Source organism: Bombina bombina, chromosome 4, assembly GCF_027579735.1.
Source record: "Bombina bombina isolate aBomBom1 chromosome 4, aBomBom1.pri, whole genome shotgun sequence".
In the NCBI taxonomy this organism is placed as follows: domain Eukaryota; kingdom Metazoa; phylum Chordata; class Amphibia; order Anura; family Bombinatoridae; genus Bombina; species Bombina bombina.
This window is the reverse complement of record NC_069502.1, coordinates 548,909,819-549,053,997: the sequence shown is the minus strand read 5'-3', so window position 1 is coordinate 549,053,997 and position 144,179 is coordinate 548,909,819. Positions and strand designations below refer to the sequence as shown.

Below are 144,179 nucleotides of genomic sequence, written 5' to 3'. Positions count from 1 at the left end.
ACACTAAAGTCCCTAGCTTACCTAACTACACTAATTCACCTAACTAAACCCTAAATTAAATAGCCCCAAAACTAACTACCTAACCTATCTAGACCCTAACTATCTCTATTCTATATCCCTCAAAAAAAAAAAATTGTGGGGGTGAAAATAAACAAAGGGATGTAAATGAAAAAGGAAAAACTAAGGAGGATTAGAACAAAATTATAGAAAAATAATAAGGGATGCAAATGAAGAAAGGGGTGAGCTATATAGTCAAATGAACCAAAAAATATGGGATCTAAAAAAAAAAAAATAGGATGGGAAAAATGTATATATAAAAAAACAAGTTATATAGTGAGGAAGGGAAGGGTAGTCAAAGGGGGGATGGGAAGTGGAATAAGGGGATTAATGAAAGGAGTAATAAAGGAAGATTGGGATATGGGGGTTAATGAAAAGAAAAAAAAATGTGAATGTGTTTGTATCAAATAAAAGTGTGTATGTGTGTGTGTGTGTATTTGTGTGTATAAACTAATGTGTGTTAATTAACTAATGTATGGATGTGTGTGTGTGTTCCTAATATTATATAAGGCCTACAATAAGAATATATGAAAATCAAATATCAAACTCTCCACTAACTCTCAAACAACTCTCAAAAACCCAAAACTCCTACCAACGCAACTAGCTCCCGTGTCTTTCTCTCTAGAGGCGATCACAGGTAAAGAGCGCAGGCGCAAACCGTTATTCTTATAGACAGAGGTCGGGTTACCATGGCAATGCACTTGTTATGGCGCGCTTTTCGACAAATCCGACATCGGTTGGCAACGCAAACTTACGTACGGCCGAAAAGAGCGACTGCGCGCAACACGCTAATCTTTTCAATGGAAACCTGGTACTAAAATGGAGCCGTAAATTACTTTTAGCTGTCGTCCGCTTCGGTAGCTTACGGCTCCATTTTTAACGACTCAATGGAAGCGAGGCCTCAGTTTGGAGTGCCACTCCAAAAAGTATATTGGTGGGGAGGTTTGAACAAACAGAAATAATAATAATTATACCTATTATACCGTCCTGTCATTGACAGGAAACTTAACTGAATAACAAGTACCAAAGCTATCGGAGTAGAGCAAGGAAAATAATAGAGGGACTACCAGATAATAAGAATATCAATATAAGTATACGTAACTACAGGTAGACCCACGAGGGCCGTTACAGCAATTTAAAACACACAACCGGAGAGGGACCTAAGCGTCCCAACTCCCCCTAACATGTTTCGCAAAAGAGCTTTATCAAAGGTGGGGCGGCCGGCTCTAATGCAGACATTTATAGGCTAAAATATTCTATACGTCACAACACTCCCTCAGCGGTGATAGGTGAAGCATGAAAAGCTAGCTCATAGGTCCTACTGGGGGGCGCGGCTGACCAATCGATTGATCAGTGTTGTGACGTGTAAGGACGTTTCCATGGTATCAGTGTTAAACAACAACACAAGGGAGAAACGCAGGCTATTAATCGGGTAAATATGTTGATCGAGCATATATGCTGATCGGATGATCACTTAATGTTGCATGGGGGTAAATTTACAATCACAGTTTGGCCTGTAAATTCCCTGCTCTCAATACAACCAAAGAATTAGATGTTCATGAATAATTAACAGATTGATCGTAAGGAACACTACATCAACCGGCAAACTGCTACAAATCACAAATACACATATGATCTTAAAGGAATAAATGTGGTAATTCAAATCAAGGGCTGAATCTAAGGTTATGTTAGGGTAACTCTCCAAGCACATACATAATAGAAATACCCCTGATAATACCTGCCGACATAAGTAAAAAAAGGAAAAATTGTAATTGGAAATACTGGATACGTGTCACACATATTTTAACTTTAATTGTGTACACCTCGGGACCAGATGATAGTATAAACCCACATGGATTTCAAAGGAAGTGATGGTGAATGGCAGCAATTTGACAATATGGAGTCAAAATCGATGTGATCATGTGAAATAAAACAACATGTAAAAAACTTTTGATTACTAAAATAAGTAGTGTATTAGAAAAGTGTAAACATCTAAGTGCTATAATACGTTGTAAGGGGGCTTTTCTGGCCCCAGAATATTAGAGACTTTTATAATACATATTTTTTAAAAAAATGGAAAGATGCTAGTCAAATATAGTGAAATATAAATACTAATACCGACACAATTATAAATTCCACATAGTGAAAACATGTAAATAAAATGTATTTCTTTACTAATCCCAATAGGGGGTGAAAATAGCCAAGGAGTGGACAAAAGTGAAAATAGTTTACGTTAGGGATCACCTTCTTAGGTCACGAAATGTAACTACGACACAGTTACTGTGCTGTAAAAAACAACAACATAGAAATGAAAACAATTATGAAAAAAATAATGATGAAAATAATTGACCTCTATTTGAAGAGGAAAGGCCAAGGGTAAATAGGTATGGAGTTTGTAAGTAAGTTTTCGCAGAGGGGGGACCATGACAGTGACCCCCTTTTTTTAACCTCAAATTTATGACATATAATGGTACTTGATTTGTTCATAAGGATTTTTTGTATTATAAAAAACATGCATAGTTGTTTTGTTCGTTTAATTCCTTGGGGTCAACACAGTCAAGCAAGTAGATCCACCTACATTCTGATCTTAACAGAGCTTGCTCCAGATTGCCCCCCCCCGAATGCCAAGGGAAACTTTTTCCATTCCCTGGCATTTTAATCTTGATGGATTAGATTGGTGGTACTGTAAAAAATGTAGTGCCACTGAAGTCAAAGTTTTATCCTCTTCTAAGTCTTTGCCTGCATTTTTAATGTTACGAATATGTTCTTGCAGTCTACGATGTAACTTGCGGCTCATCATGCCAACATATATTTTCGGGCAGGGACAATGTAGAGCGTATATAACACTTTGAGTAGTGCAACTGATGTAGTGTTTTATTCGGTGTGTTCGTCCGAATCTATCTTGGATGGTATCACTTTTTATGATGTGTTTGCAGCTGGAACATGAGCCGCAAGGAAAAGAGCCAGGGACAATGGCTGTCTTGGTTTTCTTCACTTGGAAGTGACTTGTAGATACAAGGTCCTTGATATTTTTACTTCTTCTGTATCCAACTTTAACTGAGTCCCCGATATTTGGTTTCAGATCTTGATCTAGTTGGAGAATGTACCAGTGTTTGTTGATGATTCCGGTTACTAGGTGCACGGATGGGTTGTATGTCAATATTAATCTGGTCTGGGCATCTTTATCTTTTTTGGTCTTTTTTCTGAGCGCCCTAGTTCTTGCTTTTTTAATCCCGCGTTTACTGTACCCCCGATCGACTAATCTCTTCTCCAGATCTTTCGCCTGTGATTTAAATAATTCCAGATCACTACAGTTTTGTCTGATCCGGAGAAATTCCCAAATGGGTAGTGATTTGGTGGTTCCAGGTGCGTGGGCGCTAGTTTTGTGCAGCAAACTATTGGTGGCAGTCGGTTTACGATATAGATCTGTATGGATTTTACCATCTTCATCCTTAAAAATAGTCAAATCTAACAATTCAATTTTAGATTGGCTCAAATTGTATGTTAATTTAATATTCAAAGAATTCTCATTAAGTTTGCTCAGGAATATGTCCAGATCCTCTCGTGTGCCTTCCCATAGGAACATAATGTCATTTATGTACCGGATCTAGTGAGGTATCTGGTTCGTCTCTTCGGTCATAGAGTCCGTGAATACACATTTTCGCTCCCACCACCCAAGGAAGAGATTGGCATAAGTGGGTGCACAGGCCGTGCCCATGGCCGTGCCTTGCGTTTGTAAGTAAAATTGGTTAGCAAAAGTGAAGAAGTTATATTTCAGTATGAATTCTAATAGTTTCAGGATGAAAAAATCATGCATAGGTTCCTCTTTTGAACCCTCTTCTAAAAAGAACTCCACTGCCTTAAGGCCACGGTCATGGGCGATAGATGTGTAGAGGGCCTCAACGTCAGCAGTGACTAACCATGTTTCTTTCTTGACATTAATATTGTCTATCCTGTGTAGCACTTCCATCGTGTCTTTTACAAACGAAGGTAAAGCTTCAACAAATTCTCTAAGCCGGTAAACAACATATTGGCTGGCATGTTCAGAAAGGCACTCATTGCCCGATACAAATGGCCTGCCCGGCGGTGTGTCAATGTTTTTGTGGACTTTCGGGATGAGATAGAATGTGGCTACTTTCGGTTCTTTTATATAGATATTTCATTAATATTATATAGAATTTGAACTGCACGTGTGAATGTACAGCAGGACCTCCTGACTATTAATGATCCCCCCAAAACTAATTGGGAGAGGGATATGTGCCTTCTAAAAAATTCAGTTACACCAAACACATCTTACTGCTGCCCAGTTGAAATAAAATGTACTGTGTCTTAAATCACCTATTCACTATAGCGAAAACTTGTACCTGAATGCTAATAGTATACTCATTCAGCTTTCTATGGTGTGGTACCCATAGTGATACATAATCACCTCTCAGCAGTTATAGTTACAGCTAATAGCTATAAGTAAAAACTTTACTATAAGTAAAATCCTGACTTTTTGTGATCCCCCCAAAATCAATTGGGAGAGGGTTATGTGCCTTCTAAAAAATTTAGTTACACCAAACATACCTTACTGCTGCACAGTTGAAATAAAATGTACTGTGTCTTACATCACCTATTCACTATAGCGAAAACTTGTACTTGAATGCTAATAGTATACTCATTTAGCTCCTATGGTGCTGTACCCATAGTGATATACAATCACCTCTCAGTAGTTATATTTACAGCTAATAGCTATAAGTAAAATCTTTACTTTAGGTACTAGTGTGAGGGGTGGTTCTCATCTTTATCGTATTCCCCTAATTTGGGGTTTATATAAAATACGTTGACCTAATCAATATGGTACCAATAAATGTTGATTTATAAGACTATAAAACACATTTCATGGGCTTATTCAGTGTGTCCTACTGCTATAACACAATAGGTGCTCAATTTAATCAACACGACCACACTTTGGTTGTTGGAGATCAGAAATACTAATTATCTGGATACATACCCAGTTCTATTACCTGGGCACCATGAGGGTTGAATAGTGTCCGTACATACACACCTTCAGCTGGCATATAATAGTGTAAAATATCAACTGTCTCTACTCTGTTTGTAAATATCAATATAGACACCAAAATAACACATGCTAATTGACCTGTTTGGGTCCGCACAACTGACTATTAGGAACACTATTTACTTCTTATATTTGAAATTCTAATCGCATTTAAGGGTTTTTATGTGTATCTTTGACCTTTAGCTATACCGATACACCCTAATGTGACTTAATATTAACCCAGTAAGCCACTGTTTGTTAACCAAACCCTAAACTAATTACAGTGCAACTTTATAATATTAAAAACTTTTCCACCTCAGATTAAATCATACAGATTTATTCCTATTTCGAGGGTGTATACTTGGATCTCTTTTCCCTAGTCAGTGTTTTCACACATGCAGTGGCTGGTGGAGGAGACCAGTGTTATATTTTAACTTTATTGTACCAGGTACCTTACTTTTTGTCCCGCTGCTATCTGGAGCAGTGCTATTACCCCTTCATCTTGGGGGGCCCCCTTTGTTACAGTGTTTTTAATTGTGTATATCGTCTTATTTTGTTTTTAATGCAAAATAAAAGTTAAGTTTTACACGTCTCTATGCAGACAGTATGTTTTTGCATGGGTCCTTTCTATCCAGTGTCTCATACAGACGTATACCTATTTAGTTGTTGAGTGCTATCCATGTACATTTCTTGTTCAGTCCTGTACTGAATTTGTCTCATAAATCTCATATATGTCGTTATTGTTGACGCTGATTATTATATAGATTAAAAATATTTACATGATGGTTGCCATAGAAATAGGAATAATCACATGATTGATGAAAGCCAATCAAAATGTAATATACTTAGTGATTTGTGGCGCAGATATTATATTGTTATAGTATATTTGATCCAATATGGTGCGTCCAAGTGTTTTTTCTATTGGCGAAATAGTTATCCTCGTATATGGGATGAACAAATACTTCTTCCGAGATTCGGAGGAGTTTGTGGAGTGCGACAGGAAATTCGCGATCATATAATTTACGAAATGATGAGGAGAATGTACAGAGCCTCGGGTACTAAAAGGATGCAATGACAATGTCTGCATCATTTTAGTGACTTAAGACGATGGGAACCAGATTTTTTATCAGTCCATAAGATCACTCATCAGGACTTGTAAGTGTCCTTTTTTATATAATGATGACATTAGTCCACACTTTGTCACAATATTATGTATGTATTCACATAAAATGGCTGCCACTTTCACTTCATGTCAAAATAGTTGATACATTAACATAAAAAATAAATAAATATATATGGATCTAATCTTGACATACATGTTAATATGTTCACAGATTTAGCACGCAGAAGAGACCGGATCCCCCGCTATGTACGGCTAGTCAACATGAGCACCCCAGTCAGTGATAGGTCATCACCACCGCTCCCACTGTCTCTTCTCCAGGATCCAGTAGGAGATGACTCAGGGAGTGAATCAGAATTCTCTGATGATATCTCCGGTAATTTTCAATACTAACACAATGTTTGGCGTCTTTAGCACTACAAAGGTAGTTTAAAAAAAGTTAATTAATACTACAGGATGCTGTAATTTATTGTCTCTTTTTTGTAAAAAATGTTTATACAAGTTTTTCATTATGTGGTCATAACAGTCTACCACAATGATGTCTATAATATAGTCCTTGTCACATATTCCTCATCCTAACAATGATTTGTGTTTGTGCTTCATCTGTGACAGCTGACTGAGAGGAATCAATTCCTGACGATCCTGCCACAGCCGTATCGCCAACCATGGCAGAGAATGAGGTGGCTGTAAGAGAATGTAAGAATATATCATATTGTGTTTTAACACTTCTATCTTGATAATGAATTGGTAAAACAAATTACATTTTGTTTTTTTATAAATGCCGACCAGGGGACACAGACAGATCCAATTCTTCCAGAATTGTTTGGCCAACTGTCTGAGGCCTTACAACATGTTGTTGTGACAATTAGTAACATCAAGGATGCACTTGGGGGATATCTTTAATTTTGTATTTTTAAAAAACCTTGTTGTTCTGATATTTTTTCTGTTTCTGGTTTAAACACAAAAAAATTATATGTTTACAATAAAAAAAATATGAAAAAAATACATAGTGTAACAGTATTCATTTAAGTATTATCTTCAAGGGACATGAAAAACAAAATATATGTTGAATGACGTATAATTATGAAATGTAGATAAACTATGTAGCTGCAGATTAATGGTTGCACATAGATGACTCGTGATTGGCTTGCACATGTGAATTGCTATTTTTACAAATTGTATACTCTTTATAAATCAAAAGAAAAAAATATGTGTTTTATGTCCTTTGAAGTTAATTTTATTTTGCCCTTATTATTAATCAAAATCAAGTAGGGATATATCATTACAAATCAAGGGGACAATATTATTGCTTAATATTTGGTCCGAAGTATTGCTTCAAATAAAGTGCACTAGTAGATTGCAAACTTCCTTTTTTGGATAAATCTATTTGCACCATGCAAGGGCATATTTTGGTCTAGGCAAACAAGGCACCAGCCTAGGGCAGCAGATTGGGAGGGTGCAGCACTTTTTTGTGGCTATTTTAGTAAGAAGCTTACAGTTATTTTAGAAGTATTATACAGGTATGTAAGTGAGATTTTGCCCAAAGAGCTTACATTCTAGAGGGCATAAGAGATTGCCCATGGAGCTTATAGTTTAGAGGTAGCTCTGAACGTTTCTTTTATTCAGCTAACTATTGCCTTTAATTCTGTTGGCTACCAGCACCTGGTATTGTGTTTGGGGAAGTATTGTTTCAAGAAATATGTGTTTTTTTTTGTATATTGCAGTGATAGGTGTGTTTGTGTGTGTATGTGTGTATACGTGTGTGTGTGTGTATGTGTATAACTCTGTGTATCTGTGAGTGTGTGTTTTGAACACGTATTTTGAAAATGCCATAAAAAAATCACTTTACTCCCTGACCAAAAATTATCACAGCTAAAAAAGGCCTAAAACCTTAGCGGGGGAGGGGGATGGGGGCAGCAGAATTTTGAGTGCCTATGGCAGCACAAAACCTAAATACGCCACTGGCACCATGTTTAACGCATGTAATATTGTTCCCACTTTGACGCAATATTTAAACTCCTAAACAACCCATTAACTAGTAAATTTTCAACAACTTCTTCTTGGTAAATGCATAATCACGTCATTAATTAAATCAGCCAATCTGATTGAAATATACATTTACTGCTTTCACTAACGAATCAAATTGATCTATACTTGAGTCACTGATCACTCATCAGAACTTGTAAGTGCCATTTGTTACATTGTGTATTATACTTTGAAAGTATGTATATGTGACATTAATTATTAATTAGTATTAAAGGTAAACATTGATGATGACATTAGGACACACAGTGTAATATTTTAGACAATGATTTTAAAAATTGAATGCTGTTTGATTCAATATAATCTTAAGATGATAGCTCAAAGGGATAGTCTACCTAACATTAAACTGTCATGAATCTGATACAGCAGAAATTAAAATCACCTCTTTAATGTCATGCTATTTTCAGTGTTCTTCTTCCTTCTCTTGAATTTCATTTTCATTATGAAATGTCATGTTATATCCCAGCCCATTTTATAACACCTGTGTAGGGGTGGTGTTTAAAACTAAACTGCAATCAGGAGGGGTTACACAGGTGCAGAGAGAAAACTGGCCCAGCTCTTAAAATATCAATTAATTGCAAATAAATACATATGATACCCTGATTACATGTTATATTCACAATTATTCTTGCTCATAATAATAATATATTTACAATATATATGGTATAAATAAACACAGAGATATTAAAGACAACATTGTTTAGAACAAAAAAGGAATTTAGGGACATGTAAATATGTTTGCAAAAGATTTCTGACAAAACACATATATATATTACAAGTATGTGCAAAGATATATGTACAGATTCTCGCATTAATAATCATTTTAAAAAAAGAAAATACACATGAATACAAATAAACATTATTTATAATGTGTGCCAGCACCACTAGTATAATAAATTTCAAAGTTATATACACAGAAAGTATTAATAGTGTATCCTGTATAGGGATACACTTTTCTGTGTAGTGCACGGTAAGGGTAAATTAGTAATATATACAAAAAGAGAGAAAAAGTACTCTTATTGATCCGGCAACAAACTATATAATGAATAATTAATTACTAGTCTCTAGATATAGTTAAGGTCAGAAACAAAAAATAACACACTCACTAAAATACGTGAATAAATAGTTGCTGTTTATATATACACAATTGCAACATAATGTAATTATCAACAAAGATCCCCCAAGTATAGGACATATAATAATAGCAACCCGGGTTGTAAAGGAGAGTTTCAAAGCTAGTCCGTTTTTGGCCCGGTATAATTAGGAAATTCAATCACAATGCCACTCACTGGCATATTTGTAATCCAGATAGAATGGACAAACGTTAATGCAGGCTCTGCACCAAACAGCATACTAGACACAGGATTGCAACTTGTATCAACTTTGACAGAATGCCGTAAATTAGCAAGTTCACAATGCCATTTATATCTTGAGCCAGACGGCTTGCTCAGCATAACATCACAAGATTAACATATACCTGTTCGCTCGGTCGTAGTGGTGCAATGTGACTACCTGCTCATTATATCCAAGAAATCGATCTTCAAACCGGAACCGGACTTCAGTATCCGTTATCTTTACTCCTTCTTCGCTGTTGTAGGCTCTTTAAGTGCTCCGCACGCCTTCTTCCTAAGCGGAATAATTTTTCTTTTGGCAGATCAGCTGTTAGGCGGTGCTCAACTGATGCACCGCTCAAACATACAAACAAGCTACGCGCGTTTCACCCGTGCTTCCTACGGGCTTCTTCCGGCTGTGCATGATTGGAGAATACACTCCATGAAATTTAAACAGAATGCTCCGCCTTCAAAACTTATTTGAAATACATACAAGCCCCTTTGGTGAAATATTCAACTATAATACTACATACATTATGTTGCTATAATTTGGCCATATTTACAAATAATTCATTATTCAATATTGACAATTTAATGACACATTTCTAATCGAAAAATGAAACATTTTAGTTCATATACCAAAGAGTCAAAAATAAATCCGAATTAATATTGAATTTAAATATTATTCATGATCTATATTTATCATAAAGCTATAGACTAATTTCCTCGGAATATGCTAAATATGATTAAGATAGACACTTTGTTTATATAGGTAATGTTACCCATTATTAACCTCAGTCTCCCAAAAATGATCCAAAATTTAACTCTTCATTTAAGCCCGATGGTTTCAAGCTTTTTAGACTGAAGATCCATTTGCTCTCCTTACATAGTAGAATCTGATTTAAATTTCCTCCTCTGCCTTTTAGATCCACTATTTCCAGGCCCCTAAATTTTAGAATATTCTTATTACTACCATGAAAGTCCGCAAAATGTCGAGCCACACTACTAGTTTTGATGCACTTGTTCTTAATGTCCCTTTTGTGTTCTTTAATTCTTTCTTTTAACTCCCTATAGGTTTTACCTATATAGTAACGGGGACAATTGCAGGAGACCATGTATATTACTCCTTCACTTTTGTGAGTGATGTGGCCCTTTACTGTGTGAAAGGAGCCAAATCTGTCGCAAAAATTCTTGCCTATTAGAATATTGTTGCACACTGAGCAATGAGAACATTTAAATTTCCATTCTTCTTTGAACTTAACCAATTCCCTGTATTTTTGTTTTCTAAATGGCTCTGTACCAGTAGATCTTTTAAGTTAGGCGCTCTTTTTGGGGTCATTAGGGGAGATCCACCTACAAATTTACCAATAGATTTATCTATCCACAATACATGCCAATGTTTGTTTAAAATTGTACGGATATCCTGCCATCTCTGATTATAAGTCCCTATAAAGTGAACTAAGGATTTGTTTGATGTTTTATCTAATTTATTATATAGAAGGTCATCCCTATTTTTGTTCTTAGTCTTATTAAAAGCCTTTTTCAGACATTGTTGTGTATATCCTCTTGCTTTAAATCTATTATTTAGAGATTTGGCTTCTATCTTAAATTGGTCCGGATCTGAGCAATTTCCTTTATGTCTCAAAAACTGACCATATTATGGATCAGTTTTTTTGGGTGATGGCTGTCAAATGATAGTAGGGCATTCCCTGCGGTATCCTTTCGGAATGTAGCTGTTTTTAAACTATTGTTGTCATTAATAATTCGTAAATCCAGAAATGTTATCTCATTTTTACTATAACTATAGGTAAATTTTAGGTTCCAATCATTCCAATTTAGTTTCTGCATAAATTCTATGGCCTAGATTTAGAGTTTTGTCGGTAACAACCCGCGTAGCTAACGCCGGCTTTTTTCTGGCCGCACCATAAAAATAACTCTGGTATTGAGAGTCCACAAAAAGGCTGCGTTAGGCTCCAAAAAAGGAGCGTAGAGCATTTTTAACGCAGCTTCAACTCTCGATACCAGAGTTGCTTACGCAAGCGGCCAGCCTCAAAAACGTGCTCGTGCACGATTCCCCCATAGGAAACAATGGGGCTGTTTGAGCTGAAAAAAAACCTAACACCTGCAAAAAAGCCGCGTTCAGCTCCTAACGCAGCCCCATTGTTTGCTATGGGGAAACACTTCCTACGTCTGCACCTAACACCCTAACATGTACCCCAAGTCTAAACACCCCTAGCCTTACACTTATTAACCCCTAATCTGCCGCCCCCGCTATCGCTGACCCCTGCATATTATTTTTAACCCCTAATCTGCCGCTCTGTAAACCGCCGCTACTTACATTATCCTTATGTACCCCTAATCTGCTGCCCCTAACACCGCCGACCCCTATATTATATTTATTAACCCCTAATCTGCCCCCCTCAACGTCGCCTCCACCTGCCTACACTTATTAACCCCTAATCTGCCGAGCGGACCTGGGCGCTACTATAATAAAGTTATTAACCGCTAATCCGCATCACTAACCCTATAATAAATAGTATTAACCCCTAATCTGCCCTCCCTAACATCGCCGACACCTAACTTCAAACATTAACCCCTAATCTGCCGACCGGAGCTCACCGCTACTATAATAAATGTATTAACCCCTAAAGCTAAGTCTAACCCTAACACTAACACCCCCCTAAGTTAAATATAATTTTAATCTAACGAAATTAATTAACTCTTATTAAATAAATTATTCCTATTTAAAGCTAAATACTTACCTGTAAAATAAATCCTAATATAGCTACAATATAAATTATAATTACATTGTAGCTATTTTAGGATTAATATTTATTTTACAGGCAACTTTGTAATTATTTTAACCAGGTACAATAGCTATTAAATAGTTAAGAACTATTTAATAGTTACCTAGTTAAAATAATAACAAAATTACCTGTAAAATAAATCCTAACCTAAGTTACAATTAAACCTAACACTACACTATCAATAAATTAATTAAATAAACTACCTACAATTATCTACAATTAAACCTAACACTACACTATCAATAAATTAATTAAATAAAATACCTATAATTATCTACAATTAAACCTACCACTACACTATCAATAAATAAATTAAATACAATACCTACAAATAACTACAATGAAATAAACTATCTAAAGTACAAAAAATAAAAAAGAACTAAGTTACAAAAAATAAAAAAGTATTTACAAACATAAGAAAAATATTACAACAATTTTAAACTAATTACACCTACTCTAAGCCCCCTAATAAAATAACAAAGACCCCCAAAATAACAAAATGCCCTACCCTATTCTAAATTACTACATTTCAAAGCTCTTTTACCTTACCAGCCCTGAACAGGGCCCTTTGCGGGGCATGCCCCAAGAAATTCAGCTCTTTTGCCTGTAAAAAAAAACATACAATACCCCCCCAAACATTACAACCCACCACCCACATACCCCTAATCTAACCCAAACCCCCTTAAATAAACCTAACACTAAGCCCCTGAAGATCTTCCTACCTTGTCTTCACCCTACCAGGTTCACCGATCTGTCCTGAAGAGCTCCTCCGATGTCCTGATCCAAGCCCAAGCGGGGGGCTGAAGAGGTCCATGATCCAGCTGAAGTCTTCATCCAAGCGGGAGCTGAAGAGGTCCATGATCCGGATGAAGTCTTCTATCAACGGCATCTTCAATCTTCTTTCTTCCGGATCCATCTTGCAGACCTCCGACGCGGAACATCCTCTTCTCCCGACGCCTACTAGCCGAATGACGGTTCCTTTAAGGGACGTCATCCAAGATGGCGTCCCTCGAATTCCGATTGGCTGATAGGATTCTATCAGCCAATCGGAATTAAGGTAGGAATATACTGATTGGCTAATGGAATCAGCCAATCAGAATCAAGATCAATCCGATTGGCTGATCCAATCAGCCAATCAGATTGAGCTCGCATTCTGTTGGCTGATCTGAACAGCCAATAGAATGCAAGCTCAATCTGATTGGCTGATCGAATCAGCCAATCGGATTGATCTTGATTCTGATTGGCTGATTCCATCAGCCAATCAGAATATTCCTACCTTAATTCCGATTGGCTGATAGAATCCTATCAGCCAATCGGAATTCGAGGGACGCCATCTTGGATGACGTCCCTTAAAGGAACCGTCATTCGGCTAGTAGGCGTCGGGAGAAGAGGATGTTCCGCGTCGGAGGTCTGCAAGATGGATCCGGATTAGGGGTTAATAAGTGTAGGCAGGTGGAGGCGACGTTGTGGGGGGCAGATTAGGGGTTAGTAAATATAATATAGGGTTCGGCGGTGTTAGGGGCAGCAGATTAGGGGTACATAGCTATAATGTAGGTGGCAGCGCTTTGCGGTCGGCAGATTAGGGGTTAATTATTGTAGGTAGCTGGCGGCGACGTTGTGGGGGGCAGATTAGGGGTTAATAAATATAATACAGGGGTCGGCGGTGTTAGGGGCAGCAGATTAGGGGTACATAAGTATAACGTAGGTGGCGGTCGGCAGATTAGGGGTTAAAAAAATGTAATCGAATGGCGGCGATGTGGGGGGGCCTCAGTTTAGGGGTACATAGGTAGTTTATGGGTGTTAGTGTACTTTAGAGTACAGTAGTTAAGAGCTTTATGAACCGGCGTTAGCCCAGAAAGCTCTTAACTACTGACTTTTTTCCTGCGGCTGGAGTTTTGTCGTTAGATGTCTAACGCTCACTTCAGCCACGACTCTAAATACCGGAGTTAGAAAGATCCCATTGAAAAGATAGGATACGCAATTGACGTAAGGGGATCTGCGGTATGGAAAAGTCGCGGCTGAAAAGTGAGCGTTAGACCCTATTTTGAGTGACTCCAAATACCGGAGTTAGCCTAAAACCAGCGTTAGGAGCCTCTAACGCTGGTTTTCACGGCTAACGCCAAACTCCAAATCTAGGCCTATGAGTTTCATCTCAGTGTCCTCCCAGAGGATGAACACATCATCGATGAATCTCAACCATAGAGAGATGGAGTCGTTTGTAATTTCTTCACTGTTAAGTATATGTTCATGCTCCCATTTCCCTAGGTAGAGGCAAGCAAACGTGGGGGCACAACAGGTCCCCATTGCTGTTCCTAAATTTTGTTGATAACACTTCTTTCCAAAAAGAAAATAGTTATGTTTTAAAATAAAAGATAATAATTCCAAAACAAAATTAGTGTGATTATCATAATCTGAACCTCTCTGAATTAGGAAATATTTGATTGCCTCTATCCCTTTATCATGGGGAATACTTGAATAAAGTGATTCGACATCTATCGCAACCAGTATAGTATTTGCAGTAACTGTTATATCATTAAGTTTTTTCAGTACGTCAAGAGTGTCTTTTATATATGAGGGGAGATTTAGTAAATTTGGTCTGAGACAAAAGTCTACATATTGTGAGATTTTTTCAGTTAATGAGCCCCTGCCCGATATAATCGGGCGACCCAGGGTTGGCATTTTATTTTTATGAAGTTTGAGTAAACTGTAAAAGGTAGCTGTTTTTGGAAATTTCACATAAAGGAAATCAAATTCTCTCTGGTTAATAATACCTTCACCTTTAGCTCTTGTTAAAATTTGCAATAATTTTTCTTTATAAATTTCTGTTGGATTAAAGCGTAAAATGCTATATTGCTTATTGTCTCTTAATAGTCTATGGCATTCATCAATGTAGTCCTTTGTGCTTAGGACTACAACATTGCCGCCTTTATCTGATGGCTTGATGGTTATTTTGGTGTCATTTTGTAATTCATGCAAGGCGGGTCTCTGTAATTTTGCAAGATTATCAGACATTGATTAATCACTATTCATAAGGTCAATGTCTCTTTCCACAAGTTTCACAAAATTATGTATCAGAGGAATACTAGAAAGAGCAGGCATATATTGGGACTTCTTTTTAAAATCACTAAATCCTATAGAAGTTGCCCACTTGGCTGGCCTCATATCTCTTCTTCCAGTTCTTCTAAGATTTTTAAACTTTGCCTATCATGTAGATTCAGAGTGGTTTTGTCTGGTTTATTTTCAAATGTTTTATTAAGAACAATTTCTCCTACATTGGTGTGTCCGGTCCACGGCTTCATCCTTACTTGTGGGAATATTCTCTTCCCTAACAGGAAATGGCAAAGAGAGCACAGCAAAAGCTGTCCATATAGCTCCCCCTCTGGCTCCGCCCCCAGTCATTCTCTTTGCCTGCTCTGAACAAGTAGCATCTCCACGGGGATGGTAAAGAGTATGTGGTGTTAGTTGTAGTTTTATTTCTTCTATCAAGAGTTTATTATTTTAAAATAGTGCCGGTTTGTACTATTTACTCTACAACAGAAAGTGATGAAGAGTTCTGTTAAAAGAGGAGTATGATTTTAGCAACAGTAACTAAAATCCATTGCTGTTCCCACACAGGACTGTTGAATCCAGAGAACTTCAGTTGGGGGGAACAGTTTGCAGACTTTTCTGCTCCAGGTATGACTAGTCTCTTTTCTAACAAGACATAGTAATGCTAGAAGACTGTCATTTTCCCTTATGGGATCGGTAAGCCATTTTCTTAGACTCATAACAGAATGAAGGCTTATAAATGGGCTCTATACTGGTTGACACTATTGTGGGCTAAATTGATTGATTTATATAATATTTATATGACTTTTGGAGTGTTTTGTGACTTTGAAACACTTTTGGGAATGTTTTTATTACGCCTGTCAGTTGTTTAGACACCTAATCTAGTCAGGAAGGTCCCTTCACTCTCAGCTTTTGGAAGCAGTGCATGCAGCTTCATGTGAGAGGTTCCTGTGACCATAAAAACTATTTCAAGAGGGCTTATTTCTGTGGTGAATAACCCCCAAGGAAGGTAAAAGCCGCAGCAAAGGCTGTGGCAGGGACTGTAGTGGGTTTAAACTGGTAAATTGAACAATTAGCTCCGGTTTGCTCATTTAAGGGTTTAGAGACTTGAAATTTGGTGTGCGATACTTTCAAAGCATTAAGACACTAGGGTGCAAATTTTGTAAAGATCGGATATTTCCTTCATAGTTTTTCAAACATTCAGAAATAAAGTGTGCTCTGTTTATTATTTAAAGAGACAGTAACGGTTTTGATTAAAAACGGTTTTATTGCATTAATAGCCTGCCAAAGTCTTTTTAACATGTCTATACCTTCAGATAGCATATGTTCTGTGTGTATGGAGGCCAAGGTGGTTCCCCCTTTAAATGTATGTTCAAATTGTGCCATGGCGTCCAAACAAAGTAAGGACAGTACTGTCACATTTAATAAGGTTGCCCAAGATGATTCTTCAAATGAAGGTAGTGGGGATAGTTCATCATCCTCTCCTTCTGTGTCAACACCAGTTTTGCCCGCGCAGGCGACACCTAGTACATCTAGCGCGCCAATGCTTGTTACTATGCAGCAATTAACTGCAGTAATGGATAATTCTATAGCAAATCTTTTATCCAAACTGCCAGCATTTCCCAGAAAGAGTGATTGCTCAGTTTTAAATACAGAGGATGAGCAAGTGGGCGCTGACGATATCTGTTATACCCTCACACCAGTCTGACTTGGCAGTGAGGGAGGGTCTGTCTGAGGGAGAAATTTCTGATTCAGGAAAAGTTTCTCAGCAGGCAGTACCTGATATCGTGGCATTTAAATTTAAGTTAGAACATCTCCGCACCCTGCTTAAGGAGGTGCTAACTACTCTTGATGATTGTGACTCTTTGGTGATTCCAGAGAAATTGTGCAAAATGGACAAATTCCTAGAGGTCCCTGTGCACGCTGATGCCTTTCCGATACCCAAGAGGGTGGCGGACATAGTGACTAAGGAGTGGGAGAAGCCAGGTATACCTTTTGTCCCACCTCCTATATTTAAGAAAATGTTCCCCATTGTCGACCCCAGAAGGGACGCATGGCAAACAGTTCCTAAGGTTGAGGGGGCAGTTTCTACGTTGGCCAAGCGCACAACTATTCCCATTGAGGACAGTTGTGCTTTCAAAGATCCTATGGATAAAAAATTGGAAGGATTGCTTAAAAAGATATTTGTTCAGCAAGGTTTCCTTCTCCAACCAATTTCGTGTATTATTCCTGTCACCACGGAGGCGTCTTTTTGGTTCGAGGAACTAGAAAATTCGCTCCATAAGGAGACTCCATATGATGAAGTCATGGACAGAATTCACACACTAAAGTTGGCTAATTCCTTTATTTTAGATGCCGCTTTTCAATTGGCTAAATTAGCAGCAAAAAATTCAAGTTTTGCAATAGTGGCGCGCAGAGCGCTTTGGCTAAAATCTTGGTAGGCGGATGTGTCGTCCAGGAAAAAACTGCTTAATATTCCTTTCAAAGGTAAGACACTTTTTGGGCCAGAATTGAAGGAGATTATTTCAGCATCACTGGGGGAAAGGGCCATGCCCTCCCACAGGATAGGCCCTTCAAGGCTAAGAACAAATCTAATTTTCGTTCCTTTTGCAATTTCAGGAACGGACCATCTCCTAACTCTGCAGCCTCTAGACAAGAGGGTAACGCTTCCCAGCCCAAACCAGCATGGAAACCAATGCAAGGCTGGAACAAGGGTAAACAGGCCAAAAAGCCTGCTGCTGCTACCAAGACAGCATGAAGGGGTAGCCCCTGATCCGGGACCGGATCTAGTAGGGGGCAGACTTTCTCTCTTTGCTCAGGCTTGGGCAAGAGATGTTCCGGATCCCTGGGTGCTAGAAATAGTCTCTCAGGGGTATCTTCTAGAGTTCAAGGAACTTCCTCCAAGGGGAAGGTTCCACATGTCTCGCTTATCTTCAGACCAGATAAAGAGACAGGCATTCTTACATTGCGTAGGAGACCTATTAAAGATGGGAGTGATACACCCAGTTCCAATAACGGAACAAGGTCTGGGGTTTTACTCAAACCTATTTGTAGTTCCCAAAAAAGAGGGAACTTTCAGGCCAATTCTGGATTTAAAAATTCTAAACAAATTCCTCAGAGTTCCATCATTCAAAATGGAAACCATTCGAACGATTTTACCAACAATCCAGGAGGGTCAATACATGACTACCGTGGACTTAAAGGATGCGTACCTACATATTCCTATCCACAAAGATCATCATCAGTCCTAAGGTTCACCTTTCTGGACAAACATTACCAGTTCGTGGCTCTTCCGTTCGGTTTGGCCACTGCTCCCAGAATTTTCACAAAGGTGCTAGGATCCCTACTAGCGGTTCTAAGACCGAAGGGCATTGCGGTGGCACCTTACTTAGATGACATCCTAATCCAAGCGTCGTCCCTTTCCAGATCAAGGGCTCATACAGACATTGTATTAGCCTTTCTCAGGCTCACGGGTGGAAGGTGAACGTAGAAAAGAGTTCCCTGTCCCCGTCCACAAGGGTTCCCTTTCTGGGAACAATAATAGATTCTGTAGAAATGAAGATTTTTCTGACAGAGGTCAGAAAATTCAAACTTCTAAACGCTTGTCAAGTTCTTCAATCTATTCCTCAGCCTTCCATAGCTCAGTGCATGGAGGTAATAGGACTAATGGTTGCAGCAATGGACGTGGTTCCTTTTGCTTGAATTCATCTAAGACCATTGCAACTGTGCATGCTCAAACAGTGGAATGGGGATTATGCAGACTTGTCTCCCCAGATTCAGGTAGACCAGGTAACCAGAGACTCACTCCGCTGGTGGTTGACTCCGGATCACCTGTCTCAGGGAATGAGTTTCCGCAGACCAGAGTGGGTCATCGTCACGACCGACGCCAGTCTCTTAGGCTGGGGCTCGGTCTGGGACTCCCTGAAAGCTCAGGGTCTATGGTCTCGGGAAGAGTCCCTTCTCCCGATAAACATTTTGGAACTGAGAGCGATATTCAATGCGCTCCTGGCCTGGCCTCACCTAGCGAAGGCCAGATTCATAAGATTTCAGTCGGACAACATGACGACTGTAGCGTACATCAATCATCAGGGGGGAACTGGCGATGACAGAGGTATCCAAGATCATCAAATTGGCGGAGGATCACTCCTGCCACCTATCTGCAATCCACATCCCAGGAGTAGACAACTGGGAGGCGGATTATTTGAGTCGTCAGACTTTCCATCCGGGGGAGTGGGAACTCCACCCAGAGGTCTTTGCCCAGTTAACTCAACTTTGGGGCAATCCGGATATGGATCTGATGGCGTCTCGTCAGAATTTCAAAGTTCCTTGATATGGGTCCAGATCCAGGGATCCCAGGGCGACACTAGTGGATGCATTAGTGGCGCCCTGGTCATTCAATCTAGCTTATGTGTTTCCACCGTTCCCTCTCCTTCCCAGGCTGGTAGCCAGGATCAAACAGGAGAAGGCCTCAGTGATCCTAATAGCCCCTGCGTGGCCACGCAGGACTTGGTATGCAGACCTGGTGACTATGTCATCGGCTCCACCATGGAAGCTACCTTTGAGACAGGATCTTCTAGTACAAGGTCCATTCGAACATCCAAATCTAGTCTCTCTGCAGCTGACTGCTTGGAAATTGAACGCTTGATTCTATCTAAGCGTGGGTTTTCAGATTCAGTCATAGATACTCTGGTTCAAGCCAGAAAGCCTGTGACTAGGAAAATTTACCATAAGATATGGCACAAATATATCCGTTGGTGCGAATCCAAGGGTTTTTCCTGGAGTAAAATCAAAATTCCTAGGATTCTTTCCTTTCTCCAAGAGGGTTTGGAGAAAGGTCTGTCAGCTAGTTCTCTAAAGGGACAGATATCTGCTCTGTCTGTCTTGTTGCACAAACGTCTGGCAGCTGTGCCAGATGTACAAGCGTTTGTACAGGCGTTAGTCAGAATCAAGCCTGTTTACAGACCTATGACTCCTCCTTGGAGCCTAAACTTAGTTCTTTCAGTTCTTCAAGGGGTTCTGTTTGAACCTTTGCATTCCATAGATATTAAGTTATTATCTTGGAAAGTTCTGTTTTTAGTTGCTATTTCTTCTGCTAGAAGAGTTTCTGAATTATCTGCTTTGCAGTGTACTTCTCCCTATCTGGTATTTCATGCAGATAAAGTAGTTTTACGTACCAAACCTGGTTTTCTTCCAAAAGTAGTTTCCAACAGGAATATTAACCAGGAAATAGTTGTTCCTTCTCTATGTCCGAATCCAGTTTTAAAGAAGGAACGTTTGTTACACAACCAAGATGTGGTCCGTGCTTTAAAATTCTATTTAGAAGCAACAAAGGATTTCAGACAAACATCATCTTTGTTTGTCGTTTATTCTGGTAAGAGGAGAGGGCAGAAAGCCATTGCTACCTCTCTTTCTTTTTGGCTGAAAAGCATCATCCGATTGGCTTATGAGACTGCCGGAAGGATTACGAATTACAGCTCACTCTACTAGAGCTGTGGCTTCCACATGGGCCTTCAAGAACGCGGCTTCTGTTGATCAGATCTGTAAGGCAGCGACTTGGTCTTCTCTGCATACTTTTGCCAAATTTTACAAATTCGATACTTATGCTTCTTCGGAGGCTGTTTTTGGGAGAAAGGTTTTGCAAGCCGTGGTGCCTTCCGTTTAGGTAACCTGACTTGTTCCCTCCCTTCATCCGTGTCCTAAAGCTTTGGTATTGGTTCCCACAAGTAAGGATGAAGCCGTGGACCGGACACACCAATGTAGGAGAAAACAGAATTTATGTTTACCTGATAAATTTCTTTCTCCTACGGTGTGTCCGGTCCACGGCCCGCCCTGGCTTTTAGTCAGGTTTAAAATTCTTTGTTTCTGTACACTACAGTCACCACGGCACCCTATGGTTTCTCCTTTTTCTCTTAACCGTCGGTCGAATGACTGGGCGGCGGAGCCAGAGGGGGAGCTATATGGACAGCTTTTGCTGTGCTCTCTTTGCCATTTCCTGTTAGGGAAGAGAATATTCCCACAAGTAAGGATGAAGCCGTGGACCGGACACACCGTAGAAGAAAGAAATTTATCAGGTAAACATAAATTCTGTTTTTGCGAGCAAATAGATGAAGGTCTTTCACCAGGTCAAATTTACCACATTTATGTGTTGTTTTTCCTCCTCTGTCTGAGTGGGTACCTGCGTCTGCCTCTGCCATCTATGTTTCCGCCCCCCTCTCCTATATTTGTATTTTTGTGACCTAAAAAACATTTTTGTTGTTCTCTATATGATTTTTGTGATTTATTTTCCTCTCCACTTGAAACTTCTGATTCAGAGACCTTTTTATCCTGATAATCTTGCCAGTTTCTTTGATATTTCTTTTTTTTCCTAAATTTAATAGAATCTTTAATTTTGCGTAGCTTAACTTTTGCTAGACCCATTAATCTCTCATATTCATCTTTACCTTTCCAAGTATCTACTTCATTTTTAGCTGATGTTAATTCATTTTGTATTTGATCTAGTCTTAGTTTGTTTTCCTCAATCATTAAGTTCATCCAATTTATAGAACATTTGGATGCAAACTCATCCCATTTATTTTGGAAATTCTCCATAAGTGGATTATCTAAATTGGCCCCTGGTCTTTTTCTTATCCTTAATCCTCTTGGAATCATTTTCATTTCCACATATTTTTCTAAGCTAGATATCTCCCATTTCAGTTTTTGTTCCTTAAACAATTTTTTTCTTGTAATGTTTAAATGATTTGTATATACTTGGATTTTCAGAAGAGTTTGAAGTGTTACCCTCTGTATTTGAAGGGGCTGAAAAAGTGTAATTAACATCATATCTCCATTAGACATGTGCATGGCGAAAAAATTCGGTTCGGATCGATTCTGATTTTTTCGAATTTCGGTTCGGAGCGATTCGAATTCGGAAAAATTTAAATCAATTCGGTTCGGATTTGTTTCGGATTCATTCGGATTCTAATAAATTTGTTTCGGATTTGTTTCGGATTCATTCGGATTCGAATAAATTTGGCTGGATTCGGTTCCATTCGGTTCGGTTCGGAAATTCGGGATTTCGGTAAGTGTTAGGTGGGATTAGACTAGTATTATGCACTAAATTCGGCTGGATTCGGTTCGATTCGATTCGGTTCGGAATTTCGGTAAGTGTTAGGTGGGATTAGACTTATACTGTACAATAGTAGTGTAATCCATGGCCATCCGAATTCGGATTTATTCGGTAAATTCGGCAGTATTTTAATTCGGAAATTCGGTTCGATCCGAATCTCCGAATTTGCAGAATTTCCGAATCGATCCGAAACGAATCGTGCATATCTAATCTCCATTCACTCTCATTTAATTCAGCCATTTTCCAGCTCTGTGGTGCAGAACAAGCCAAACCTGCAATGGTAGTTATGATATCTGACTAAAACCTTTTTCAAGAGGCTAAGTTAACACATAGTGTACAACCCGGGTTGCTATTATTATATTTCCTATACTTGGAGGATCTTTGTTGATAATTACATTATGTTGCAATTGTGTATATATAAACAGCAACTATTTATTCACGTATTTTAGTGAGTGTGTTATTTTTTGTTTCTGACCTTAACTATATCTAGAGACTAGTAATTAATTATTCATTATATAGTTTGTTACTGGATCAATAAGGTTACTTTTTCTCTCTTTTTGTACAAATAAACATTAATTTATGTGAAAATATCATATATCAGATTTTTTGTATAAAAAATAAATAAATAAAAAAAATAACTTTCTATGAGACATTATTGATTGTTTAGGTATAAATCTAGCTATTTCTTGGACATTAACAAATGAAAAATAAAAGATTAGCTTTAGAGAAATGTGCTTGTTCATGGACAGTAATGATATGGTATAAAAAGTTGGAAAAAACAGAATATTTGCGACATCGATGACTCTTATTTGTCAACAGTGTGATGCTCATCGCTCCGTACTTGACGCGCATGTTTTTGACAGACTTTTTAATAAATTAGGCGTTTATGTGGATTTGTGGCAGCGATTTCTCACAAGTGTATTGACTCCAGCAAATGCACCGAGATTGACGCTTTGATAAATCGTCCCCATTGAATGCTCAAAAGAACAAAGGCGGAACTCTCCAGTGTTGTGAGATCTCTCTCATTTCTTTATATAACAGAGAGTGAAGCCCAGAGCAATATATCATATCAGAGCACGTTGTGCTTTGTATTTTATATTACTTTACACTTCAAAATTGGTCCTTTCAGTATTATTTCATTTTTATTTTATTTTTTTATTGAGGTTTAAGTTCAGTCATACAAAGAGTGTTCATTGATCAAACAAGACAATGAGAATAACTGGTTACTGTACAACTGAAATGTGTTGAGTACTTCATGATAGCTAACCTAGAAATGGTATTAATCTTAAAACATTCTATATTGCCTATAAAAGTTCAAAAGAGAGATGCAGTACTCAGTATTTGTAATGGCTGCCAAGCTACTTATGAGGCTTTTAGAAAAAAGATGCAGGGGGCCACTTTTGTACCTCAAATATTTTAGGGGTAATAGCAGTCATAGAAGGTATCCTAATCTGTGGAGAACACTTATGGGTCTCTTCATGTAGACCTCAGTTTTATATTTTCTTATTAGAGTTGCATAACATCTCTGAAGTAAGTATAATTAGGGCTCTGCCAGTTTTGTGACTCAAGTAGGAGGTTTACAACAGATATAGTATTAGAAGGTGGAGCTGCGCCCTGGCCTTAAGACTGTAATTATGAAATATATATAGGGTCCAGTGATCAGAAGAATCACAGTTAATCTGTGAGACTTTGTAATTATCTTGAAAGGAGGGACCTGTGGAGTTAAATTAGGTTTACACATATAGGATGAGGGGTAACCTTGCTGTTGAAAAGAAAGAGATGTATATTTGGCATCTAATTGGGATCCTTTAGGTATAATGTAGTAGAATATTAGCAGTAGGTTAAACAGGTATTATGAATTATAGCATGACCATTTATAGAGACAGATTGAATATAGTTTTATCTAGATGTAGATTTCAGCATTGGCAGTTGTAGATGCTAGAGCATTGGTGGGGTCTAATAAATATAGGTACTTAAATTAAAAGGGAGTCGCCCCGCTATCTTGGCCGCTGACAGTAGGACGCCATCCCAAATTGATGAGCTGAACTATTAGGGAAATAAATAAATATGCATAGCTTGATAGCTTTGAGATATTTTGGATTATAGTTGGGGAAGTGAATTTATATGCCTACAACAACGTAAATGGGTGGTAAATAGATATATGTGAGAAGCTGTATGAAGCAGTGGTTTGACTAAATATATATGGTCCCATGGACTACAGAAGACTGTAAAATTTAAAACAGACAGTGGGGGGTAGTTATCAAGCCGTCAACCTCAAATACGCTGGAATTCCGCAGCGTATTTGTGGCGAGGCTGATTCGCCTTAGTTATCAAAGGCTCGAGACCGGCAAAAGTAGAATTTTGTGACGTAAGCTTCGATCCGCCGGACTCAGTCCGACACAGATCGATTCTTACGTCACTCCAGATGTTCCGCACACAAGTGCGGCACATTCTCACTACTTTTGCTAGCTATCAAAAAACTAGCAGGTACGCTCGGCACTTTTACGGCCCAGCGTACCTGGTTTTCAATCCGCCACCCCTGGAGGCGGCGGATCCCATAGGAATCAATGGGAGTCTGACCATAGCGAAAGTACAAGTTCGCTGCTGACAGACATCCCATTGATTTCTATGGGAGCTGTCTACACCTAACACCCTAACATGTACCCCGAGTCTAAACACCACTAATCTGACCCCCCCTACACCGCCGCAACTAAATAAAGTTATTACCCCCTAAACCGCCGCTCCCGGAGCCCACCGCAAGCTACTCTATACATATTAACCCCTAAACCGCCGCTCCCGGAGCCCACCGCAACTATAATAAATGTATTAACCCCTAAACCGCCGCTCCCTGAACCCGCCGCAACCTATATTAAATGTATTAACCCCTAATCTGCCCCCCCTACACCGTCGCCACCTATAATAAATTTATTAACCCCTATCCTGCCCCCCACTACGCCGCCGCCACTGTAATAAAATTATTAACCCCTAAACCTAAGTCTAACCCTAACCCTAACGCCCCCTAACTTAAATATTAATTAAATACATCTAAATAAATTAACTCTTATTAACTAAATGAATCCTATTTAAAACTAAATACTTACCTTTAAAATAAACCCTAATATAGCTACAATATAAATAATAATTATATTCTAGCTATCTTAGGATTTATTTTTATTTTACAGGTACCTTTCAATTTATTTTAACCATGTACAATAGCTATTAAATAGTTATTAACTATTTAATAGCTTACCTAGCTAAAATAAAGAGAAATGTACCTGTGAAATAAATCCTAACCTAAGTTACAATTACACCTAACACTACACTATACTTTAATAAATTATTCCTATTTAAAAATAAATACTTACCTGTAAAATAAACCCTAAGATAGCTACAATGTAATTAATACTTATATTATAGCTATCTTAGGATTTATATTTAGTTTACAGGTAACTTTGTATTTATTTTAGCTAGTTAGAATAGTTATTAAATAGTTATTAACTATTTAATAACTACCTAGCTAAAAGAAATACAAAATTACCTGTAAAATAAATCCTAACTTAAGTTACAATTAAACCTAATACTACACTATCATTAAATTAATTAAATAAACTACCTACAAATAACTACAATGAAATACAATTACATAAACTAACTAAAGTACAAAAAATAAAAAAAGCTAAGTTACAAAAAATAAAAAATTAAGTTACAAACATGTTAAAAATATTACAACAATTTTAAGCTACTTACACCTAATCTAAGCCCCCTAATAAAATAACAAACCCCCCCAAAATAAAAAAAATCCCTACCCTATTCTAAATTACATAAATTTCAAAGCTCTTTTACCTTACCAGCCCTTAAAAGGGCCATTTGTGGGGGCATGCCCCAAAAAGTTCAGCTCTTTTGCCTGTAAAAGAAAAATACAAACCCCCCCCCAACATTAAAACCCACCACCCACATACCCCTAATCTAACCCAAACCCCCCTTACAAAAACCTAACACTAATCCCCTGAAGATCATCCTACCTTGAGTCGTCTTCACTCAGCCGAGCCACCGATGGAACTGAAGAGGACATCCGGAGTGGAAGAAGTTAATCCTCCAAGCGGCGCTGAAGAAATCTTCCATCCGATGAAGTCATCATCCAGGCGGCGCTGAAGAAAAGTATTCGATCCGGCCGATGTCATCTTCAAAGAGGCGCTGAAGAGGTCTTCTATCCGGGCGAAGTCATCTTCCAAGCCGGGTCTTGAATCTTCCTTCCGCCGACGCGGAACCACCTTCTTCACCGACGGACTACGACGAATGACGGCTCCTTTAAGGGACGTCATCCAAGATGGCGTCCCCTCAATTCCGATTGGCTGATAGGATTCTATTAGCCAATCGGAATTAAGGTAGGAAAAATCTGATTGGCTGATGGAATCAGCCAATCAGATTGAGCTCGCATTCTATTGGCTGTTCCGATCAGCCAATAAAATGCGAGCTCAATCTGATTGGCTGATTGGATCAGCCAATCGGATTGAACTTGAATCTGATTGGCTGATTCCATCAGCCAATCAGATTTTCCTACCTTAATTCCGATTGGCTGATAGAATCCTATCAGCCAATCGGAATTGAGGGGACGCCATCTTGGATGACGTCCCTTAAAGGAGCCGTCATTCGTCGTAGTCCGTCGGTGAAGAAGGTGGTTCCGCGTCGGCGGAAGGAAGATTCAAGACCCGGCTTGGAAGATGACTTCGCCCGGATAGAAGACCTCTTCAGCGCCTCTTTGAAGATGACATCGGCCGGATCGAAGACTTCTTCAGCGCCGCCTTGATGATGACTTCATCGGATGGAAGATTTCTTCAGCGCCGCTTGGAGGATTAACTTCTTCCGCTCCGGATGTCCTCTTCAGTTCCATTGGTGGCTCGGCTGAGTGAAGACGACTCAAGGTAGGATGATCTTCAGGGGATTAGTGTTAGGTTTTTGTAAGGGGGGTTTGGGTTAGATTAGGGGTATGTGGGTGGTGGGTTTTAATGTTGGGGGGGGGGTTGTATTTTTCTTTTACAGGCAAAAGAGCTGAACTTTTTGGGGCATGCCCCCACAAATGGCCCTTTTAAGGGCTGGTAAGGTAAAAGAGCTTTGAAATTTATGTAATTTAGAATAGGGTAGGGATTTTTTTTATTTTGGGGGGCTTTGTTATTTTATTAGGGGGCTTAGATTAGGTGTAAGTAGCTTAAAATTGTTGTAATATTTTTAACATGTTTGTAACTTAATTTTTTATTTTTTGTACTTTAGTTAGTTTATGTAATTGTATTTCATTGTAGTTATTTGTAGGTAGTTTATTTAGTTAATTTAATGATAGTGTAGTGTTAGGTTTAATTGTAACTTAAGTTAGGATTTATTTTACAGGTAATTTTGTATTTCTTTTAGCTAGGTAGTTATTAAATAGTTAATAACTATTTAATAACTATTCTAACTAGCTAAAATAAATACAAAGTTACCTGTAAAATAAATATAAATCCTAAGATAGCTAGAATATAATTATTATTTATATTGTAGCTATCTTAGGGTTTATTTTACAGGTAAGTATTTAGTTTTAAATAGGAATAATTTATTAAAGTATAGTGTAGTGTTAGGTGTAATTGTAACTTAGGTTAGTTTTTATTTTACAGGTTAATTTCAGTTTATTTTAGCTAGGTAAGCTATTAAATAGTTAATAACTATTTAATAGTTATTGTACATGGTTAAAATAAATTGAAAGGTACCTGTAAAATAAATATAAATCCTAAGATAGCTAGAATATAATTATTATTTATATTGTAGCTATATTAGGGTTTATTTTATAAGTAAGTATTTAGTTTTAAATAGGATTCATTTAGTTAATAAGAGTTAATTTATTTAGATGTATTTAATTAATATTTAAGTTAGGGGGGCGTTATGGTTAGGGTTAGACTTAGGTTTAGGGGTTAATCATTTTATTACAGTGGCGGCGGCGTAGTGGGGGGCAGGATAGGGGTTAATAAATTTATTATAGGTTGCGGCGGGTTCATGGAGCGGCGGTTTAGGGGTTAAACTATTTATTTAGTTGCGGAGAGGTGCGGGATCAGCAGGATAGGGGTTAATAATTTTATAATAGAGGGCGACGGTATAGGGGGGGCAAGATAGGGGTTACTAGGTATAATGTAGGTGGCAGCGGTGTCCGGGAGCGGCGGTTTAGGGGTTAATACATTTATAAGACTTGCGGCGGGGTCTAGGAGCGGCGGTTTAGGGGTTAATACATTTATAAGACTTGCGGCGGGGTCTAGGAGCGGCGGTTTAGGGGTTAGTAACTTTATTTAGTTGCGGGGGCCTCCGGGGGCGCCGGTATAGGGGGTAGAACAGTGTAGTTTAGTGTGAGTGCTTAGTGACAGGCTAGCAATAAAGCTGGGAAAAAGCCGAAGGGCAGCGAGATCGGATGAGTGATAACTGTCACAGTCCGCTGCTCATCGCCCCGCGGCTTTTTGACAGCTTTATTTGATAACTTAGGCGAACGTATTCAAGGTCCGCGGCGGCGAAGGTAGGCGAGCTTAGGCGGACGTATTGGGCCGGCGAAGCCAGAAAAGTAGACGGCTTGATAACTACCCCCCAGTGTATCAGAGAAAGTTTAGCTCTAAATAAATAACTGCAGGATCTTATAATGGTCATGTGTAGATTGCTGTTGAACACTATGCTATCCTAATAGAGTAAACATTCTAACACTAAAGAGCATAGAACAGCAAAAAACAAACAAGAACATCCACCCTATGAATGATTCATAGTTAGAGAGTGTTACACTCATTGTGGTTAATATTACACTTTAACAGCCGGTGTGCATAAAGAGATCCTCTTTGGATTGTCCCTGTTCTTTCTATGATCGTTGATAAGAGTCTAGAGGGAACCGCTGGTGATCAAGCTTAATTGCGGCAAGATTGCCTGGATACTGGTGGTAGTAAATGGAGGCTGTGTGCAGGGAAGTCTGCCGTGGGATGTCTTGGTGCGTTCACAGAGAGCAGCCTGTAGCAAACCGCCCAGGTCTCAGTTCAGGTGCATCAAGAGTGAATGTGAATGGATAGCTAGTAAGTGAGGTGCTCGTGAGAACTGCGCTGCTCGTGGCTGTGTGGATCCATTGAACTGGGCGCAGACTTCTGCTAGGATCCCCATTATGATGTTCCATAGGTATCAGCTGCAGGGTTAAAGTTTGTCTGCTTGCGTCGGTAACTATTTCCCAAGCTCTTGCCCATTGAATATCGATTTCCATGTTACAGATTGTTTGGTCAGGTCTGTTGTCCAGAACCACAGGTTATGTAGGAGCAGACTTTGAGTCCCTCTGGGGTTTATTGTTAGCAGGCAGCGAGCATTGGAGCACAGGTGTAGTTTAATGGACTGTTGGGAATATCTCAGGAGATTGTTGAAAAGTGTGATCATTGCTGTTGCTTAATGCCATGCGTAACTTTTCCTCAAAGGTAGCTCTATGTGCTTCAAGTAGGCACCGCAGCTCCTCTAAAATACACATTGCGGTCTCCATATCTCAGCTAGTGTATGGCCGGCATGTGAAGTATAATGTTTTGCAGTTATGTTAGAAGAGTTCTTGTAGTGTTTTGCGGGATATCACTGCTTTATAACAAGAGACATGCAAGTACTCTGCCGAGGGGTTGTTGTAGGCCGCAACCCTTGGAATATTACGGTAGTTTGATTCTGACATCCGATCTAGATAATATTAGCATCGTTTTAAAGAGCTTGCTTTTCTGCAAAGTTTATAACAAGGGCTGATGCTCAATGAGTTATCAGACAGTGGATTTTGTTATAGATTTGTGTTGGAGCTTGGAGCAGAAGTTAGCTTAGTGACCTGTCATAGCCGCTGCCTGGAAGTTCCCCCGTATTATTGCATTTTAACGTTGCACTTTCTCTTTTATATTTGAATACATTTCTATTTAGATTCAGCAGTGACTTAACAAATTCTGATTGTGTTTTGAAAGTTTTCTGTGTTACTTTAACAAATTAGGATAATATTTTGTATATTTCTGTGTATATTTTACAAATTACATTGCACTTTGTATTTGCTCCATTGTAAGTTTGGAAGCTAAAATTTTCTTTCTCATGGTAGTGTAAATCCACAAAATCCTATTCTTAAGTATGGGAATACATCACCTGCCCACCAGGAGTAGGCAATTACACCCCAAACAAAGTATTCAACTATCCCTCCTACTTCTACTTAGGGGAGTATTTAATATGGCCATGTAAACCTCTCAGTAGAGTATTGGATCCACCAGTTCACTGGTGTCACAGGTAAGTTCCCAAGTCTCCACAAGTAAACTACTAATATACCCCCTAATGGTCCCACCCGCTCTCTGCATTGGCTAAAAGCTCATCTCATGAACGAGCACCCTCAGGAAATTGCATTCCTCACGTTCAACGCATGCGCATAGTAATGTAGTGACGTTGAAATGTTTGGGCTGACCACCTCAGGGGGAAAACGTTGATTGGATGCTGACATAGAGGTAGCATGTCAATCAAGTTGCATAACATGTCGGGCAGAGGAAACAATACGAACGGCAGATAAGTAAATTATAAAAATGTATGCTATTTAGTGAAATTTTTTAAAAAAAGATGAATTAAAGTTTTACTTAATTTCTATTTAGTTTAAGATGGCATAAAGTACTTTTCTTAACTTTACCTTACCTTTAATATCCAAGACCCTTTTATAGCTGAGAATTTGCGGTGTCAGTTTATTGAGGACACTCATAGGATCCAAAGGGGTCCCTCTGCAAACTCACTGCTGCATCTCCACAGCATACACCAGGTCTTTATGACACCGCAGTGCCTCACAATAAACCCGCAGGACCACCTTGGCACGCACCGGCCCACTTCCTGTAATGGGCACTTGCTAGCACAGCACAGACTGCGCACTTGTTAAGCACAGCATGGACAGTGCACTTGCTGAGCACAGCACGGACAGTGAGGTCACAGCAAGAGGTGGTTAGACACACAGACAGCTTACTTGCTAAGCACAGCATGGACTGTGAATATGTTAAGCACAGCATGGACAGTGCACTTGCTAAGCACAGCACGGACAGTGAGGTAACACCAGGAGGTGGTGAGACACCTCTGAACAGAGCTTTCTTAGCATTAGAAGGGTTTTACCTACTACATAGGTAATATTGGGACACGGAGTTACCAGAGTCTACATATTATAGTTTATTACCTTAATATATACCCTAACATATATAGAACATTTGGTTAATCTGTGGGTAGTTTATTGGGGACAAAGGGGATTATTATGAAAGGTACTGAGAATTAGGCTAATTTTTCTCCTGATGGGACACAAATGAGATGTAATTGACTCAAACAAATGCATGCTTTGTAGGATACATATAGTTTGTCCTCCTGCACAATTTTGCAAATCTTGACTAGCATATGTTCTTCAGTTCCTAGTACTCATACTACCGCAGTATACTCCCCTACTCAAATTGCTCAACCGCAGTCAGTGGGCCCTAGTCATCAAGCTACTACAGTATGCTCCCCTGTACAAATTACACAGTCTCGGCAGGTGAAACCTATTTCTCAAAATACTGTAGCTTATTCACCTGCTTCTATACCGCAGAGTGATTTAAACCAACCCTACACCCCTGATTTTGCTACTCAATTGCAGTCTGCAGTATCTGCAGCACTAAGCGCTTTGCCCTCTATAGGTTTAAAATAGAACACCTTAGGTATTTACTAAAGGACGTTTTGAGAACTTTAGGAGTAATGGAAACTAAACTAGTAAAGGAGAAACCGGTACAGAAAATAGACCTTTTATTTAAGCCTTAATTGAAGAATCCTTAGTTTCTCCTGTTCCTTCTTTGGTTGCTGATATCAAATATAAAAAATAGATGAAACCTAGGGTACCATTTTCTCCTTCTCCAAATTTTAAAATATTATTTCCTGTTCCTGATAATTATTTAAAATTGTGGAACACTGTACCTAAAATGGCCAGATCCTTTTCTACACTAGCTAATTGCACCACCATTCCATTGGAGGACAGTATGTCCTTTCAGGATCGAATGGATAGGAAACTGGAAGGATTCTGGTGTGATTTTTTTAAAACAGCTAATTATTTTGTTTGCGACTCCATTTTTCAAATTGTTCATATTAATGCTTAAAATACAAATTTTGCAGTGTTAGCCAGGCAGACTCTCTGGTTAAAGTCATGGTTGGCAGATATGGTTTCCAAATACAGATTAATATCTTTGTCCTTTAAGAGTAAGACTCTGTTTGGGCCTAGTTTGGATTCTAGTATCTTAACAGTCACAGGTGGGAAGGGAGCTTTCCTCCCTCAGGACAAAAAATCCTGACCTAAAGGAAGAACTGTTTGTCAGAACAAGACTCAAAGAAACTTTTCCACAAATAAATCTGAGACTACCAGAAGTAACTGGAAGCCAAACCCTGTCTGGAAAAAAAACAAGCAGTCCAAGAAGTCAGCCTCTGACTCCAAGACCACATGAAGGGGTGGCCCCCAACCTGGTACCAAATCAGGTAGAGGGCAGATTATGTCTGTTTGAAGGGGTTTGGGCTCGGTCCATTCAGGACCCTTGGCTCAGGACATTGTGTCTCAAAGGTACAAAATAGGTTTCCACACTCAACCACCGAGAGGCAGGTTTATTTTGCCTTGAGTATAAGGAAGGCTGGAAAAGACTTTAACCTTTATGCATTGTGTAGAGGATCCGGAATCACAGCTAGACAGCGCTAGTTCATGTATACCATATAGTTAACATTGCACTCACTCCCGTGGAGTTATTTATGAGTCAGCACTGATTGGCTAAAAGGCAAGTCTGTCAAAAGAACTGAAATAAGGGGACAGTCAGCAGAGGCTTAGATACAAGGTAATCATAGAGGTAAAAAGTGTATTATTTTTACAGTTTTGGTTATCCAAAACTGGGAAATGGGTAATAAAGGGATTATCTATCTTTTTAAACAATAAAAATTCTGGAGCAGACTGTCCCTTTAAAGAGTCATTATAGCTTTAAAATTAGAGCATGTAATTTTAACACTATAATGGCCCTTTAACTTTTAAAATCTTTAGTCCATTTAAGTAACATATATGGATAATACCATTGTAACACAATTACATACCAAATTAAAATACATGCCAACTTAAACAATAAAAGTATAATGCAATGTGTGCTTGTCTGAGATACAAATTGTTTCAGACTAAATACTCATCAATATATTTTGATCACTATTAGATAACTCAGGTATTGTTAGTCAAACAGTTACATCACAAAACAGTATTATTGCAAGAAATTAAAAGCCTGTTAAAACATTTTAATTTTAATTTTCCATCTCCATTTATAAAATAAACAAATAAATGACACCTACCTTTAAACAAAATCTAGTTTGATCAGGATATGGAAGAGTGTAAAATAAATCCACAACTTCTTCTACGAACTAAAACCTTTTTGAAAATCACTTCCCGGAGTAATGATGGGTCAACTTTTCAGACTGCTCATTTTTTAATGTTCAGATGAGATCAGGGTTTATTGATGTCTCAGATTCTGTTATTAGCCCAACCTATATGGGATTGAACTCAGCAAGCAAAGTAGCAGTGGCAGAATAGTTTTTTGTGACTCCTCTAGTTTCTTCAGTGACACAGATCGAGGTAATATAGGGTTAGATGGGTGTACCTCCTAGGTCCCCCTCAGCTGAGACTCTAAAGTTACCTGAAGCTACACACCTGTTTGCAACAATGTTAACAATATTATTCCAATAGTGCTCAAGGCACATGCAGACTTATTTTCCTACCACAAGATTGATTTGACCTTGGAGGTTCAAGCTTTAGATCTTTACATTTTAAAAAGTATAGATTTTTGGGGTTCTAAGATGGGTACAAATTTTTTGATGCTCAGTATATCTTTAGTTATCACAGCAGAATGTGTGTTCATTTAAAAAATATATATTTGTTGCTTTTAAGGCACATATTTTACTGGTACTACATACTTTAAACATAGCCATGCAGCATCTAATGTAGCAATTTTGGACCCAAAATAAGCATGACAGCAGGACTTGGCCACAACTTTTGTAACAACTTATTTACCTGCCCTCTCCCTCACAAGTTTATGAGCTCCACTGAAGAAGGACAAATTTTAAAAAATAAACAAAAGAAGCGTTGCACTCTCTAAATAAATAAATCTAAAGGTACCCAATAAAAATGTTAAATAATAATACTCTAAAAATACAATGATATTAGAGATAAGAGAAATAAATCCAAAGTTATAATAATATAACAATTCACATTTACCTCATTTACCACATGTATATGAAAAATAATAAATAAAAGTCAATCTGTATTGTAAAACACTTGTTATGGTACTATCTCTAGTAGATAAATAGAATAAATCAGGTTTCTGAAATCTCCAAGGTTTCTCCAGAGATGTCCTTGTTTTTCAGCAAATGTGGAAAATATTCACGTAAGGGGTTTTTATGTTTTATGTATTTTATACTTGACTAGCTTACATTGTATTAAAATTGCATTGCCCTACGGCTAGGCAAGGTGTGTTCACAATTTATAGGTTCCACCTGCTGTAGCCGGCTTGCTAATATATACAAAGCTAGTGCTTGTTTTAAACATTAATAAAAAGCTTATAACCACAGAAGCTGTTCTTTTCATTGGACACTGCTCAAGGATACAACTTGCCCTATGTGCTTATTTTCACCTACTATCTTGTGAGTAGTTTGTAAAAAAAAAATACATGGGGCTCACCAGGTGTTTAATCTACACTTAGATCTCTGTTTGCGCTTTCTCTCACCCCCTTCCAGCTTTCCACTGAAGAAGGACAGCATTTGGAGCTGAAGGAGCTCAGATGGGCTCAACTATTGTCTGGCTCTGTTGTAAACGGTGAGAGTACACCACCAACTCTTATGGAGAATCAGGGGGAGCATTAACATTTGATGGAGCAACTGAACCCTTCCATGATAACACAATTGGCCATTACTAATCTGCTGGAGCAGTGGGACAGCAGTTTGAACTCAGAGTGAACACAATTGTACAAAGTCTCAGGTACATGCTGATTAGTTGTGCCTTTATTTAAGGGACTTCAACAAGTCTAATTTCAGGTATAGCAGCACAATTTTGCAAGAACTGTTATGGAACCATTATAAAGTTTTACATTACAGGTTAGGGGAACCCTGCTACACGCTCTGGCAAATCACTCAGTGTGTTTTGGATCACTTACACTGCTTCTCAGAACTGGTTACAAGCACTTTGAAGAGGATATTTCTGCATTTTTCTTGTTGTAAGGAGTGACTCATCGTCATTGTGAACTTTGCAAATGGTGAAACTTTGCATTGCATGCCTCGGACACAAAGCTTCCTGATTAATTTTTATCTGAGTTTTCAATTTATTCAAAGCACATTTTAGGTAAAAATCTACATTCACAGCTTTTGAGTCCTCTTAAAAGCAGTTCCTGCTTCTTATTCTCTCCACCACCTCAGAGGTGGTGGAGGTAAATCACCCCAAACTTGCTCTTCTGGGGAGATTGACAGGCCCTGCTCTTGCATAATTGGTAAATGTGTCCTTTGTCAGATCATTGTTACTAATATATTATTACTAACTACAAGTATAAGTATATCAAAAAAGTTGACTTTAATATTTCTACTGAGGGTCGGCTGGTGGAGCACTCGGAAAAGGATTAAATGACAATATATATCTTTTGAATGGCACAACAAAAGTATGTTTTGTTAAATGAAGATTGCTTTAAAAATTAACTTTTTAATGTTTTTAAATTACACACTGACTCAATTTACAATCACTTTAAACTCTGACTGCCAATACTGCATAACAAGTGGCAATTACAGGGGTTTGGCTCTCTGCTTGTCCACCTGCAGATTGATACATTTCTTTTTTGGGCTTGTTTTCAAAGGCACATTTTGACTCTTTGTACTTTGTTTTTAACATCAAAGTTTTTGTGCATGCTGAGTTCACATATGAGTAAACATAGGGCTAAGTTACAAGTGGCGCACTAAGGTTAGCACGCATATTACAAGTTGAAAGTAAACGCAAATGCAAGACCGCAAACTAAATTTGAGCTTGTCTTGTTAGCATGACTGAAGACCTTGCATAAAAGTATATCATATATATCAATGTATTTGAATGGAAAGAGCTATAATGTATATATACATATATATACATGTGGATGTATTTATATATACATATGTATATATGTAAACATGTGTATTTATTTTTATATGTACAGTATATACATGCATATATCCAGATATAAACACACACACATATATATATATATATATATATATATATATATATACAGGGAGTGCAGAATTATTAGGCAAGTTGTATTTTTGAGGATTAATTTTATTATTGAACAACAACCATGTTCTCAATGAACCCAAAAAACTCATTAATATCAAAGCTGAATAGTTTTGGAAGTAGTTTTTAGTTTGTTTTTAGTTATAGCTATTTTAGGGGGATATCTGTGTGTGCAGGTGACTATTACTGTGCATAATTATTAGGCAACTTAACAAAAAACAAATATATACCCATTTCAATTATTTATTTTTACCAGTGAAACCAATATAACATCTCAACATTCACAAATATACATTTCTGACATTCAAAAACAAAACAAAAACAAATAAGTGACCAATATAGCCACCTTTCTTTGCAAGGACACTCAAAAGCCTGCCATCCATGGATTCTGTCAGTGTTTTCATCTGTTCACCATCAACATTGCGTGCAGCAGCAACCACAGCCTCCCAGACACTGTTCAGAGAGGTGTACTGTTTTCCCTCCTTGTAAATCTCACATTTGATGATGGACCACAGGTTCTCAATGGGGTTCAGATCAGGTGAACAAGGAGGCCATGTCATTAGATTTTCTTCTTTTATACCCTTTCTTGCCAGCCACGCTGTGGAGTACTTGGACGCGTGTGATGGAGCATTGTCCTGCATGAAAATCATGTTTTTCTTGAAGGATGCAGACTTCTTCCTGTACCACTGCTTGAAGAAGGTGTCTGCCAGAAACTGGCAGTAGGACTGGGAGTTGAGCTTGACTCCATCCTCAACCCGAAAAGGTCCCACAAGCTAATCTTTGATGATACCAGCCCAAACCAGTACTCCACCTCCACCTTGCTGGCGTCTGAGTCGGACTGGAGCTCTCTGCCCTTTACCAACCCAGCCACGGGCCCATCCATCTGGCCCATCAAGACTCACTCTCATTTCATCAGTCCATAAAACCTTAGAAAAATCAATCTTGAGATATTTCTTGGCCCAGTCTTGACGTTTCAGCTTGTGTGTCTTGTTCAGTGGTGGTCGTCTTTCAGCCTTTCTTACCTTGGCCATGTCTCTGAGTATTGCACACCTTGTGCTTTTGGGCACTCCAGTGATGTTGCAGCTCTGAAATATGGCCAAACTGGTGGCAAGTGGCATCTTGGCAGCTGCACGCTTGACTTTTCTCAGTTCATGGGCAGTTATTTTGCACCTTGGTTTTTCCACACGCTTCTTGCGACCCTGTTGACTATTTTGAATGAAACGCTTGATTGTTCGATGATCACGCTTCAGAAGCTTTGCAATTTTAAGAGTGCTGCATCCCTCTGCAAGATATCTCACTATTTTTGACTTTTCTGAGCCTGTCAAGTCCTTCTTTTGACCCATTTTGCCAAAGGAAAGGAAGTTGCCTAATAATTATGCACACCTGATATAGGGTGTTGATGTCATTAGACCACACCCCTTCTCATTACAGAGATGCACATCACCTAATATGCTTAATTGATAGTAGGCTTTCGAGCCTATACAGCTTGGAGTAAGACAACATGCATAAAGAGGATGATGTGGACAAAATACTCATTTGCCTAATAATTCTGCACTCCCTGTATATATATATATATATATATATATATATATATATATATATACACACACACACACTTTGGAGTGGGCTATATTACAATTGGAAAGCAAATTTATCACGCACACGCAAATGGGCAAATTTGCCTGTTTGCAGACGGGCAATAAATAACCAGCCATTACAAGTGGCTGGTTATTGCTACCGGGGATATGCACAGACAAAGGCTGTGTCGGACATTTTCCAAAGTAAAGACCTTAGTGAAGGACACCAAGGTACATTTGAAATTAAAAACATTATTTTATAGTGCTTGGTGTTATTTTACTGATGCAGATACCACTGATCCTATAACCAGCCCTCCTCTGGCTATACCCATGAGCCAGTGTCACTACTGTGTCTTTGTATAGTGCTTGGTGTTATTATACTGATGCAGATACCACTGATCCTATAACCATCCCTCCTCTGGCTATATCCATGAGCCAGTGTCACTACTGTGTCATTATATAGTGCTGGGTGTTATTATACTGATGCAGATATCACTAATCTTATAACCAGCCCTCCTCTGGCTATACCCATGAGCCAGTGTCACTACTGTGTCATTATATAGTGCTGGGTGTTATTATACTGATGCAGATACCACTGACATTATAACCAGCCCTTGTCTGACTATACCCATGAGCCACTGTTACTACTGTATCATTATATAGTGATTGGTGTTATTATACTGATGCAGATACCACTGATCCTATAACCAGCCCTCCTCTGGCTATATCCATGAGCCAGTGTTACTACTGTGTCATTATATAGTGCTGGGTGTTATTATACTGATGCAGATACCACTAATCTTATAACCAGCCCTCTTTTGGCTATACCCATGAGCCAGTGTCACTACTGTGTCATTATATAGTGCTGGGTGTTATTATACTGATGCAGATACCACTGATCCTATAACCAGCCCTTGTCTGGCTATACCCATGAGCCAGTGTCACTACTGCGTCATTATATAGCGCTGGGTGTTAGTATACTGATGCTGATACCACTGATTCTATAACCAGCCCTTGTCTGGATATACACATGTGCCAGTGTCACTACTGTGTCTTTGTATAGAGCTGGGTGTTGCTATACAGATGCAGACACACATCCAGTATTTCACTCAGACTTTATTTATTCCATAACTTATAACCCAATATCGCTAGCAGTCTCTTCACAAGCCACTAACTTTATTCACACTACATATTTTGTTTTATTCCTATTATTTAAACAGAAAGAAAAGATATACTAAGGTTGTGGTGGACACTGCAAGGGCTAGTCACGGACACCAGTGCCCGTGTAGGGACACCTTGCCTATCCCTCAACTAGATTACAAGTTTTGCATTGTGGCTTGTAACGCTGAAAATATGATATTTTCAACGTTAAAACAGCACCGCAGCTATTACAAGTATTGTCGGTATCGGTGTACCGCACACCTTTTAGCCTGTACCGCAACGTCAGTCCCACACACTTAAAAATTACGTTTTTTCATGGGATTCCCATAGCTCCGGTATTACGAGTTTTGTGGTATGGCTAAAAAGTGAGCATTACAGCCTAAAACGTCAAGATCTGTAACGCCATCTAAAGTCTGTAGTTATGAGTGTTGCGCTACAAAGCTGTAGCATAAAACTCATAACTAAACTACTATAAGGTACACTAACACCCATAAACTACCTATTAACCCCTAAACTGAGGCCTTCCCGCATCGCAAACACTATAATAAATTTATTAACCCCTAATCTGCTGCTCCCTACATCGCCACCATTACATTTTTTTATTAACCCCTATTCCGCCGCTCCCTGACATCGTCACCACTATACTAAAGTTATTAATCCCTAAACCGCCGCCCTCCCGCATCAAAAACACTATTTAACTATTATTAACCCCTAATTTGCCGTCCACCCACACCGCTGCTATAATAAACCTATTAACCCCTAAACCGCAAGCCCCCCACAACTAAATATGCTAAAATAAACTATTAACCACTAAACGGAAAGCCCCCCACAACTAAATAAACTAATTTAAACTAGTAACCCCTAAACCTAACAACCCCCTAACTTTATATTAAAATTACAATTTCCCTATCTTAAATTAAATTAAAACTTACCTGTCAAATAAAAAAAAAAAAATTTAAACTAACAATAAAACTATTATAATTATTAAACTAAAATTAAACTAACTACCAATTAACTAAAACTAAACTACCAATAAAAAATCCTAACACTACTCTAAAAATTACAAAAAGTATCTAATTACAAAAAATAAAAACGAACAGCTAGATTACGAGTTTTGCGTTATGAGGGGTGCGGTGCTAACTTGCACGTTATTCTCACCGCTCACTTACCTACCTCACTGGTATTACAGGTATCAAAATTGTGCTCCATACTGCACTCCAATACCAGCGCTGCTTAAGTCAGCGGTGAGCTGGTTTTACATGCTCGTGCACGATTTCCCCATAGATATCAATGGGGAGAGCCGGCTGAAAAAAAGCGTAACACCTGCAAAAAGAAGCGTAAAGCTCCGTAACGCAGCCCCATTGATTCCTGTTTACACCTAGCACCCTAACATAAACCCTGAGTCTAAACACTCCTAATCTTACACTTATTAACCCTGAGTCTAAACACTCCCAATCTTACACTTATTAACCCTTAATCTGCTTCCCCCGACATCGCCGACACCTACATTATACTTATTAACCCCTAATCTGCCGCTCCGGACATTGCTGCCACCTACACTATACTTATTAACCCATAATCTGCTGCCCCAGACATTGCCGACACCTACATTATATTTATTAACCCCTAATCTCCCTCCCCCAATGTTGCTGCAACCTACCTACACTTATTAACCCCTAATCTGCCACCCCCAATGCCGCTGCCACTATAATAAACATATTAATCAGTAAACCGCCGCACTCCCGCATCGAAAACACTAGTTAATTATTATTAACCCCTAATCTGCTGCCCCTAACTTCGCCGCCACCTACCTACATTTATTAACCCCTAATCTGCCGCCCCAACGTCACTGCCACTATTCTAAATTTATTTAACCCTAAACCTAAGTCTAACCCTAACCCTAACATCCCCTAACTTAAATATAATTAAAATAAATCTAAATAAAACCTACTATCATTACCTAAATAATTCCTATTTAAAATGAAATACTTACTTGTAAAATAAACCCTGAGCTAGCTACAATATAACTAATAGTTACATTGTATCTAGCTTAGGGTTTATTTTTATTTTACAGGCAAGTTTGTATTTATTTTAACTAGGTAGAATAGTTACTAAATAGTTATTAACTATTTACTAACTACCTAGCTAAAATAAATATAAATTGACCTGTAAAATAAAATCTAACCTGTTTTACACTAACACCTAACATTACACTACAATTAAATAAATTACCTAAATTAAATACAATTAACTAAATTAAATACAAATACCTAAATTACAAAAACAAACAAACACTAAATTACACAAAATAAAAAACAAATTACAAGATATTTAAACTAATTACAACTAATCTAATAGCCCTATCAAAATAAAAAAGCCCCCCCAAAATAAAAATAAAAACCTTAGCCTAAACTAAACTACCAATAGCCCTTAAAAGGGCCTTTGGCAGGGCATTTAGCTCTATTGCGGCCCAAACCCTAACCTTAAATAAAACCCACCCAATAAACCCTTAAAAAAACCTTAACACTAACCCCTGAAGATCCAGTTTTGAAGAGCCGACATCCATCCTCAACGAAGCCGGGAGAAGTCCTCAACGAAGCGGCAAAAAGTCCTCAACGAAGCCGGGAGAAGTCTTCATCCAAGCCGGGAGAAGTGGTCCCCTATACGGGCAGAAGTGTTCATCCAGACGGCATCTTCTATCTTCATCCATCTGGCGCGGGGCGGGTCCATCTTCAAAACATCTGGCACAGAGCATCCTCTTCCAATGAAGTCTCCTTCCAGAATGAATGTCTCTTTAAGTGACGTCAGACAAGATGGCATCCCTTAGATTCCGATTGGCTGATAGAATTCTATTGAAAAAATCCTATTGGCTCATGCAATCAGCCAATAGGATTGAGCTCGCATTCTATTGGCTGATTGGAACAGCCAATAGAATGCCCTTCAGGGGTTAGTGTTAGTTTTTTTTAAGGGTTTATTGGGTGGGTTTTATTTTTAGGTTAGGGTTTGGACCACAATAGAGCTAAATGCCCTTTTAAGGGCAATGCCCATACAAATGCCCTATTCAGGGCAATGGGGAGCTTAGGTTTTTTTAGTTAGGGTTTTATTTGGGGGGTTGGTTGTGTGGGTGGTGGGTTTTACTGTTGGTTTTACTGTTGGGGGGGTGTTTGTATGTTTTTCAGGTAAAAGAGCTGATTTCTTTGGGGCAATGCCCCGCAAAAGGCTCTTTTAAGGGTTATTGGTAGTTTAGGCTAGGTTTTTTTTTTTGTTTTTGTTTTTTTTGGGGGGGGGGCTTTTTTATTTTGATAGGGCTATTAGATTAGGTGTAATTAGTTTAAATATCTGGTAATTTGTTTTTTATTTTGTGTAATTTAGTGTTTGTTGGTTTTTTGTAATTTAGGTATTTGTATTTAATTTAGTTAATTGTATTTAATGTAGGTAATGTATTTAATTGTAGTGTAATGTAAGGTGTTAGTGTAAGACAGGTTAGGTTTTATTTTACAGGTAAATTTGTATTTATTTTAGCTAGGTAGTTAGTAAATAGTTAATAACTATTTAGTAACTATTCTACCTAGTTAAAATAAATACAAACTTGCCTGTAAAATAAAAATAAACTCTAAGCTAGCTACAATGTAACTATTAATTATATTGTAGCTAGCTTAGGGTTTATTTTATAGGTAAGTATTTAGTTTTAAATAGAAATTATTTAGTTAATTATAGGAATTTTTAGTTAGATTTATTTTAATTATATTTAAGTTAGGGGGTGTTAGGGTTAGACTTAGGTTTAGGGGTTAATAAATTTAATATAGTGGTGGCGATGTTGGGGGCGGCAGATTAGGGGTTAATAAATGTAGGTAGGTGGTGGTGACGTTGGGGATGGCAGATTAGGGGTTAATGATATTTAACTAGTGTTTGCGAGGTGGGAGTGTGACGGTTTAAGGGTTAATATGTTTATTATAGTGGCGGCAATGTTGGGTGCAGCAGATTAGGGGTTAATAATTTTATTTTAGTGTTTGTGATGCGGGAGGGCCTCAGTTTAGGGGTTAATAGATAGTTTATGGGTGTTAGTGTACTTTTTAGCACTTTAGTTATGAGTTTTATGCTACGGCTTTGTAGTGTAAAACTCATAACTAATGACTTTAGAATGCGTTACAGTCGGGATAGACTGTACCGCTCACTTTTTGGCCTAAAAAAAAAGCTTGTAATACAGGCGCAATGGAAGTTCTATTGAAAAAAGACTTTACGGAAATTGCCTAAGTTAATTTGCGGTACGGCCAAAAAAGTGTGAGGGACAGCTGTACCTACAAGACTCGTAATACCAGCGGTAGTAAAAAAGCAGCGTTATGAGCCTTAACACTGCTTTTTTACTCATAACGCACGACTCATAATCTAGCCGTAACTAAATTACAAAAAACAAACACTAAATTACGAAAAATAACAAATTTCAAAAATGAAAAAGAATTACACCTAATCTGTTAGCCCTATCAAAATAAAAAAGCCCACCCAAAAAAAAAACACAAAAACCTAGCCTACAATAAACTACCAATGGCCCTCTTTTACCTGTTAAAAAAAGTACAAACACCCCCCCAACAGTAAAACCCACCACTCAATCAACGCCCCCAAATAAAAAAACTATCTAAAATAACCTAAGCTACCCATTGCCCTGAAAGGATATTTGTATTGGCATTTATTTATTTTACTGCCCAGACCCTAAACTAAAAAAAAACCACCCAAAAAACCCTTAACAAAACCTAACACTAACCCCCGACGATCCACTTACAGTTGTTGAAGTCCCGCTTGAAGGATCCATCCAGCCGGTGAAGTCCTCATCCATGCGGCAAGAAGTCTTCATCCAGACGGCCTCTTCAATCTTCATCCATCTGGCGCGGAGCGGGTCCATCTTGAAAACATCCGGCGCGGAGCATCCTCTTCATACGGTCTCCGCCATACACTGAATCTTCAATGCAAGGGACGAGATTCAAAATGGCGTCCCTTGCATTCCTATTGGCTGAAAAATTTGAATCAGCCATTAGGAATTAGGGCTGCTAAAATTCTATTGGCTATTCAAATCAGCCAATAGGATTTAAGCATCTCTCATTCTATTGGCTAATTCAAATTTTTATTTTGATAGGGCTATTAGATTAGGTATAATTCTTTTTTTTTTTTTTTAAATTTGTTTGTTATTTTGTATAATGTATATTTTTAGGGGTTGTTTTTTTGGGGGGGTTTGTATAGTGTTAGGGGGTGTTTGTATTCTTTTTAAAGTAAAAGAGCTGTTTATCCCAGGGCAATGCCCTACAAAAGGCCCTTGGTAGTTTATTCTAGAGTAGGGTTTTTTATTTTGGGGTGTTTTTTTTTTTTAGAGGTATTAGAATAGGATTAATCTTTATTTTTTTGGATAATTTCGTTGTGTTTTTTGTAATGATAGGTTTTTTTATTTTTTGTAATGGTAGGTTTTTTATTTTTTGGAATGTTAGGTTTTAGTGTAAGGCCCCTAAACCTAACCCTAAAATAGTTATATTGTATCTAGCTTAGGTTTTATTTTTATTTCACAGGTAAGTTTGTATTTATTTTAACTAGGTAGTTAGTAAATAGTTAAAAACTATTTACTAACTAGTCTACCTAATTAAAATAAATACAAACTTACCTGTGAAATAAAAATAAAACCTAAGCTAGATACAATATAACTATTTTAGGGTTAGGTTTAGGGGTTAATATAGTTTAATTTAGCTTGTTGCGATGTGGGAGGGCTGGCGGTTTAGGGGTTAATATAGTTTAATTTAGCTTGTTGCGATGTGGGGGGCTGGAGGTTTAGGGGTTAATAGGTTTATTTAGTTAATAATTGTAACTTTCATTTAGCTATATTTTTATTATGTTAACCCCTTAATGACCGGACCATTTTTCAATTTCTTTCCCTTAAAGACCAGGGCTATTTTTACATTTCTGCAGTGTTTGTGTTTAGCTGTAATTTTCCTCTTACTCATTTACTGTAACCACACATATTATATACCGTTTTTCTCGCCATTAAATGGACTTTCTAAAGATACCATTATTTTCATCATATCTTATAATTTACTAAAAAATAAATAAAATATGAGGAAAAAATGGAAAAAAACACACTTTTTCTTAATTTGACCCCCAAAATCTGTTACACATCTACAATCACCAAAAAACACCCATGCTAAATAGTTTATAAATTTTGTGCTGAGTTTAGAAATACCCAATGTTTACATGTTCTTTGCTTTTTTTGCAATTTATGGGGCAATAAATACAAGTAGCACTTTGCTATTTCCAAACCCCTTTTTTTCAAAATTAGCGCTAGTTACATTGGAACCCTGATATCTGTCAGGAATACCTGAATATCCCTTGACATGTATATATTTTGTTTTAGAAGACAACCCAAAGTATTGATCTAGGCCCATTTTGGTATATTTCATGCCACCATTTCACCGCCAAATGCGATAAAAAAAAAAAAAGTTCACTTTTTCACAAATTTTGTCACAAACTTTAGGTTTCCCACTGAAATTATTTACAAACAGCTTCTGCAATTATGGAACAAATGGTTGTAAATGCTTCTCTGGGATCCCCTTTTTTCAGAAATAACAGACTTATATGGCTTTGGGGTTGCTTTTTGGTAATTAGAAGGCCGCTAAATGCCGCTGCGCACCACACATGTTTTATGCCCAGGAGTGAAGGGGTTAATTAGGGAGCTTGTAGGGTTAATTTTAGCTTTAGTGTAGTGTAGTAGACAACCCCAAGTATTGATCTAGGCCCATTTTGGTATATTTTATGCCACCATTTCACCGCCAAATGCGAGCAAATAAAAAAAAAACTTTAAATTTTTCACAATTTTAGGTTTCTCACTGAAATAATTTACAAACAGCTTGTGCTATTATGGCAGAAATTGTTGTAAAAGCTTCTCTGGGATCCCCTTAGTTCAGAAATAGCAGACTTATATGGCTTTGGCGTTGCTTTTTGGTAATTAGAAGGCCGCTAAATGCTGCTGCGCACCACACGTGAATTATGCCCAGCAGTGAAGGGGTTAAATTAGGTAGCTTGTAGGGAGCTTGCAGGGTTAATTTTAGAGATCAGCCTCCCACCTGACACATCCCACCCCCCCCTCCCAAACAGCTCTCTTCCCTCCCCCACCCCACAATTGTTACCGCCATCTTAAGTACTGGCAGAAAGTTTGCCAGTACTAAATAAAAGAGTTTTTTTTTTTTTTTTAAATAAAAATAATAAAATATTTTAGCTGTGATGGACCCCTGCCTTAGCCCCAACCTCCCTGATCCCCCCCTCCAGCTCTCTAACCCTCTCCCCTACCTAATTACCGCCATCTTGGGTACTGGCAGCTGTCTGCCAGTACCCAGTTTGGCCCCAAAAAACAAAGTATTTTTTAATTTTATTTTTAACTTAACTCTTTCTGTAGTGTAGCAGCCACCCCACAATACCCCCACCCCCGCCCCCTCCCAGATCCATTTATATTTGAATTTTTTTTTTTACCTTTCTCTCCCTTTCTGCTCTCATTGGTGTCAGTGTGGCTAATGTGCGTGTGCACGTGTACATGCATGCGTGCCTCGTGCACGCACCACACGTGCACGCACACTATGTTCACGCGCACGCACACGCGCCTCGTGCACGGGCGCGCACGCTCCCTCCCACCCGGACAACGGCACCATCACTACCGGTGCAGAGAGGGCCACAGAGTGGCTCTCTCTGCATCGGAGGCTTGTAAAGGGGTATTGCAGGATGCCTCCATATTGAGGCATCACTGCAATACCCTCAGAGCTGCTGGAAGCGATTGTGATCGCTTCCAGCTCTCTGTTAGACAACTGACATACCAGGTACGTCCATTGTCATTAACTGTTAGTTTTTGCATGACGTACCTGGTACGTCAGTTGTCATTAAGGGGTTAAAGTTAGGGGGTGTTAGGGTTAGGGTTACGTTAGGGATAGGTTTAGGGGTTAATATAGTTTAATTTAGCTTGTTGCGATGTGGGGGGCTGGCGGTTTAGGGGTTAATAAATGTAGTATAGTGGCGGTGATATCGGGAGCGGCAGATTAGGGGTTAATAATTTTATTTAGGTAGCGGCGATATCGGGAGCGGCAGATTAGGGGTTAATAACTGTAGGCAGGCGTCAGCGATGTTGGGGGCAGCAGATTAGGGGTGTTTAGACGTAGGGTTTATGTTAGGTTTAAACTGTATTTTTATTTCCCCATAGACATCAATGGGGCTGCTTTACGGAACTTTTGTTTCCGTGATCGCAGGTGTTAGGTTTCTTTTTTGCCGGCTCTCCTCATTGATGTCGCTGTAGCAATTAGTGCTCAGAAGATTAACCAGAAACCAGATATTTGGTTAATTTTGTAACAATGTCCCAATTGGCCACAAAATAAACAGTCTTTTATTTTTTATGAAAAAAAATACTTCACGGGGCAGTTTCTAGGGGTTAAAAGTGGCGGCTGAGGAGTGTTAGAAAAAAAATGGCACTGAAAAGTGCCTTTACATTGCAGTCTATGGGGACTGTGTGTTCCCTGTAAATATATATGTATATGCTTATATATATTTATATTTATTTGTTAATATTTGTATATATACATAACACATAAATATATATGTATATGCTTATATACATATATGTTTAAAATTGCTGCCCATTGCTGCGCTACTTACCCCCTTTGCTATGGTTAGGTTCTGTGCCGTGTATGACAACATCAGAACGAGGCTCCCATTGGAGCCTATAGAAGCGCACTCTCGTGAGGTTGCGTTCACATTGCACCTAACTCGTAATACCAGCGCACATTTGCATGCGCTGGTATTACAAAGTGGAGCGCAAATATTTTGAAAGCAATATTTTGCGCTCCACTTATAATCTGGTCCTTAATATTTAATAATATGATTTACTTTGTATACTGTAAATATTGTGCATTCCAATGTTCTTCACATTGGGGAAAATGTTCTATGAATTTTTAAATACATTTTCCTATATATATCTGTATAAATCTATAGATAGATAAATAGATAGATATATTTTACAAAAATACATTAGATATATATAGAAATATCTATTTAAAAATAGAACATTTTCTTCTATATGAAGAATATTAGAATGTAAAATATTCATAACTACCTTTGGGTTAGTGCTGTAGGTTTACTTCCTGTCGGGTTAGCGCACAGTGATAAGGATTTTTTTCCAGTTTGCGATCTCCTTTGAAGTCTATGGGGAGAAGAAGTTAACGTGGTTGTGACATCCAAAATCCTGAAGTTGGTGTGTGTCGGCTTTAACTCGCGGACAAACATTTTACTTTAAGCATATAATATGAAATTATTAATTGCACATGCCATGATTTGATATTAAATATATAAGGCAGTCCTCATTAATATATAATTTAATTAGATGCCATATTCTACTTTCATGTTGGTCATGTATTCTGAAAATCCTTAAAAATGCTCTTGCAAACCCACAATGCCCTAAAGTTTAGTTTAACTAGATTTCCCTGTTATATTGTTTACTAATTTGAGTAGTTTTTACAAACTCAGGCATCATTCCAATCTGTTGGGTTAGAATAGTTTAGAATCATTAGGTCTATTATACAATATTGTGAGGAATTCAGATTAATTTAAATGGAGCCAAATGAACAGTCAGAAATGTAAAGGCACAACATGGGCCCAATTCTAAAAAGATGTCTGGGCTGGTGAGATTCTATATCACCAGTCCTTCTATTTTCCAGGTGGAATTTTATAAAGCTAAGCCGCATATACTGCATTTTCGTATGGGAAGGAGATGCATATGTTAAAAAATGATGAATGATGCAAAGAAATCGTAACAAAATACAAATCGTAAATGTGAAATAACCCTCACCCCTTTATTTTGTTCCAAAATATCCATTTTACCTGCTGGTGTGTAGTGCTAGGGCTTCATGATCTAAAGCTCTCTTTTGCGTGATTGGTCTCCATGCCGGCCAGCATGGCAGGCACTAGGATTTTTGGCTACACAGGCAAATGGGTAATAAATGGATTATGTATCTTTTTAAACAATAAAAATTCTGGAGTAGACTGTCCCTTTAATCTAATTTATTATAATAGCTATAATGGTTAATTTCTACATGACATAAAGTATCAAAGGGGTGGCTCTGCACAACATAGTGAATCAGTGGAGGCTCTGCATAATGAATCAAATAGTGGGGATAATATATAAAACATATGAACCTGGATGCAGGATGACCTCTTTTTCACCCTTATACCTAGACTGAAACTAACATGTCTAACAGGAAAGTTTACCAAGTTGCATGCAATGCTTAAGAATAGAACCTGCAATCATCACTGCAAAATGTAAAACTACAAAAGAGCTCTGTTGTTCAGCCTGGCTCCCTGTTGTTGGGCAACCAATTGCATGAGGACAGGGCCTGTTAGTCACTCCAAATAAATGAGTTTGAAGCAATTTATCTCTGCTACCTAGAATAAGAAACAGAGACTGCTTCTTAAATTTGTGGTTCCAATCAGCCAATAGAATGCGAGCTCAATCCTATTGGCTGATTGCATCAGCCAATAGGATTTTTTCTACCTTAATTATGATTGACTGATAGAATTCCATCAGCCAATCGGAATTGAAGGGACACCATCTTGGATGACGTCACTTAAAGGTACCTTCATTCAGTAAGAAGACTCTGGATGAAGAGGATACTCTGCGTCGGATGTCTTGAAGATGGAGCTGCTCCGTGCCGGATGGATGAAGATAGAAGATGCCCTGCTTGGATGAAGACTTCTGCCCGTCTGGAGGACCACTTCTGCTCGGTTGGATGAAGACGTCTCCCGGTAAGGTGATCTTCAGGGGGTTAGTGTTAGTTTTTTTTAAGGGGGATTGGATGGGTTTTAGAGTAGGGTTGGTTGTGTAGGTGGTGGGTTTTAATGTTGGGGGGGGATTTGTAATTTTTTTTACAGGTAAAAGAGCTGATTACTTTGGGGCAATGCCCCGCAAAAGGCCCTTTTAAGGGCTATTTGTAATTTAGTGTAGGGTAGGGCTTTTTTTTATTTTGGGGGGCTTTTTTATTTTGTTAGGGGGATTAGATTAGGTGTAATTAGTTTAAAAATCTTGTAATTTTTTTATTATTTTCTGTAATTTAGTGGGTTTTTTTAACTAGATAATTTAATTTAATTTAGGGAATTAATTTAATTATAGTGGTAGTGTTAGGTGTAACTTAGGTTAGGTTTAATTTTACAGGTACTTTTGTCTTTATTTTAGTTAGGTAGTTATTAAATAGTTTGTAACTATTTAATAACTATTCTACCTAGTTAAAATAAATACAAACTTGCCTGTAAATTTAAAATAAACCCTAAGCTAGCTACAATGTAACTATTAGTTATATTGTAGCTAGCTTAGGGTTTATTTTATAGGTAAGTATTTAGTTTAAAATAGGAATTATTTAGTTAATGATAGTTATTTTATTTATATTTATTTAAATTATATTTAAGTTAGGGGGGGTTAGGGTTAGACTTAGATTTAGGGGTTAATAACTTTAATATAGTGGCGGCGACGTTGGGGGCAGCAAATTAGGGGTTAATAAATGTAGGTAGGTGTCGGCGATGTTAGGGACGGCAGATTAGAGGTTAATAAAATTTAACTAGTGTTTGCGAGGCAGGAGTGCGGCGGTTTAGGGGTTAATATATTTATTATAGTGGCGGCAATGTCCGGTTCAGGAGATTAGAGGTTAAATTTTTTTTAAAAGTGTTTGCGATGTGGGGGGGCCTCGGTTTAGGGGTTAATAGATAGTTTATGGGTGTTAGTGTACTTTTTAGCACTTTAGTTAAGAGTTTTATGCTACGGCATTGTAGTGTAAAACTCTTAACTACTGACTTTTAAATGCAGTACCAGTCTTGACAGGGGAGGGTCTACCGCTCACTTTTTGGCAGACTCGTAATACCGGCGCTATGCAAGTCCCATTGAAAAAATTGGATACGCAATTGACGTAAGTGGATTTGCGTTATTTCCGAGTCTGTCCAAAAAATTGAGCGGTACACCTGTACCTGCAAGACTCGTAATACCAGCGGGCATTAAAAAGCAGCATTGGGACCCGTCAACGCTGCTTTTTAAGCCTAACGCAAGACTCATAATCTAGCTGAGAGACTTTACAAATGCTGCTTCTTAAATTGTGGTTGTAGTCTTGCATTTAAGAGCTATGTTGGCTAAGGTTCTTAAAGTGACATGAAACCCAAAATTCTTTTATTATTCAAATAGAGTATACAATTAAATTATTCAATTTTACTTGTATTATCAAATTTGCTTTATTCTCTTATTATCTATGGTTGAAAAAGCAGAGCAAAGCACCACAGGGAGCTAGCTGACCACATTGGATGAGTTAATAACAAGAAACATATATGTGCAGCCGCAAATCAGCAGCTAGCTTCCATTATTGTATTGCGGCTCTTAAACCTACCTACGTATGCTTTTCAACAAATTATACCAATAGAGCAGATCAAATTAGATACTGGAAATGAATTGGAAAGTTGTTTAAAATTGCATGATCTATCATGAAAGTTTAAGTGGTAAAAAGTGGTTGCATTATAATCATCTATTTCCCACAACTCCCTTTTTGTATATCATATATGATTATGTTGTTGACAACAGAGGGAAGAGACTTCATGATGAAATATATATAAAAGTAATTCCTAAAAGGAAAAACTAAGAGGATGCGCTGAAAAACACTGATAGAGTTAATTGAACCTGTTAATTAATACCCATAAGCATCAATGGAGTTATTCAAAACAGTGAATAAAAATGAGTGTAAAATAAAAGCAAATGTGAATTCCAATGTAATAAATGTGAAAAAACAAAATATATAAAAAATCAAATACTCAACAGTATATAAGGTGAAGACATACACTGTAATGGTGAAAGTTCGAAAATCAAAAGTTCATCTCAAATGTCCAAAACAAATTTGTGTTATAAGTGTCCAATCCAAAAATAAGGATATAGTGTACTTAGGTATTTGGCGTGCTCCTCTTGTGTCCCTCGGTGTAATGGGTCAGGATGTCTAGAATAAAAGATAAACAAGGGGCGCCAACATAGTGTAAATCGCATACACAACAAAATATAAAAGTGATGTGCAATAAACTACTCACAAAGAAAGTGGCACCTTACGTGAATAAGGTGCAAGAAAGCAGGCTGACATTCAAATACCAGCAGTCAGTACGCTGGAGGTCTCACCCAGGGGACCTATGGAATCTGGACAGGCGTCTGGAAGGTAGCACCCATGTTCCTTAGGGCCAGTAGCCGGACAAAGTGAACTGCAAGCTGGTATGTGCTCCCCCGCTACGCTCACACAGCCGAGACTCATTTCCAAAACTAACTATGTCAGTATGTGAAAAAGTTCAGTGGCAAATGTCCTGTCAATGGGACAAAGGAATCACAGAAGAAGCAGAAAAAAACGGGTCGTGGTTTGAAACAAGCAGTGTTTATTTTGCAACGCGTTTCTCAGTCTATTCCAGACCGTTTCATCAGGCATAATCATGGCTAACAATAGGATTCTATTTAGCATAATCATGGCTAACAATAGGATTCTATTTAAGTAGAATCCTATTGTTAGCCATGATTATGCCTGATGAAACGGTCTGGAATAGACTGAGAAACGCGTTGCAAAATAAACACTGCTTGTTTCAAACCATGACCCGTTTTTTTCTGCTTCTTCCTTTTTCCCGTTGACAGGACATTTGCCACTGAACTTTTTCACGTACTGACATAGTCAGTTTTGGAGACGAGTCTCGGCTGTGTGAGCGTAGCGGGGGAGCACATACCAGCTTGCAGTTCACTTTGTCCGGCTACTGGCCCTAAGGAACGTGGGTGCTACCTTCCAGACGCCTGTCCAGATTCCATAGGTCCCCTGGGTGAGACCTCCAGCGTACTGACTGCTGGTATTTGAATGTCAGCCTGCTTTCTTGCACCTTATTCACGTAAGGTGCCACTTTCTTTGTGAGTAGTTTATTGCACATCACTTTTATACTTCATGATGAAGACTTTTATTTATTATTCTTAAAGGGACACTGAACCCAATTTTTTTCTTTTGTGATTCAGATAGAGCATGCAATTTTAAGCAACTTTCTAATTTACTCCTATTATCAATTTTTCTTCGTTCTCTTGCTATCTTTATTTGAAAAAGTAGGCATCTAAGCTTTTTTTGGGTTCAGAACTCTGGATAGCACTTTTTTATTGGTAGATGAATTTATCCACCAATCAGCAAGGACAACCCAGGTTGTTCAGCAAAAATGGGCCGGCATCTAAACTTACGTTCTTGCATTTCAAATAAAGATACCAAGAGAATGAAGAAAATTTGATAATAGGAGTAAATTAGGAAGTTGCTTAAAATATCATGCTCTATCTGAACCACAAAAGAAAAACATTGGGTTCAGTGTCCCTTTAAGGACATTAGAAAGTTTAATTTGACTTTAGTGTCCCTTTAAGCTGTGAATGCAGCTTTATTGATGCACCTCTCAGTCTATTTTTCAGTGTTAAATAAATACTTTTATTTGAAGGGATATGGTAGCAATGGATAAGATGTAATTAATCACTTATGGTCTAATGTCTAGATACTTTTAAAAGGCAATATCCCCACTGCTGTCGCTTATAACAATCTTTTAAGACTAAGTTATATTTTTCTAAACAATCAGCTAGATTACGAGTTTTGAGCGCTATAGGGAAATTAACGACCGCCACAAAAGCGGCGGTATTTAACCTCCCTATAGCGCTGCTATTACAGGTTTTAAAAAACCTGGCTTGCGCGGGCGATATGGTTGCGCTGAGCTCCATACCTCACCCAAATACAAGCACTGCTTTGACGTGCTTGTGCACGATTTCCCCATAAACATCAATGGGGAGAGTCAGTAAAAAAAAGCCTAAGACCTGTGATCACGGAAACAAAAGCTCCGTAACACAGCCCCATTGATGTCTATGGGGAAAGAAAAAGTTATGTTTAAACCTAACACCCTAACATTAAAAAAACACGTCTAAACACCCCTAATCTGCTGTCCCCGACATCGCTGCAACCTACATAATGTTATTAACCCCTAATCTGCCGTCCCAACATCGCAGCCACCTACATAATGTTAAAAAAACCCTAATCTGCCACCCCTAACATTGCCGCCACCTACATTACAGTTATTAACCCCTAATCTGCTGCCCCCAACATCGCCACCACCTACATAATGTTATTAACCCCTAATCTGTCGCCCCTAACATCGCCGCCACCTACATAATGTTATTAACTCCTAATCTGCCGCCCCCAACATTGCCGCCACCTACATAATGTTATTAACCCCTAATCTTGCTGACCCCAACATCGCCGCCACCTACATACATTTATTTACCCCTAATCTGCTGGCCCTAAAATCGCCGCCACCTACCTATACTTATTAGCCCCTAATCTGCTGCCCCCAATGTCGCCGCCACTATACTAAAGTTAAGCCCTAAACCTCTGGCCTCCCACATCACTAACACTACATAAATATATTAACCCCTAAACCTAACCCTAACGTAACCCTAAGCATAACACCCCCTAATTTAAATATAATTAAAATAAATCTAAATAAACCTTACAATTATTACCTAAATAATTCCTATTTAAAACTAAATACATACCTATAAAATAAAACCTAAGCTAGCTACAAAATAACTAATAGTTATACACTGTGTGCAGAATTATTAGGCAAATGAGTATTTTGACCACATCATCCTCTTTATGCATGTTGTCTTACTCCAAGCTGTATAGGCTCGAAAGCCTACTACCAATTAAGCATATTAGGTGATGTGCATCTCTGTAATGAGAAGGGGTGTGGTCTAATGACATCAACACCCTATATCAGGTGTGCATAATTATTAGGCAACTTCCTTTCCTTTGGCAAAATGGGTCAAAAGAAGGACTTGGCAGGCTCAGAAAAGTCAAAAATAGTGAGATATCTTGCAGAGGGATGCAGCACTCTTAAAATTGCAAAGCTTCTGAAGCGTGATCATCGAACAATCAAGCGTTTCATTCAAAATAGTCAACAGGGTCGCAAGAAGCGTGTGGAAAAACCAAGGCGCAAAATAACTGCCCATGAACTGAGAAAAGTCAAGCGTGCAGCTGCCAAGATGCCACTTGCCACCAGTTTGGCCATATTTCAGAGCTGCAACATCACTGGAGTGCCCAAAAGCACAAGGTGTGCAATACTCAGAGACATGGCCAAGGTAAGAAAGGCTGAAAGACGACCACCACTGAACAAGACACACAAGCTGAAATGTCAAGACTGGGCCAAGAAATATCTCAAGACTGATTTTTCTAAGGTTTTATGGACTGATGAAATGAGAGTGAGTCTTGATGGGCCAGATGGATGGGCCCGTGGCTGGATTGGTAAAGGGCAGAGAGCTCCAGTCCGACTCAGACGCCAGCAAGGTGGAGGTGGAGTACTGGTTTGGGCTGGTATCATCAAAGATGAGCTTGTGGGGCCTTTTCGGGTTGAGGATGGAGTGAAGCTCAACTCCCAGTCCTACTGCCAGTTTCTGGAAGACACCTTCTTCAAGCAGTGGTACAGGAAGAAGTCTGCATCCTTCAAGAAAAACATGATTTTCATGCAGGACAATGCTCCATCACACGCGTCCAAGTACTCCACAGCGTGGCTGGCAAGAAAGGGTATAAAAGAAGAAAATCTAATGACATGGCCTCCTTGTTCACCTGATCTGAACCCCATTGAGAACCTGTAGTCCATCATCAAACGTGAGATTTACAAGGAGGGAAAACAGTACACCTCTCTGAACAGTGTCTGGGAGGCTGTGGTTGCTGCTGCACGCAATGTTGATGGTGAACAGATCAAAACACTGACAGAATCCATGGATGGCAGGCTTTTGAGTGTCCTTGCAAAGAAAGGTGGCTATATTGGTCACTGATTTGTTTTTGTTTTGTTTTTGAATGTCAGAAATGTATATTTGTGAATGTTGAGATGTTATATTGGTTTCACTGGTAAAAATAAATAATTGAAATGGGTATATATTTGTTTTTTGTTAAGTTGCCTAATAATTATGCACAGTAATAGTCACCTGCACACACAGATATCCCCCTAAAATAGCTATAACTAAAAACAAACTAAAAACTACTTCCAAAACTATTCAGCTTTGATATTAATGAGTTTTTTGGGTTCATTGAGAACATGGTTGTTGTTCAATAATAAAATTAATCCTCAAAAATACAACTTGCCTAATAATTCTGCACTCCCTGTATTGTATCTATCTTAGGTTTCATTTTTATTTCACAGGTAAGTTTGTATTTATTTTAACTAGGTAGACTAGTTATTAAATAGTTATTAACTATTTACTAGCTACCTATTTAAAATAAATACAAAGTTACCTGTAAAATAAAACCTAACCTGCCTTAAACTAAAACCTAACATTACAATAAAATGAAATAAATTAAATTAATAAAATACAATTATCTAAATTACAAAAAAAACACACTAAATTACTCAAAATAAAAAACGAAATTATCAAAAATAAAAACTAATTACTCCTATTCTAAAATAAAAAAGCCCCCCCCCCCAAAATAAAAAAATCCTAGCCTACACTAAACTGCCAATGGCCCTCAAAAGGGCCTTTTGTGGGGCATTGCCCCAAAGAAATCAGCACTTTTACCTGTAAAAAAAATACAAACACCCCCCAACAGTAAAACCCACCACCCACACAACCAAACCCCCCAAATAAAATTCTATTTAAATAAACCTAAGCTAACCATTGCCCTAAAAAGGGCATTTGGATGGGCATTGCCTTTAAAATGGCATTAAGCTCTTTTTCCTTGCCCAAACCCTAAGCTAAAAATAAAACCCACCCAATAAACCCTTAAAAAAACCTAACACTAACCCCTGACGATCCACTTACAGTTTTCGAAGACCGGACATCCGTCCTCATCCAGGCAATAGGATTGAGCTTTCATCCTATTGGCTGATTCAATCAGCCAATAGGATTAAGGTCGCATTCTATTGGCTGATCGGAATAGCCAATAGAATGCAAGCTCAATCCTATTGGCTGATTGCAACAGCCAATAGGATTTTTTCCACTTTAATTCCTATTAGCTAATAGAATTCTAACAGCCAATCAGAATTTAAGGGACACCATCTAGGATAACGTCACTTAAAGTGAACTTCATTTTCCAGCGACGATCGGAAGAAGAGGATGCTCTGCACCGGATGTCTTGAAGATGGACCCGCCCCGTGCCGGATGGATGAAGATAGAAGATGCCGTCTGGATGAAGACTTCTGCCCGCTTGGATGAAGATAGCCAGAAATTCGTATATGAAGGAGCGCTCAAGCTTAAGGTGTGTGATGTAAATTAATGATATCATAAAAATGAGATAATAAAAAATGTGGCTATGCAAAATGTATTAAAAATTAACAATATAAAAGTAAGCAATCATAAAATGTATGTAGAAATCGGACGTCTCCGATATATAAAATGAGCTAAGAGAAAAAGCACATGGATAGTTGCCACCACACGGAAAAAAGGTCTCTGATATAGATTAATTACCAGGATTCAAATCATCATAGGGGCCCCCAATGGTAAGTCACTAATTGCTTGATCCCAAACTGCCAATTCCGAATCAATCGGTTTCCAGGGCTTCACCTCCGTGGAGGCGCGTGCGTGATTGGTGACGTCACAGAACGTGGGCGCTGTCTTTGATTTGAGGATCCTATTGGTCAGGACAGTCCTTGTATCAAAGAAATAGCAGCCGCTTGTAGTACAAAAGGAAAAGCCAGTACAGTATCCGCTCTTAGTGCGATTTGCACGCAGGATACCTATAATACAATGGCAGTGTCAGCTTGGTGTTAGTGCCTTATAACAGCCTTGGAAGCAGTCTTTGCAGGTTCAGAATCTTCTGTGGCTGATTTAGACTTGGTGTTTAAAGTTTAATGTCCAAAGCACATCAGGGACAATCTCTGCCTTAATGTAGTAGTTTTTTCATCTTGAAAAAGCCCTGTAAGAGGGAGAAACGCGTTGATGATTAGAATTACAGCTCTTCTTTATTTCTACTCCAGAGAAGGATAAACTACTACATTAAGGCAGAGATTGTCCCTGATGTGCTTTGGACATTAAACTTTAAACACCAAGTCTAAATCAGTCACGGAAGATTCTGAACCTGCAAAGACTGCTTATAAGCGGCTGTTATAAGGCACTAACACCAAGCCGATACTGCCATTGGATTATAGGTATCCTGCGTGCAAATCGCACTAAGAGCGGATACTGTACTGGCTTTTCCTTTTGTACTACAAGCGGCTGCTATTTCTTCGATACAAGGACGGTCCTGACCAATAGGATCCTCAAATCAAAGACAGCGCCCACGTTCTGTGACATCACCAATCACGCACGCGCCTCCACGGAGGTGAAGCCCTGGAAACTGATTGATTTGGAAACAGCACTCGGAGGAAAAGGTAATACATACCCAGTTATTACCACAGTTTGGGATCAAGCAATTAGTGACTTACCATTGGGGGCCCCTATGATGATTTGAATCCTGGTAATTAATCTATATCAGAGACCTTTTTTCCCTGTGGTGGCAACTATCCATGTGCTTTTTCTCTTAGCTCATTTTATATATTGGAGACGTCCGATTTCTACATACATTTTATGATTGCTTACTTTTATATTGTTAATTTTTAATAAATTTGGCATAGCCACGTTTTTTATTATCTCATTTTTATGATATCATTAATTTACATCACACACCTTAAGCATGAGCGCTCCTTCATATACAAATTTCTGGCTATCTTGTTTTTTTCCTATCATAAAGGACTATAGGTTTGTGGGAGTTTGGTGCTTTTTCCTGCGCACACTACTTTACATATGTGTTAACCGCTTGGATGAAAACTTCTGCCCGCTTGGATGAAGACTTCTGCCGGCTTCGATGAGGACTTCTACCCGCTTGGATGAAGACTTCTGCCGGCTTCGATGAGGACTTCTGCCCGCTTCGATGAAGACATATGCCGCCTGGATGAGGATGGTTGTCCGGTCGAAAAGTGGATCGTCGGGGGTTAGTGTTAGTTTTTTTTAAGGGTTTATTGGGTGGGTTTTATTATTAGCTTAGAGTTTGGGCACCGTAAAAGAGCTAAATGCCCTTTTAAGGGCAATGCCCATCCAAATGCCCTTTTCAGGGCAATGATTAGCTTAGGTTTATTTAGATAGAATTTTATTTGGGGGGATTGGTTGGTTGGGTGGTGGGTTTTACTGTTGGGGGGTTGTTTGTATTTTTTATTGCAATGTAAAAGAGCTGATTTCTTTGGGGCAATGCCCCACAAAAGGCCCTTTTGAGGGCCATTGGCAGCTTAGTGTAGGCTAAGGTTTTTTTATTTTGGGAGGGCTTTTTTATTTTGATAGGGCTATTAGATTAGGAATAATTTGTTTATTTTTTTGTAATTTAGATAATTGTATTTTATTAATTTATTTTATTTTATTGTAATGTTAGGTTTTAGTGTAAGGCAGGTTAGGTTTTATTTTACAGGTAACTTTGTATTTATTTTAAATAGGTAGCTAGTAAATAGTTAATAACTATTTAATAACTAGTCTACCTAGTTAAAATAAATACAAACTTACCTGTGAAATAAAAATAAAACCTAAGATAGATACAATATTATAACTATTAGTAATATTGTAGCTAGCTTAGGTTTTATTTTATAGGCAAGTATGTATTTAGTTTTAAATAGGAATTATTTAGGTAATAATTGTAAGGATTATTTAGATTTATTTTAATTATATTTAAGTTAGGGGGTGTTAGGGTTTGGGTTAGACTTAGGCTTAGGTTTACGTTAGAGTTAGGGTTAGGTTTAGGGGTTAATATATTTATGTAGTGATGTGGGAGGCCAGAGGTTTACGGGTTAATAGTTTAATTTAGTATATTTCGTTGTGGGGGGCTTGCGGTTTAGTGGTTAATAAGTTTATTATAGCGGCGGTGTGGGCGGACGGCAGATTAGGGTTTAATAATCTTTAAATAGTGTTTGTGATGTGGGAGGGCTGCGGTTTAGGGGTTAATTGGTTTATTATAGTGGCGACGATGTTGGGAAGCGGCGGAATAGGGGTGAATACATTTTAATAGTGGCGCTGATGTCTGGAGTGGCAGATTAGGGGTTAATAAATTTATTTTAGTGTTTGCGAAGCAGAAGGGTCTCGGTTTAGGGGTTAATAGGTAGTTTATGGGTGTTAGTGTACTTTGTAACACTTTAGTTATGAGTTTTATGCTACAGATTTGTAACGGAAAACTCATAACTACTGACTTTAGATGGCGGTACAGATCTTGTCAGTATAGGGTGTACCACCCACTTTTTGGCCTCCCAGGCAAACTCGTAATACCAGCGCTGTGGAAGTCTCATTGAAAAAGGACTTCTTTAAATGTGCAGTACTGACGTTGCGTGACGGTCAAAAAGGTGTGCGGTACAGCTATACCAACAAGACTTGTAATAGCGGTGTTAGGAAAAAAAACTGTGTTATGAAGCATAACAATGCTTTTTCACTCATAGCGCAAAACTCGTAATCTAGCTGAATGTTATTAATCATATTTCATTTATAATAGAAATAAACGAGCAATGCACACAAAATGATTGCACTTTTTACAGAGACAATTAAACACAGAACACAAGGTTTAATTGTAATCTGTGTTTATATTAAAGTCAATTTGTTTCATTAAAATATAATAACATAATCAAATCATTCCATTTAAATTTCTGAGAAGGAAATATGTGTTTATAGTAGCAGAAAAAGTGTTTTCTTTTATTTATTTCTTTAATAATTTGAAATGTAAATAATGAGTGATTTTAGAACTGTTCTGTGTATAATTTACCATAGAACACAAGTGAGGATAAAGGCTGTGACACACTGAAAGCGATGCGGTGCGAGGCAAAGCAGCTGCTTCGCACTGCGTTGCATCTCTTCTGAAGTTTAAATATTTCATCTCTGAGCACTCAGCTACGCGACCTGACGCGGCAGAGTGCACAGAGATGAAAAGGCAGGACATACTGAGCGCGCACAGCCACTCCGCTTGCATTGTGTAACCCAAGATCTAGGAGGCAAGTATTCTATAACTGTGTTTTCTCAGTACCCAAGGACAACCCTTTATTGTCACACACAAGAGACTGCAATTCAGATCTTAAACTCAAAGGCCTATGCAGAATATTTAAAACTATGATACTGACTGCGTTTGATTGGTTGAGAGATTTGTCAATAAATTTGCTGAAGCCATGCTAGGTCTGAAAAAAAATCTGTGTTTCGATACTGGCATTTGACTAATCAGTCAATCACTTTTTATAGATTTTAGCCTATGGGAATATAAATTAGTTTTTAGTTTTTCATATATTTTTGAAACTATGTATTGTATGTGAAATACTTTGTCATTATGTACTCACCCTAAAAATTAGTTTAGTAAGTTTATATTGGAACAAAGTATCAGCTGCTCGCCTTCACTTCAATTAATGGGAGAGTGCTTCCTGGAAAATCTCGCTATTATTATTATTATCATTTATTTGTATAGCGCCAACAATTTCCGTAGCGCTGGGTACAATGATATGGGTATACAATGACAAAGATTTTTGATAAAATACAAAACTAAACAAATCTAGTACAGGAGGAAGAGGGCCCTGCTCCGGAAAGCTCACAGTCTACAGGTTTAGGGTGCAGAGACATAAGGTTGGGGTAGCTTGTTACATCGGTTGTAGTTGCAGCAGTGAGTCAGGCAGGTAATGTATTAGTTTGGTTCGGATGAGGGATGGAGGAGAGATGGTACGCCTCTCTGAATAGGTGGGTTTTCAAGAAGCGTCTGAAGCTATACAAGGTTGGAGAAAGTCTTATGGAGCGGGATAGAGAGTTCCAGAGGACAGGAGCAGCACGTGCGAAGTCTTGGAGGTGGGAGTGGGATGTAGAGATAACAGGAGTGGAGAGACGTAGGTCAGTGGTTGATCGAAGAGGACTGTCAAGGTGCCAGGAATCAGACTGGGATAAGAAGTGCAAAAATAATCACTCCTATATTAATAGCAAAAAATAATAAAAACTCCACAAGTCAAATAACATGCCAGGATTTAAAACCAGAGCTGGTAGTCAGAAGAGCCAAGTCAGGAGCCAAAGCGAATAGTCAGACGAGCCAAGTCAGGAGCCAAAGCGAGTTGTCAGACGAGCTGGAATCAGGAACAAGGAGAACAGCAGAGTGAGGAACATGTCAGGGATCAGGAACCAGGAGGGACGTCAGACAGCCAGGTAATACACAGGAACAGGAACTCTCACAAACAGGTCTGAGACAACACAAGGGCAAAGCATACTGAACAGAGGCTCTTTAAATAATAAGTGATGACATCACAATTCTGAGACAGCAACCTGTCTCACATGGATGATGTACACCAGTCTGGCCATAAAAGGGCATGCAGGAAATGAGCAGCATCACACACTATGCACCAGAGTCAGCAAGAGAGGTGAGTAAAATGGCTGCCAGCAGCACATGGCAAACAAAGCAGGGAAAAAACCCTGCCAAGGACGGATGGGGAATATTTCCCGATGAGAGAGGAAATATAGTTGGGAGCTAGACTGTTTAGTGCTTTGTAAGTTAGGGTTAATACTTTAAATTGTATTCTGGAGTGTATGGGGAGCCAGTGTAGAGACTGGCAGAGCGGAGCAGCTGATGTAGATCAGCGACTTAGGTGGATGAACCTAGCAGAAGCATTCATAATAGATTGGAGGGAGGAGAGGCTATGTTTTGGAAGGCCATTTAGGAGTAGATTGCAATAATCAATACATGACAAAATGAGGAAATGAATAAGTATTTTTGTAGTTTTTTGAGTAAGGAAGGGACGAATTCTGGAAATGTTGCGTAGGTGTGAACAGCAGGATTTGGTAAGTGCTTGTATATGTGGGTTGAATGTGAGCTCTGAGTCTAATGTGACCCCAAGACAGCACACCTGGGGTGAGGTGCTGAGAATAGAGTTTCCAACCATCAGAGAAATGTCAGGTGTTCGATGTCTCGAAGAGGGGGGAATAAGAAGCAGTTCAGTTTTGGACAGATTGAGTTGGAGGTAGTGTGAAGACATCCAAGAGTAAATTGCTGAGAGGCAGTTGGAAATCTGGTTGAGTAAAGAGGGAGAGATATCAGGAGAGGAAAGATAGATTTGGGTATCATCAGCATATAAGTGGTACTGAAAGCCAAAGGAGGCTGTACGTTTTCCAAGGGAGGATGTATAGAGAGAGAAAAGCAAGGGGCCCAAGATAGAGCCTTGCGGTACTCCAACTGAGAGAGGCATAGGATCGCAAGATATGTTGTTAAAGGAAACTGAAAATGAGCAGTTTGAGAGAGATGAGGCAAACCAGGAGAGAGCTGTGTCTCTGATGTATTTTTAGGAGGAGAGGATGGTCGACTGTGTCAAAAGCAGCGGATAGGTCAAGAAGAATTAGAAAGGAGTAGTGGCCTTTTGCTTTAGCTGATAACAGGTCATGTGTTACTTTAGCAAGAGCAGTTTCTGTTGAGTGTTTAGGGCGGAAACCAGATTGTAGTGGATCAAGTAAGGAGTTAGTTGTGAGAAATTGAGTTAGCTGATTATAGTTTTTGAAGCAAAGGGAAGTAAGGAGACCGGTCGATTGTTAGAAAGCGATGATTGATGCATGATTGAATGTATCCAAAAATGTACCAACGGTGAGAGATTGGTTAAAGAGATGAGATAGGGTAGGGGTTAGTGAAGCAGAGAGAGAGGGAAGAAGTTGTGAAGGAATAGGGTCTAGTGGGCAGGTTGTGAGATGAGTCAAGGATAGGAGTACAGAAACTTCTTCCTCTGTTACAGGAGGGAAGTAGCATAGAGTTTTGTCAATAGAAGGTGTAGGTAGGATTGCTATAAAAAGGGTAATTAACACCACTGCCACCTGATGAAGAGGATTTCTTGTTGAAACACGTCGAAGTTTTTGGAGGACACACCGACTGGTGACTCTGTGCTTCGGATTGCAGTATGCTGTTGGCAACAAATATACCCTTGCTAAAGATTTTTCAGTGCAAGTATTAATTGTTGTATTTATTGCTATACTAATATTTATATTAAATATTTTTTTACTACCAAAATTGGTTTACTTCATTTTATTTTACTTTATATTAAGCTCTGTCTTAACCCTTTCTTTTGCACAAAAAAAGAAATACTAAAACAAGGGTCACAATCCTAACCCCTTAATGGCCAGCAACATACCCGGTACGTCGCTGGTGTTTTATGGGGTTGTATTTTTCTATAGTGCGGTCTTGCTGCTGGTGCTATTTTAGTAAGCCTGCACGAAGGAGGGAGGGTCTAATAGCCTGCGACAAGACCCATGCTATTACACCCAGACTATCCCTTAACAACCAGCGACGTACAGGGTATGTTGCTGTCATTAAGGTCTTTAAAGGAAAGTGTACTGCAATTTTTTCTCTCATTAAGGTGTTCCCATTGATCTATTTTGTCTGCTAGACTGTATTAAGTTGTTAACAACCATATCCTTTACCTTTATTTTGATATTTAAATAGCTGTTTTTACTAGTTGTATCTCCACCTAATCTGGTTATAGAAAAAAACAGAACGTTCAGATGAAATAATGCTCCATTGGTCTCTCTATGTATTGGTGCTTGGGCAAACAATAATAAATAAGATAAGGAAAACTGTGTAAATAATTAGACTGATAAGCTAATTAAATATGCTCTTCCTTGAAGCTCAGCCTATTTTGATTAGATTGTCGTTTTATTTAGCAGAAACATTTATTTCATATAGAAAAAAATAACCAAAAGAAGCAATTTCCCATACATTTAAAACCCTATAGCATAATGAGAATTAGAACTACGTTAAGGGGTAACCTATTTTACAATACACTGTCCCTTTAAGTTAGAGGTTTAAGAGAAATTTTAGGAAGTAGTTGTGGATTAATGCTTCCAGTAGAGGAGGTAAACACAAGAACTGCAAAATAATTAAAAAATGTCTCAGACATACATAAGGCTATCCTAGGAAATAAGTATGTTTATACTGCACATTGGTGTTAAAAAGCCTGTTCTTAGTTTGTAGTGGTTTTTCTTTGGAGCTCCTGATCTTCTTAAAGGGATAGGAAAGTCAAAATTAAACTTGCATGATTCATATAGAGCATGTAATTTTAAGGCACTTTTAAATTCATTTCTATTTTCAAATGTGCTTTGTTCTCTTAGTATCCCTTGTTTTAAAATAAATACGCACATATCATACACTAGTGGGAGCTGCTGCTAATTGGTGCCTGCACACATTTGTCTCTTGTGATTGGCTAACTAGATGTGTTCAGCTAGCTGCCAGTAGTGCAATGCTATTCTTTCAGCAATGGATAACAAGAGAATGAAGCAAATTTGATAATAGTAGTAAATTGGAAAGTTGTTTAAAATTGTATGTTCTATCTGAATCATAAAATAATTTTTTGGGGTTTACTATCCCTTTAAGCTGGGTGAAGGCAAACCTTGCTTTGCCGATTCTTGGCTTGACATCGGCGTCTGTGCCGCCCTGCTTGTCTATGACACTGCCCAGATAGGGGAAGGCCTTAACCTCTTCCAGTGTAAACCAAGTTGCACTGATGTGACTGTCACATTGTTGGTCTTCACTTGCATCTGCTGATTGATATGGGAGAGTAGGGCCAGGTCATCTGCAAAGTCCAGCTCATTGAGCTATGTCCAAGGTATCCTCTGGACCCTGTCTCTTGTCATTGCTGTGGATGTTTTCATAATGTATTCTATATCCAGCATGAAGAGAAAATTCGAGAGCAAGCAACTCTGTCAGTTTCTCTCTGTTGAATACTTTGCCTCAGGTTTATAGAAGAGTTAACCCTCTGTATTTTGTGCAGATACTCAGATCATCTTTTTCTTGATGAGATATCCATCATTCCAGTCCCATGGCACCTTTTCCTCTTCCCAGATATTTCCAAACATGAAGTAGAGCATGTCTATTGATGTTTCAATGTCTGCCTTCAGTGCCTCTTCAGGAATGTTATCAGGTCCTGCTGCCTTCTGATTTATCAGTTGTTCAATAGCTTGCCATATTTCTTTATTAGTTAGTATGTTGCAATAAATTGACAAGTCCCAGTTTGCTGGCTGTATGTCTGGTGGAGATTGCGGTTCGGGTTGGTTCAATAGCTGTTCAAAATGCTCCACCCATCATCTTTGTTGGCCTTCGTTACCCATGACTTCCGAGCTCTGTCTTTAACAGGTATCTCTGGCTTGCTGTACCTGCTGAAGAGTTTCCTTGTTATTTTGTAAAGTTCCCATGACTTGCTGCTTCCTGGGCTACTGCGGCAAGACCATTAATGAACCGTCGCTTGTCTGCTCTTAAGCTTTTCTTTGTTTTTTTGTTAGCTCTAGTGTACTCACTCTAAACTTTTGCTTTTTCTGCTCTTGTTCAGCTGGTCTTGACTGCACCTTTCTTTATCTCTTGGATTTTGCAGAGAGTCCCGGTGGAGGTCCATTATTTATGTTGGTGTTTCTTGGGACCCAGTACCTTCTGGCAGGTTGATGTCACTGTTTCTTTGATCTTCTCCCACTGAATTTCTACACAGACAAAAAGAAGTGAGAACTGTGAAATGACAGCGGTACACCTTCGCTCCTGCATTTCACAGTTTGTAATCAGCAAGCAGGTAAACTCTATCTGCAGAAATAATACGATCCATGAGTGTCACCCAGATGCCATCGGTCATGAGGGAGGAACTCACGATTGCAAGATCTGCTGAGAGAGCAACAAAGTGAATCTCGGAAGGGGACTGGAGTGTAAGACACTCCCGGAATCATCTTGAGAGCTATAAGAGTACAGGTACCATTAATTTCACAAAGACTGTGTCTAATACTGTACCAAAGAGGAATCGTTTTGTTATTGTATTGGATGTTTAATCAATTTTTGCCATTCTTCAATTTATCGTTGTGGGGACCTGCTGTTTTCTGAGAACTGCATTATCTAATATAGTATACGATCATTTGGTGGTATCAGGCAAAAGTAAGACTTTGGTCTCACGCATAGATTTTTTTGGCACCTCTGAACCTGTATAGGAAACTATTACTGAGTAGCATCTGTGCAGTTGATACTTGTTAATTTATGTGTACTTTATACAATAATGTTTATATTGCTATTGATTCATTGTATATTCAAATCTAACATTTAAGGGAGACGCCCCTCTTTTTATGAAAATACTGAGATATTAGCTATTTGGTTTTTAATAAATATTATATTTTACTTTTATGAGTAGACCTGATATCTTTAGCTGACTAGTGCCCTCACTTCTTTTTTTCTGTGTAATAATTATTTTTTAAACAATTGGAAGGAGTTGTTTATTGTGGGGAGTTTAATATCATTTGATCTAGCGCACTACTATACTCTTCATACTAATTGTACCCACTGAATTTCTACCTGGTCTCTATCATTCTCTAGTTCTTGCAGGACTTGAAACTTGTTGCTGAGAGTGACTATTTGCTCAGTTTCTGTGCATCTTTGAGGAGGGTGGTCTTATATTGCTGAAGTCACTTTGTTAGTTCCATCCCTGTTTTTTCAGCTTTAGCTTCAGCTTAGCCACAACAAAGTGATGGTCTGATGCCACATCTACTCCTTTCATCACTCTGACATCCTGCAGGGACCTCTGGAATTTCTTTGCAATGCAGACATGGTCGATCTGATTCTCTGTTGAATGGTCTGGTAACACCCACTTTACCTTGTGAATTCAATTTTGTGGTAATACACTTCTACCTATCACCAGTCTGTTCAGAGCACAGAGATCTGCAAGCTTTTCACTGTTCTCATTCATGTCACCAATGACATGCCCATGACTTCTTTGTACCCAGTATTATCCCTTCCAATATTGGCAGAGTTTCCCCATGAGTATGGTGATGTCTCTCTCATGGCATTTCTCTAGAATAGACTGTAGTCTGTTGTAAAACTGTTTGTTTGGAAGGTTGCCATGGTGATTCTGGGACCGTGGGCTTCCCATTCAATCAGAGCTCTGTTAGCTGCTGGCAATAGTATCAGTACTACTCCCTCAGTGTGTGGGGTGTTCTCCTCCTCAATTCCAGAATACAGCAGCATTCCTCCTGCAGCCAGTCTTTTTCTGTCTGGACTGTGTTCATCTGCTCTTGCTGATGACAAGCAGGGCAAGGTTGTAGTATTTCATCTCCATTGCCACTTGGGCTGTCTAACCTGTCTGGTAAATGGTCCTCACATTCCATGTCCCGATGGTGATGGTCTTGGTTGAAGACAAGTGAATTACTTTTGTGGAGGAAAATCATCTCTACCCAAGGCCAGGATGTCTTTTGGTTGACGTTTCTGTAGCTAGGTTTTTTTTCATGGTGGAGAAGCTAACCCCATGAATATAACCCTCCTCCTTTTGCAGCCAGGCTTGGGACTTAGAAAGATATCATCTCTATATAGTTTATAGAGCATGAGATTTGCACCAAGAGGATGTTTTTTTCAAGGAAGTCTCCACCTATCTGCCCACAAAAAGATTGGCATAACTTGGCTCAGATCTCGTGCCCATAGCTGTACCTTTAACCTGGAGGTAAAATTAAAAGAAAAGTCATTGTGAAGTAAAATAAACCTTATACTATCTAAGAGCAAATCTTTCTGATTCTGATGTATGTATCCTCTTACCCATATTCATGTTGTTCATATGCTTGGTGGAGTTTTGGAGATACGCTACTTAGTATACTTTTTAAAAAGCATAATATATACAATATATCTTGGAAACAGCAGTGATCATTTCTTGTAAAGGATAATTAAAGGGCCATTATAGTGGTAAAATTATTTTTTTTGAATTTGTTAGAGCATGTCATGTTTTCACTAGAGACTCATCAAAGCTATGTGTTTAACCTCTGCAAGTACCATTCAATTCCCTCAGAGCACTGTTGGTCCCAACTGAAAACTGGCGCTGATCTAATAAGTAGCTCAAGTCACATGACCCATGTGTAACTAGCGCTGCTGATTGAGTCAGCATCAGTTTCCACTTGGGACCAGCAAAGTTTATTGGGTTCCACGCAGTACTTCTACTATGTGTTCAACCCCTTAAAGGGACACTGAACCCAATTTTTTTATTTTGTGATTCAGATAGAGCATGCAATTTTAAGCAACTTTCTAATTTACTCCTATTATCAAATGTTCTTCATTTTCTTGGTATTTTTATTTGAAAAGCAAGAATGTAAGTTTAGATGCCGGCCCATTTTTGATGAACAACCTGGGTTGTTCTTGCTGATTGGTGGATAAATTCATCCACCAATAAACAAGACAAGTGCTGTCCAGGGTTCTGGACTTTTTCAAATAAAGATAGCAAGAGAACGAAGAAAAAATGATAATAGGAGTAAATTAGAAAGTTGCTAAAAATTGCATGCTCTATCTAAATCAAGAAAGAAAAAATGGGGTTCAGTATCCCTTTAAGGAGTTAGATAACACAATTTATGCTTACCTGATAAATTTATTTCTCTTGTGGTGTATCCAGTCCAGGGATCATCCATTACTTGTGGGATATTCTCATTCCCAACAGGAAGTTGCAAGAGGACACCCACAGCAGAGCTGTAATATAGCTTCTCCCCTAACTGTCATAGCCAGTCATTCGACCGAAAACAAGCCGAGAAAGGAGGAACCATAGGGTGTAGTGGTTACTGTAGTTTAAATTTAAAAATTACCTGCCTTAAAATGACAGGGCGGGCCGTGGACTGGATACACTACAAGAGAAATAAATTTATCAGGTAAGCATAAATTGTGTTTTCTCTTGTAAGGTGTATCCAGTCCACGGATCATCCATTACTTGTGGGATACCAATACCAAAGCTAAAGTACACGGATGAAGGGAGGGACAAGGCAGGAACTTAAATGGAAGGAACCACTGCCTGTAAAACCTTTCTCCCAAATATAGCCTCCGAAGAAGCAAAAGTATCAAATTTGTAAAATTTTGAAAAAGTATGAAGCGAAGACCAAGTCGCCGCCTTGCAAATCTGTTCAACAGAAGCCTCATTTTTAAAGGCCCAAGTGGAAGCCACAGCTCTAGTGGAATGAGCTGTAATCCTTTCAGGAGGCTGCTGTCCAGCAGTCTCATAGGCTAAGCGGATTAAGCTTCTTAGCCAAAAAGAAAAAGAGGTTGCCAAAGCCTTTTGACCTCTCCTCTGTCCAGAGTAGACAACAAACAAAGCAGATGTTTGACGAAAATCTTTAGTAGCTTGTAAGTAAAACTTTAAAGCACAGACCACGTCCAGATTGTGTAACACAAGGATGGAACCACAATCTCTTGATTGATATTCTTGTTAGATACCACCTTAGGTAAGAACCCAGGTTTGGTACGCAAGACTACCTTATCCGTATAAAAAATCAGATAAGGAGAATCACATTGTAAGGCAGATAGCTCAGAGACTCTACGAGCCGAGGAAATAGCTACCAAAAAAAAAAAAAAAAACTTTCCAAGATAAAAGTTTGATATCTATGGAATGAAGAGGTTCAAACGGAACTCCTTGAAGAACCTTAAGAACCAAGTTTAAGCTCCATGGTGGAGCAACAGGTTTAAACACAGGCTTGATTCAAGCTAAAGCCTGACAAAATGCCTGAACATCTGGAACATCTGCCAGACGCTAGTGCAAAAGAATAGACAGAGCAAAAATCTGTCCCTTTAAGAAACTAGCTGACAATCCTTTTTCCAAACCTTCTTGGAGAAAAAATAAAATCCTAGGAATCCTGACCTTACTCCATGAGTAACCCTTGGATTCACACCAATAAAGATATCTATGCCATACCTTATGGTAAATTTTTCTGGTGACAGGCTTTCGTGCCTGTATTAAGATATCAATAACTGACTCGGAGAAGCCACGCTTTGATAAAATCAAGCATTCAATCTCCAGGCAGTCAGCCTCAGAGAAATTAGATTTGGATGGTTGAAAGGACCCTGAAGTAGAAGGTCCTGTCTCAGAGGCAGAGACCATGGTGGAAAGGATGACATGTCCACTAGATCTGCATACCAGGTCCTGCGTGGCCACGCAGGTGCTATCAGAATCACTGATGCTCTCTCCTGCTTGATCTTGGCAATCAGTCGAGGGAGCAGAGGAAATGGTGGAAACACATAAGCCAGGTTGAAAGACCAGGGCGCTGCTAGAGTATCTATCAGTGTCGCCTTGGGATCCCTGGACCTGGATCCGTAACACAGAAGCTTGGCATTCTGGTGAGACGCCATGAGATCCAGTTCTGGTTTGCCCCAACGGAGAATCAGTTGTGCAAATACCTCCGGATGGAGTTCCCACTCTCCCGGATGAAAAGTCTGACGACTTAGAAAATCCGCCTCCCAGTGCTCTACACCTGGGATATGGATAGCTGATAGGTGGCAAGAGTGAATCTCTGCCCAGTGAATTATTTTTGAAACTTCTAACATCTCTAGGGAACTTCTTGTTCCCCCTCGATGGTTGATGTAAGCTACAGTCGTGATGTTGACCGAATGAAATCTGATGTACCTCAGAGTTGCTAACTGAGGCCAAACCTGAAGAGCCTTGAATATCGCTCTTAGTTCCAGAATATTTATTGGAAGGAGAGACTCCTCCTGAGTCCACGATCCCTGAGCCTTCAGGGAGTTCCAGACTGCACCCCAACCTAGAAGGCTGGCATTTGTTGTTACAATAGTCCAATCTGGCCTGCGAAGGTCATACCTTTGGACAGATGGACCCGAGATAGCCACCAGGGAAGAGGATCCCTGGTCTCTTGGTCCAGATTCAGTTGAGGGGCCAAATCTGTGTAATCCCCGCTCCACTGACTGAGCCTGCATAGTTGCAGCGGTCTGAGATGTAAGCGTGCAAACGGCACTATGTCCATTGCCGCTACCATTAAGCCGATTACTTCCATACACTGAGCCACCAAAGGGCGCGGAATGGAATGAAGAACCCGACAGGAATTTAGAAGCTTTGATAACCTGGACTCCGTCAAGGTAAATTTTCATTTCTACAGAATCTATCAGAGTCCCTAGAAAGGAAACTCTTGTGAGTGGGGATAGAGAACACTTTTTCTCGTTCACTTTCCACCCATGCGACCTCAGAAATGCCAGTACTACATCCGTATGAGACTTGGCAATTTGGAAGTTTGACGCCTGTATCAGGATGTCGTCTAAATAAGGGGCTACTGCTATGCCCCACGGCCTTAGGACCGCCAAAAGCGACCCTAGAACCTTTGTAAAGATTCTTGGGGCTGTAGCTAATCCAAAGGGAAAAGCTACAACTGGTAATGCCTGTCTTGAAAGGCAAACCTGAGAAACCGTTCAGTGGTAGGATGGTACGAATAGTTTCCATCTTGAACAACGGAACTTTGAGGAATTTGTTTAAGATCTTTAGATCCAAAATCGGTCTGAAGGTTCCCTCTTTATTGGGAACCACAAACAGATTTGAGTAAAAACCCTGTTCCTGTTCCTCCTTTGGAACTGGATGGATCACTCCCATAACTAGGAGGTCTCGTACACAGTGTAAGAATGCCTCACTCTTTATCTGGTTTGCAGATAATTGTGAAAGGTGAAATCTCCCTTTTGGGGGGGAAGCTTTGAAGTCCAGAAGATATCCCTGGGATATAATTTCCGACGCCCAGGGATCCTGAACATCTCTTGCCCACGCCTGGGCAAAGAGTGAAAGTCTGCCCCCTACTAGATCCATTACCGGATAGGGGGTCGTTCCTTCATGCTGTCTTAGAGGCAGCAGCAGGCTTTTTGACCTGCTTACCTTTTTTCCAGGTCTGGTTTGGTCTCCAGACCGTCTTGGATTGAGCAAAAGTTCCCTCTTGTTTATTATTAGAGGAAGTTGATGCCGCACCTGCCTTGAAGTTTCGAAAGGCATGAAAATTAGACTGTTTGGCCCTAGATTTGGACCTGTCCTGAGGAAGGGCACAACCTTTTCCTCCCGTGATATCAGCAATAATCTCCTTCAAACCAGGCCCGAATAGGGTCTGCCCCTTGAAGGGAATGTTAAGTAGCTTAGATTTTAAAGTCACGTCAGCTGACCATGATTTAAGCCATAGCGCTCTGCGCGCCTGTATAGCAAAACCAGAATTCTTAGCCGTTAGTTTATTCAAATGAACAATGGCATCAGAAATAAAATAATTGGCTAGCTTAAGTGCTCTAAGTTTGCCAAGTATGTCATCCAATGGAGTCTCTACCTGTAAAGCCTCTTCCAGAGACTCAAACCAGTACGCCGCAGCAGCAGTGACAGGGGCAATGCATGCAATGGGCTGTAGGATAAAACCTTGTTGAATAAATATTTTCTTAAGGTAACCTTCTAATTTTTTATCCATTGGCTCTAAAAAAGCACAACTGTCCTCGATAGGGATAGTAGTACGCTTTGCTAGAGTAGAAACTGCTCCCTCCACCTTAGGGACTGTCTGCCATAAGTCCCGTGTGGTGGCGTCTATTGGAAAACATTTTTCTAAAAATAGGAGGGGAAGAGAACGGCACACCTGGTCTATCCCATTCCTTATTAATAATTTCTGTACACCTTTTAGGTATTGGAAAAACATCAGTACACACCGGCACTGCAAAGCATTTATCCAGTCTACAAAATTTCTCTGGCACTGCAATGGTATCACAGTCATTCAGAGCAGCTAGGACCTCCCTAAGTAACACGCAGAGGTGTTCAAGCTTAAATTTAAATGTAGAAATATTAGAATCAGGTATCTTTCCTGAGTCATTAACATCACCCACTGACTGAAGCTCTCCTTCCTCAGCTTCTGCATATTGTGAGGCAGTATCAGACATGGTTCTTAAAGTGTCAGTATGCTCTGCATTTTGTCTCACCCCAGAGCTATCTCGCTAACCTCTAAGTTCAGGTAGTCTGGCTAATACCGCTGACAGTGTATTATCCATGACTGCCGCCATGTCTTGTAAAGTAAACGCTATGGGCGCCCTAGATGTACTTGGCGCCATTTGAGCGTGAGTCCCTTGGGCGGTAGTCAAAGGGTCTGACACGTGGGGAGAGTTAGTCGGCATAACTTTCCCCTCGTCAGATTCTTCTGGTGATAATTTTTTTAAAAACAGAATATGATCTTTATTGCATAAAATTAAATCAGTACATTTGGTACACATTCTAAGAGGGGGTTCCACCATGGCTTTTAAACATAATGAACAAGGAGTTTCTTCTATGTCAGACATGTTTATACAGACTAGCAATGAGACTAGCAAGCTTGGAAAACACTTTAAATCAAGTTAACAAGCAAATATAAAAAACGGTACTGTGCCTTTAAGAGAAACACATTTTGTCAGAATTTGAAAAACAGTGAAAAAATGCAGTAAATCAAACAAATTTTTTACAGTGTATGTAATAGGCTAGCAGAGCATTGCATCCACTTGCAAATGGATGATTAACCCCTTAGTTCAAAAAACGGATCCAAAAAAACGAAATAGACGGGGGGGTTTTTTTTTTTTTTTTTTTTTTTACAGTCACAACCAACTGCCACAGTAAGCTGCGGTCCTACCTTCCCCAATAAATGACTTTGGAAAGCCTTTGAGCCCTTTAGAGATGTCCTATAGCATACAGGGGACTCCTGAGGGAAGCTGGATGTCACAGTTAGTAATTTTAACTGCACCAACTGTAACTTTTATACTATAACAGTGGAAAGCCTCAGTAAAACTGTTTCTAGTCAAAATTTAAGCCAGCCATGTGGAAAAAACTAGGCCCCAATAAAGTTTTATCACCAATGCATATATAAAAACGATTAAACATGCCAGCAAACGTTTATATTGCAATATCATAAGGGTATTACCCCTGGGAGTAAGCATGATACCAGTCATTATTAAATCACTGTATTCAGGCTTAACTTACATTAATCCGGTATCAGCATCATTTTCTAGTGTTTTCCATCTCTAGAAAAAATTATAACTGCACATACCTGATAGCAGAATAAACTGCACGCCATTCTCTCGCTGAAGTTACCTCATCTGTGTAATACCCTCAGACATATGTGAGAATAGCAATGGATCTTAGTTACAACCTGCTAAGATCATAGAAACCTCAGGCAGATTCTTCTTCTATTTACTGCCTGAGATAAAATAGCACAACTCCGGTACTATTTAAAAATAACAAACTTTTGATTGAAGAAAATAAACTAACTATATTTAACCACTCTCTCCTACAACATCCTAGCTTGTTGAGAGTTGCAAGAGAATGACTGGCTATGACAGTTAGGGGAGGAGCTATATTACAGCTCTGCTGTGGGTGTCCTCTTGCAACTTCCTGTTGGGAATGAGAATATCCCACAAGTAATGGATGATCCGTGGACTGGATACATCTTGCAAGAGAAATGTACCTTTGCTGTGTCACCAGTTATAAAATGGCATGCTTTAATTAATTTTAGTATGTATTTTTTTACTATAATGGGTTAAACACATATTTGGCTTTACAGCAAAGCTAAAGTATTTCTGAGTACATATCAGAGTGTGCAAATATTGGGTAAGAACCAAAATACAAATGCACCAGCATGATATTGTTGAATCCAAAGGCATATCTTTTTTTATACTGTATATATAAAGTTTACAATGATTATTACAAAAGTAAAATGAAAAACAATAAAGATTACTTCATGCAGATCAAAATATGTATTTTAAAAGCATTTATCAACTTTTAAATTATATTTCATCATCTAGATTTTATACAGTATATTTTGTCTCTAATCTTTATCAGCTTAATCATTGTTTTTTTAATCTTCCTATTGTAATTGTCCAATTACTATGTAAACTTTCCTAGATTAAATATTTTGTATTTTCAAATGAGTGTAATATTTGTTTCTGCAGATTTACTGGTTGTTTTTTAATATAACATTTAAAAAATTTTTTAATTTATTTGACATTCTGGCTCTGAAAAAGTATTAATTTGTTTGATATTCATATACTAAATAAAGTTGCTTTTTGTTTGTTTGTTTGTTTGTTAAAGAAGATAAATTGGGAGAAATTTTTTACTTCCAATGTTTGAAGATTTATTTCCTTCCCAAAAGAATTAGCAAAGAAAAAAATATCAACTTTTCTTAATCTTTGGTTCTAAATAGTAGCATATCAATTCACGTGAGTTGGCATTCACATTGCATGCCAAAAGCCACACTCAGCCACCTTGTGCAGTGCAAGGGGTAACTCGCGCAATGATGGGCAGCAATAAATAAATATATAGGTATATGCTTTTATACATATATATTTATGTATTTACATGTGTTTATGCACATATAAACACACATACATATATATAACCCACTGATTGCAAAAGAATACACGTATAGCTCTCTCATATCCCATCCTGACAAAAGTGATTAAGTATATATGGTGTTTGGTGTAACAGTATTTCACGAACATGCAGATAAAACAATCAATTTTTATTAGTTATGTTAAAATATGGGGAAAATTTAAAACAACAGTCGACGACCATTAGACCTGAAGGGTCAAAACCTTACAGATGACCTAATACATGTCTAGTACTTGATGGATAAAATAAATATCTGTTACTATACTATAGGTCAATAGATACCATAAGGAAATTAAATAAGCAGTAGTGAACAGCTTCAGTAGTAAGCTAATACCCAGTATAATTGCTGAGAAGAGCAAATAAACGGCTAGATTACGAGTTTGGCGTTAGCCTTAAAAGCAGCGTTAAAGGGGTCCTAATGCTGCTTTTTAACGCCCGCTGGTATTACAAGTTTGGCAGGTACAGGTGTACCGCTCACTTTTCTTCCGCAACTTTTCCATACCGCGAACCCCCTTACGTCAATTGTGTATCCTATCTTTTTAATGGGATTTACCTAACGCTGGTATTACAAGTCTTGGAAGAAGTGAGCGGTACAGCCTCTACCTCCAAGACTCCTACCGCATTTAAAAGTCAGTAGTTAAGAGTTTTATGGGCTAACGCTGGAACATGAGGCTCTTAACTAAAGTGCTAAAAAGTACACTAACACCCATAAACTACCTATTAACCCCTAAACCGAGCCCTCCCCCCACATCGCAAACACAATAATAAAATTATTTAACCCCCTAATCTGCCGACCGGACATCGCCGCCACCTACATTATACCTATGAACCCCTAATCTGATGCCCCTAACATCGCCGACACCTACATTATATTTATTAACCCCTAATCTGCCGCCCCCAACGTAGCCGCCACCTAACTACAATTATTAACCCCTAATCTGCCGACCGGACATCGCCGCCACTATAATAAATGTATTAACCCCTAAACCGCCGCACTCCCACCTCGCACCCAAACTCTATAAAATTTGTTCTTAACTCCTAATCTGCCGTCCCTAACATCGCCACCACCTACCTACAATTATTAACCCCTAATCTTCCGCCCCCAACGTCGCCGCTACTATATTAAATATATTAACCCCTAAACCTAAGTCTAACCCTAACCCTAACACCCCCCTAACTTAAATCTATTTTTAATAAATCTAAATAAAATTACTATAATTAAATAAATTATTCCTATTTAATACTAAGGGGGGTAGTTATCAACGTGTCAACTTTCCTGCCTTCGCCGGCCCAATACGCCCGCCTAAGCTCGCCTACCTTCGCAGCCGCGGACCTGAAAAAATTTGCCTAAGTTATCAATAAATCTGTCAAAAAGCCATGCACCAAGTATGGGGCGATGAGCAGCGGATTGTGAGAGTTATCACTCATCCGATCTCGCTGCTCTTCGGCTTTTTTACAGCTTTATTGCTAGCCTGTCACTAAGCACCCACACTAACTACACTGTTCTACCCCCTATACCGGTGCCCCCGGAGCCCCCCGCAACTAAATAAAGTTACTAACCCCTAAACCGCCGCTCCAAGACCCCGCCGCAACTCTTATAAATGTATTAACCCCTAAACTGCCACTCCCGGACACCGCCGCAACCTACATTATACCTAGTAACCCCTATCCTGCCCCCCTATACCGCCGCCCTCTATAATAAAGTTATTAACCCCTATCCTGCTGATCCCGCACCTCGCCGCAACTAAATAAATAGTTTAACCCCTAAACCGCCGCACCCGGACCCCGCCGCAACCTATCTTAAACTTATTAACCCCTAATCTGCCCCCCCTACACCCTCGCCACCTATAATAAATTTATTAACCCCTATCCTGCCCCCCTACACCGCCGCCACTGTAATAAATTTATTAACCCCTAAACCTAAGTCTAACACTAACCCTAACACCCCCCTAATTTAAATATTAATTAAATAAATCTAAATAATATTTCTATTATTAACTAAATTAATCCTATTTAAAACTAAATACTTACCTTTAAAATAAACCCTAAGATAGCTACAATATAAATAATAATTATATTGTAGCTATCTTAGGATTTATTTTTATTTTACAGGTAACTTTCAATTTATTTTAACTAGGTACAATAGCTATTAAATAGTTATTAACTATTTAATAGCTACCTAGTTAAAATAAAGATAAATTGACCTGTTAAATAAAAGCTAACCTAAGTTACAATTACACCTAACACTACACTATACTTTAATAAATTATTTCTATTTAAAACTAAATACTTACCTGTAAAATAAACCCTAAGATAGCTACAATGTAATTAATAATTACATTGTAGCTATTTTAGGATTTATATTTATTTTACAGGTAACTTTGTATTTATTTTAGCTAGTTAGAATAGTTATTAAATTGTTATTAACTATTTAATAACTACCTAGCTAAAAGAAATACAAAATTACCTGTAAAATAAATCCTAACCTAAGTTACAATTAAACCTAACACTACACTATCATTACATTAATTAAATAAATTAACTACAAATAATTACAATTAAATACAATTACATAAACTAACTAAAGTACAAAAAATAAAAAAAGCTAAGTTACAAAAAATAAAAAAAATAAGTTACAAACATTTAAAAAATATTACAACAATTTTAAGCTAATTACACCTAATCTAAGCCCCCTAATAAAATAACAAAGCCCCCCAAAATAAAAAAATTCCCTACCCTATTCTACATTAAAAAAGTTCAAAGCTGTTTTACCTTACCAGCCCTTAAAAGGGCCTTTTGCGGGGCATGCCCCAAAGAAAACTGCTCTTTTGCCTGTAGAAGAAAAATACAACCCCCCCAACATTAAAACCCGCCACCCACATACCCCTAATCTAACCCAAACCCCCCTTAAAAAAAACTAACACTACCCCCCTAAAGATCATCCTACCTTGAAGCGTCTTCAGCCAGCCAACCCACCGATGGAACCGAAGAGAAGATCCGGAGCGGCAGAAGTGATCCTCCAAGGGGCGCTGAAGAAGTCTTCCATCTGATGAAGTCATCATCCAGGCGGCGCTGAAGAAGTCTTCCATCCGGGTAATGTCATCTTCAAAAGCGGCGCTGAAGAAGTCTTCCATCCGGGCGATGTCATCTTCCAAGCAGGGTCTTCAATCTTCTTTCTTCAGGATCCATCTTCATCCCGCCGACGCGGAACATCCTTCCTTCCCGATGGACTACCGACGAATGAAGGCTCCTTTAAGGGACGTCATCCAAGATGGCGTCCCTTCAATTCCGATTGGTTGATAGGATTCTATCAGCCAATCGGAATTAAGGTAGGAAAAATCTGATTGGCTGATTGAATCAGCCAATCAGATTGAGCTTGCATTCTATTGGCTGTTCCGATCAGCCAATAGAATGCAAGTTCAATCTGATTGGCTGATTGGATCAGCCAATCGGATTGAACTTCAATCTGATTGGCTGATTCAATCAGCCAATCAGATTTTTCCTACCTTAATTCCGAATGGCTGATAGAATCCTATCAACCAATCGGAATTGAAGGGACGCCATCTTGGATGACGTCCCTTAAAGGAGCCTTCATTCGTCGGTAGTCCGTCGGGAAAGAAGGATGTTCCACGTCGGCGGGATGAAGATGGATCCTGAAGAAAGAAGATTGAAGACCCCGCTTGGAAGATGACATCGCCCGGATGGAAGACTTCTTCAGCGCCGCTTGGAAGATGACATCGCCCGGATGGAAGACTTCTTCAGCGCCGCCTGGAGGATCACTTCATCGGATGGAAGACTTCTTCAGCGCCCCTTGGAGGATCACTTCTGTCGCTCCGGATCTCCTCTTCGGTTCCATCGGTGGCTCGGCTGAGTGAAGACGACTCAAGGTAGGATGATCTTCAGGGGGGTAGTATTAGGTTTTTTAAGGGGGGTTTAGGTTAGATTAGGGGTATGTGGGTGGTGAGTTTTAATGTTGTGGGGGTTGTATTTTTCTTTTACAGGCAAAAGAGCAGTTTTCTTTGGGGCATGCCCCACAAAAGGCCCTTTTAAGGGCTGGTAAGATAAAAGAGCTTTGAACTTTTTTAATGTAGAATAGGGTAGGGAATTTTTTTATTTTGGGGGGCTTTGTTATTTTATTAGGGGGCTAAGATTAGGTGTAATTAGCTTAAAATTGTTGCAATATTTTTTAAATGTTTGTAACTTATTTTTTTTATTTTTTGTAACTTAGCTTTTTTTATTTTTTGTACTTAGTTAGTTTATGTAATTGTATTTAATTGTAGTTATTTGTAGGTAATTTATTTAATTAATTTAATGATAGTGTAGTGTTAGGTTTAATTGTAACTTAGGTTAGGATTTATTTTACAGGTAATTTTGTATTTCTTTTAGCTAGGTAGTTATTAAATAGTTAATAACTATTTAATAACTATTCTAACTAGCTAAAATAAATACAAAGTTCCCTGTAAAATAAATATAAATCCTAAAATAGCTACAATGTAATTATTAATTACACTGCAGCTATCTTAGGGTTTATTTTACAGGTAAGTATTTAGTTTTAAATAGGAATAATTTATTAAAGTATAGTGTAGTGTTAGGTGTAATTGTAACTTAGGTTAGGATTTATTTTACAGGTAAATTTCAGTTTATTTTAGCTAGGTAAGCTATTAAATAGTTAATAACTATTTAATAGCTATTGTACCTAGTTAAAATAAATTGAAATTTGCCTGTAAAATAAAAAAAAATATTATTTATATTGTAGCTATCTTAGGGTTTATTTTAAAGGTAAGTATTTAGTTTTAAATTGGATTAATTTAGTTAATAATAGAAATATTATTTAGATTTATTTAATTAATATTTAAGTTAGGGGGGTGTTAGGGTTAGGGTTAGACTTAGGTTTAGGGGTTAATAATTTTATTACAGTGGCGGCGGTGTAGGGGGGGCAGGATAGGGGTTAATAAATGTATTATAGGTGTAAGGGGGGCAGATTAGGGGTTAATAAGTTTAAGATAGGTTGCGGCGGGGTCCGGGAGCGGCGGTTTAGGGGTTAAACTATTTATTTAGATGCGGCGAGGTCCAGGATCGGCAGGATAGGGGTTAATAACTTTATTATAGAGGGCAGCGGTATAGGCGGGGCAGGATAGGAGTTACTAGGTATAATGTAGGTTGCGGCGGTGTCCGGGAGCGGCGGTTTAGGGGTTAATACATTTATTATAGTTGCGGCGGGGTCTAGGAGCAGCGGTTTAGGGGTTAATATGTATAGAGTAGCTTGCGGTGGGCTCCGGGAGCGGCGGTTTAGGGGGTAATAACTTTATTTATTTGCGGCGGTGTAGGGGGGGACAGCTTAGGGGTGTTTAGACTCGGGGTATATGTTAGGGTGTTAGGTGTAGACAGCTCCCATAGAAATCAATGGGATGTCTGGCAGCAGCGAACATGAACTTTCGCTATGGTCAGACTCCCATTGATTCCTATAGGATCCGCCGCCTCCAGGGCGGCGGATTGAAAACCAGGTACGCTGGGCCGGAAAAGTGCCGAGCGTACCTGCTAGTTTTTTGATAACTAGCAAAAGTAGTCAGATTGTGCCGAACTTGTGTGCGGAACATCTGGAGTGACGTAAGAATCGATCTGTGTCGGACTGAGTCCAAGGGATCGAAGCTTACGTCACAAAATTCTACTTTTGCCGGTCTCTAGCCTTTGATAACTAAGGCGAATCAGCCTCGCCACAAATACGCTGCGGAATTCCAGCGTATTTGAGGTTGACGGCTTGATAACTACCCCCCTAAATATTTACCTATAAAATAAACCCTAATATAGCTACAATATAACTAATAGTTACATTGTAGCTATTTTAGGATTTATTTTTATTTTACAGGCAAGTTTGTATTTATTTTAACTATGTACAATAGTTATTAAATAGTTATTAACTATTTAATAGCTAACTAACTAAAATAAATACAAAATTACCTGTAAAATAAACCCTAACCTAAGTTACAATTACACCTAACACTACTCTATAATTAAATTAATTACCTAAACTACCTACAATTAAATATAATAAAATAAAATAAAATAAATTACAAAAAAACCCCACTAAATTACAGAAAATAAAAAAGAAATTACAATATTTTAAACTAATTACATCTAATCTAAAAAAGCCCCCCAAAACAATACAATTCCCTACTCTACACTAAATTACAAATAGCCCTTAAAAGGGCCTTTTGCGGGGCATTGCCCCAAAGTAATCAGCTCTTTTACCAGCCCTTAAAAGGGCTTTTTGCGGGGCATTGCCCCAAAGTAATCAGCTCTTTTACCTGTAAAAAAAAGAAATACAATACCCCCCCAACATTACAACCCACACACCCCTACTCTAAAACCCACTTGATCCCCCCTTAAAAAACCTAACACTATCCCATTGAAGATCACCCTACCTTGAGCCGTCTTCACCCAGCCGGGCACAAGTGGTCATCTGATGGGGCATAAGAGGACATCCGGACCGGCAGAAGTCTTCATCCTATCCGAGCAGAAGAGGACATCCGGACCGGCAGACATCTTCATCCAAGCGGCATCTTCTATCTTCATCCATCCGACGAGGAACGGCTCCATCTTGAAGACCTCCGTCGCGGAACATCCTTCTTGGCTGACGACTACCCGACGAATGGCTAGTCCAAATGACATCATCCAAGATGGCGTCCCTCGAATTCTGATTGGCTGATAGGATTCTATCAGCCAATCGGAATTAAGGTAGGAAAAATCTGATTGGTTGATTTAATCAGCCAATTGGATTGAAGTTCAATCCGATTGGCTGATTGGATGAGCCAATAGAATTGACCTCGCAATGATTAAATCAACCAATTGGATTTTTCCTACCTTAATTCCGATTGGCTGATAGAATCCTATCAGCCAATCGGAATTCGAGGGACGCCATCTTGGATGACGTCATTTAAAGGACCAGTCATTCGTCGGGTAGTCGTCGGCCTAGAAGGATGTTAAGCGCCGGAGGTCTTCAAGATGGAGCCATTCCTCGTTGGATGGATGAAGATAGAAGATGCTGCTTGGATGAAGATGTCTGCCGGTCCTGTTGTCCTCTTCTGCCCGGATAGGATGAAGGCTTCTGCCGGTCCGGATGTCCTCTTCTGCCCCATCGGATGACCACTGGTGCCCGGCTGGGTGAAGACGGCTAAAGGTAGGGTGATCTTCAATGGGGTAGTGTTAGGTTTTTTAAGGGGGGATCGGGTGAGTTTTAGAGTAGGGGTGTGTGGTTGGTGGGTTGTAATGTTGGGGGGGTATTGTATTTCTTTTTTTTACAGGTAAAAGAACTGATTACTTTGGGGCAATGCCCCGCAAAAAGCCCTTTTAAGGGCTGGTAAAAGAGCTGATTACTTTGGGGCAATGCCCCACAAAAGGCCCTTTTAAGGGCTATTTGTAAATTAGTGTAGGGTAGGGAATTTTATTATTTTGGGGGGCTTTTAGTTATATTGTAGCTATATTAGGGTTTATTTTATAGGTAAGTATTTAGTTTTAAATAGGAATAATGTATTTAATTATAGTAATTTTATTTAGATTTATTAAAAATAGATTTAAGTTAAGCGGGTGTTAGGGTTAGGGTTAGACTTAGGTTTAGGGGTTAATACATTTATTATAGTAGAGGCGACGTTGGGGGCGGCAGATTAGGGGTTAATAATTGTAGGTAGGTGGTGGCGATGTTAGGGACGGCAGATTAGGGGTTAATAACAAATTTTATAGTGTTTGCGAGGTGGGAGTGTGGCGGTTTAGTGGTTAATACATTTATTATAGTGGCGGCGATGTCCGGTCGGTAGATTAGGGGTTAATAATTGTAGTTAGGTGACGGCAACGTTGGGGGCGGCAGATTAGGGGTTAATAACTGTAATGTAGGTATCGGCGATGTTAGGGGCTGCAGATTAGGGGTTAATAATATAATGCAGGTGGCGAGGATGTCAGGGGCGGCAGATTAGGGGTTAGTAAGTGTAAGTTTGGGGGTGTTTAGACTTGGGGTTCATGTTAGGGTTGTAGTGAATGTAATCCAGCGCTAAATTAGCACGGGTAGAGCATTTACTTAAATTATATGATTTGAATATTTTTATTTTTGAAATTAAATGAATATTTTATATATATGTTGCAATCTTGTATTTATATATTTAATGCAGATTATCCTAAATTATTTATCAACATTCAGTTTAGAAGAGTTAATGAAAAATATATAATGTAAATAAACTTTTTTGTGTATGAACTGATATATATAAGCTTCTTGTCTATATATGGGCTTCTTATCTATATGTAAAAACTAATAAAACTTTTGTATAATTAAACAGAAATTTAATAACTTGCTAAAAACAACACAAGATAAAAAGGGTTGTCTCCCTTATTACATAGATTGCATCAGAAAAGACAATTGGATAACTTTAGTTAATGTTTCCGCTATTAATAATCAGGTACCTGTTATATGATGTAACAAATAATAGTGTCCAAAATATTGAATTCAAAAACTTAAAGTTCCAAATGAGATAACCTAACCGCTGTTATGGCGTGTGATTGTTACCGGTCCGTTAGTGAGAGACTGGTATTTTAAAATATGTCATGTGACTTTTCCTTCGTCACACTTGTGATCGTAGCTGTTTCAATTTAGTTGCAATATAACCAGTGATCCTTGATATTCTGTCAAGCGCTTATTATGTTGCAATTTAATTATACTCAAATAGATTCAGATAGAGCATGTAATTATAAGCAACTTTCTAATTTTCTTCTATTATCAATTTTTCTTTGTTCTCTTGCTATCTTTATTTTAAAAAGAAGGCATCTAAGCTAAGGAGTCAGCAAATTTTAGATTCAGGACAGCACTTTTTTATTGGTACTGTCCAATCAGCAAAGACAACCCAGGTTGTTTACCAAAATGGGCCGGCATCTAAACTTACATTCTTGCTTTTCAAATAAACATACCAAGAGAATAAAGAAAATTTGATACTAGGAGTTAATTAGAAAGTTGCTTAAAATTGCATGCTCTATCTGAATCACGAAAGAAAGAATTTGGTTACAGTGTCCCTTTAAACTAGGCAGCAATATAACAGTCTGTTGTTTCTCCTTGCCACAGATCAGAGTCTTAGTAGTTAGTATTGATTAAGTTAATCTATGTGCAATGATTCAGCAGTTACTAGCCGCTGTTTGACTGTCAGACTGTCAGCATAGGAACCAGTTCTGCATTGTATCTATCAATCTATTAATGTAATATCGGTCAATTAATATAGCGGTCCACGGTATAATTATAAATACATGGTGGTCAGGTCAAAGAACTTTCAAAAGCTGAGGAGTCCCACACAACTCCCTCCTGCCCTTATATATATATATATATATATATATATATATATATATATATATATATATATATATATATAAGGCAGCATATACATATATTGTTTCATATCTATTGCTTTATATGTATACAAATAAGTACTGCCTTGCAAGATATCTGCATAAAAAAGTCTATAGGCATTTGAAATTACTGATTTTTTAAGCAAATATTGAATTATGGGGCACACTCCATACCATATCTCACAAGTATGTTTATCTTGTCTACTTGGTCAGATATAGATGAGTTCCTGCAGTGATCAATCAATCACTGTGTAGCATGTAGCAGGATCAGATATATGAAGATTGATCCACTCCAGCTTCTCAGGGGATCATGTAAAATAAATGAATATACACAAATAAATTATTATACATAATTAAACATACTTAAAATGTGGAATAAAAATTTGAGTATAATTTTTGATGACACTGATCTTTCCACAAGCCGGAAGGGGTAATAACCAATGAGTTTGTTCTCATCTTGCACCTAAATATTCCCATTGTTGCAAAAGATCACATTACATAGTAAATGTATATGTGTTATATATATATATATATATATATATATATATATATATATATATATATATATATATATATATATATATATATATATATATACAGTCATACATACAAAATAATAGTGGCTCAGTAACCTTGAGAAAAGCAAATGTACGGTGTGATTTACAATGCTTCATTCTCTTGGTATTCTTTGTGAAAGAAGCAGCAATGCACTACTGGGAGCAAGCTAAAAGCCAATGACAATAGTCAAATATATGCAGCCACTAGTCCGCAGCTCCTGAGTCTACCTAGGTATCCATTTCAACAAAGGATATCAAGAGAAAAAAAACAAATTAGATAATAGAAGTTAATTGGAATCACAAGCTCTATCTGAAGATTTATCTGAATCATGAAAGAAAAGATTTGTGTTTTATGTCCCTTTAATCATGCTCTACAACCATTTTAGAAACTAGACCATCTAATAACACATACCTATGATCACAACTATTTACCTAATCAATCTTTTGTTATGATAAACTTAAAAACTAACATATGTGTGTAAATATATATATCATTTAAACAGCAAATGTACTCCCTTTGCTTTGAGCTTTAACAACCTCTATTGTCAGAATAGGTATATTTACACTTTATTATATTCTAAACATAATGGCAGAGTGTGAACACCCTGAACCTGCCTCAGTCTCTAATAGAGTACACCCCTTTAAGTGCCCTTTATTATCCAGCTCACATTTCGCCTAAACAGAAGCGGCTTCCTCAATGATTCTGTCACTTTTAAGCAACTTAAAGGGACATAAAACCCATTTTTCTTTCTTTCCTGATTTAGATAGAGCATAACATTTTAAACAACTTTCTAATTTACTTCTGTTATAAAATTGTCTTAGTTTTCTTGTTATCCTTTGTGGAAAAGCAGAAATGTAAGCTCAAGAGTGTGCGTGTGTCTGCAGCACTATATAGCAGCAGTTTTGCAACAATGTTATACATTAGCAGGGGCACTAGATGGCAGCACTATTTCCTGTTGTGTAGTGCTTCAGGCATGTGCACGCTACCTACCTAGGTATCTCTTCAACAAAAAATTGGAAACTTTTTAAAAATTGTGTCCTCTATCTGAATCATGATAGATTTTTTGGGGGGCTAATGTCCCTTTAAAGGGGTGTATCCTTATTTACACTTTTTATTAACCACATATATTTATATTTGCGAAGTTGATTTTGTGATTGTTACTTTTTCAGTTGCTGTGTAAATGTGCTGCACAATTAAAATACAGTGGCTTGTTGGCATTACAAGAGGGACTCAAGAGTCTGTTTACGCTAAGAACACAGAAATTTAAATGGAAAGCATTTGCCCCTCTTGCCCTCTATGGACGTTATTAGATGGAATGGAACAGAGAACAAAACGCAATACTTTCCCTTGAATGGCCTTTGAAATGAAGTCTGAGCATCTCTGCCCTTGATGCACGGCTGATGAGTTATAGGATGCAAATTACCCACAAGTGCACAGGTTCTCCCCTACCCTCCTGAATGCTGGACACACTGGCAGCCTGCACATTGCTATTTTTATTATTATTTATCATGATCTGAATACTAATGAAGCAAATCAATTAAACAAATCCACTGCATTGTTATTTTGATTTCTAATTGTTATAGACTCTCACACCTGTCTCATTTTGTACTCACAGCCATAACGCATTTTTTATATATAGACTGCCTTTTACATGTCCCCACTTCAAGGAGATGCAGATCGTGCTAGACTGTAAGTACATAAGAGCACAATAATTGCTGCTGCTTAAAGTGTCACATTAGTCTGCTTGAACCCATCTGAAAAGATGATGCATGACTGAAAAAAATCCAGTTCATGGCTTGAGGAAAATAATGTTAACGCTCAATTAAATTAAGAACTAAAATATTCAATTACAATACATTTTTAAGGGACCAATTAAAATGTATGTTGTTTTGTAGCTTATTGTTTTAGTGTAGTAGCGAATACTGATTCTTAGTTGAATTAAAAAAAATTCCATGATGTCGTTTTTAATGCTGAAGATCCTGCTGAGAATGTAAACAAATCAATTAAACATCACATGGTACTGGCACCTGTCAATCAAGAGACACACAGATTTTATATAATGATGCCATGATTCACAGACCTGGCAGTTTCAGAGTTGGCTGATGCAGTAATACAAATATCTGGATCATCTGAGATGACTCCTGTCATAGTAAATTCTTGTCTTACTCTCATATGTCACCTAATGCTGTTTTATTGTAACCAGTCTCCAGTTCTGCAGTTCAGGCAGCACATCCCAGGCTGGAGATGCCACTCTGCACATGGCGAGGTGAGAATGTGCACACCTAGGAGGGACAGGCACGAGTTCACACAGATGGTTTGTGGAGAGCAGTTATCATCTGCCCCTTTTGCTCCTTTTGCTGGTTCACAGACAGATTTTTCTCAGCTTTCAAACTGCTCTTTAAAAATAAATAAATAAATAAATGTATATGATCCGTTCACTATTTTTTTCTGAACATATTTAGCATTAAATGGGTTGTTTTCAGTATGCTCTAGAGGTAGATGACAATATATAGCTATATATAATAGCTGTACTTTTGGGTAAATTGCATACTATAACACATCTGCCGTGCATAATTTATATACATGTAATACGTTTTTGTTTTTTTAAAACTATTAATTTTCAGCTCCTTGACTCATTTATACAGAAACTATAAAAACTCTTGAAAATGTTCAACACAGAAACGTTTACCCTCTTTAAATAATGAGCCATACTAGATCAAAAAACAAATTTGTATTTGATGCAAAGATATCTATCAATTGAGGGGCTGCATGTTTGTGTTTCTTGTGGTATGACTCAAATAGCTTGACAGTTATTAGTCTAGATTGAAGATTTAAAAAACAAAATGTTTAAAGGGACAATTGTACACTAGATTTTTCCTTGCATAAATGTTGTGTAGATGATCTATTTATATAGCCCATCTGGGAGTGTTTTTGTAACAATGTAAAATTTTACTTATTGTTAATAACATTGTGCTGAATTTCAGACTCCTAACCAAGCCCCTAAGTGTCAGATGTATACATGAGTTTGCAGACTACTGTTGGCTCCTGTTTGTCTAATCTGTCTTTCATATGCAGGAAAGGGGTATGGCGGAGAGTGTCTGCTCCCAGCCCATTTTACTGGGTGTTCCAGCTAACCTCATCAACAGTACTAAACTTGGAGCTTCCAAGTATTTTTTTTATAGGTTTTATACTGGATTTTAGATCAGTATCTGTGCATATTCTTCTTTATAGTTGTTTTTATTACATGCAGTTATATGAAAATTGGTGTACACTGTCCCTTTAAACAAAGGAGAGTAGATAAGTGTGATAAGCTTCCATATGATATCCATATACAGCAAGAGAGTTTTTTTGTTAGCATTTAATGACATATCCATGGTTCTTCAGTGCATTTGTACTGTAAGTTTCTTCAATTTCATATGCTATAACTGTAGATACATAAATTTATATCAGCTTTAAATACAATTACTGTATATTATTTTAAATAGTGTTTCCCTACTTGGCTGTTTTAGTCTTTACAATTGTAATTTCCCATCAGCCGTGGCATTCATGTTATTAATCCATTACCATTTCTTCAAGAACTCAGACACAAAGCTGTAATTTGTATCTTGATGCAACCAAGTAGTTACTATGAGCAATATTTTTTTAATTGGAATTCTCCTTTGTCTTCTCCTATGCATTTGCCTAGGTTCACCTTTAAAGAGGCACATCTGTGGCCCCAAATTTATCATAAAAATTGTAGTACAATTTTGCACTTTTTCAAAGGCGAGCTGATGTGAAGTATTGATAAATCTCTCCTGTCAAATTATTAAATGTGCCTAATTTATCATTAGAAATAAGATGAATTGCTATTAAATAAATAAAGTTATTTACTTTTTTGCATTCATTTGTAGCGTATTTTTGCGACTTTTTATAGAATATATTTTTATAGATTTTGTTACTAGTGGATAAACAAAAACAGGTTAAGAAAACTCCACTTCACGCATCCACTGAATTCTATTCTTGTAATGTTGTGGGTGCAATCTTTGGCACATAGAAGATTCGGCATTCTGGCCATATTATAAAACCCATTTTTGATTGTGTGTCATTCCTCAGTAGTTTGTGGGACAAATATATATCTCCTCAGATGTTTCAAAATGATTTTTAGTACCACACTCAGGAGTAGACATGTGCGGTTCGATTCGTTCCGAATCAAAATTCGGACAAATTTGTTAAATTCGGAGATTCAAATTGATTCGAATCTCCGAATTACGGTAGTACCGAATCTACCGAATAAATCCGAATTAATTCGGATTTATTTGTTACATTCGGATGGCCACGGATTACACTAGTATTGTACAGTATATTAGGTTATATCACTCTGCTATGGGTTACACCTAATATACAGTACATAATACTAGTCTAATACACAGCACATCCCACTTAACACATACCGAAATTCTGAATTTCCAAATCGAACCAAACCGAATCCAGCCAAATTTATTAGAATCCGAAACAAATTCATTCAAATTTTTCAGAATTCGAATCGATCCAAACCGAAATAAGAAAACATCTGAATCGAACCGAAAGAAATTTTTCTGCCATGCACAAGTCTACTCAGGAGCCTAGAAAAGGATGTCTGGTTCATGCCAACAACCACGCTGGGCACTGCATGAAATGAGCCAGTAGAAAGAAAATAAAGTACAACCAGTAGTTTTACCATCCCAGGGATTGCTGTTGTCCTCCAAGTGCATGGGTCTAAATCAATTGCAATAAGGCAATATAGATAAATGATGGTCTCCCTTGTTATACAAAATCTTTGTTTGATTTCATGATCTGCCAACATAAGAAAGAACTCCATGATGTGCAAACAACACAAGCTCAAAGAGAAATGATTCTAATGTTTCACAGTACTTATAGAGAACGTCAGTGCACACATTTGTAGGAGAACTCTATAGGTGCAAAAATGATAAATAAATAACTGGATGATTTGATAAGGCGTGGGTCTAAATCATTTGATACGCCTGTAACAATCTAATTTAACCTCTCTTTTGGCACTTTTGTGTGCCTTGGCAAATGTGAACTGAGTAGGAGAATTTTACAGTTGAACTTTCCCAGTTTGAGGTGCACTTTTAAATGATAAATAAGGGCATTAATTAGTGTGCACATTTTTAGGCGCAAATATAGGAGAACATCAATGAATATCTTGCTCTATATATTACCAATGAAAACCCTGAAATTAATACATGTTGAAAAAAGTATAATTTATCTATAGCTAAATATGCAGGGGAACTGTGGTTTCTTACCCACACACATAAAAAAGCACAGAGATAAGAGGCAGCCTGCTGGGGCTTAGAAACAGCCAAACTTAGTGGTTGGTTATGAAAAGCTGGAGAATTGGTTGTAAAGTATCTATCTTTTTAAATAATAATAAAAAAAATCAAGTAGATTGTCCCTTTAAGCTACTGAAATTTTATAGGTGGGGATACAGGGTACTAAATCAGCTTTTTCAAATGACAAAATTAAAGTAAACTAATTGTCTTTAAACAATTTAATACACTCTTGGAGGTAAAAAAAAGATAATTGGAAACACATTAAATGAGAGAAAACATACAGCACACTGTCCCTTTAAAGAGACATGAAACCCAAATTTTTTTCTTCCATGATTTAGAAAGAGCATGCAATTTTAAAACAACTTTCTAATTTACTTCTATTATCTAATTTGCTTAATTCTCTTGATATTCTTTGCTGAAAAGCATAGCTAAATATGCTCAGTAGCTGCTGATTGGTGGCTGCACATAGATGCCTCATGTGATTGGCTCACCCATGTGCATTGCTATTTCTTCAACAAAGGATATCTAACAAATGAAGCAAATTAGATTATAGAAGTAAATTGGAATGTTATTTAAATTTGTTTTCTCTATCTGAATCATGAAAGAAAAATGTTGGGTTTAGTGTCCCTTTAATGTAAAAAATATATTTGATGTTAATACAAGTTCCCTACATTCATAAGTGATATCTAAATATATCTATTGTACTATTGAAACTGTTAAACAAAAACAAAAATACTAGTTTTTTAAATATTTTAGTATAAGTACAATCTACTTGTAAGAATGTTTAAAAAATTTCCCTTCATTTGCAAAGGTATTATATATTTTGGCTATGGGTGTTTTACCTCAGCTGTTAAAGTAATTTTAAATTGAATTACCTCTTAAATATCTACAGGGTGTTTAAAACAATAGTAAACATTGTTTAAAATGTTACATCATTCTGTAGAATAAGACCAGTCTAATGTTTGGCATTTTCACTTTGCTTTTACCAGTTTTTCTTAAAGCAATATCCTGTGATTTTACTAAAGCTAATTGTAGCCTAACCCTTTTCATATATAAACTTGGAATATCCACCAAACTTAAAAATCTAGGCAGACTGAGAAAATACATTTTCACATTGTTACATTATCACATACACCCAAAATGAATGTTACTTTCAGTCATCAATTTTGCTATATTTAAAAAATAAATCCGTAATCGCCGTTTTTCATTACTATTTTGCAGGCGGTCAAATCAACCCGTGTTTTTTTTTCTTCTATTAGCCGGTCACGTTTTGCCAAAAGCCAATTGAAAATCTGGCCGTTAGGCGGCCGTCATTAGACGTCATCGCACTATTTGAGCATCTGCTCATGCGTTCCCATTATTTTCTCTACCTTTGAGAGACGTATAGAGCGGTCCCACCCGCTCTATACATAAGAAAGTCAGAAATCAGGAAATGGCTAATGGGAGGAGTCACTTGCCGCAGAGTAAGAAAATATAAATCAATTTTATTCAAAAGTAATTATATTACTTAGGATATTAATAATTTTATTATGCTTATAGAACGTCCAAACTTTACCTTCACTTTAACCATAGTTGAACATATAGTTACTATGGGCCCAATAAAAATAAGAACACTTATTCAAAATATATTATTCAGGGTATTTTAATAGGAACTTAAAGTGATATTGTGCACTAGATTTTTCTTTGCATAAATGTGTTTGTAGATGATTGTATCATATTTATATAGCCCATCTGGGAATCTTTTTGTAACAACATATAGTTTTGCTTATTTTTTAACTACATCGTGCTGATTTTCAGACTTCTGATCAAGCCCCAAAGTGTCAGATGTAGAGTCTATAGACTCCTGTTTGTGTAATGAATCTTCTCATATGCAGTGGTGGGGGGGGAGGGGGGTGTCTGCTCTTCCTGCTTTCCCAGTCCCTTTCAATAAGAATCCCAGCCTAACCTCATCAACAGAGCTAAACTGGGAGCTGCTAAGTAAGTTTTTTAAAAGGTTTTATACTGGATTTTTAGATCAGTATCTGTGCATATTCGTCTTTATAGTAGTGTCTATTACATGCAGTTATATAAAATTGATGTATACTGTCACTTTAATGTAATACTTAGGGCCAGTGAAGGATTTTTGTTTGGCACCCACCCCCAGTAAAATGCATTTTGTATAGTATTTAACACTGTGGATGTCAACCAAAAACCATGCAGGCAAATTAACACATGCAGATAAAACACCACAATTAAACCAAATACTGCACTCCTTTTGGAAACCATTTTACCCACAATTATCATGTTTTTCAATGTATAAAATGCTCTACAGCACATTAAACAGTTTATTCCACATTTAGAAACATGGATAACTTAAAGGTACATGTTACCAATATGCTGAATCACTTGAAAGTTATGCAGCATATATGTAAAAATATCACATGTATATCTCCATGTAAAAAGAATATGTTACTTCTTTACTTCACAAATTACTATTTTAAAGGGACTTTAAGCAGCTAACCAGGAGGCTTGAAATCAAAGAAAAAACCCTATTAAGAGAATAGGGAAAAGTATACTCTTTTTACACATAAATATAAGAGCCTCTATTTAGGAACTGTGTCCTGTATTGCCCTATATTAGGGTAGATAAGCCACTTTTTTTACACTAAATATGCTATAAATCCCTCCCCCATCCTTCCCACAATATGTCCCAAATGTTACAACAACAAATAAAATGATCAATTAGTAGATAGTCTGAAATTAACAGAGTGCGGTTAAAATAAACACGAAGCCCCTGACGCGGTCGCATTTCACATATACGCTTCCTCAGAGGGATCCGGCGTGCCGTTTGACTCAAGCTATTATGATGTTACTAAACCAACCTACCGTACTTCTGATTGGTTCGTTGCATGGAGTATGCTGATCATGCTATTGGTATATTGAGCTGTCAATACAAATCAGTTAATTGAATGAAAACAGCTTGACTCTGTGTGCGCCGTATAGAATACATAGTTGGAGGTTTGTGCACACATAGACAACATGTATTACTTATTATCCCTGCATAGGTCAGGAATGTGAGCTATTGGTACATTGAGCTGTCAATACAGATCAGTTAATTGAATGAAAACAACTTAACTCTGTGTGCGCCGTATAAAATATAGGGTTGGAGGTTTGTGCACACCGACAAATTGTGTTACATGGGATTTTAATTTAATTGGAATTTGTAGGGAAATGTGTAGATTTTCTTTGTTCTTTCTCAAAAGCTAATAACTAAAAGTAATGACTGCGTATCAGTGTGTTATGATAGAGGGCATAAATATTTATAACCCAAGTCGGGGTTCGTGCAGAAAGATATTGCTTTTTATGTAGTGAAGTACATGCTTTTTATATGATAAGATGAAAGTAGATCATGCTGATCATGCTATTGATGCATTGAGCTGTCAATACAAATCAGTTAATTAAAGGAAAACAGCTTAACTCTGTGTGCGCCGTATAAAATACATAGTTGAAGATTTGTGCACACATCGACAAAATATGTTACTTAGGATTTTATTTTGATTGGAATTTGCAAGGAAATGTGTGGATTTTCTGTGTTCTTTCTCGAAAGCTGATAACTGAAAGTAATGACTGCGTATAAGCAGCTTCATACAACCTATTAGGCTGTTTTGAAGGGATATACAGTAATAGCAATACATTAAATGTAATGCAACACTTCTTGTCCATTGTCTAGATTCTGTTTCTGCGTTTGAAAAAAATGTGCATGTTCTATTTTGCATAGTTTTTATGCAACTTTACACACAGGTTAGGTTCTGACCTCTCTTTCTATAATTTTTTAAAGAGACTGGTATCAACAACCAGTCAAAAACCTTATCGCCTGAGATCCCAGCTTGCTGTCATGGAGGAAGAGCCAGTTTTGCCCAAACAAAGGTTGACTTTACCAAGCTATTTATTATCCTTATGATACCACTAGAATAAGAATGTAATACAAATTACATCACTAAATAAGATAAAGAAGCACAGATGGTCAGAATATTACCGCAGCATCATGAAAAACAAACAATTACATAGTGTAGTTAGACACTGCCACTCTAAGCATAATGGTGATCCCGATTGTTATACAATAATACCTGTTGAGGCTTTATCCATATGACATCTCTATAATAGATTTGCAAGACTAAGACAGAGGGAGACATACTGGATCCAGAAACTTAAAGGGACAGTTTACCCAAATGAAGACCGAATTTTTTTGAATTAAACTGTCCAAAATAAAACGCTGTGTGTGTGTTTTTTTTTTTTTAACGTCTTGTAACATTAGATTTTTATTTAGCAAAGTGCCTTTTTCATGGGCTGGTAAGAATACCCACTTGTCTAATTTCTGGCCGTGCGGCCACTCGAGCAGAGTCCCTTCTGTGCAGGGCGCATGCTCCAGCCCCCATGGTGACGTCACCGCTAGTGTAAACATGGTGCAAACTACACTATACAGGTCTGAACTCCTGCACTATCCCCTCACAGCTCCCCTGACCCCGCTCCGGTCCTGCTGCTAACAGTAACAACACACAGAGCTCTCATCATCCTGTGAGCACTGAAGGCTGTTTATGCACTCTGACCGGATCGTTCAGTAAGGGGGCCATAATTTATAACTAACAAACTGGATACGGACCCTTTACAGAACGATCCGGTCAGAGCCGAGAGCACATAAACACAACATCCTTCAGTGCTCACACAGTGCTAAATTTGCAAACGTAGCATAGAATTGCATAGTGCAACTTGATTGGCCATGGGGCAAGGTAATAAAGTTTTTAGGCACAGCCCTTTCATCAGGGCGTTCCAGGGTTGTCTGGCAGAAGGGAAAATAAGCAAGGGAAAAGGTAAAAAAATATATATTTCCTTATTACAATATTTATGTTTTAGATTCTACTTCACTTGTTAACATAGCTTTATTGCTGCTAAACGATTACATCTCCTAAGTAAACTGGTCCTTTAAGACACTTCATCCTTTAGAGATCAACATGAATGTGGACCTGGCAGCTTTCTAGAGAGACTATAATTAGAATGCTTAGTATATACACTTCACTAACTTCACACTTGATCAAGCTGTTGTTGTTTATATAATTATATAATTACTATTCTCAAGAGTCGATTATGACTCTAAGATATAATATCCATAACACTAATCAGTTTTGGTACACAGTCACTATTAAGTTATAGTTCTTTTTCAAGTATTAATTAGTATATGTTTATTGCTATTTTATGTAACCTATTAGATAGGATAACTAGTGAGTTGATCACTCAGCAAGTCACTTCTTTTCATGTTTTTCAATACACATTCACTTTATATCACATCTTAGTATCTTACATACATCACATTCATTCACGTTATTATCAGTCACTTCCTATCACATATACACTACATAATATATATGTATATTGCCAACCGGCACCACACATATATACACATTTTTTGATCCATTAGTAGATATTCAGTTGTAGTCCGTGGTGGCACACATTGGGTCACTATGGTTTAGGGTCTTTCTATTCTATATTATTATGTTATCGTATTATCATTTTTTCTAGTATGACCCATGTTAGTTAGCAGTTTGTTATATAGCAGGTTGTCTATACTAATATGTATTATTGTTTTATGCTACTTTTTATGCAATTTTTATGACGTTTCACTTTTATTAGTTTTGTGTTCACACACATTGATTTGATTGTATCTAATCGGTAACACGCATTCGGCTAGATTTAGAGTTTTGTCGGTAATGACCCGCGTAGCTAACGCTGGCTTTTTTCTGGCCGCACCTTTAAAATATCTCTGGTATTGAGAGTCCATATAATGTCAGCGTTGGGCTCCAAAAAAGGAGCGTAGAGCATATTTAACGCAACTTCAACTCTCGATACCAGAGTTGCTTACGGACGCGGCCAGCCTCAAAAACGTGCTCGTGCACGACTCCCCCATAGGAAACAATGGGGCTGTTTGAGCTGAAAAAAAACCTAACACCTGCAAAAAAGCCGCGTTCAGCTCCTAACGCAGCCCCATTGTTTGCTATGGGGAAACACTTCCTACGTCTGCACCTAACACTCTAACATGTACCCCGAGTCTAAACACCCCTAACCTTACACTTATTAACCCCTAATCTGCCGCCCCCGCTATCGCTGACCCCTGCATATTATTATTAACCCCTAATCTGCCGCTCCGTAAACCGCCGCTACTTACATTATCCCTATGTACCCCTAATCTGCTGCCCTAACATCGCCGACCCCTATATTATATTTATTAACCCCTAATCTGCCCCCCACAACGTCGCCTCCACCTGCCTACACTTATTAACCCCTAATCTTCCGACCGGACCGCACCGCTATTATAATAAAGTTATTAACCCCTAATCCGCCTCACTAACCCTATAATAAATAGTATTAACCCCTAATCTGCCCTCCCTAACATCGCCGACACCTAACTTCAAACATTAACCCCTAATCTGCCGACTGGAGCTCACCGCTATTCTAATAAATGTATTAACCCCTAAAACTAAGTCTAACCCTAACACTAACACCCCCCTAAATTAAATATAATTTTAATCTAACGAAATTAATTAACTCTTATTAAATAAATTATTCCTATTTAAAGCTAAATACTTACCTGTAAAATAAACCCTAATATAGCTACAATATAAATTATAATTATATTATAGCTATTTTAGGATTAATATTTATTTTACAGGTAACTTTGTATTTATTTTAACCAGGTACAATAGCTATTAAATAGTTAAGAACTATTTAATAGCTAAAATAGTTAAAATAATTACAAAATTACCTGTAAAATAAATCCTAACCTAAGTTACAATTAAACCTAACACTACACTATCAATAAATTAATTAAATACAATACCTACAAATAACTACAATGAAATAAACTAACTAAAGTACAAAAAATAAAAAAGAACTGTTACAAAAAATAAAAAAATATTTACAAACATAAGAAAAATATTACAACAATTTTAAACTAATTACACCTACTCTAAGCCCCCTAATAAAATAACAAAGCCCCCCAAAATAAAAAAATTCCCTACCCTATTCTAGATTACTAAAGTTCAAAGCTCTTTTACCTTACCAGCCCTAAACAGGGCCCTTTGCGGGGCATGCCCCAAGAAGTTCAGCTCTTTTGCCTGTAAAAAAAAACATACAATACCCCCCCCAACATTACAACCCACCACCCACATACCCCTAATCTAACCCAAACCCCCCTTAAATAAACCTAACACTAAGCCCCTGAAGATCTCCCTACCTTGAGTCGTCTTCACCCAGCCGAGCCAAATTCTTCATCCAAGCAGAGCAAGAAGAGGTCTTCCATCCGATTGAAGTCTTCATCCAAGAGGCATTTTCTATCGTCATCCATCCGGAGCGGAGCGGCAGCATCCTGAAGACATCCGACGCGGAACATCCATCCTGGCCGACGACTGAACGACGAATGACGGTTCCTTTAAATTACGTCATCCAAGATGGCGTCCCTCGAATTCCGATTGGCTGATAGGATTCTATCAGCCAATCGGAATTAAGGTAGGAATATTCTGATTGGCTGATGGAATCAGCCAATCAGAATCAAGTTCAATCCGATTGGCTGATTGGATCAGCCAATCGGATTGAACTTGATTCTGATTGGCTGATTCCATCAGCCAATCAGAATATTCCTACCTTAATTCCGATTGGCTGATAGAATCCTATCAGCCAATCGGAATTCGAGGGACGCCATCTTGGATGACGTCATTTAAAGGAACCGTCATTCGTCGTTCAGTCGTCGGCCAGGGGTTTAGGGGGTTTAGAGTAGGTGTAATTAGTTTAAAATTGTTGTAATATTTTTCTTATGTTTGTAAATATTTTTTTATTTTTTGTAACTTAGTTCTTTTTTATTTTTTGTACTTTAGTTTATTTCATTGTAGTTATTTGTAGGTATTGTATTTAATTAATTTATTGATAGTGTAGTGTTAGGTTTAATTGTAGGTAATTGTAGGTATTTTATTTAATTAATTTATTGATAGTGTAGTGTTAGGTTTAATTGTAACTTAGGTTAGGATTTATTTTACAGGTAATTTTGTAATTATTTTAACTATTTTAGCTATTAAATAGTTCTTAACTATTTAATAGCTATTGTACCTGGTTAAAATAAATACAAAGTTACCTGTAAAATAAATATTAATCCTAAAATAGCTATAATATAATTATAATTTATATTGTAGCTATATTAGGGTTTATTTTACAGGTAAGTATTTAGCTTTAAATAGGAATAATTTATTTAATAAGAGTTAATTAATTTCGTTAGATTAAAATTATATTTAATTTAGGGGGGTGTTAGTGTTAGGGTTAGACTTAGCTTTAGGGGTTAATACATTTATTAGAATAGCGGTGAGCTCCAGTCGGCAGATTAGGGGTTAATAATTGAAGTTAGGTGTCGGCGATGTTAGGGAGGGCAGATTAGGGGTTAATACTATTTATTATAGGGTTAGTGAGGCGGATTAGGGGTTAATAACTTTATAATAATAGCGGTGCGGTCCACTCGGCAGATTAGGGGTTAATAAGTGTAGGCAGGTGGAGGCGACGTTGAGGGGGGCAGATTAGGGGTTAATAAATATAATATAGGGGTCGGCGGTGTTAGGGGCAGCAGATTAGGGGTACATAGCTATAATGTAGGTGGCGGCGCTTTGCGGTCGGCAGATTAGGGGTTAATTATTGTAGGTAGCTGGCTGCGACGTTGTGGGGGGCAGGTTAGGGGTTAATAAATATAATATAGGGGTCGGCGGTGTTAGGGGCAGCAGATTAGGGGTACATAAGTATAACGTAGGTGGCGGTCGGCAGATTAGGGGTTAAAAAAATGTAATCGAGTGGCGGCGAGGTGGGGGGACCTCGGTTTAGGGGTACATAGGTAGTTTATGGGTGTTAGTGTACTTTAGAGTACAGTAGTTAAGAGCTTTATGAACCGGCGTTAGCCCAGAAAGCTCTTAACTACTGACTTTTTTCTGCGGCTGGAGTTTTGTCGTTAGAATTCTAACGCTCACTTCAGACACGACTCTAAATACCGGAGTTAGAAAAATCCCATTGAAAAGATAGGATACGCAATTGACGTAAGGGGATCTGCGGTATGGAAAAGTCGCGGCTGAAAAGTGAGCGTTAGACCCTTTTTTTAATGACTCCAAATACCGGAGGTAGCCTAAAACCAGCGTTAGAAGACTCTAACGCTGGTTTTCACGGCTACCGCCAAACTCCAAATCTAGGCCATTGTGTTCCCGCCTTCATACTTTCAAAATTGGTCCAATAGGCAGTGAGCTTAACGAAGGTGTGTTACATGTTGTTGTTCTGATTGGATATGGGGGGGTTAAATAGAGCAAGGATATTTGCTTATCATACAGCCTGATGAAATGGCAGCTTGTGCCGAGAAATGCGTTGCTGTGATTACTATGTTTTAAACTTTTTAATAAACATTTTACTATTTGATCCTTTCTCATTACCTTCTTCTTTTGGGAGTATCCGGTGATTCACGTGCATAGAACCATTGCAGTGTATCAACTCTGCATGACGGTTTTTCCAAACATGTGATTCTCTAGTTTAAGAGATCCCTCTTGATCTTTTGTCTTCCAGGACACTGATTGTATTTCTAACCATTTGAGAGAGCTGTCTGCTGATAATATCGGATTGAGATCATCTGGTCATATATCCTATTGACTTTCTATTACCATTTATCTACATAATTTAATACACTTTTGACCTTATAATTCATATATTATATTCCTATAATTTATATTATTGTATTTGTGTGCGCAACTTTGATACAATATTGTGATCAATTTTACAGTATACTGTCCCTTTAATTTGCTGAGCTGTCTCTCTGGAATATATTACCTGCGTGAAGTGTCTTAAATTTTCCAGGTTTTACTTTTTAATTGTGATGTTCACCATCTACTCAAAGGTGTTTTTTTTGTGTATCTTCAAATTAGGTTTAATCCACTTCCAAGGTTTTAAACACATAGTCAAAGTTGAACGCCTGCCCCCCCCCCCATCCTGCTAATGTAATGCAGACAGTGATCCAATCAGTATCAGGCATATATACACCTCAACTTGCATTCAGTTCAACTTTGAAGTGTAAGTGGACCAAAGCTAAATATTACTATGCACAACACATGCTATGCTTAATTAAAAGACACTATTAAACCAGACTATCCAGACTTTTCATGTGAGGGATGTACCGAGCAAGAATTTAATGCTTTGGTATAGACAGTGCACTTGACATCCAAGAGTATGCAAAGACTTACTGTACACAGAGCCTACTTTTAGATATAAGCTATCATTTGTATCTCTAATGCTTATTCTATTTCTTGCTATACAACGTATCATTTTCAATCTGATTTTCTAGTAATCTGTTACTGATGAATGTTTGTTCTTTTGCAATCATACTGTTACTGTTTGCACTGGGAAGACTTAAAGGGATAGAAAAGTCAAAACTAAACTTGCATGATTCCGATAGAGCAGGTCATTTTAAGACACTTTCAAATTCACTTCTATTTTCAAATGTGCTTTTGTTCTCTTGATATCCCTTGTTGAAACAGAATACGCACATATCCTACACTAGTGAGAGCTGCTGCTGATTGGTGCCTGCACACTTTTGTCTTTTGAGATTGGCTGACTAGATGTGTTCATCTTGATGCCAGTAGTGAAATGCTGTTCCTGCAGCAAAGGATAACAAGAGAACAAAGCTATTTTGATAATGGAAGTAAAGTGGAAAGTTGTTTAAAATTGTATGTTCTATCCAAATCATGAAATAACATTTTGGGGTTTCCTGCCCCTTTAACAGAATGTGCATAGCCCGCTATGCAGAACCTGAATTTTAATGTCAGATGTGAATTTTTGTGTAACCTGCTGTTTCATCACTCAGACTATTTTTTAAATTATCACTTAAAAAAAATATTTATCTTTATAAACCCATTTAGTAAATGTGTCTCATATACTGGAGGAGTAGGAAAGATGTGTTTTAATTCAGCAAGGTAATTTTTTTTCACATGTTTTACAAATGAATACATCTATCTTTAATAGCTAGATTACAGAGTAAATTGAATGTGCTTTAGTTTATTTCTAGACTCTTGTTATTATTCCTGTAATGTATTTATTCTTTTGAAAGATTTGTCAGTATATTATTTCTAGGACAGCTGACTATTGTCATAATATTGTGAAATCAGCTTCTCAAATGTAATAATGCCTTCACATTGTTATCTTTCCCATAAATTGCTAAATTGATTAGACAATATTGTTGTGTGGGAGTATACTTAGCGGTAGAGCAAAATGTATCATGACTGCAAGCAGACAGGTTTGCAAGTAGCGGCATGTCTGCCTGCAAGTGACACTTTAGATGCTGCATCTTGCGGTGAAATGTAGCTTTCTTGTGCAATGTCATACCCAATTGTGTAAACACAAGGCATATCAATCAACCCACATGACTGAGTGTTGTGTTAATTGGTCTCTCTTTTTATAAGGTGGTAGAGAGGCAAAAGAAGCAGATTCTGTTTCTTAAAGTGATAGTAAATCCTACTGTTTGTGAAAAGCTAGGATTTACCAGTGGTACAAATAAAGGGAACTTTCAGTCATGAAGTATAACATTTATTTCTCTGAAGCGTTCGCCCCACCTAGCTCCTCAGGCAGCTCACGGCAGAACGCTATTTTGCTATGAAGTGACATTTTGACCTCTTAGCAAATAGCCGTGCAGGCCAGCTGGTGCCATGCCAGATAGCTAGCATGCTATTAGCTAAGATGACCTCACAGCAAAATGGTGTTCTGCCGTGGGCTGCCTGAGGAGCTCAGTTTGGCGAATGCTTCAGGCAAATAAAAAAAATGTCAGCATGAAGTATTTGCCCCTTTATTTGTTCCACTGGTAAATCATATCATTTCACAAAGGCTAGGATTTACTATCACTTTAAAGGCACAGGAAAGCTGAAATTAAATGTTCATGTTTCATCAGGCCATACTCCCTATCACCACATTCTGTATTTAGTACATTTGACAGTGTTCTCAGAAGGTCAAAAACAGTACTTGAGAATGTACATTTTGTGTTTAAAGGGACACCGTGGTGCAACATTTTCTATCATGCTTATGAAAGAAAATATGTTTAAGGACTTATCAGCTCACCCACTATGGATTACCCCGTCCAGAGTACTTTAAAAATAGAAGGAAAGCACTACCTTTGCAAATGAACCAAAATAATATGTCAGAAAGTGTGGAAAAAGCCAAATGGGTACTCACATTTTGATTGAGCACACCTATGTGCTGGTAGGAGCAAGCTGATATATTTCAAAGGGTGTATCAGCTCACCCACTCTGAGCTCTCCCAAAGATCAGGATTCAATGCAGGACAGGAAATATGTATGTCTGTGTCCAAACCAAATCGAAGTGGGCACAGCAATATAAGGTGATACCACTACACTTTAATTTTAAAAAACCTTTGATGTTTATTAAAAACAATATCATTAAAAACAAGTAGTGGATTAAGGGGTATCACAGTATACCCTTAATATGCAATGCGTTTCTCAGCCCCAGATAGGCTGTTTCATCAGGCATAGAATCGCCCTACAACTGTCCTGCTATTTAAATCATTATTACACCCATCAGAAATAATTTAATAGGCCACGCCCACAAAGGGCGTGTATAACAAGTAAATCAAACAATACATATATGAATTAATTAAACAGGTCTCATTCTATTCTCAGTAGTTTTGAGTTATGTTGAAATACCAATCTTCCTATTATTATTATTATTATTATTATCGGTTATTTGTAGAGCGCCAACAGATTCCGCAGCGCTATGCCTACATTCCTACAAGCCATTATAGCCCCTTTTATCCCTATGTTTGTTTCGTATTTGTAACAATTAATTAAAAGTAGTGCCCTACCTGAAAAAGTTCGGCGTTAGTGTGGGCTCGCTACTTTGATTGCAGCTTGTGACCGAAGTGAGTCTCAGCGTGATAAACATTTACTGCATCTTGCTTCCATGTAAACAAATAGCCCTCCCACCTATTTTTGAGTGTATAACGCGTGCATGTGATCACTAACTGACCAATCACAGCAAACTCTGTTCGTCATCAATTCTCCGTATGCCGACAATTATCCTTACTGACCAATAGCGCAACTTTTACAGCCTACTGGGGACATCCCTGTCTTATGGTCATGACTGACAGAACGCTGTCATAGGAATATTCACAGCATTAGTGCTCTATTTGATGTAAATTATGTGTCATCAAATTCCTGTCTTATGGTTACGACTATCAGAACGCTATCATAGGAAAACTGACCACATCAGTACTCTATATAATGTGAATTATTTGTCATCTCTGTGCATTAAAAACAAGATGAATATAATGAAATTGAGTTAGTAATGTGATACGTTACATATGTGAAAAATATATTGATAAGAATAACAATATATAGGTGATAAATCTTCTTAAATTTAACATATGATCATATGTGATAATAATACGTGTATATATGTATGGAAAATAAGAATGAGGATAATCCTCTTAAATAGAACATATAATCATATGTGATAATTATACTAAAAACTGTCTGTGAAATAGCTCGTGTGAATCTGTGAAGTGTACACAAACCATAGAATAATTACTATTGTGCTGTTCTAGGGAATAAACCATAAAGGGTGCTTAGTATCCATACTAAAAAGTATACATTACTAACTAACTAAATCAAATGTCATACAGACAACATAAATCCAAAATAAGTCTATAAGAATGAGTGCTCAAAAAAATCACATGTAATGGGTGTTAGAATGTGATACATAGTATATTTATAAAGAACAACAGATACCTATAATAAAGCTATATAGACAGAGTGTATTTATTATAGACTTTGTGTGAATGTGCTGTGTATTCTAAACCTATTCAATATCCAAAACAATGGTGTCTATCGATGAACAGAAAACATTACATACACGACAAGACTTGTACACTGCATTCATAATGATACAATACACTAGCGGCTAGATTTAGAGTTTTGTCGGTAACGACCCGCGTAGCTAACGCTGGCTTTTTTCTGGCCGCACCTTTTAAATAACTCTGGTATTGAGAGTTCACAGAATGGCTGCGTTAGGCTCCAAAAAGGGAGCGTACAGGCATATTTACCGACACTGCAACTCTCGATACCAGAGTTGCTTACGGACACGGCCAGCTTCAAAAACGTGCTCGTGTACGATTCCCCCATAGAAAACAATGGGGCTGTTTGAGCTGAAAAAAAAACTAACACCTGCAAAAAAGCCGCGTTCAGCTCCTAACGCAGCCCCATTGTTTCCTATGGGGAAACACTTCCTACGTCTGCACCTAACACTCTAACATGTACCCCGAGTCTAAACACCCCTAACCTTACACTTATTAACCCCTAATCTGCCGCCCCCGCTATAGCTGACCCCTGCATATTATTTTTAACCCCTAATCTGCTGCTCCGTACACCCCCGCCACCTACATTATCCCTATGTACCCCTAATCTGCTGCCCTAACATCGCCGACCCCTATATTATATTTATTAACCCCTAATCTGCTGCCCCCAACGTCGCCTCCACCTAACTACACTTATTAACCCCTAATCTACCGACCGGACCTGAGCGCTACTATAATAAATGTATTAACCCCTAATCCGCCTCACTCCCGCCTCAATAACCCTATAATAAATAGTATTAACCCCTAATCTGCCCTCCCTAACATTGCCGACACCTAACTTCAAGTATTAACCCCTAATCTGCCGACAGGAGCTCACCGCTACTCTAATAAATGTATTAACCCTTAAAGCTAAGTCTAACTTTAACCCTAACACCCCCTTAAATTAAATATAATTTAAATCTAACGAAATAAATTAACTCTTATTAAATAAATTATTCCTATTTAAAGCTAAATACTTACCTGTAAAATAAACCCTAATATAGCTACAATATAAATTATAATTATATTATAGCTATTTTAGGATTTATATTTATTTTACAGGTAACTTTGTATTTATTTTAACCAGGTACAATAGCTATTAAATAGTTAAGAACTATTTAATAGCTAAAATAGTTAAAATAATTAACTTAATTTACAAAATTACCTGTAAAATAAATCCTAACCTAAGTTACAATTAAACCTAACACTACACTATCAATAAATAAATTAAATACAATTCCTACAAATAAGTACAATTAAATAAACTAACTAAACAAAAAATAAAAAAATATTTACAAACATTAGAAAAAATTACAACAATTTTAAACTAATTACACCTACTCTAAGCCCCCTAATAAAATAACAAAGACCCCCAAAATAAAAAAATGCCCTACCCTATTCTAAATTACAAAAGTTCAAAGCTCTTTTACCTTACCAGCCCTGAACAGGGCCCTTTGCGGGGCATGCCCCAAAGAATTCAGCTCTTTTGCCTGTAAAAAAAAACATACAATACCCCCCCCCAACATTACAACCCACCACCCACATACCCCTAATCTAACCCAAACCCCCCTTAAATAAACCTAACACTAAGCCCCTGAAGATCTTCCTACCTTGTCTTCACCATGCCAGGTATCACAGATCGTTCCAGGCTCCAAAATCTTCATCCAAGCCCAAGCGGGGGCTAGACATCCATCATCCGATGGCTGAAGAAGTCCAGAAGAGGCTCCAAAGTCTTCATCCTATCCGGGAAGAAGAGTAGATCCGGACCGGCAACCATCTTCTTCCAAGCGGCATCTTCTATCTTCATCCGATGAGGACCGGCTCCATCTTGAAGACCTCCATTTTATTAGGGGGCTTAGAGTAGGTGTAATTAGTTTAAAATTGTTGTAATTTTTTTCTAATGTTTGTAAATATTTTTTTATTTTTTGTAACTTAGTTCTTTTTTATTTTTTGTACTTTAGTTAGTTTATTTAATTGTATTTATTTGTAGGAATTGTATTTAATTTATTTATTGATAGTGTAGTGTTAGATTTAATTGTAGGTAATTGTAGGTATTTTATTTAATTTATTTATTGATAGTGTAGTGTTAGGTTTAATTGTAACTTAGGTTAGGATTTATTTTACAGGTAATTTTGTAATTATTTTAACTATTTTAGCTATTAAATAGTTCTTAACTATTTAATAGCTATTGTACCTGGTTAAAATAAATACAAAGTTACCTGTAAAATAAATATAAATCCTAAAATAGCTATAATATAATTATAATTTATATTGTAGCTATATTAGGGTTTATTTTACAGGTAAGTATTTAGCTTTAAATAGGAATAATTTATTTAATAAGAGTTAATTTATTTTGTTAGATTTAAATTATATTTAACTTAGGGGGGTGTTAGTGTTAGGGTTAGACTTAGCTTTAGGGGTTAATCCATTTATTACAGTAGCGGCGAGATTCGGTCGGCAGATTAGGGGTTAAAAATTGAAGTTAGGTGTCGGCGATAGGGAGGGCAGATTAGGGGTTAATACTATTTATTATAGGGTTATTGAGGCGGGAGTGAGGCGGATTAGGGGTTAATAACTTTATTATAGTAGCGGTGAGATCCGCTCGGCAGATTAGGGGTTAATAAGTGTAGGCAGGTGGAGGCGACGTTGAGGGGGGCAGATTAGGGGTTAATAAATATAATATAGGGGTCGGCGGTGTTAGGGGCAGCAGATTAGGGGTACATAAGGATAACGTAGGTGGCGGCTCTTTGCGGTCGGCAGATTAGGGGTTAATTATTATAGGTAGCTGGCGGCGACGTTGTGGGGGGCAGGTTAGGGGTTAATAAATATAATATAGGGGTCGGCGGTGTTAGGGGCAACAGATTAGGGGTACATAAGGATAACGTAGGTGGCGGTCGGCAGATTAGGGGTTAAAAATTTTAATAGAGTGGCGGCGATGTGGGGGGACCTCGGTTTAGGGGTACATAGGTAGTTTATGGGTGTTAGTGTACTTTAGAGCACAGTAGTTAAGAGCTTTATGAACCAGCGTTAGCCCAGAAAGCTCTTAACTACTGACTTTTTTCTGCGGCTGGAGTTTTGTCGTTAGAATTCTAACACTCACTTCAGACACGACTCTAAATACCGGAGTTAGAAAGATCCCATTGAAAAGATAGGATACGCAATTGACGTAAGGGGATCTGCGGTATGGAAAAGTTGCGGCTGCAAAGTGAGCGTTAGACCCTTTCCTGACTGACTCCAAATACCGGCGGTAGCCTAAAACCAGCGTTAGGAGCCTCTAACGCTGGTTTTCACGGCTACCGCCAAACTCTAAATCTAGGCCATAATTAATAACCATAGTATATGCAAAAAAATGTTTTCAAAATGTCTGAAAGTGACTAAAGAAACCTCTAAATAAATAGGCTCATTAAGCATATGAAAATGTCATTATTAAATTAACACATAACATGAATAAAAAGAAGGTTGCGAATATATCTAAACTTCCGAATACAAGATGGACTAGGTCTGAGTTCAGACCAGTTAAAAAATTGATAAATCTAGCATCTCATTTAAACCAGAGGGAAACAAAGATTGGAAACAAAATATCCAATATGTTTCCCTCTGGCGTAACTGAGTGTATCTGTTGTGACCCACTGTGCAAGCTATATGTTCTAAGGGAGTTATTTTAAAGGAATGATGACAACCATTATGTTGGACCATGATATGTCTTGAAATACTGTGTTTCATGGAGCGATATTTTTTTTCCCCCCAACATCTTTTTTTTTAAGATTAACAAAAGATTACATTCTGTTGGAGACGCAGCACCAGAAGATGACAAAAAAATAAATGAATGTTGGTTTTTGTTATCTTTACAACTCGAGAATATCATAACATAACAACAAAACATACATAACATATTTAAGAAGTGAGTCCAAAATAAATGAAGTTGTCGATAAGCTGAACAATAGCAGAGTTCACTACTTTTACTCTTCTCTTGCACATCTGATTTTTACAGCTCTTGAGAAAGACGAGTTTTTTCGCTCAAACGCGTAGAGCAAATTCAAAGAGCTTTTTATTGGTCCATAGAGACTTGTTTTAATAAATGTTTGTTTTGTAACAAATACTTGGTTGCTGCTTTTTGGAACATGGTACAACATTGCTACATTTATCCTGTCAGGAGCTGGAGTCTGATTACTTCGTAGTGAGTATACTGCACATTATTCAAATGGTTGAATACAACACCTTTCAGGGAGAAAATCTCTTTATTTGCAGTTACATCTATACAATGGGAAAGTAGATAGAAACTTCGCTACACGCCCATTAGTTACACAAGGAGCCGGATTCCGATTATCTCGGAGTGAGTATACTGCTTAATATTTATATTTTTGAATACAACACTTCTCAGTGAAAGTTTTATCACTTACAGCTACGCCCAGATTTAGTGGGAAACAGATAGAACTGAGTAACACATTAAGCTCCTAATTTTATTAAAGATAAGCAATTAAAATTAACACTTTATTAAACATTTATATAAAGACGAACAAGTTACTTAAATTGGATCAATCAGAGAAATGGATAATGACCATCCATTTCTATATAATCATTTGAAATGATCCAACTATAAGTTAAAAACAAAATCTAAAATAAAGGGCTACGTGGCCTAGCAAGTACCCACAGTGCTGTATGAAGATAATATGAGGGAATAGGTTTGTGTAATATAGGGGGCAAGAAGAGTATCACTATATTCTCATAATCACCCCTTGCCATAAGAAGACACAGTTTGATTTTGACTATACAATTGTATGAATGATGTGTTAAGCTATAGGGACACTAGCTAGCAATTGGCTGACTGGGTTAAATCCCAGCAGTACGCAGGCAGGAGGACGCCTTTGAGCGCATAGTCTGTGTGCAGTGTTTGGATATCTATCCCCCCTATATTACACAAACCTATTCCCTCATATTATCTTCATACAGCACTGTGGGTACTTGCTAGGCCACGTAGCCCTTTATTTTAGATTTTGTTTTTCACTTATAGTTGGATCATTTCAAATGATTATATAGAAATGGATGGTCATTACCCATTTCTCTGATTGATACAATTTAAATAACTTGTTCGTCTTTATATATATGTTTAATAAAGTGTTAATTTTAATTGCTTATCTTTAATAAAATTAGTGTCTAATTCAGCACTTGGCTTCAATGCCACAAATCCTTTGAATCTCCCCTAACCCAGTAGTACACATTAAGCTCCCCAATCAAGCTGTACTCTGAATTTTTCGGAGTAAGTATGCTGCACTAATTATCAAGTGTCGCTCTACACAAATCAAAGTCGAGTTATTTTTATTCCCAGCTCAAATCGAAACACCACAAAAAGAATTCTCTAGGACCTGCGCCTCTATATGCACTACCTACATTTCTAAACAGTCATTTGGGAGAGACTTATATAAGGCAGCAGTTCATTAATAAGGGGAGTATTATTCTTGTCATATCTGTACTGAGATTGTTATAACATCTACCATATCTTGTATAGAATTATTTTGTATATACTGATCTTTTGAACAAACTAATGCCCTATAAAAAATAAAGGTATATTCGAGGAGAGATACATTTACAACTCTAACTGGAGGGTGAATCTGGTATTCTATGGCTGCTACATAGATTACCTCATTTTCATCTCGAATGGTTCTGTTGAAGAAGCAACCCTGTTTGTAAACAGCTTAAATTCTAATTCAATGGGTTTTTCATTCACACATAATTTGCAATTATCTAAAATTGAATATTTGGATGTAGTTTTGGAGTGGACTGATGAGGGGAATGTTTTGTCTTCCACCTATTTCAAAGAAGTTGTCAGTGATAACTTCTTTCATTTTTCTAGCAACCATCTAAATAGTTGGAAGACAAACATTCCCTACAGTCAGTTCAGATGGATTAGGAGAAACTGTAGCACCGTGGAGCTTTTTGATGCACAGTCTGAAATCTTGATCACGAGATTTAAAGAGAAAGGATACCCGCTCCATCTTATCAATGATAGTTATCTTAGAGCAAAAATGTGAATAGGGGTGATATCCTTGCACCCAAATCTATGGGAAAAGATAAACAGAAGGATGAAAATCGCTCAAACAATCCAGCATTCATCACACAATACAATTCAGAGCATAAACAAATCAGACAGATCATTAATAAATATTGGCCTATAGTCCTTAAGGATCCGTATTTGAAAAATACCTTGGAAAAGAATCCTAGATTAGTATTTCGAAGAGCACCAACCCTTAAGCAGAAATTAGCCCAGAGCAAAGTGGTTATATCTAAAAAGAAAAACATACACAATAATAAAAAATCTCTCCGTCACCAATAGAAGTAGAATTGGAGCTTTTAGATGTAATAAAAACAGATGCCATATGTGCAAGTATATAACACATGGGAGTTAAACAGTGACATGTCATGTAACAGGAGAAACCTTCACTATAAAAAGCCATATTGATTGTGGCAGTAATTATGGCCTGTGTATATATATTTCTCCTCCATCCTGGACAGTTTTTGTATGGGCAGATACATATATACATATAGAATTTCTCATTTGGGGTGTCCTTTTAGCTATGACTTACTGTGGATTAGGTACTCAACAAATGACCTGTTTGATATATTTAATAAATCCCTGGGGTATCTTTAGAATAATTTGATTTTTTTTTTTGTTAAATACAGTTCTGAACTTCTTTGTGATAAGTTTGTGTTCTATATATATAAGAACACTATCCAACGATACCATTTTGGGTGTATTTTGATAATTGGGACACACTGTGGAACTTAGATAGAGTTTGAACATAGAAAGTGAACAATCCTTTGGAGTTAGGGCATTTACTAATTTTATACTGATTTGGCCATATTTCAATTGGAAGTATGGAGCACCTGCTTTCTATAGCTTTGTAGTCACATCCTTTGGATGAGCTGTACTTTCAGATACTTACTGAGCATTTATGGCTTTAAATGATAGCGCTATGTCTTTTTTGATGGTCATGCCCACTATGACTGAATGGGTAGGGTTGGTTGGAAGGTAACGGTTAGAGACCGCCCCCATTAGGCGTTCGGTATGCAGCAAGAGACGCCACATATGCAGCATCAATTAAGCATTTGAGTAAGTTTAGTTTATACATTAGAGCGTTATACACTGTAAGATGTCCAGTATTGCCTTTGTCCCACTAAGGTATGATGTCATGTATGTGAACACTATATTAATAGTCTATATTTGTTAAACATTGTGATTTATTTGCAGGGGGAAGTAAAACAGCTTGGATTTACACAATTAGAAACAATTGACTACTACATTGGTAGTGGAACATATTTTTAAATACAAAATTTGATTACAATGTAAATTTTAGAGAGGAATATGGGAATACACCCAAATTATGAGTATAACCTGTGATAGATTAATGTAGTCACTTTAGTACTGAATAATTCATTAAGATCCCTTCATAAGTATAAAAGATTTGGCTCCTATTCAATTTATTTAGCACATATACTACCCTGAACTGATGTTTGTAATAGAATGTTCTATTTATATATTAATTTTAGATATGACATAATATATGATTGTTTATTTGTATTGATAGGGGGTTCTTCTTTGATGAGGAGGAGGGGTTACACACCCCACTGTTTTTTATACATGCTAAATAAAGCACGCTTGAAGATTTTCCAGAGAAGTGCATGTCGTATGTGGACTCTATATCTATCTATCTATATATCTATGTATACAGGCATACCTCATTTTATTGCGCTTCGCTTTATTGCACTTTACAAATATTGCTCTTTTTACAAATTGAAGGTTTGTGCAACCCTGTATCAAGCAAGTCTATCTGTGCCATTTTTCCAAAATATATACAGTATATATATATATATATACAGTATATAAACACATTAATACACAGATATACACATGAAAACACATATATACACACCAAAATATACACACCACCAGTAAAATGATTATGACTCACTGAAGGCTCAGATGATGGTAAGCATTTTTTAGCAATAAAGTTTTTTAATTAAGGTATGTAAATTGTTTTTTTTAGACACTTAATAGACTACAGTATAGTGTCAGTATAACTTTTATATGCACTGGGAAATAAACTAATTAGTGTGACTCACTTTATTGCTATATTAATTTAATTGTGATGGTCTGAAACTGAATCTGCAATAGATATATATATATACTGTATACACACACATACATTTACAGAGTGAAAATGTCCACTAGTCCCGAGTGAGCATAACATTGGAGAGGACAAGTAAGAAATTTGACTTTTTCCTATTTATTTTTTTAAAATACTTTTTATTGGTTTTTCAAATAATACAACATACTGTAAATAATGATTGTCATTCAGTTACAAGATATAACATCAAGATATGTGAATGGACATCAATAAGTGGTCTCCATAATGTCCAATAATATCTTAGGAGCTTATTTAAAGCTACGCCAGTGAAGCATTGTTTATGGAAAGTAATTTTTCCCTTTCTTGTGTGTTATTCCATTCCATTGGGTTACTCTTTGGTTTTTGATCTGGAAATAAAAATAACCTGCAAGCATCTTTTCACAATGAATGGATTATACATATGCATATAATCACAATTAGAGGGTATGTTATATATTCATTGGTGTAAGTGCTAATCTGTTGCTAGTGAGTCTATGTTGAGAGTAAAGTTTGGCAATACCTTATGGCTCCAAAAATGATAGAACAGGTCCGGGGTCAGATTTAAAAAATCAAAAACTTTATTGTAACAATTTAAAATCCAAACATGGGGACAGAACACAGAAAGTCCAAAACACCTAGAACTGTGGCTTACGCGTTTCGGCCGTAGCCTTACTCATAGCCAATATCACATTGCTAATCAATTCAGTTTAAAAAAGGCCCCCCTGGGCTGTGATTGGTTCAAAAACAATAGGCGTGTTTGAACTTTGATTAGTTTCCTGTGAAACTTAACAAGTGTCAACTACAAGTCAAACCAGCATAATAAAGCAATGATTATAAGGCATTTCACAGACAAATATATATAAAAGAATAGAACTGCAAACACTGTATATCGGCTTTCTCTAATGTAAAACCTAACCTTTAGAGTTATCCTAATGTATCATATTGCAGTGTTTATAAATTGAAACTGACCTGTTACTAATAAAAGTTATACCAGTCTCAAATATGTAATATTCTATGTATATATAAATGACTATCCTAAAGCTGTAAGTGAAAAAATGTCAATAAGTGTACAGCAAACCCAATCTATAAATCTATGGATTAAATGTTGTTAGGTGTATCAAAATACATATGTCAATGAGTATGACTTAATGCCTAAGGATGGAACAAATACATAAATCAGAATGAAATTTTAATTTAATTTTAATATACTCCTTTGAATCCAAAAGAGCTAAGGGATATCTGTCTGAATTATTCCCAATAATTAATTAGATCATATTGGGAATTTAAGCCTTTGGGGTATCTGGTTTCCAGCTGGAAAATCCAGAACATTTCTCGTTTTTCTAACAGTTTTTCTTTGTCACCCCCCCTCTGGGGGGTAATCACTTGTTCAATGGCCTTCCATCTTAGTGAAGCAATACTATTGCGATGTTTTGTGACAAAGTGCTGCACAATTGGAGTGGTTGCTTTACCCACTTTGATGGTACTAAAATGTTCCCGCATACGGGATCTTACGTCTCTAGTCGTAAGTCCTATATATTGGACCTGACATTGTGTACACTCCAACATATAAATGACATTGCTAGATGAACAGTTAAGACATCTTTCAATGTCATATGTTTTGCCTGTGACTGTAGAGGAAAAGGTAGTTGTTATATCCATATAATCACATGGTTTACACCTGGTGTGTCCACATCTAAACATGCCCCTATGTTGTAGCCATGAACTAGTTGGTTGTTTAGTAGGTTTTAGTTTGGAAGGGGAGAGTATGTTGCCAAGTGTACAGGCCCTTCTGTATGAGCATCTCAGACCATTATCAACAGTGTCAATTAATTTATCATCCGCCCTTAACATGCCATAATGTTTCCGAACTATACCACAAATTTGTTGGTATTGAGCACTAAATGTGGTAACAAATGTGACTCCCTTATGTTCGGATGAGGCGATATCACCACTTTTAGGGGTGAGCAAAGATCTTCTATCTAGGTGTTTAACCTCATTTATAGCCTTGGTTATGTCTGAATTTTTGTAGCCCCTCTCTTTGAGGCGACTCACTAGATCTTCCGACTGTTTTTCATATGTTTGTGGATCAGAACAGTTTCGTTTAAGTCTAATCAGCTGTCCCTTTGCTATCGCATAAGGGACATGCTTAGGATGGCAGCTCCGGCCATGTAACAAAGTATTGCCCGAGATCGGTTTCCTGTAACTACTAGTTACAATCCTGCCATCAGACATGCCCCTCATCGTGATATCAAGGAAGTTTATTTCATAGGGTTCTATCTCAAAAGTGAACCCAAGATTGAGATCATTATCATTGATCCAAGTCATAAACTCAGTGATGCTGCACCTGTCCCCCTTCCAAATAAATAGAAGGTCATCAATGAAACGCTTATAAAAAGCAATTTCATTGATGTATGGGTTGATTTGTGTATAGACGTGGGACAGCTCCCACCAACCTAAGTATAGGTTGGCGTATGAAGGTGCAAATTTGGCACCCATAGCTGTCCCACGTCTCTGCAAGAAAAACTCACCCTCAAATTCGAAATAATTGTGGGTCAACAAAAATAGAGTGACCCTCAATATAAAATCCTGATATGGTATGGAAAAATTGGTTTGTTCTGCCAAAAAATATCTCAAAGCTTGTATCCCCTTATCATGTGGGATCATGGAATATAACGATGTTACATCCACTGTGACCCACATGCTGTCAGTACTCCATTTCTCAGACTCAAGTAATTGTAACACATGTGTGGTGTCTTTCAAATGACTGGGTAACTGGGTGACCAATGGCTGTAATATCGCATCCAACCATTGGGATACATTTTCCGTGTATGACCCAATCCCGCTGACAATGGGTCTACCCTTCACACCCTCCAAAGATTTATGAACCTTCGGAAGGTGATGAAAGATAGGAGTGACAGGGTGGTCGACCAAAAGATAGTCATAGGTGTTTCTGTCTAGGAAGCCACTCTCCAGGCCATCATCCAAAAGATCTTTGAGTTCCTTTTGGAAAAACCATATGGGGTTGTGGTCAAGTTTTATATAACTCTCTGTGTCTAACAGTTGCCTGTTGGCTTCCAGTATGTAATCAGACCTATTCATGACAACCACCGAGCCACCTTTGTCAGCTCCTTTCACCACCAACGCTTTGTTGTTCTGAATAGATTTTAGGGCTGTTTTCTCCTGTTTAGTCAAATTGTTAGTAGTACATATATGCGTATTTTTCAAGCTAACAAGATCCTGCTCTACCCTTTTATAAAAGGTTTCTAAGACATTGCCACGTGAATGAATTGGATAAAATTTAGACTTGTTTCTAAATCTGACTTGTTTATCCACTATTTGACTGGGGGACAGAGAGCCCTCATTCAAAAGACTATTGAGATTGATAACATCACATTGTTCTGAGAAAGATAGGGGCTGACTCTGATCATCCACTCTCCCATCTGATGATGGAGTAGAATTGTCAGAGTCCTGGAAGTGCTTGCGCAGAGTTAAATTCCTTATTAGTTTATTGAGATCTAAGATGGTATTAAAAAGGTTGAAGTCATTAGTTGGAGCAAATACCTTATGGCTTACATACTATGGGAGGTATAAAATGGGAAAAGGGTAGTTAAACAAAGGAGTAAAGAGGGGATAGAAGAGTGGCAAGAAAGAAAAGAAGAGAAAGAGGAAAGAGGGAAAGAGAGGAAGAAGAAAAAAAAGAGGAGTGGGACTGCTTTTGAGCATGGTAGTGATAAGGGGGGGGGGGGGCGGCGTAAATTAGATCTCATCATTATTACTAATACCGGAGACTGACTAACTAACTCCCAGTCCTCCTCACGGGCATTGCCTCCAGGCCTCCCAGCACATACAGTGGGTTGTAATATTGTTGTTGGCGGTAAACACAGTGCTTTCCATTGATTCTATATAGGATATTATTGACAGGACCTTACTCCACCTCGGGCCCTTGGGATGGCGCCATGCCCTGGCAATTGCTAATTTAACCGCCATGAAAATATACACAACCAGATATAAAGAATGCCTAGCTAGTTTGTTTAAGAATCAAATAGAAAACCACAGCTTGAGGATGGTCAAAGTTCTCAACCTCCAAATTAGAACAACAGTGTATTTTAGGGCATTCTCACCACATGTGTAGAGGAGTGCCTATTCTTCCACAACCTCTCCAGCATAAAGGAGAATTAGAGTCAGATATCTAAGATAGGTGCAGGGGGGTATAGTGCCACTGGGTCAAAATCTTGCAATAAAGTTCATAATGTGTGGTGCAATGTATTGCTTTTTTGGTCAGGATAATCACAGAGTTCCATAGTTTCTCATTTGTTTCAAAGTTTAGAGACTTTTCCCAATTGCGAATATAGTGAGTTTTGTGGAAAAGAGGTGCTTGGAGGATATCTGCATTAGCTAGGGAAAACATTCTAGGGGTAAGTTTTCTAGATACCCAATGTTTTTCTCACTCAGTTGGTGCTCTCAAGAGAACCGACAGAAAGCGCCAGGATTTTAGAATTTTTTTTCATCTAAAGAATTAAAATTTAAGCAAAAATGGCGGGGATAACTGTGATTGAAAGTGAGGTACAGAAAATATCTTTTCATCTGGGAATAGGTCTTTAATATTCCTTATTCCCGATGCTAACCAGTCTGCACTTTTTCCTATTTTTAACCTTGAGTGAAGTAGTAACTATTTCTCTCTGGGCTATTAACTTTTACCACTTGTCTAGTAAATTATAGTAATATTTTTCCACCCTATACTCTATATAAGTGGCAAGTGCAAATGTGCATGCTACTAGTAACATCAAAAGAAACAAGTGGGTTGGCAGGAATCTAATTCATGTATGCCTAGGGGGCAAGGTGTGTATAAACACTACAAATACGAAAAACATCTAAAATCCAGTCTTGTTTCCATGATAATTCTGGAGTACCTTTTTATACTCTGTAGTAAGTGTAAATTGGCGCAATAGCAGTAAACTAATAATTTAACATGCACTGCCAAACTCTTGTATGTGCATAGCAATAATTTTTTAGTACACCCTGATGTTAACTAACTATCGGCCAGATTACGAGTTTTGCGTTATGAGGGGTGCAGTACTAACTTGCACGTTATTGTCACCGCTCACTTACCTACAGCGCTGGTATTACAGGTTTTTCTAAACCCGGCGTTATTAGGCAAGAAGTGAGCGTAGAGCAAAATTGTGCTCCATACCGCACTCCAATACCAGCGCTGCTTAAGTCAGCGGTGAGCTGGTTTTATGTGCTCGTGCACGATTTCCCCATAGACATCAATGGGGGAGCTGGATGAAAAAAAGTCTAACACCTGCAATAAAGCAGCGTAAAGCTCCGTAACGCAGCCCCAATGATTCCTATGGGGAAACTAAATTTATGTTTACACCTAACACCCTAACATGAACCCCGAGTCTAAACACCCTAATTTTACACTTATTAACCCCTAATCTGCTGCCCCCAACATCGCCGACACCTAAATTATATTTATTAACCCCTAATCTGCCACCCCGACATCGCAGACACCTACATTATACTTATTAACCCTTAATCTGCAGCTCCGGACATCGCCGCCACTATAATAAACATATTAACCCCTAAACCACCGCACTCCCGCATCACAAACACTAGTTAAATATTAACTGCTAATCTGCCATCCCCAATGTCGCCGCCACTATATTAAATGTATTAACCCTTAAACCTAAGTCTAACCCTAACCCTAACACCCCCTAACTTAAATATAATTAAAATAAATCTAAATAAAATTACTATCATTACCTAAATTATTCCTATTTAAAACTAAATACTTCTAGAAATATGGAATAAAAAGCGCAGAGTAAAAACACCAAACTCCTGATATACCTAAAAAGTCCCTAATATAGGCATGTAAAAAACAGATAAAATTATATTTAAACAGGAGCGCTGTAGCTAAAGGTGAATGTGAAACAAATTAAAACAGGTGATAGATTCCAAAAGATACGTGTTAAAACATCAATGTTGATAAATATTATAATAGTGACAAATGCTTAGTGATAAGGTTATTCGTGCATATTGTGAATAATCAGAAAAAGGGCTTGGTGAAGCAAAATAGACTAAAATAAACAGTGACAAGTAAAGTGTGGTTTAGCAAGGCTCTGCCTAAAAGTATTTAATGCAACATATGTAAATACAGAATAAAAAACACATATACTAAAAACGGACGTCTCCGTATAAAACAAAATATGCCAATACACCGACTTTTTCAAAATGTATCTCCTTATAGCCAGAAATGGGATAAAGCAGTCCCGGTAACAGTTAATATGTGGATAGATGATGCAGGCTTACCCCCAAACAATTGCGGCTCTTGATGAAGGAAAAGAGGAAATTACCGCCGTGGCGGAAGTGACGTCACTTATAGGGGCGCTGGCCTGACTGAGCACTCCGATTGGTTTCTGTTACGGTCGCTCTCAGGTTTCAGCTTCTTAGTTCACAGTGGCAAGGTATCCGCTCTTTATGTGCTCAGATGCACGCAGGATACTGATAACGGCTGTTTTGTACTGAATGCGACCGTTTAGAGTAGATGCAAAAGTTCCATATATAACCTTCAATAAGGCTTATAGTGTTGGTACACAAGCAGGTACCAGGAGGATGCAAAATTCTTTAAAAGTTCCACAGATGACAAGCTGTATCAATCTGTAACAGCAACTGGTAGCTGTGAAATACTTCTTAAAATCAGAAGTTGGCAACAAACATCAACGCGTTTCTCCCTCTGCAGGGCTTTCTCAAGAGTCTAACCCTAACCCTAACACCCCCTAACTTAAATATAATTAAAATAAATCTAAATAAAATTACTATCATTACCTAAATTATTCCTATTTAAAACTAAATACTTACCTATAAAATAAACCCTAAGCTAGCTACAAAATAACTAATAATTACATTGTATCTATCTTAATGTTTATTTTTATTTTACAGGCAAGTTTGTATGTATTTTAATTAGGTAGAATAGTTACTAAATAGTTATTAACTATTTACTAACTACCTAGCTAAAATAAATACAAATTTACCTGTAAAATAAAACCTAACCTGTGTTACACTAACACCTAACATTACACAACAATTAAATAAATTACATAAATTAAATACAATTACCTAAATTACAACCCCCCCCACTAAATTACAGAAAATAAAAAACAAATTATCATATATATATAAACTAATTTCATTTAATCTAATAGCCCTATCAAAATAAAAAAGCTCCCCCAAAATAAAAATAAAAACCTAGCCTAAACTAAACTACCAATAGCCCTTAAAAGGGCCTTTTGCGGGGCATTGCCCCAAAGAAATCAGCTCTTTTACCTGTAAAAAAAAATACAAACAACCCCCCAACAGTAAAACCCACCACCCACACAACCAACCCCCCAAATAAAAACCTAACTAAAAAACCTAAGCTCCCCATTGCCCTGAATAGGGCATTTGGATGGGCATTGCCCTTAAAAGGGCATTTAACTCTATTGCTGCCCAAACCCTAACCTAAAAATAAAACCCACCCAATAAACACTTAAAAAAAACCTAACAATAACCCCCAAAGTTCCACTTTGAAAACTAGACATCCATCCTCAACGAAGCCTGGAGAAGTCCTCAACGAAGCGTAAAGAATTCCTCAATGAAGCCGGGAGAAGTCTTCATCCAAGCCGGCAGAAGTGGTCCTCCAGACTGGCAGAAGTCTTCATCCAGACGGCATCTTCTATCTTCATCCATTCTGCACGGAGCGGGTCCATCTTCAAGACATCCGGCACGGAGCATCCTCATCTTCCGACGTCTAACTAAGAATGAAGGTTCCTTTAAATGACATCATCCAAGATGGTGTCCCTTGAATTCCGATTGGCTGATAGAATTCTATCAGCCAATCGGAATTAAAGGTGAAAAAGTCCTATTGGCTGATGCAATCAGCCAATAGAATTGAGCTTCAATCCTATTGGCTGATCCAATCAGCCAATAGGATTGAGCTTGCATTCTATTGGCTGTTCCAATCATCCAATAGAATGCAAGCTCAATCCTATTGGCTGATTGCATCAGCCAATAGGAATTTTTCCTTTAAATTACGTCATCCAAGATGGCGTCACCTTGAATTCTATCAGCCAATCAGAATTCAAGGGACGCCATCTTGGATGACGTAATTTAAAGGAACCTTCATTCTTAGTTAGACGTCCGAAGAAGAGGATGCTCCGCGCCGGATGTCTTGAAGATGGACCTGCTCCGCGCTGGATGGATGAAGATAGAAGATGCCGTCTGGATAAAGACTTCTGCCCGTCTGGAGGACCACTTCTGCCGGCTTGGATGAAGACTTATCCCGGCTTCGTTGAGGATGGAGGTCCGGTCTTCAAAACTGTAAGTGGATCTGCGGGGGTTAGCAATAGAGGGGTTTAGCAATAGAGCTAAATGCCCTTTTAAGGGCAGTACCCATCCAAATGCCCTTTTCAGGGCAATGGGGAGCTTAGTTTTTTTTTTAGTTAGGATTTTATTTGGGGGGTTGGTTGTGTGGGTGGTGAGTTTTACTGTTGGGGGGTTGTTTGTATTTTTTTTTACAGGTAAAAGAGATGATTTCTTTGGGGCAATGCCCCGCAAAAGGCCCTTTTAAGGGCTATTGGTAGTTTAGTTTAGGCTAGGTTTTTTTTTATTTTGGGGGGCTTTTTTATTTTGATAGGGCTATGTGTAATTAGTTTAAATATCTGATAATTTGTTTTTTATTTTCTGTAATTTAGTGGGGGGGTTTTAATTTAGGTAATGTATTTAATTTATGTAATTTATGTAATTGTTGTGTAATGTTAGATGTTAGTATAACTCAGATTAGGTTTTATTTTAAAGGTAAATTTGTATTTATTTTAGCTAGGTAGTTAGTAAATAGTTAATAAATATTTAGTAACTATTCTACCGTGTTAAAATAAATACAAACTTGCCTGTAAAATAAAAATAAACCCTAAGCTAGCTACAATGTAACTATTAGTTATATTGTAGCTAGCTTAGGGTTTATTTTGTTTTAAATAGGAATTATTTAGGTAATGATAGTAGGTTTTATTTAGATTTATTTTAATTATATTTGTTAGGGGGTGTTAGGGTTAGACTTAGGTTTAGGGGTTAATAAATTTAGTATAGTGGCGGTGACGTTGGGGGCGTTAATAACTGTGGTTAATAACTGTAATGTAGATTATGGCGATGTTAGGGACAGCAGATTAGGGGTTAATAATATTAAACTAGTGTTTGCAATGCAGGAGTACGGCGGTTTAGGGGTTAATATGTTTATTCTAGTGGTGGCGATGTCGGGAGTGGCAGAGGGGTTAATAATTTAATTTTAGTGTTTGTGATGCGGGAGGGCCTCGTTTTAGGGGTTAATAGGTAGGTTATGGGTGTTAGTGTACTTTTTAGCACTTTATTTATGAGTTTTATGCTACGGCTTTGTAGTGTAAAACTCATAACTACTGACTTTAGAATGCGTTACGAATCTTGCGGGATAGGCTGTACCGCTCACTTTTTAGCCTCCAAAAAAGCTTGTAATATCGGCGCTATGGAAGTCCCATTGAAAAAAAGACTTTATGAAAATTGCGCAAGTTAATTTGCGGTACGGCCAAAAAAGTGTGCGGGACAACTGTACCTACAAGACTCGTAATAGCAGCGGTAGAGAAAAAGCAGCGTTATAACCCATAACGCTGCTTTTTTTTACTCATTACACAAAAGTCGTAATCTAGCCGTATGCTAGTTTAATACAATGATAAAATTCCATGCCTCGAGTATAGGTAAGTGATATGAGTTTACTCTCCATTAGAATTCTATATAAACACATTATGGGTGGCATTATATTACTTATGACTAAGGAAACTATTTTAGAATATTTTTTTACATATACAATTTTTCTAAAATAACAATTGAGGCATTCTGAAACTGTAATTGACATAGTAAACAGAGAAGTAGATACATATATTTTGAATTGTTTAAGAATGTGCTGATGGGAGAGGAATTGCAAAGTAGGGAATTTGCATGACCTACTCTATGTTTTGGTTTGGTTTATTTGCTTGTTTGTTTGTTTAAAAAAAAAGCATATTTTTACTTCAACAATTAAATTTATTATAAATATATTCCAGAAAAAAAGTACAAAAAATATTATTGCAATAAATTAGTCAATAGAATTGCAGTCCAGGAAGAAAGTGCTTCTGTGTTAGTAGACAAAAAGAGTTAGCATTTAGATCATTAAAACCTCCACATATCTAGTTTTATAGCTTTTGAGTTCTTTTTGGTTTAATTACTGATATCATCTTCCTCAGAGTCACTGTCACTGTCTGTCTCTTGATAGAAGGAAATAGTTGCTTGGACAGGAAAGTTCCTTAGGAGATCTTCTGCATCCTGATATAGGAAGTCATAGCACTTTGAACTGGGCCAAAACAACCTGCAACCAATGCAAGAAAAGTGCCTAAATTAAACAGATCACATGATAAAAACAACAGTTAGGTTCCTCTTATATATCACAGTTCTTGCTTAAAAATATTAGAGTAAATTATGTTTTGAAGCACATCTCTACTAAGTGGTTAATTTATAATATATATATATATATATATATATATATATATATATATATATATATATATATATATATATATATATATATATATATATATATATATATATGTTAAAACAACATTGTTAGAAAGATTTAAAGTAGGTCAAATATAAAATATGTACTATCTAATAATATATAAAACAAAAAACTCCACAATCAATAAACTGGTTTCATTTGGAGTTTACAATAATGCAAACAATGTCTGTTTTATGTGATACAGCCTAACCAGTGTCATTTTTAGTTTACATATAATGTTTGTGAATGAGCCTGATTTGATCAGTTTAGATAATTGCCCAAGTGTATCATCACTGACACAGCTGCCTTATCATGTAAAGCCTCATTCCACACTATTTATTTTAGAACAGGTTTTTTTAAACTAAAAATGGTTGATGAGAAAAGTATGTAAAAGGACTTGAAAATACACTAATTTATTTGTATGTCAACTCATATGTGGTGTAAATGTGGCCTTTTCTTGCCATAATGTGATATTGTGGTACTTACTTAACAGGATGCTGATATGCCAGAAGTGTATGTTTGTCTTTGAACTGCCCTTGATTCTCAGGGAATGTCTATAGATAGAAAACAGTGTTACACATTTATAAAACTGTCGCAACATGTTGGGGTATGCTTAAAAAAGTGAGATTAGGGTTTTTGTTCCCAAAGATGCAAGTAACAAGCGGACTATTGCATGGCACAGAAATAAGTTTCAGCTAAACTGAATGAGCTTTTACCACCACAGTGATTTGATTCAGATGTGTAAAGCAAAACTCAAATTCATTAACGTTTTAAGTCCACCTTAAATATTAATAGAATGAAACTATAACGTGGTAATTTCATAAATAGCGCTCAGCACTTGGAGCATGCGCAGACAGTTGTTAAGGTAACACTGGTCTAATGCTCGCACAGATAAGGCATTAGCGTCATCCCGTTCCTTACCCAGGTGAAGAAACATAGAGGGGCTAAAGTTGAACAGTTTGTCTATACTTTTTCTCTCCTAACAATGTATATAGCGGTCAAATTCAGTAGCAGGAAGGTAAGTAAATTATTAGGAGATTTCCCCAGCAGTTATAATGCATTAAACAACTGTAATCTGATAAAACACACACATATGATAATTCGCAATACACAAACATTTTCAAACGAACATAAATGCAGTGAACATTTTTATTGTATCTAAATTCATCTGAGTTTGCAAAAGAAAAAATGTGCAGCGGCCTTTGTATTAAATAACTGAATTACCTGTTTAACAACAGGCATTATTCACCATAGTGTGCAGATGTTTTAAGCTTTGCACAATCTGACTGTAAAAGCCTGTAACCTTCTCATGCATGTGTACATAAGTGACGTATTTCCTCCTACATAATAGGCATCTAGTTACCTGCCCTTCTTCAGTAGATTGCTGACTTTGTGAGGTACCGCACCAAGGTCTCCACATCCCCTCAGAACTGAAAAGCGAGCACATAAAGTAACATTATTTACTCTCTGCCTGATGGTTTAACAGTTTATGAGTGTACAGTGTCTCATCATATTCAAGTAAAAGAGATGCCAGTGTTACAAGTCATCTCCCAGCACATACAGTACACAAACAGAATGTCAGGCTGCACAGCCTCTAATCATCTGTGTGTTCTGCAACACAAAACAATACTGAGTATTTGTATAGCTACAAAGCATTGGCCTCTCACCTGCTGGCAGTTCCTGCATTTGAGTCAGTGTTGGCCGATGCAGCCTCACAGCTCCTTTGGTTAGTCGTGTGACTGAGCTCCATGATAAAGTTCCCTGTCTGCCCTGCTACAGCTCATCTGATTTTAACCTAACTTCTGGCTGGACTTTGAGAGCACTGTCACCACCCCTCTGGCCATGAGATGACAGAGGTGGCATTGCACATGGTGAGGTGTGAAAGTGCTCACTCTGGGGAAGCAGGACACGTGCTGAGTGCAGATGGCGCTGCTCTCCTGCTGGGATCACTGTTAAATTCACTAAGAGCTTCCCTGGTGTCATCAGCCTGTCCAGCTTCACCATTTAATGCAGCAGATTCACTAGAGAGATGAGAGCTTTAGTGAATCAGATGCAAAGCTTAGATTAATATAGGAAATACTGAATCTCTTGACTTGAGGTATATGACACAGGAGATGCTGCTTAGCACATTTAGCCCACTGTCTGCAGGATCCTATCCATCTTCACCTTATGTATATTACTCACTAGGTACACACTTCACAACTTACCTGTATTTTCAGAACCATATTTTCATCAATAGTATCTTTACTCTCGGCATATATTGCACAAATCAAGTGTTGTTGTTTTTTGTTTTGTTTTGTTTTTTTTGCATATTCTCTTCAGCATTATGGTCCTTAAAATGCCATAATAATGAAAACCATTGCGTGCTTTTTGTTAGAACATGTCATTTTATCAATAGCGACCCTGTCATGCTATGTGAAGTACCACTCTATAGCAGAAACTGCCACTGGTTCAATCAGTAGTGCTAGTCCTACAACTCACCTGTGTAACTAGCGCTAATAATTAGTTTAGCAGCAGATTCTGCTAGGGACAGCAGTGCTCTGCAGCTCCCACATGGTACTTCATCTATGTGTTTAACTATCTGCATATGGAATTGCAGGGTAGTTAGTGATACAATGGCATGCTCTATGTATATATATATTCAGGTGTACCTCAGAGATATTGTGGATATAGCGATAAAGTGAGTCACACAATTTGTTTTGGTTCCCAGTGGATATAAAAGTTTTTTTTTACACTATACTGTAGTCTATTAAGAGTACAATAGCATTATGTCTAAAAAAAAATGTAAATGCCTTAATTAAAAAATACTTTACTGCTAAAAAATTCTAACCATCATCTGAGCCTTCAGTGAGTCGTGTTATTTTTGCTGGTGGTGTGTATATATAGGTGTGTGTGTGTGTGTATATGTGTATTCATGTGTATTTATGTGTTTTTATAATGGCACCGATTGACTTGCTCGAAACAGGGTTGTCACAAACCTTTCATTTGTAAAAAGAGCATGATCTGCGAAGACAAGGAATGTCTGTATATATTCTATGGATTATTCCGAATTTTTTACAGTATCTGTTGTGCACGCGGTTACCAGAACAGCTGCAGGGCAAGGCCTATCACGTGGTAGGTGACTGACAGAGAGGCAGACGATCAGGGTTTGAGACATGACATGACTGACAGGGGTACTGCTGGGGTCAGTGGCCTGACCTGAGTTATTATATGGCTAACAGTGATGCTGCAGGGCTGAGGGGTCTTATATGAGAAGTAATACTATATACAGTATGACTGGCATAGTGGATACAGCTCTTGGCTTCTTAACTTATGGAATTATATTACACTACTTAGATGTAACTTTTTTTGTTTTGCTGTGGCAACCCGGATCAATCAGGGAATGTGATAAGTTGGAGGTGGCTTAGAAATATTGCTTTTGATATTCCGGGTAAATTATGTCATTAATCTTTTAATAGCCTCAGATCTCTAAAAATTTTAAGTTATATATTGAGTAACAGAGAGAGTTACATAGTTACACAGTTGTAGTCTCTTTTGTATCATCATAGTTTGTTTTTTAATTATACTCACAGTAAAGTTACATCTATATTTTTGTCTGCTGTGTTTGAAAGTTACGTTTTACTCAGCATAAGATGTTACACACTTTGTATCAATTGTGCTATTTTCATTTCTGTTATTTTCTGGGCTCAATAGGAGATGGTGCAGGGCTGAAGGGTCTGACATGAGAACAAATATATAACATATGATTAGGGTTCTTATATATGGCTTCATGTAGCTGACATACTATAGGCTGTGCTAGTTATCTGACAGAGGTGCTGATCAGAGGTATGATGTCGCTTTTGATTGGCAGTAGCCTGCAGGGCCATGGGTCCTGATGTGGCATTTGCTTGATAGAGAGAGGGGATGTCAGCCCCTGAAGTGTGGTCTAAGAATTTTTTGGGCGCAATTTATTTAGAATGCTCCAAAACAATATGTGTGTGTCAAGCATAGAACAAGTTATAAGAAGATCTTGGATACAAGAAGTATTTTTTTTGCAAATGAATGTCTACAGCATATCACTTCTGATCATGTCTGAAATTCACTACTTGTGTAAAAGTTGTTTAAAATTTCTTGTGGTGCAAAAAGGAGAAGAGCACCACTTTGGACTGTGAAGTGGAAGCTAAGAGGCAGGCTGTTTGTCAGCTTTGTGGGGGTGGCTTTCATACTATGGCCCCTATTTATGAAAGTCTGGTGGACCTGATCCGACAGTGCGGATCAGGTCTGCCAGACCTCGCTGTATACGGAGAGCAATACGCTCGCCGTATTCAGCATTGCACCAGCAGCACACAAGAGCTGCTGGTGCAACGCCACCCCGTGCAGACTTGCGCCCAATGGGTCGCCAGCAGGGGGGTATCAATCAACCCGATCGTACTTGATCGGGTTGATCTCCGGCGATGTCTGTCTGCCTGCATAGAGCAGGCGGACAGGTTATGGAGCAGCGGTCTTTGTGACCGCTGCTTCATAACTGCTGTTTCTGGCGAGTCTGCAGGCTCGCCAGAAACACGGGGCATCAAGCTCCGTACGGAGCTTGATAAATATGCCCCTATATGTAAAAGTAATTTAAACCTACACTCTTCCTTGGATTGAACTTGAATCTTGGACACAGGTTTAGATATTTGAAGAGTGATTTAATCACATAATTTAGTGATTCTTGAGTTTGGGTGTAAAGAAACAGGGCTTTGGCCTAGCAAGTTGCCCCATGGTATCTTTGCTGAACTTTCCCTTTAATCTCAATATCCCATTTGTGAAAGTGCATATAAATGTAAGGAGCACGTATGACTTATATAAAATTCTATTTGGATCCTTCTGGATTCTACTTAACTATAACTAGATCGAGTGAATGTTCAATTTACTTATCAGCTTTCTCTGAATGTTCTTAGAGTACCTGAGTTGACAAAATTATTTTACCATTATTCATTAAAGGGACATTGTGCACTAGATGTTTCTTTGCATAAATATTTTGTAGATGATCTTTTGATATAGCCCATCTGGGAGTGTTTTTGTAACAACCTATAGTTTTCCTTATTTTTTAAATATCATTCTGTGCTGATTTTCAGACTCCTAAGCCCCAAAATTTTGTATGTATACTTGTATACTGATGTCTACAGACTCTTGTTTGTGTAATAGGTCTTTTAATATGCAGGGGAGGGGATGGGGGGGGGTCTGCCTTTCATGCTTTCCCGTCCCTTTCAATGGGTGTCCCGGCCTAACCTTATCACCAGTGCTAAACTGGAAGCTTCTAAGTACGATTTTAAAAGGTTTTATACTGGATGTTATATCAGTATCAGTGCATATTATTCTTTATAGTAGTGTCTATTACATGCAGTTATATGACAATTGGTGTACACTGTAGCTTTAAATAGAATATGGTTGTAACAAAATAGTGACATTCACATTGTACATCTCCATATTGTTCATCAATACTGCACCAGTAAAGCTTCAGACATTATTCCTTTACTGATCTTGTGGAACAATACTGAGGCCATGCGATTCTCTTAGCTGGTACTGCTGCTATCTAACCCTCCTAGTGGGGATCAGGTAGTGAGCAAGTGTGGGAGCCCCACACGAAACATGTCTGCAACTACCACTTGACATCGTGAGCTGCGAGCTCATTTTTGTTTTTACGCTGACTCACTAATAAAAGTTATTTTTTACGGATTGCGTCCCCCTGTATCCTCTTTTTCACACACCCACCTCCTTGTGATGCCCGGCAGTCCTGGTTTGCTGTCTGTTATTTTGACGCCGTGACGTAGGCGTCTGCTAGCCTTAGGCTCCCAGGAAGTGAGGAGGAGTGTGAAGAGCAAGGAGACCGGTGCTTCACCGAAGACACGCTGCCCTAAACACAGGTCCCCGGAGGCTGGTAAGCGCCACTGTATAATTGTGTATGCTGGGGGATCAGGTATGGCCTTACTGAAATGCTGGAAATATATGCACCAATTTCTACAAGAAGAAAGTACAAGTCTTTATTTCAGTTATAGATTAATTGCATTAAAGGGACAGTCTAGTTGATTTTTTTATTGTTTAAAAAGATAGATAGCGCCTTTGCTACCCATTTTCCAGCTTTGCATAACCAACATTGTTTTAGTAATTTATTTAGAACCTCTAAGCCTGTTTCTAAGCCCCTGCAGGCCACCCCTTATTTCAGTGCTTTTTATTAGTTTTTTAAATCTTGCACAACTGGCAGACAGTGCTAGTTAATGTATGCCATATAGATAACACTGTGCTCACTCCCATGGAGAATGATAATGGTTATATAAGAACTAGCACTGACTGGCTAAAATGCAAGATTGTAAAAAGCACCAAGATAAGGGGCAGGCTGTAGGAGCTTATATACATGTAATCATAGAACTAAAAAGCATATTAATATAATAGTGTTGGTTATGCAAAACTGGGGAATGGCTAATATAAGGATTATTTATCTTTTTAAACAATAACAATTAATCAGTTCATGTATAATGGTTCTGAGTATTGATGACTTTGAATGTGATGCCTCTGCTAATTAGCATAAGCAAGATATGTAATGCTTGTATATGTGATCTTTGAGAACCTCTACAGGGTAACAGCTATGATTAGCCTACAGAGGATGTTCATCTTGACAATTGCAATCTATAAAGATTTCTGGATCCTTAAGTAGTGATTGTGAGTCTGAGGTCTATCGCTAAATCTGCCTGATCAGAGCATTCCATGCAGTGACTAAAAAGGGTGCATTCTGCCTGTTTGTGATAACCCTGAAACTCTCGAATCAGATGGATCTCTGAGTAGGCTTCATATTGAAATAGTGTTCTCCGTCATTTTTTATGTGGGATATAATTGTTACTGCTATCATTGGTGAGATGGTTAGTTGTTCATGAGTTCCTTTTCAAAATACTTTTTTTGCCTATATTTGATAAGCGATATTTGATATATTGCTGCACATAGTCTCTTTGGTTGAATTTTTAATTTCTATGGATTTTAAAGGGAAAAAAATGGAGACGCAGTATGGGCTAAAGGCAGCTTATATTTATTAACAGAGACCAGGCAGACACAATCATGATACAACCTAGCATGTATTAAAACATTAAACAAAAAGTTGCTATATGTATCTTTAGAAACATTAGATAACAGAATAAACTGGATATTAAAAGTCTACACACCATTATGAAATTACAGGTCTTTCAAATGTAAAGCTAGAAATAGCACCAATGTAAAAGTCAGATGTTTTCAATCTTCCAACATGCAAAATTCCAGAGAAAAAATCCTGAATAATTAATTACTAGGAACATTTTAAATAAAAAAAAAAAAAATACAACTCCCTGATTGCATAAATCTGCATTCATAATGGGGGCTCTAGCTGTGTTCACATTTAACCAATCACATTCTAAACCATAACTGTAAGCAAATACCATACACCTGCCATCAATGAAAGTGAATCTGATTAAATCCAGATTAAATTATTTGAAGGATTTGTTTGCATTTTTGGGAGACAACAACTTATCAGGGAGGCTACCAAGAGACGAACAGCAACATTGAATGAGCTATAGAGATTTCTGGCAGGTACCGTTCACTCCTTGCATGTGACCCCCATCCCTTGTATTATGCTCATGTCTGGGCTATGGGGTAGGCAAAAAGAAACACCCCAAACAATGTGGGGAAAATGTGCTATGGTCTGACAAGGCAAAGGTTGAACATTTCAGCCTACATTTTAAAAAAAGATGTTTGGCGCAAAGCCAACAAAGCTCATCATCCAAGAAACACCATACCAACTTTGAAACATGATGGTGGTAGTAGCATCATGCTTTGGGGTTGCTTCTTTTCAGCTGGGTCAGGGGCTCTTGTCAAGATCAACAAACAAGGTGCAAAATAGCATGCTCTATTAATGAAAACACAGTCCCAACAATACAGTGGTAAAATTTTGTTATGTATACATATAAGGAATATAATCACGAAGGTAGGAGGGAACATTTACCAGTTAATATCCACACTGGGTCTGAGGTCACATGGCCAAACAGCAAGGTGGTTTGTTTAAACGCTTCAAAGTGTCCCAATAAGATGTATTACCTCAAAGTAAGCTTGCAGTAATCCTGTTTGATACAAAATACAAGAATCCAAGATAAGATAAACTGCAGTTTAAAGTTAAAAAAACATTATTTTTCAATTCCATAAAACATGTTACATGGAGAGTAAAAGTTCATAAAACTAATATGTCATATCCACGCCAGGTGGGGCGGAGGAGGGGGGCATATTTGAAGAGTTTTTACATAGCAAAGACAGTGCGCTCACTGAAACTAAAAGCGGTTTCTGTGTAGAGGCACTTCAAATAATGCCTGTGCAACCTTACTGTAACTAAACCTACACTACCTGCCTCACACTGTAAAGTCTTGCCATTGAAAAGGTGGCGAGATGGAAATGGCTGAAAACCTTCACGTAACCTGTACTTCAGAGATTGGAATATATTGCGCTACTGGCGATTTATCCTAATCAAAATGCAGGTTACTCCACTGGAACGCACAGCTAACTCCCACAGAATACCTACATCTTCATGTCTTTGCTATACCTGACTAATAAAGACAAAAAAACCTTCCTAATATAACTATAGGAGCTATCTCGATACAATTCTATACAATGTTTAAATTATATGCATTTTCATGTATAATGCACATTATTTTAATCATTGTATATAAATTAAACTGTTTTTTGTGTGTTCTTGCTATGATTTAAAACAATTATATATTTATGTATAGAAATGTAATGTTACTCTAAACTATTAACCCTTTATGCACCCTCACCCCCAGGACAAGCTAATCTGCTATAACCTAAATACCTAACCTCCCCCTATTCTACTAACCCCTAAACCACCAATAGCCCACCTCATTTTCCCCCTACACTACTTGACCCTAAACTGCCACAACCCCCCAATGCAAAATACCCTTACACTACTTAACTACCTAACAGCTAACCACCGACCACTAAACTAGCACCCCCTAAGTTACAGAAAATATTACAAAAAATAAAAACATTTTAAATTCCCCTTAAAAAAGCCCACCCAAACTAAAAAAAACCTATACTAACCCTAAAACCTAATCTAAAAATTGCCATGGAAAGGGCATTTTGTAGGCCATTGCCCTAAAATGATTTAGCTTTTTTATTTGGCTAAAAAAACAACAACCCTATTCTAAAGTCAAAGTAAACCCCACACATCAAATAAAATCCTATCTTCAAGCCTAAACTAACAATTGCCCTGATAAAGGCATTTGGTAGGGCATGCAGTGTTCGAACGTGATTAGCTCCTTTAGTTTAACCCCTTAATGACCACAGCACTTTTCCATTTTCTGTCCGTTTGGGACCAAGGCTATTTTTACATTTTTGCGGTGTTTGTGTTTAGCTGTAATTTCCCTCTTACTCATTTACTGTACCCACACATATTATATACCGTTTTTCTCGCCATTAAATTAACTTTCTAAAAATACCATTATTTTCATCATATCTTATAATTTACTATAAAAAAAAATATAAAATATGAGGAAAAAATGGAAAAAAACACACTTTTTTTAACTTTGACCCCCAAAATCTGTTACACATCTACAACCACCAAAAAAAAAAACATGCTAAATAGTTTCTAAATTTTGTCCTGAGTTTAGAAATACCTAATATTTACATGTTCTTTGCTTTTTTTGAAAGCTATAGGGCCATAAATACAAGTAGCATTTTGCTATTTCCAAACTACTTTTTTTCAAAATTAGCGCTAGTTACATTGGAACACTAATATCTTTCAGGAATCCCTGAATATCAATTGACATGTATATATTTTTTTTTAGAAGACATCCCAAAGTATTAATCTAGGCCAATTTTGGTATATTTCATGCCACCATTTCACCGCCAAATGCGATCAAATACAAAATATCGTTCGCTAACCAGTCTGCACTTTTTCCTATTTTTAACCTTGAGTGAAGTAGTAACTATTTCTCTCTGGGCTATTAACTTTTACCACTTGTCTAGTAAATTATAGTAATATTTTTCCACCCTATACTCTATATAAGTGGCAAGTGCAAATGTGCATGCTACTAGTAACATCAAAAGAAACAAGTGGGTTGGCAGGAATCTAATTCATGTATGCCTAGGGGGCAAGGTGTGTATAAACACTACAAATACGAAAAACATCTAAAATCCAGTCTTGTTTCCATGATAATTCTGGAGTACCTTTTTATACTCTGTAGTAAGTGTAAATTGGCGCAATAGCAGTAAACTAATAATTTAACATGCACTGCCAAACTCTTGTATGTGCATAGCAATAATTTTTTAGTACACCCTGATGTTAACTAACTATCGGCCAGATTACGAGTTTTGCGTTATGAGGGGTGCAGTACTAACTTGCACGTTATTGTCACCGCTCACTTACCTACAGCGCTGGTATTACAGGTTTTTCTAAACCCGGCGTTATTAGGCAAGAAGTGAGCGTAGAGCAAAATTGTGCTCCATACCGCACTCCAATACCAGCGCTGCTTAAGTCAGCGGTGAGCTGGTTTTATGTGCTCGTGCACGATTTCCCCATAGACATCAATGGGGGAGCTGGATGAAAAAAAGTCTAACACCTGCAATAAAGCAGCGTAAAGCTCCGTAACGCAGCCCCAATGATTCCTATGGGGAAACTAAATTTATGTTTACACCTAACACCCTAACATGAACCCCGAGTCTAAACACCCTAATTTTACACTTATTAACCCCTAATCTGCTGCCCCCAACATCGCCGACACCTAAATTATATTTATTAACCCCTAATCTGCCACCCCGACATCGCAGACACCTACATTATACTTATTAACCCTTAATCTGCAGCTCCGGACATCGCCGCCACTATAATAAACATATTAACCCCTAAACCACCGCACTCCCGCATCACAAACACTAGTTAAATATTAACTGCTAATCTGCCATCCCCAATGTCGCCGCCACTATATTAAATGTATTAACCCTTAAACCTAAGTCTAACCCTAACCCTAACACCCCCTAACTTAAATATAATTAAAATAAATCTAAATAAAATTACTATCATTACCTAAATTATTCCTATTTAAAACTAAATACTTCTAGAAATATGGAATAAAAAGCGCAGAGTAAAAACACCAAACTCCTGATATACCTAAAAAGTCCCTAATATAGGCATGTAAAAAACAGATAAAATTATATTTAAACAGGAGCGCTGTAGCTAAAGGTGAATGTGAAACAAATTAAAACAGGTGATAGATTCCAAAAGATACGTGTTAAAACATCAATGTTGATAAATATTATAATAGTGACAAATGCTTAGTGATAAGGTTATTCGTGCATATTGTGAATAATCAGAAAAAGGGCTTGGTGAAGCAAAATAGACTAAAATAAACAGTGACAAGTAAAGTGTGGTTTAGCAAGGCTCTGCCTAAAAGTATTTAATGCAACATATGTAAATACAGAATAAAAAACACATATACTAAAAACGGACGTCTCCGTATAAAACAAAATATGCCAATACACCGACTTTTTCAAAATGTATCTCCTTATAGCCAGAAATGGGATAAAGCAGTCCCGGTAACAGTTAATATGTGGATAGATGATGCAGGCTTACCCCCAAACAATTGCGGCTCTTGATGAAGGAAAAGAGGAAATTACCGCCGTGGCGGAAGTGACGTCACTTATAGGGGCGCTGGCCTGACTGAGCACTCCGATTGGTTTCTGTTACGGTCGCTCTCAGGTTTCAGCTTCTTAGTTCACAGTGGCAAGGTATCCGCTCTTTATGTGCTCAGATGCACGCAGGATACTGATAACGGCTGTTTTGTACTGAATGCGACCGTTTAGAGTAGATGCAAAAGTTCCATATATAACCTTCAATAAGGCTTATAGTGTTGGTACACAAGCAGGTACCAGGAGGATGCAAAATTCTTTAAAAGTTCCACAGATGACAAGCTGTATCAATCTGTAACAGCAACTGGTAGCTGTGAAATACTTCTTAAAATCAGAAGTTGGCAACAAACATCAACGCGTTTCTCCCTCTGCAGGGCTTTCTCAAGAGTCTAACCCTAACCCTAACACCCCCTAACTTAAATATAATTAAAATAAATCTAAATAAAATTACTATCATTACCTAAATTATTCCTATTTAAAACTAAATACTTACCTATAAAATAAACCCTAAGCTAGCTACAAAATAACTAATAATTACATTGTATCTATCTTAATGTTTATTTTTATTTTACAGGCAAGTTTGTATGTATTTTAATTAGGTAGAATAGTTACTAAATAGTTATTAACTATTTACTAACTACCTAGCTAAAATAAATACAAATTTACCTGTAAAATAAAACCTAACCTGTGTTACACTAACACCTAACATTACACAACAATTAAATAAATTACATAAATTAAATACAATTACCTAAATTACAACCCCCCCCACTAAATTACAGAAAATAAAAAACAAATTATCATATATATATAAACTAATTTCATTTAATCTAATAGCCCTATCAAAATAAAAAAGCTCCCCCAAAATAAAAATAAAAACCTAGCCTAAACTAAACTACCAATAGCCCTTAAAAGGGCCTTTTGCGGGGCATTGCCCCAAAGAAATCAGCTCTTTTACCTGTAAAAAAAAATACAAACAACCCCCCAACAGTAAAACCCACCACCCACACAACCAACCCCCCAAATAAAAACCTAACTAAAAAACCTAAGCTCCCCATTGCCCTGAATAGGGCATTTGGATGGGCATTGCCCTTAAAAGGGCATTTAACTCTATTGCTGCCCAAACCCTAACCTAAAAATAAAACCCACCCAATAAACACTTAAAAAAAACCTAACAATAACCCCCAAAGTTCCACTTTGAAAACTAGACATCCATCCTCAACGAAGCCTGGAGAAGTCCTCAACGAAGCGTAAAGAATTCCTCAATGAAGCCGGGAGAAGTCTTCATCCAAGCCGGCAGAAGTGGTCCTCCAGACTGGCAGAAGTCTTCATCCAGACGGCATCTTCTATCTTCATCCATTCTGCACGGAGCGGGTCCATCTTCAAGACATCCGGCACGGAGCATCCTCATCTTCCGACGTCTAACTAAGAATGAAGGTTCCTTTAAATGACATCATCCAAGATGGTGTCCCTTGAATTCCGATTGGCTGATAGAATTCTATCAGCCAATCGGAATTAAAGGTGAAAAAGTCCTATTGGCTGATGCAATCAGCCAATAGAATTGAGCTTCAATCCTATTGGCTGATCCAATCAGCCAATAGGATTGAGCTTGCATTCTATTGGCTGTTCCAATCATCCAATAGAATGCAAGCTCAATCCTATTGGCTGATTGCATCAGCCAATAGGAATTTTTCCTTTAAATTACGTCATCCAAGATGGCGTCACCTTGAATTCTATCAGCCAATCAGAATTCAAGGGACGCCATCTTGGATGACGTAATTTAAAGGAACCTTCATTCTTAGTTAGACGTCCGAAGAAGAGGATGCTCCGCGCCGGATGTCTTGAAGATGGACCTGCTCCGCGCTGGATGGATGAAGATAGAAGATGCCGTCTGGATAAAGACTTCTGCCCGTCTGGAGGACCACTTCTGCCGGCTTGGATGAAGACTTATCCCGGCTTCGTTGAGGATGGAGGTCCGGTCTTCAAAACTGTAAGTGGATCTGCGGGGGTTAGCAATAGAGGGGTTTAGCAATAGAGCTAAATGCCCTTTTAAGGGCAGTACCCATCCAAATGCCCTTTTCAGGGCAATGGGGAGCTTAGTTTTTTTTTTAGTTAGGATTTTATTTGGGGGGTTGGTTGTGTGGGTGGTGAGTTTTACTGTTGGGGGGTTGTTTGTATTTTTTTTTACAGGTAAAAGAGATGATTTCTTTGGGGCAATGCCCCGCAAAAGGCCCTTTTAAGGGCTATTGGTAGTTTAGTTTAGGCTAGGTTTTTTTTTATTTTGGGGGGCTTTTTTATTTTGATAGGGCTATGTGTAATTAGTTTAAATATCTGATAATTTGTTTTTTATTTTCTGTAATTTAGTGGGGGGGTTTTAATTTAGGTAATGTATTTAATTTATGTAATTTATGTAATTGTTGTGTAATGTTAGATGTTAGTATAACTCAGATTAGGTTTTATTTTAAAGGTAAATTTGTATTTATTTTAGCTAGGTAGTTAGTAAATAGTTAATAAATATTTAGTAACTATTCTACCGTGTTAAAATAAATACAAACTTGCCTGTAAAATAAAAATAAACCCTAAGCTAGCTACAATGTAACTATTAGTTATATTGTAGCTAGCTTAGGGTTTATTTTGTTTTAAATAGGAATTATTTAGGTAATGATAGTAGGTTTTATTTAGATTTATTTTAATTATATTTGTTAGGGGGTGTTAGGGTTAGACTTAGGTTTAGGGGTTAATAAATTTAGTATAGTGGCGGTGACGTTGGGGGCGTTAATAACTGTGGTTAATAACTGTAATGTAGATTATGGCGATGTTAGGGACAGCAGATTAGGGGTTAATAATATTAAACTAGTGTTTGCAATGCAGGAGTACGGCGGTTTAGGGGTTAATATGTTTATTCTAGTGGTGGCGATGTCGGGAGTGGCAGAGGGGTTAATAATTTAATTTTAGTGTTTGTGATGCGGGAGGGCCTCGTTTTAGGGGTTAATAGGTAGGTTATGGGTGTTAGTGTACTTTTTAGCACTTTATTTATGAGTTTTATGCTACGGCTTTGTAGTGTAAAACTCATAACTACTGACTTTAGAATGCGTTACGAATCTTGCGGGATAGGCTGTACCGCTCACTTTTTAGCCTCCAAAAAAGCTTGTAATATCGGCGCTATGGAAGTCCCATTGAAAAAAAGACTTTATGAAAATTGCGCAAGTTAATTTGCGGTACGGCCAAAAAAGTGTGCGGGACAACTGTACCTACAAGACTCGTAATAGCAGCGGTAGAGAAAAAGCAGCGTTATAACCCATAACGCTGCTTTTTTTTACTCATTACACAAAAGTCGTAATCTAGCCGTATGCTAGTTTAATACAATGATAAAATTCCATGCCTCGAGTATAGGTAAGTGATATGAGTTTACTCTCCATTAGAATTCTATATAAACACATTATGGGTGGCATTATATTACTTATGACTAAGGAAACTATTTTAGAATATTTTTTTACATATACAATTTTTCTAAAATAACAATTGAGGCATTCTGAAACTGTAATTGACATAGTAAACAGAGAAGTAGATACATATATTTTGAATTGTTTAAGAATGTGCTGATGGGAGAGGAATTGCAAAGTAGGGAATTTGCATGACCTACTCTATGTTTTGGTTTGGTTTATTTGCTTGTTTGTTTGTTTAAAAAAAAAGCATATTTTTACTTCAACAATTAAATTTATTATAAATATATTCCAGAAAAAAAGTACAAAAAATATTATTGCAATAAATTAGTCAATAGAATTGCAGTCCAGGAAGAAAGTGCTTCTGTGTTAGTAGACAAAAAGAGTTAGCATTTAGATCATTAAAACCTCCACATATCTAGTTTTATAGCTTTTGAGTTCTTTTTGGTTTAATTACTGATATCATCTTCCTCAGAGTCACTGTCACTGTCTGTCTCTTGATAGAAGGAAATAGTTGCTTGGACAGGAAAGTTCCTTAGGAGATCTTCTGCATCCTGATATAGGAAGTCATAGCACTTTGAACTGGGCCAAAACAACCTGCAACCAATGCAAGAAAAGTGCCTAAATTAAACAGATCACATGATAAAAACAACAGTTAGGTTCCTCTTATATATCACAGTTCTTGCTTAAAAATATTAGAGTAAATTATGTTTTGAAGCACATCTCTACTAAGTGGTTAATTTATAATATATATATATATATATATATATATATATATATATATATATATATATATATATATATATATATATATATATATATATATATATATATATATATATGTTAAAACAACATTGTTAGAAAGATTTAAAGTAGGTCAAATATAAAATATGTACTATCTAATAATATATAAAACAAAAAACTCCACAATCAATAAACTGGTTTCATTTGGAGTTTACAATAATGCAAACAATGTCTGTTTTATGTGATACAGCCTAACCAGTGTCATTTTTAGTTTACATATAATGTTTGTGAATGAGCCTGATTTGATCAGTTTAGATAATTGCCCAAGTGTATCATCACTGACACAGCTGCCTTATCATGTAAAGCCTCATTCCACACTATTTATTTTAGAACAGGTTTTTTTAAACTAAAAATGGTTGATGAGAAAAGTATGTAAAAGGACTTGAAAATACACTAATTTATTTGTATGTCAACTCATATGTGGTGTAAATGTGGCCTTTTCTTGCCATAATGTGATATTGTGGTACTTACTTAACAGGATGCTGATATGCCAGAAGTGTATGTTTGTCTTTGAACTGCCCTTGATTCTCAGGGAATGTCTATAGATAGAAAACAGTGTTACACATTTATAAAACTGTCGCAACATGTTGGGGTATGCTTAAAAAAGTGAGATTAGGGTTTTTGTTCCCAAAGATGCAAGTAACAAGCGGACTATTGCATGGCACAGAAATAAGTTTCAGCTAAACTGAATGAGCTTTTACCACCACAGTGATTTGATTCAGATGTGTAAAGCAAAACTCAAATTCATTAACGTTTTAAGTCCACCTTAAATATTAATAGAATGAAACTATAACGTGGTAATTTCATAAATAGCGCTCAGCACTTGGAGCATGCGCAGACAGTTGTTAAGGTAACACTGGTCTAATGCTCGCACAGATAAGGCATTAGCGTCATCCCGTTCCTTACCCAGGTGAAGAAACATAGAGGGGCTAAAGTTGAACAGTTTGTCTATACTTTTTCTCTCCTAACAATGTATATAGCGGTCAAATTCAGTAGCAGGAAGGTAAGTAAATTATTAGGAGATTTCCCCAGCAGTTATAATGCATTAAACAACTGTAATCTGATAAAACACACACATATGATAATTCGCAATACACAAACATTTTCAAACGAACATAAATGCAGTGAACATTTTTATTGTATCTAAATTCATCTGAGTTTGCAAAAGAAAAAATGTGCAGCGGCCTTTGTATTAAATAACTGAATTACCTGTTTAACAACAGGCATTATTCACCATAGTGTGCAGATGTTTTAAGCTTTGCACAATCTGACTGTAAAAGCCTGTAACCTTCTCATGCATGTGTACATAAGTGACGTATTTCCTCCTACATAATAGGCATCTAGTTACCTGCCCTTCTTCAGTAGATTGCTGACTTTGTGAGGTACCGCACCAAGGTCTCCACATCCCCTCAGAACTGAAAAGCGAGCACATAAAGTAACATTATTTACTCTCTGCCTGATGGTTTAACAGTTTATGAGTGTACAGTGTCTCATCATATTCAAGTAAAAGAGATGCCAGTGTTACAAGTCATCTCCCAGCACATACAGTACACAAACAGAATGTCAGGCTGCACAGCCTCTAATCATCTGTGTGTTCTGCAACACAAAACAATACTGAGTATTTGTATAGCTACAAAGCATTGGCCTCTCACCTGCTGGCAGTTCCTGCATTTGAGTCAGTGTTGGCCGATGCAGCCTCACAGCTCCTTTGGTTAGTCGTGTGACTGAGCTCCATGATAAAGTTCCCTGTCTGCCCTGCTACAGCTCATCTGATTTTAACCTAACTTCTGGCTGGACTTTGAGAGCACTGTCACCACCCCTCTGGCCATGAGATGACAGAGGTGGCATTGCACATGGTGAGGTGTGAAAGTGCTCACTCTGGGGAAGCAGGACACGTGCTGAGTGCAGATGGCGCTGCTCTCCTGCTGGGATCACTGTTAAATTCACTAAGAGCTTCCCTGGTGTCATCAGCCTGTCCAGCTTCACCATTTAATGCAGCAGATTCACTAGAGAGATGAGAGCTTTAGTGAATCAGATGCAAAGCTTAGATTAATATAGGAAATACTGAATCTCTTGACTTGAGGTATATGACACAGGAGATGCTGCTTAGCACATTTAGCCCACTGTCTGCAGGATCCTATCCATCTTCACCTTATGTATATTACTCACTAGGTACACACTTCACAACTTACCTGTATTTTCAGAACCATATTTTCATCAATAGTATCTTTACTCTCGGCATATATTGCACAAATCAAGTGTTGTTGTTTTTTGTTTTGTTTTGTTTTTTTTTGCATATTCTCTTCAGCATTATGGTCCTTAAAATGCCATAATAATGAAAACCATTGCGTGCTTTTTGTTAGAACATGTCATTTTATCAATAGCGACCCTGTCATGCTATGTGAAGTACCACTCTATAGCAGAAACTGCCACTGGTTCAATCAGTAGTGCTAGTCCTACAACTCACCTGTGTAACTAGCGCTAATAATTAGTTTAGCAGCAGATTCTGCTAGGGACAGCAGTGCTCTGCAGCTCCCACATGGTACTTCATCTATGTGTTTAACTATCTGCATATGGAATTGCAGGGTAGTTAGTGATACAATGGCATGCTCTATGTATATATATATTCAGGTGTACCTCAGAGATATTGTGGATATAGCGATAAAGTGAGTCACACAATTTGTTTTGGTTCCCAGTGGATATAAAAGTTTTTTTTTACACTATACTGTAGTCTATTAAGAGTACAATAGCATTATGTCTAAAAAAAAATGTAAATGCCTTAATTAAAAAATACTTTACTGCTAAAAAATTCTAACCATCATCTGAGCCTTCAGTGAGTCGTGTTATTTTTGCTGGTGGTGTGTATATATAGGTGTGTGTGTGTGTGTATATGTGTATTCATGTGTATTTATGTGTTTTTATAATGGCACCGATTGACTTGCTCGAAACAGGGTTGTCACAAACCTTTCATTTGTAAAAAGAGCATGATCTGCGAAGACAAGGAATGTCTGTATATATTCTATGGATTATTCCGAATTTTTTACAGTATCTGTTGTGCACGCGGTTACCAGAACAGCTGCAGGGCAAGGCCTATCACGTGGTAGGTGACTGACAGAGAGGCAGACGATCAGGGTTTGAGACATGACATGACTGACAGGGGTACTGCTGGGGTCAGTGGCCTGACCTGAGTTATTATATGGCTAACAGTGATGCTGCAGGGCTGAGGGGTCTTATATGAGAAGTAATACTATATACAGTATGACTGGCATAGTGGATACAGCTCTTGGCTTCTTAACTTATGGAATTATATTACACTACTTAGATGTAACTTTTTTTGTTTTGCTGTGGCAACCCGGATCAATCAGGGAATGTGATAAGTTGGAGGTGGCTTAGAAATATTGCTTTTGATATTCCGGGTAAATTATGTCATTAATCTTTTAATAGCCTCAGATCTCTAAAAATTTTAAGTTATATATTGAGTAACAGAGAGAGTTACATAGTTACACAGTTGTAGTCTCTTTTGTATCATCATAGTTTGTTTTTTAATTATACT

The 144,179-nt window shown here is 37.7% G+C and overlaps 1 protein-coding gene and 1 pseudogene across 1 annotated transcript; both read right to left on the bottom strand.

Annotated features, from left to right (window-relative positions):
• Window positions 1–66,234: 66,234 nt before the first annotated feature.
• LOC128657645 (uncharacterized) lies at window positions 66,235–126,456 on the bottom strand (annotated as a pseudogene).
• Window positions 126,457–140,271: 13,815 nt separating this feature from the next.
• LOC128657643 (protein ripply2.1-like) lies at window positions 140,272–142,361 on the bottom strand. Its single transcript, XM_053712030.1, has 4 exons — window positions 142,279–142,361; window positions 141,975–142,041; window positions 141,098–141,165; window positions 140,272–140,419 (listed from the first exon to the last, which is right to left on the bottom strand). The coding sequence occupies exons 1-4, from the start codon at window positions 142,359–142,361 to the stop codon at window positions 140,272–140,274; spliced, it is 366 nt and encodes a 121-aa protein (XP_053568005.1).
• Window positions 142,362–144,179: the final 1,818 nt, after the last annotated feature.

Excerpts from the sequence above, each read along its gene's own strand:
- LOC128657643 (XM_053712030.1), bottom strand. The coding sequence starts at position 142,361 with ATGGAGCTCAGTCACACGACTAACCAAAGGAGCTGTGAGGCTGCATCG. Across the intron at positions 142,042-142,278 it reads AATGCAGGAACTGCCAGCAG|TTCTGAGGGGATGTGGAGAC; the intron begins GTGAGAGGCCAA and ends CTCGCTTTTCAG. Across the intron at positions 140,420-141,097 it reads GCATATCAGCATCCTGTTAA|GTTGTTTTGGCCCAGTTCAA; the intron begins GTAAGTACCACA and ends CATTGGTTGCAG.